This window comes from Candoia aspera, chromosome 1 (assembly GCF_035149785.1).
Source record: "Candoia aspera isolate rCanAsp1 chromosome 1, rCanAsp1.hap2, whole genome shotgun sequence".
Lineage (NCBI taxonomy): Eukaryota > Metazoa > Chordata > Lepidosauria > Squamata > Boidae > Candoia > Candoia aspera.
The window spans coordinates 134,237,525-134,381,703 of record NC_086153.1 but is presented as its reverse complement, the minus strand read 5'-3'; the positions used below and the strand labels follow the sequence as shown (position 1 = coordinate 134,381,703).

Genomic DNA, 144,179 nt, shown 5'->3' with positions numbered 1-144,179 from the left:
TGCCTTCTTGGTTTTCTCTTTCTTTGGGATGTATTTTGTTGCCACCTCTTGAACAATGTTGCAGACTTCTGTCCAGAGTTCTTCCGGGACCCTGTCTACTAAGTCCAGTCCCTTAAATCGATTCTTCACCTGCACTGCATATTCCTTAGGAATATTCTCATATCTAGCTGATCTGTGGGTCTTCCCTAATCTCTTTAGTCTGATCCTAAATTGTGCAAGAAGAAGTTCGTGATCTGAACTACAGTCAGCTCCAGGTCTTGTTTTTACCGACTGTATAGATGTCCGCCACCTTTGGCTGCAAAGGATGTAGTCAATCTGATTTCGATGTTGTCCATCTGGGGAAGTCCATGTATAAAGCCGTCTCTTAGGTTGTTGGAAGAGAGTGTTTGTTATGCAGAGTGAATTGTCTTGACAAAATTCTATCAGCCTATGTCCTGCTTCGTTTTGTTCTCCCAGGCCATGCTTACCTGTAATTCCAGGTGTCATTTGACTGCCCACCTTAGCATTCCAGTCTCCCGTGATGAAAATAACATCTCTTTTAGGCATGTTGTCCAGTAGGTGCTGCAGATCCTCATAGAACTGCTCTACTTCAGCTTCTTCAGCATCTGTGGTTGGGGCGTATATTTGGATCACTGTGATGTTAGATGGCTTGCCCTGAATTTGAATTGAGATCATTCTATCATTTTTTGGATTGTATCCGAGCACGGCTTTAGCCACTTTACTATTAATTATGAAGGCTACTCCATTTCTTCTGTGGTCCTCTTGTCCACAGTAGTAGATCTGGTGGTCATTTGATGTGAAGTGGCCCATTCCAGTCCATTTCAGTTCGCTGATGCCCAAAATGTCTATCTTTAATCTGGACATCTCACCAATAATCACATCCAATTTGCCCTGGCTCATAGATCTTACATTCCAGGTTCCAATGGTGTGTTGATCCTTAGAACATCGGATTCGCCGTTCACCGCCAGCACCGTCAGCCGCTAGCCGTCCTTTCGGCTTTGAGCTAGCTGCGTCATCACGTCTGGGGCTGGTTGAACTCATCCTCTGTTCCTCCCCAGTAGCATTTTGACCATCTTCCAACCTGGGGGTCTCATCTTCCGATGGTATACCGACATATCTCTGGTTGTACTGATCCATTGAGTTTTCACGGCAAGAATACTGGGGTGGGTTGCCATTACCTTCCCCAGGGATCGCATTTAGTCTGACCTCTCTGTCATGACCTTCCCGTCTTGGGTGGCCCTTCATGGTTTAGCTCATGGCATCATTGAGGTGCTCAAGCTCCAGCACCATGACAAGGTAACGATCCTTTGCTGAAGTGATATATCTTAGGTTATGTTAAAACAGAATCCCCACATAATTTCATTTAATGTCAGTTATCAATTTTCATTACCTGAACAAATGTAATGAATAGTATCCAGCCTGCTACATTTTTTTAAAAAGAGAGAGATGTGAGAGAAAGTCAGGAAGAACGAATCTGTTGATTCACTTATTCACTGGAATCAGGCTGGTAACAGTAGATTAATAATAAGTCTTTCTTATCTAACTATCTCATTGCTGCTACAGGCCATATTAACCAAAATGATGGATTTCTGAAAGGTATAATTTGGTTTATACATAATGCAAGTTCATAATATGTTTGTTTTTGATTAGTATTATGCACAAATTCATCACGCGAAAGAAACTCTGGCTTACGATGAATGAACTTGTACATTACATGAAGCAGAAAACAAACCACATTATGGCTTTTCATTATTCACACCGTAAACTCAACTATATTGTGTTTATTTGGTAAGAGAATTGAAAAGCTAAAAAGCAGTCACTGAGAAGTCCAATTTCAGTATCCAACCTGATTTGGCACACAGATAGTAAACTTAAGAGGCCATTCTTGCTTGATCTTAAAAGTTATGATGAAACTTGAGGATGGAGGAAGAGTCTTGCAGGTTCAGGTCGACCCTGTTTTTGAACTGAGCCCATATGGTGATTGAGAAGGAGATGAATTGTTGAATTTAAGGGTGGTGGCAGATGAAATTTCTCTTATGTAGTTGCCCTACTTCATTCATATGGGATCCATATGTCATTGTTTGGATTGTGATCTTCCCATGTTTTCTGGTCAGTCTTTATTCCTAGGGGAAAAAATTAGTTAAGAGAAAAGTATGAAATAATTGCACAATGTATTTTTGAATACTAGGTGCTAGGATTAGAATCATTAGTACCAGCCTCCCTGCTGCATGGCAACCTCCCTGCCTGAGCTGCTGGAGGCCATCTCAGGGTTGGTGGTGGAGTTCCCCAGACTTATGGTTCTGGGGGACTTCAATCTGCCATCCCTGGGACGGGCCTCAGACACAGCTCAGGAGTTCATGACCACCATGGCGGCTATGGACCTGATTCAGATTATTCGGGATCCAACTCGGAACAGTGGCCTTACCCTGGATTTAGTTTTCTTGTTGGAGCAGTGGCAACATGATCTGAGGGGAGAAGCACATCTTTCCCCTTTTTCATGGTCAGATCATGCTCTGGTGAGCCTGAGATTCTCCTATGCTGCTCCCCTCCGCAGGGAGGCAGGACCCATTTGATTGGTCTGCCCCCAGCGACTAATGGACCTGATAGGGTTTCAGAGGGAGCTGGGGGTTATACCCGAAGATCTGCTGCACGGTCCAGTGGAGGCCCTGGCTGCTGCCTGGAATAGGGAGGCGGCCAGGGCCTTGGACAGGATTGTGCCTATGCGGCTTCTCTTATCCCACTGAGCCCAACACTCCTCATGGTTTACGAAAGAGCTGTAGGTTCTGAAGAGGATTAAGAGATGCCTAGAGCACTGCTGGAGGAAGACAAAGACCAAACCTGACCGAACACAAGCTAGAGCCACTATTAAGGCCTACCTTGTGGCAGTAAGAACAGAGAAACATCAGTATTTCTCCTCTTCTGCTCTTATTGCATCCACGGAATGCTGCCCAGCAGCCCTGTTTAAGATTACCTGATCCCTTTTGGGTAAAAGGGATTCAGAGATCCATCTACAGGGCCGAGCTGAGGAGTTTTCTGGGCATCTGCAGGATAAAATTGCTCAGATCCTTTCCAAGTTAGACTTTGAGCATTAGGCAGGGTCTGCGGAGATGCCCAAGGAACATTCTTACCCAGTTATTTGGGAACGGTTTGATCCTGTTGAGCCTGAGGAAGTGGACAGGATCCTCCAGACTGTAAATGCCACCACTTGCCAGTTAGATCCATGCCCCTCCTGGCTGGTGAAGGCATCTTGGGAGGAGACGTGTGGTTGGGTCCAGGCGATGGTAAATGCATCCTTGAGAGAGGGGGTATCTCTGGCAGCCTTTAAGGAGGTGCTGGTGTACCCCCTCCTCAAGAAACCATCACTGGACTGGACAATTTTTGTCCCGTGTCCCACCTCCCCTTTTTGGGGAAGGTGGTTGAGAAAGTGGTGGCGTTGCAGCTCCAGAGGATCCTGGATGAAATGGATTATCTAGACCCCTTTCAGTCAGGTTTCAGGCTCAGTTATGGGATGGAAACAGCATTGGTCGCATTTATGGATGATCTCTGGCAGGAGTGGGATGGAGGGAGTGCATCCATCCTGGCTCTTCTTGACATCTCAGCAGCTTTTGATACCATTGATCATGGTATACTTTTGGGTTGGCTTAGGGAGTTGGGAGTGGACGGCACAGTTTTGTGGTGGTTCACCTTCTTCCTCTGGGGCTGGTCCCAATTGGTGTTGATAGGGAGTGAGATATCCAACCTGCGGCCCCTTTTTTGTACCAAGGGCTTGGTACTCTCTCCGCTCCTTTTTAACATCTACGTGAAACCCCTGGGTGAGATCATCCGTCACCACGGGGTGAGGTATCATCAATATGCTGATGATACTCAATTATACATCTCCATCCCAGGTGAAGTAAGTGATGCCGTGACCATCCTCTCCAAGTGCCTGGGGGCTGTGGAGGCCTGGATGGGGAACAACAGGCTTCGATTGAACGCTAGTAAGACGGAGTGGCTGTGGATTAACGGCACCTCATGTGCCAGGAACTTGTCATCTTTAGTGCTGGATGGGGTTGCACTGCCCCAGACAGACCCGGTGCATAACTTGGGGGTCCTCTTGGACTCACGACTCCTGCTTGAAGAGCAGGTGGCAGTTGTGGCTAGGAGGTCCTTTGTGCAACTTCGTGTTGTGCGCCAGTTACACCCTTTCCTGGACCGAGAGGCCCTTCGAACGGTCACTCATGCCCTGGTCATCTCCCGTATAGACTACTGTAACATACTCTACATAGGGCTACACTTGAAGAATATCTGGAAGCTACAACTGGTCAGGAATGCAGCTGCATGGGCAATCTTGGGTTCTTCAAGGTTTGCACAAGTAACACCTTTGTTGCATGAGCTGCACTGGGTCCCAGTTTGCTTCTGGGTCCAATTCAAGGTGTTGGGTATTACCTTTAAAGCCCTACATGGCATGGGACCAGGATTTCTGAGGGACCGTCTCATCCCCTTAACATTGACCCGCCCCATCTGGTCATGCAGAGAGGGCCTGTTACAGACCCCATCTATAAAAGAATTTCATCTAGTGGGGTCTCGGAAGCGTGCCTTCTCGGCTGTAGCTCCCACCCTTTGGAACATCCTTCCCCCAGAGGTGAGACAGGCCCCCTCACTCCTGGACAAAAAAAAAGATTAAAGACCTGGTTTTGTCAGCAGGCTTGGAATGGGAGAGGGAACAGTCATACCTGGGGATGGCTAGCGCCCTGAAGTGATTTTCGATGGACCTATTACATTCACAGACTGATAAGATCTTTCAGCCATATAAACTCCATCCCATTTTATTTTTAGTGTATTTATTGTATTTGTAACTGCTTTGATTTTAATTTCGTTTTTACTGTAAACCACCCAGCGTCCCTACATATGTTTATTAAAACTGAAATAAAGAATACTTGAAGGAGAATGGAAATGTCCATTGTAAATATAAGCACATACTGATAGTATGAAATTCTTCTGGGACTGATTGACAAGTTATTTGACACAATGAACACTTTCTGCCTCACAATTTTATCTAAATACAGCTGAATCATAACACTAATTTTAACACATCTTTCCAAATAGACTGATTTTTGTTATTTTCCATCATGTACACTAATTTTAAAACAATTACAGCTGCTAATGATGGGTTGTTGCTGCTGTACATGTCACAGTAGAATCTACTTTGGTGGATCACAATATTTCAAAATAAAACATCCCTATCTGACAATTTGATTAATCTGCCATGTACCAGTTTCAATTTTTTATAAAACAGTTTCACAAAAATGTACTCAATAAAGAGTAAGCAAATTACTACTAAAAAAACTACTGTGACTCCTGTCTTAAGCCTACCCCAACTGGTCTGCAAAACCCCAGATAACCACTAGATGGCAGCAAAGTGATTTGTTTGCCCACCAGATACTGGTGCATCTTCTTACTACCTTTTGCTGAACTGTTGACTTACAGAGTGGACTGGAGAGATGAGCCAAGCAGTCCATTATATAGGGCGGGCAGGCAAGAAGTCACAAAAGGATTTGAATACTGTTTCTATACAAACAGCTTGCTCTTGAAGCACAGCAATTGTTGGAATCTTTTCACTGAGGCTTTTAAAATTTTCTTCAATAAAAACTTCTTGTATCCTTGAGAGCTTGCCTGACAATTCACCTTGCAGGTTAAAGTCTAACATTCACCTTTGCTAAGCCAGTATTTGCCCCTGAGAGTAAAACTTAGGAGCTGCAAGGATAGAGGAGACAAGAGTACCCTCCAATGGGAAAACAAGCCACAAGCTCTGCAACAACTTTTGCAACTTGGGTTTCACTGCAGGTGACCTGGAAATAAATTGGCTCAGCTGCCAAACTCATCAAATGTTGTGCAATCAGAGTCCAGAGCAGTTTTTGAACTAGCAGAGGCCTTGTGTGGAAATGTCCTTAGCTTCAGTACTCCTTGTGCTATATTGCAATACACAGTGATTGACCTTTCTGAGTTGTTATAGAGAATATAGAGATAATTATATGAAAAAAACGTGTGTGAATTTATACTATTCGACCTTAACTCAATATCAAATTCATTTGCAGAATGGCATCCACCAGTGGAACAGACTTTTCTTCCATCTGCTTCCTTCCCCAGTTCTCCAGAGAGCTGTGGGATCTTTTACTACATATTTGCAGAATGCGTAGAGGTGGAAGGATAAGATACGGAAGGGAGGACCCATTGCACAGGCCAAGTCCATTTCCATAATGGTGGATATAGCCTATAATGTTTAAGAATCAAGTCATGCATTTAAATTATTATTTTTCATCCATTATAATTTTGTCCCTCTAACGTGATAAAGCAATTGTCTCCACACTTTATGGTTTAAGATGCCACTATCAGTGGTTAAGACTCCAGGCTTGTTGACCAGAAGGGTGCAAGTTCGGCGGTTTGAGATCCAAGTGCTGCACGACGGAGTGAGTTCTCGCACTTGCCCCAGCTCTTGCCAACCTAGCAATTCGAAAGCAGGCAAATGCAAGTAGAGAAATAGGTAGCACTTCGGCGGGAAGGTAACAGCATTCCGTGACTGTCATGCTGGCCACATGACCGGGGAAGTGTCTTCGGACAACACTGGCTCTTCGGCCATGAAACGGAGATGAGCACCGCCCCCTAGTGTCGGACACGACTAAACAGGAACCTTTACCTTTACTTTTTTATCAGTTATTTGTGTGAAATGTTTGCACTGGTCCAGAACTCTAAATTGAGTCTATATTCTCAATGCAGTCTCACAACTACTTCTTCCATGTTCTTATTCCATTCAGGGTAATTTCTAAACAAGCTACTGCCAATTCAACACTCAGCTCAGTTGTGTGAATGGGCCTATATGCATACAATCAATTTTCTGGGTAGGAATTTGAAAGAGATGGAAAGAGATGGAATCCCAAGAGAATCCTGTTAGCCATTTAGGGCAGAGTTTTATAGCAAAAATAAAAGAAATCCTCTATCAGTCAGGCCTTTTGAAATACACTGATTTTTTAAAAAAAATATGTTGTGTTTAGAAATGCTTTCAGGCTTCAGAACATGTCCTTACAAAGCAACATATTGTGTTGCAGAAAGCTGAAATGAAATAAAATCTGAGTATATAAAGAACAACCTAAAACTCAAAATCTTATTAGTATTTACATTTCAACATTCTCTGCAATCCAAGTTCATTTTTATGCCCATGCCTTATTAGTGGTCACTTATTGCTTCCACTCTTCAGCAAATTAGTTGGGACCAGTTTTTATATTATCCATATGGTTTTAACCGTGGGATTTTGTAAAACACAGGAAATCACTGTAGCCTGGCAATTTGCCCTGGGAACTGCTGGTATAGATACAGAATTTACAGTCCTCATCAGGTGTTTATTTAGGGTTTTTCTGTTCAATTATAAGAAGTGCTCTATTTCTGAGAGAATTCCTTAGGGTGATCTTGCGAGCCCCAATGATAGGCCAATAACACATATCCTTCCCTCATGTAATGGTAAGGAGTGGAACTTTCACTTTCTGGGTCTATAAAACAAGGGGCCCTTGGCAAATATCCGAGATAAGGAGTTCCGTAAGTGTGGGACAGCCATATTAATACTTTTGTGGCTCATTTCTTCATCTTTATTTCTCTAAACTAACCATTAGATGTAAAAATGTATGAAATTAAGCACTGGGAACCAATCTGAAAATAAAATACAGGTAAAGCAAGCTAGCCTCTTCTGCATTGACCCAAAAGAAAACAAGAGAGTACAGATTTTCATAAAACGTAAAAATTCTAATTTGTTTACAGGGATCAGATCTAAAGAATATGGATTATATATCATTTATATAGATAGACAATACATCTGACCATATTGGGCAAGACTGCAACCAAATGACCTGTATCTGTCTGGCAGTTTCACAACCCTTCCTCTCCCATCACAGTTCTTTAAGAAAGAAACAGATTTTGATTGGACTCACCTCCAAATAAACAGGTGGAAATGTCCAGTGTCCTTTGTAAAGTTGAACACATGACCCCCATTGGCTTTCCTGGATTATTATGCCTGATTGGGATTCAAATGACCTCATTCAGGTTTTTCACCTCACATGAGCCTGAATCCATGGAAAATTTGAAGAGAGAAGATGATTGGAATTTGGGCACAGTTCTGCTCCAACTCCATGTATGTTTGCTTGAGCACAAGCATAGCTGTCACCATGATCTGGAACCCTGCTTCATTTCATGGTCCAGGTTACACGGGGGAGCTGTACTGGGTTGAACATTCAGCTGGAGGTCTTGTAGAGACTGGAGAAAGACAGGGCAGGGCTGAGCTCCAATCCTTGTTCATCTCTAGTTTGAGATCCCCATGCACTCAGACATTTGCCTGAAGAGGATTAGAGTTACAAGAAGAAGCATGATATGGAGCTCTGAGGGGATAAAAAAGGCTGAAAGAGGAAGAGATTAAGAACAGTAAAATGGCTGCATCTCCCTATTTTTGTTCAATAGGGACCTTTCTGATTTTTTTTTTAGAGGAGAGGTTTGGAGTTTTCAGCTTGAGAAAAGGCAAGTGTGAATATGATTGGGGTGTATAAAATCCAGAATGCCACTGGGAAAATGGACAGAGGTAAGTTTTCTCCCTCTCTCAAAATGCTCAGACCAAGATAACATCCAGTGAAGCTGATTGGCAGGAAATGTAAAAGAAACAAAAGTTAGACAGTCTTTATACAGGGCATAATACATTATACATAAATAACCCATGAAATTCATTACCAAAGACATGGTGAGGGCCACCACCGGATTGGCTTTAAAGAGGGCTGGATAAAGTCATGGAGTGTCCTCACATCAATGGCTATCAATGGCTATTAGTCAGGAACACTCAGTGTAACCTACAGGCAGGGATAATGTAGCCCATTGGAACAGCTGCAGCAGATGATGGTCTGTCTCCACCTCCTGCTTGTGAATGCCCCAGAGGCTGGCAACCGTGAGTAACAAAAATTTGGAATAAGATGGACCAGCAGGACTAGCTCTTATTTACTTATTACAACAACTTGCAGGGTTTTTCATTTTGGTTTGGTTTGGTTTTTTGCTGTGGGTCAAACAATCAGATACCAGTATACATCAAAAATGAAGTAGGACTAAAAATCTCCAGAATGACAGCATCTAAATCATGACAGTAAAATACTAAACATCAAGGGCATGTTCAAATAGGGAATGGGAAAGCTAACTCCAATTATGCAGAACTAATTTTGATACATTTATATCTCTCACTGAAAGTTTATTTCGTGAAATAAGTAAATGGATGGAGCAGTTTAGGAGATAATTATATAAGCATATTACCTATTTTAAAGAAAGGAAAAAAGAAGGCCTCAAAATATAACTTGTTTGATAAGAAATATTTAATGAGCGAAGTGCTGAAAATTAATAAATATTACCTAGAATATATGTTTATAGATTGATAAACCTGTATAACCTTTGTCACAAACAGCAAGAACTAAAGTGCTGTCCATACAACTGAGCTTCCATCACAGAATGTGATCTAGAAGAAATATATAGGAAAATGCAGATAGTTTATGATTTGATAAAATAAGTCACATTTTCAGTAAGTGTCGAAGTATGTGCAAAGAGAAAAGTAAAACAGCAAATGTTCAGGAGACTCTTTGAGCCTTGAATTGATAGACTGATTTTGAGAAATGTGATTAACAAACTTTTACTGGAATTCCACACTAACATGCCATGGTGATGCTCTGCATTGTATCAGATGTTCACCCAACTTCCTTGGATTTTGGTTCCAATGCTGTTAGTTGGGATTTTAATCTTTCTGGCATGTACACCAGATGGGAAAATCTATAATACATTGAACTGATTTCATAATCCCTACATCTGTTGAGGAGCTGACTAAGACCTCTAAAGGAATCCTGCTATTTCCCTTTACCGGCAGCTGTTGTTAACCTTGGAGGGTTACATAGAAATGAGCTAGGTGTACCGGTATTGTTTTACATTTATACACAGGACTTTCTTGTAAGGAAAGTATCATAGGGTGGCTATCTGTGTAGACTCTGATACATGACATTGTGTTGCTGTATTTGGATTAACGGTATAAAAGTTATAGAATGGGGAAGTATACATGGAGATGCTCATAAGCAGATTTTTAAAAAGATAAAGTTTCAAGATATGGGATACAGTTGTTCATTCTTGCTGTGGGGTGTCTGTGCAATGTAGTTTTATAATTCTTGGTAAAAGCTGTATTTTGCTATATGTAATCATTATTTCTTATTTTAATCTGATTATATGTGTTGATTATGTAAGCCACTCAGAGTTGGTAAAATAAAATAAAAATAGGAAATAGAGTGAAATCATATGGTGAATTGAGAATGCTTCCATATTTTCATAGTCCCATTTTCAGGCTGTGAAATTAGTGAGTAGTTCTGCTCCCTCCCTTTGCCCCAAAATAATTCTTACAGTGATTGGCTTACTTACCCCTTCAGACTTACTATAGCCTTTCTCAAGCTGGTGTTGTCTGGATATATTGAGGCTGTGATTCCCAGAATATCCAGCCAACATGGTTGAAGGGAATTCTAGACTGTGAAGGGAGTTCACAGTTCCAACCCATCTGGGACATAACAATGTCCAAGAGGCATTGTGGTGAAGGGGAGGTGGTATTAAATACAGCATATGAGGTAGAACAAAAAGGATACACATAAAATGCCTGGAAATACACTTAAGAAAGTGGGAAAATATAACACAACTTTATTAGATACATCTAACATAAGATGTTGATGATGCTGAAGAACCTTATTCAGAATATTGTGTCTTTTCAGTCTTCCTGCTGGCTAAATAATTTTTTCCCAGCCAGTTGACTGGCTACCAATGGTGATCAGAAGTTGTAAGCACACTCCCACATGCTTAACAGTCCTTGGGCCCCTGAACCAGGCTGGGCTACAAGGGTCCCCCAACATGATGCCTTGCCAGGCCCCCATTCCATGGTCAGAAGTCTTCAACATTTGTCTATTATTACTTTAGAGCTCACCAAGATCCCAGCCACCACAACAGATGCAAGTGGTTCAGCTTACTGTCAAACCTGTTGTTACTGTCATCAATGTATTGTGGACCATATCCATAAATCTTCCCAAACTGAGAAGTATACAGCATGTGTCATTTCAGAAAGCAGCTTCTTCAAAAGAATCTGGCACCTACTCCTTTAGAACTGGGCTACTATTTCCCTACCCAAGCTACAGTGAGATGGAAGTTTAGAGTATAAGTGATGTGCATAAGTCCCACACTTGTGGTATATGCAATGCACATAACTCCATACCTGGGGCTTTGTTTGCCTTGAAGCAGCATAAAGCAATGTTTGCAAAGTCTGGGCACATAGCCCTAGCAACGTCTTCTGGGCTCATTACATTACTGCTAGGATTAGAATATAATGTCTTATTTATGTGTAATTTTAAGTTTTGTTAAAATAAGATAAAAATGGAAATGAAACTATTAAATAAAGTTGATAAGACTAAATAGATAGGAGAGTAAAGTTTGGTAGCATAACCTGAAAAAAAAAATAAGAGGCCACTCTTGAAGAGTGTCTTCTAAAACAACAGTTGACTGGAAAGAGGGCTCCAGGTGTGTGCTGAATGTAAGAGAGAGAGAAAGAGAGCTCACTTCAACAAATGTGTTTTTGTGATTCTTTTTCTTAGTTTTCTAATGCTGCACGTTCATTTTGCAGAGATTCTGTTGACATTCAATTCTGCCTGTTACGATTTGTTTTTGTCTTCTAATAGGCAATTACTATTTGTGCTGCTCAAAATATTTTATTAATATCCATACATTAAAAACCCCTTTCTATTAACACATTGGTTGGAGAAGCAGTGCTCCACAGAACTTAACATTTAACCCATTACATTAAAAGCTGTTTGTAAATCTTCATTCCAAAAGCTCTTGACAGCTAGATAGACAAGCCACATGTGCAGAAATGTACTAGGTTCACAAAAACTTCTCCAAGAAGATGGCATGGAAGGCCGCATTCACTGTAATTTGATGGCAACCACATGGTCTTAATTATGTTTCCCAGAGATGAGCTAAAGGTGATTTAACTGCTGATTCCAGAAAATATCCCACTCAGAATCCAGTAGAGACAGAAAGTGGTCATCTTCCCACACAGATTTAGGACTGAATGTATATGAAATTGAACATCTGTTAACAATCCATACACTTCTGAAATTAAATATGTAGATAACTCTGTTGGAGATACATAAAACTCTTCTAATCTAAAATCAAAATGTGAGACTATATAACCCTTAATTAAATATGACATAAATGATAGCCACAAAAATGGGAGAAAGAGATAAAAGATACAGTAAATGTACTTATAACTGCTTCTAAGGAGATTGGAAGCCACTTCTTTATTACTCTTTCTTTTTTTCTTTTTCTTTCTTTTCTATTTCTGTTGCTTTATTTCTATTTCTTTTGCTGTATTACTTTTTCACTTTCTTATTCTCTCTATTCTTTTTCTCTTCAATTCAAAATTTGTATGGTTTTTATTCTGTTGAAAACTTCTTCAATAAAAATTATATTTAACAAATGGGAGAAAGGGAGTAATGGAAGGTGCTAAAATCTTAGGATTAGGCAGTATAGAAATGTTTGCAATGGGTAAGTACATTTTTACTAATCGAAGTGAATATTTGTAGCTCAAGGTTGAACTGTGGAGTCCTTGGTGCTCCCTGAGCTTTGTTGTTTTCTTGCAGACGTTTCATTGCCAGACTAGGCAACATCTTCAGTGTGAAAAGGGAGTGGGCCTTGCTCTCTGTTTTCAGCTAGGAAACTGTGAGCTTGCCACTCAGACAAAGCAGCCATCAACAGACACATAGAGGTAAACAACATTTACATACCATTCAAGAAGAGACAATAGAAAAGCCAAAAGACCAGAACACCTCCTCGCTAGCAATCAACACCTAGATATGCAAAGATTAACACTAGGACTAACACCAGATGAACAATCAAACAGCACAATATACCCTAATCAAGGAAATATTAACTCAGTCAATCAACCAAGCAGCAAACAGCCCAATCAAGGAACTCCCAAGAAGAGAACAACACCTCCACCAATACAAGTTGGACAAACCATGGTATATAAAGAGCCCACTCCCTCTTCACACTGAAGATGTTGCTTAGTCTGGCAATGAAACATCTGCAAGAAAACAACAAAGTTCAGAGAGCACCAAGGACTCCAAAGTACATTTTTTAAATCAAAGCTTTCCACTGTTTGAGAAAGTTATTGAAAAACAGTGAATAGAGGATGGTTTGTTTAAGTAAATGTCAAATTTCTTTTTACAGAAAACAATTTCATCATAACGCACAGCACTGATGCAGTTTCTCCAGTGAAATGCAGTATACAGTGTAAGAACATTTGCTAATTAGAGAGTGAGTTTGGAATTGCAAAGTCTAACTTCCTATATATTAGGAAATCTAGAATATTTACCCTTTCTTCTCTAAGGGGTTGAGTTTATCATATAAAGAATAATGGGCTGAAATAAGAAAAGAAAGCAAGAAAGAGTTGTATTGCATTGCATTGCATTGCTATTATGTGCTTTCTGACTGATAAATTTAGCAGTGATCTGTAGATTTCTGTCATGAGTAATGATGGCGAGCAGGAAGGGGCTCCCATCCAGGGTGGAAAACGCATGCGTAGTACTGAGGAATTAAGCAGCCATTCAAAGAGACACAGATCAGGCCCGCCTTAACTTTTGTGGTTTATCTGTCTGGGTTTTTCCCACACTTCTTCAGTTTGTTAGGATTTTCTGTCTTATGTAGCAGTAATAAACACTAGAGAACTACTCCTCGTCTCAGTGTGATACTCACCGTTAGGACAATTTCCTTGATTTTATTTTTCCCACATGAGTTATAATTTCTTGGCACTAATTGTCTTAGCTCTTTTATTATTAGTATTCCAAGATAATTTAAGAGGAAATACTTAGCTGCAGTTCTGCAAATCCCTGTAGTTTACATTGTAAGACTGTTAATATTTGTAAGTAGAAAAGATCCAACTTATTTTTAATTTACCATGAAATAAAGAATAAACATGCAAATTTTCAAGAATAGCTTTACTTGATTAGAAATGAAAATCAAAATGTCATCCATGGATTGATTAATCTTACGTTCAAACACCTTGCATTAATCTTTACAAGACACTAACTGTTAATTGCCAAGACAGGTGAGAAAGGACATCCCTGTCTCCTACCATTTGCAAAACCGTTTATATTCAATAGTTTTTGTGAAATTCCATAGAGATGTTTTAAAATTGAAACACATTCCTCCTGAAGTACCTTAAAAAGATAATACCATTCCATCCTGTCAAAAGCTTTTTAAATGTATCTTAAAAGAAGAAATACTGTAAGGACTTTGCTACATTACAATAATCACAAAAACAGAATCAGAGGGTTGAAGAGGATCATGGAAATCATCTACTATAACTCTCTGCTCAGTAAAGTGTCCACTAGAATATCTTTGATGCATGACTACTCAGCTTCTGTTTTCTTCCAGCAAGGAACTGGCCTCTTTATGTGGCAGCCTGTTCCAATGGCTGACAGCCTGTACAATCGGGAAGCTCCTCCTGACATCTAAACTGGACCTATTGCCTTGTAGTTTTAACACATTGATTCTGGTCATGCCTTCTGGGGCAACAGAGAATAAGATCATTCCCCCTTTTATATGACAGTTATTTGAAGATTGCTACCATATCTGTCATGAGTAATGATGGCGAGCAGGAGGGGGCCTCGATCCAGGGTGGAAAATGCATGCGTAGTACTGAGGAATTAAGCAGCCATTCAAAGAGACACAGATCAGACCCGCCTTAGCCTTTGGGGTTTATATGTCTGGGTTTTTCCCGCGCTTCTTCAGTTTGTTAGGATTCTGTTAATGTAGCAGTAATAAACACTAGAGACCTACTCCTTGTCTCAGCGTAATTTCTGACTGTTAGGACATCAATCCTAACAAACTCCTACTCCCATCGAAAGAGGGAGGAACAAAGAAAATAAAGGAGAGACATTTGGAAAATGTCTTCAGAAAACCAGGAAATTTGGCAAGCCATCCAACAATTGGCAGCAGCCCTGCAACAACACCACCAACAAGTAGATCTCCAGATCAACACATTACAAGCTGCCATGCTACAGCAGTTACAACAACCAGCTCCGATTAACCCACAACTGGTGCCAGCAGCAGCAGCTCCGCCAGTAGTCTTGAGATCCCAGGGCAGTCTACCAGAGAAGTTTGGAGGAGAAGCAGGACAGTTGAGAACTTTTCTCACACAGTGCACAATGTTTTTCGACAGCAGACCAGCATAGTTTCCCACAGACAGAACCAGAGTCACCTTCATTTTAAGTCTGCTAAAGGGCCCAGCAGCCAAATGGGCTATTCCCATGGTGGAGAACAACGAGCCAATTCTCAACAACTACCAGAATTTTCTGGCAGGGTTCCGAGCACACTTTGACGACTCGATCAGAGAGGTCACTGCCAGCCGGGAAATTCGGAAGCTCAAGCAAGGCAACAAAAGAGTGGGAATCTACATTGCTGATTTCAAGCTGTTAGCAGGAGATCTGGACTGGAATGAGAGTGCCTTGAAAGACCAATTCAAACAGGGGCCGGATGAGGAAATTAAGAATGAATTAGTGCGCCAGGGAACACCAGCTACCCTAGAAGCCTTATATCAGTTGTCTGTGGTCATAGACGCCAGGCTAGAAGAGCTCAGACAGATGCGGCCGGGGAGAGGCAGGGGCCTCAGGATGCTCCCAGGATTTCCAGCCCTCTCCACAGCACTTCCTTACTCAGGACCAGAGGAGCCGATGCAGATCGGGGCGAGCAGGAGGCTTACTTCCGAGGCTGAGAGACAGAGAAGGAGAGAGAGAGCCTTCTGTTTCTACTGCGGAGTCCAGGGGCACATGGTGAGAGCTTGCCCAGCGAGCAGCCAAGCAAATTCCGAAAGAGCCCCAGGGCAAGCAGCTGAAACAAGAGCCACCTCCGCCTCTACTTCCAACCAGGGAAACTCTGTTGGTCTCCCTCCACAGAGCTCATCAGGGAGACCATCAATCAATTAAGAAGGGCTCATTCTGAGGATTCCAGGCAATCCTTTTACTACTTACCAGTAATAATGCGCGTAAACCCAGAGCACCAGGTCAAGCTAGAGACCTCGCGGATTCTGGAGCTTCAACCAATTTTATTGATCTACAGATTGTACAAGACTTCAACATCCTGACCATAGAATTGCCACGTCCCATAGAAATTGAGACCATTGACGGCCAGCCCCTCAAGGCAGGGCCGATTAGAAGGTTCACAGAACTGGTGCAACTAACAATGGGAGACCACACTGAGTGGATCCAACTTTATGTTACTGCATCACTTAATGTGCCTGTAGTCCTAGGCACACCTTGGCTGAAGATCCACAACCCATTGTTGAACTGGACTACGGGAGCAATCTCCTTCCCAGCTAAAGAATGCCAGCACCACAAGATTCAAGCCGCTCTTCTCTCTCCAGCAACCAACAGAAGCAGGGGGGGTCCAGTTGCCAGCCAAGTATGCAGATTTCGCAGACGTTTTCAGTGAACAAGAGGCCACAGCATTACCCCCCCATAGGGACTGTGATTGCACCATTGAGTTGATACCAGGAGCCAGGATTCCAGCAAGGAAACAATATCCCATGTCTCCCAAAGAACTAGCCACCTTAAAAGATTACTTGGATTCTAATCTCCAAAAGGGGTTCATCCGACCATCTTCTTCCCCAGCGTCTGCTCCTACCATCTTCGTACCAAAGAAGCCTGACCCGTTGGCACCGGCAAACCAGGAGGCACCCATGAGAGTGGTCCACGATTTCAGTTTTTTAAATAAACTCACAAAAAAAGAAACTTATCCACTCCCCCTAATATCTGATCTGCTGGATCGCTTACAGAAAGCACGCATTTTTACCAGGTTGGACCTCAGGAATGCATACAATCTGATCTGGATGAAAGAGGGGCACGAATATCTGACTGCTCTCGACACCAGGTTTGGTAAATTTGAGTACCTTGTTTTGCCCTTTGGCTTGTCTAATGCAGGAGCCATATTCTCCTGATTTATGAATCAAATTTTCTCTGATTTACTAGATAAGTATCTGGTCATTTATCTAGATGACACATTAATATTTTCTGAGGATGCTACAACTCATGTAATCCATGTATGTAATGTCTTACAAAGACTGAGAGAGAACAAGTTGTTTGCCAAGCTAGAGAAGTGTGCCTTCGATTTAACTGAATTACATTTCCTGGGCTATAAGGTATCAACAGAAGGCATATCCATGGACTCTTCTAAGGTCCAAGCAATTCTCTCTTGGCAACCCCCCCCCCCCGAAATGTTAAAGATGTACAAAGGTTCCTAGGATTTTGCAATTTCTACAGGCGGTTCATAAAAAACTTTAGTGACAGAGCTAGACCCCTCACACAGCTTTTGAAGAAAGGATCAAAATTCATTTGGGGGGAGAGGGAGCAAGCAGCCTTCCAAGAATTCAAGCAACTCTTTTCATCCCAGCCGCTGTTAAAACACCCTGATCCCACAAAGCAATTCATAATGTATTCAGATGTTTCCGATATTGCCATTGGGACGGTGTTATTGCAATATACAAACAAAACCGAGAATACATTGCTTCCTTGTGCCTTTTTTTCACGCCTGCTCTCACCAGCAGAGAGAAACTATGATGTTTTTAACAAGGAGTTGATGTTTTTAACAAGGCTGATTTTCTTAAAGAGCAACAAGCCACACAGGAGTTGTTAAAGGAGCAGCTAAACAGGGCAAAGAGTGCTTACAAGAGAGCTGCAGATGCTCACAGACAAGAGGGGCCAGTGATTGCAGTAGGAGACAAAGTGTGGCTCTCTACCAAGTTTTTGACCTCTACCAGACCCTCCAAGAAGTTGGACTCTAAGTTTGTGGGCCCTTTCACTGTGGTACAGCAGATAAATCCAGTGACTTATTGCTTAAAGCTGCTAGCATCCATGAAAATCCATCCAGTCTTTCACAGAGCCTTGCTAGCCAAGGACCCTCCCCCAAGTGCCTTACGATCGCAACTGCCCCCCCACCCCCAGTAATTGTGGAGGGGGAGGAGGAATACGAAGTCAAGGAAATTCTGGACTCTAGGAGGAGGGGAAGGGGCATCCAATATTTCATACACTGGAAAGGGTACCCTGAGGGAGAGCGCACATGGGAGAATGCCAGAGATGTGCATGCACCAATGCTGGTTCATCGATTCCATCAGCTTTTCCCTCACAAACCCAAGCCTTGCACTCTACCAGAGATTCCTCACTTGGCTGAGCAAGCAGAGGAATCCCAAGCAGAGGAGTTTGTAAGTTTGCACTTTCCACCCCCTCCTGAAGCCTTGACACCAGTTACAGAGGAGGGGGGGGGGAACCACAGCCCTCCACCTCGGGCTTGCATTTCCCAGGGGGCAGGGGGGACGACTCTTCTAATTATCTAGCTATTTTCCAGCAGCAGCCACCTGGGCCAGAAGAGTTATCAGACCTGGAGAGCAGCACTGATTCGTCCTTGGAGGAGTTTTCCTTTGAAGACTTTCCATCATTGCCCAGTTCCCATGGGAGCTTAGAAGCAGACATGGACTCTTATCAAACGTCTGGAAGGGAGGGGGCTGAAATGGAATGTGAATCTGGAGGGGAGGGTGATGTCATGAGTACTGATGGCGAGCAGGAGGGGGCCTCGATCCAGGGTGGAAAACGCATGCGTAGTACTGAGGAATTAAGCAGCCATTCAAAGAGACACAGATCAGACCCGCCTTAACTTTTGGGGTTTATCTGTCTGGGTTTTTCCCACGCTTCTTCAGTTTGTTAGGATTCTGTTAATGTAGCAGTAATAAACACTAGAGACCTACTCCTCGTCTCAGCGTGATTTCTGACTGTTAGGACAATACCTCTATAAATTTTTTAGGCTAAACATACCAGAACCTTTAAGCTTCCTTAAGGGTTTTCTTTCCAGATCCTTCACCATCTTGATAGCCTTTCTCTAACTTATTCCAATTCATCACTATCCATTTTGAAATGTGGTGCCCAGAACTGGACACAGTATACCAAGTGGGGTCTGACCAGGGCGGAAGACAGAAGAGCATTTACTTCCCATGATTTGGACTCTATGTTGTGGTTAATGTACCTCAAGATAGCAATTGTCATTTTGGCATTTGCATTACCCTGCTGGCTAATGTTAACTTATGACTGATAAGGACCCCTAGATCTCTATCTCATGTATTACTGCCAAGCCAGGTCTCCTCCATTTGATACTTGTGCCTTACATTTTTGTTACCAAGTTGCAGAACTTTATTTTTCTCCCTGTTAAATTTAATCTTATTCTTTTCAGCCCACTGCTCAAGCCTTGTAAGATCATCTTGTATATTCTCTGTTTTATCCAAAGTATTGGCTACCCTCCCAGCTTTGTGTTAAAGCTAACTTTATAACTCATATAACTTTATAACTCATATAACTTTATAACCCAATTCTCTCATTTAAGACAATGATAAAAATGTTGAACAACACAAAGCCTGGGACAGAGCCCTGTGGCACTCCACTGATATTTCCTTCCAAGATAAAGTGGAGCCACTGACAAACATTCTTTTGAAGCAATCATTCAGCCAATTGTGAGTTCATCTAACAATAGTATCATCTAGCCCCTGTTTTACTATTTCATGGTATTTCATTGTTGAAGGCTTTGCTGAGATCTAGGAACGCTATGTCTACAGAATTTTCCAGATCTACTAAGCTAGTTATTCTAACAAAGAAGATAATATTAGTATAACATGATTTTTTGGTGACAAATCCACATTGGCTCCTGTTAGTTGTATCACGCCTATTCAAGTGTTCATAAATATGCTGTTTCATAATCTTGTTCCAGGATCTTGTCTGTAGTTCCCTGGGCTTTCCTTCTCCTTTCTGAAAAATGGGCATTTCCTCTCCTCTAGTCTTCCAGGTAATATTGAGCACTAATCTGATCGAATCTACAATCTATCAGTCAAGCATGAAGTCTGACTGATCAGTTTCTATATAATTAGTAAGAAATAATTGATCCTTCTAAAAAAATTAATGTAAAATTCTAAGTTCTGACTGAAGGTGAAAACTATTAACTGGTGGCTAGGTTGTTAAATGATGCAAGTTGCATGAATCATATCATACCTGCACTGAAGATTTGCACTAGTTTCCAATTGTTCATTGTGTATAATTTAAAATGTTGCTTTTTAAAAAACCTTTAAAGCCCAAACAGTTTAGATCTTCACTGTCAAATGGACTGCCTCTCCTGTTATGAACACGATTGGCTGTTGAAATCTGCATGAGAGGCCCTTTTGAAAATTCCCCCACTGTGGTGGGAGAAATTATTATTATTAATATTATTGTTATTGTTATTGTTATTATTTTGACATTCCTTAAAAATGTTGTATGCTGCCCAGAGTTCTTTGGAATTTGGGAATTTACAAGTACTGTAAATACTGCTAATAAATAATTAAATAATAACTTTGCTAATGGCACCTATTAGTTTCTGTAACTCTTCTGCTTTTTGATTATCAACTCTACCAAGTGCTGAATTGTACCTGGCATCCAATAGTATCTACGCTGATGAAAACACATTTCTGCTTGTACAAGAGATGATTTCTCAACTTTTCTTTATTTTACCTCTCAACTCCATGATGTACCTTTTTTTTTTTCTGGTGAGCACATGTGCAGGAATGCAGAGAAAGATGCAGGAAATTTGCTTGTGGCTCATGTATTGTAATCAAGTATTTTAAAAAATACAACTGCAACATTAAAAACGTAATTTTTAAATATGATAGGATCATAGAATGTTACTCTTGAAGATTTTTGGAGATTATCTAGTTCAATGCCCTGTCAATGCAGGAATTCACCAATATAATATCCCCAACAGATGGCCATCCATCTTCAGTGAGAAGGAGTCCATCACCTCCTAAGACAGTCTGTTCTACTGTTGAACAGCACTTACAATTATCAAAATCTACTTCCTTGTAATTTAGATGCATTGTTTTTTGTCCCATCATCTGGAACAACTCCCAACAATTCTGGTCTGTTTTCTAGATGAGAGCCTTTCAGATATCTGAAGACAACTATTATATCTTCTTACAGTTCTTCAGACTCAATATACCCAATGTCCCCAACTGTTCTTCATAAGGTCCATGTTCCTTATCACCTTTGTTGCTCTCCTCTGGACATACTCCAGTTTACCATCTAAAAATGTGCCCAGAACTGGAGCAATATTCTAGGCATCATCTATAGAGTTTTGACTAGTACAGATAGCCAACTGACTGCTCTAGTAGTTATCTAAGTCTTCTTTTTTCCCTCTTTTTGAAGAAGAGGAACATTTGCCTTGTCCAATCCTCTTGCAAGTCTATGCCCAACTTCCCGGATTTCTCAAAAATCATAAAGAAGGATCCCAAGGTGATATTTGCAAATTCCTTCAAGGGTTTTGGATGCAATTGGTCTGATCCTAGAAACTTAAACTACTTCAGAATGTTCTTCATTTTCTCTTAGCTTAGCTTGAGCTGCCACTCCCTACTTTTGTCAGTTGTTTTGCTTAAAATGTTAAAAGTTAAATCATGGTAAATACTACTATTTTCAAAATGGAATTGATATTTGAGATAATACTGTATGTTCAAGAGAATGAAATAACATTGCCTGAACATTGATTTCATGAGGGCTTTTTGAGAAAATGTAGAAACATAATTAAGTTTCCGTGATCAAGAAATGATGAGTAACCAACTGGAATTAGAAGCCACCAGAAAAGTGTCTACTCTCACTGCTATGATAAATAGGAAATAAGCACATATTCTGCTAGGATCTTCGAGTTCACTACACAGTATGAATTTGAATTGAATTGAATAACTATTGATTAGTCAAATGACCGTATCAGAAAGTTGGGCATCAGCCACTATAAAATATAAAATATAAAATGTGATACCATAAAACAGCTAAAAACAGTAAAATTAAATAGAATATACTATGTTGACTCATCCCTGGGGGAGCTGGGGATGTTGACGACCGACAGGAAGCTCTGGCGTGGGCTGGTCCATGAAGTCACGAAGAGTCGGAAGTGACTAAACGAATAAACAACAAATGTTGAGATAAAATACGATAAAATACGGTAAGATAAAATAGAGATAAAATTGTAAGATAAAAATGCAAGATGTGATAAAACAAGTGATAAAATACAGAAACAATATGAGTTTAAATGAATTTGTCACCTTTACACGCCACCCCAATGCGTTCTATAAATTGCGTTCTCAGTTGGACAGCCTAACTATAAACTTAACAGTTCTATTGACCACATACGTATTTGTGCCCTGGAGGAAGTAACATAGTCTTTTGTTACGATCCCAGTATGTGGTTCTGTCAATTAGTGGCTGAAGGTACTGAGCCCTTGCTGGGGCATCTAGCTGGCAGTTAAATAGGACATGTGCAATGTCTTCTACTTCGGGTGCTCCACAAACACATGTCCGCTCAAGGTAAGGCACTTGGTGAAATCGTCCGTATTTGACCATAGAATCTAGCAGCTCAAATCTTGCTCTAGTAAGAGCTATCCTATGGTATTGCATCAGACCCATTGTCAGGTACTTTTCTATTTGAAAGGACAGTTTATTCTTGGCCAGCCATTTCGATGACCTATTGTGTGCAAGTGACTCAATGTCTGTTTGGGCATTAACATCCAAGACTCTTTGTTTGAATATTGCCTTGGCCTGGTCTCTGGCTGAAAGTAAGTATTGTGATGAAAAGCCGAGGAATGCGATAGTTTGGAGGAGTTGGTTGATCCAAGTGGAGGGTTGAGGTGTGCCCATCTGTTCTTCAAGGCACATTTTTGGTAGTCTATCAGGTTCCATTGGGAGAATCCTCCACCAGTAGTTGAAGACTTTGGATACTGATAGACTGTAAATGGAATGGGTGCCTGTTTCAGCTCTTACTGCTGCTGCAGGTGTATTCCTGTCGGTACCCAGAATAGTTCTTAAGAAGCGTGCTTGATTTTGTTCAAGTAAGGAGGCCTTTGATAGGCCCCAGAATTCGGGACCATATGTTAGCACGGGTAAACTTTTGCCTTATGGACCTTCAGAATGGAGAGCAGAGAGCAAGGGTGGTTGTAGCTGAGTAGTTTAATTAGCGTTTTAGAACTTGCTGTGGCCTTTGCAGAACTTTGCTTGTAATGATTAGCCCAAGGCCCTGTATCTGTAAAAACCACCCCTAGATATGAAAAAGAGTCTATTTGTTTTATAGGCTCCCCATCCAAGTGCCAATTGTATTTGGCCCGTCTTTTCCCAAAAACCACCACTTTGGATTTGGACTTGTTAATGCTTAAGAAGTTTGCAGTGCAGTAAGCACCAAATTTCCCCATCAATCTTCTCAGGCCTACTTGGGAATGTGCCATCAAAACCATGTCATCTGCATACAAGAGGATATTGATATGTCTGTTGAGGATCTTTGGCATGTGGACATCCGTAGAACGGAGAAATCCTGGGATGTCGTTAACATAGAGATTAAACAACATCGGGGCCTACACAGTATGACATTATTATGTTATACGTTCAGCTTCTACAGACAACAACGTTGTGAAAGACAATTAACTTTTAGAATAAGAAGCTTGCTACGCCAACCCCACACAACTCCTCCAATTTTTAAAATGACATTTTAGAAAAAGAAGTGTCTCTATTACATTTTGCCATCCCTGCTTTTTTTGTTTCTATTTTGTTAAAAATGTAAGTGTCTTAAAAAGGACCTTGGGATACAAAGCTTTAGTTTAGGCATACTCAATATTTTTTTTAACATTGTCCCCTCTTCCAGCAGACTATCCCCTTCCCTGTCTCATAATTTGACATAATACATACTTTTACCGCTTGCCATTTGGTATGACATTTTATATTAGAGCAAAAAAAGCCCAAAGACTCCTTTGATCACTGCAGAACCAATGGGATGTATTTTGAAATATATTAATTGAATCAAGGAATTTTGACTAGTCTTGGATATTATGATGTGATCCGCTTTGGGGACTTCATACAGGAAAATGACATACATTAGCTTAGATATTATTCCATTTTAGTTGGGATAATGAAACACTTGGTCTATTTCTGCATTTAAAAAAAACAAACAAACCTGCGAATGCAATTTTAAATTATGTTGATGTTTAAGTATGTACAGATAATCATGTTGGTAAAATGCATTGCTTATGTGCAAACACATTGACTGTGTTTCAAAATTGGTAAAGCATTTCCTGATAGCTGGAAAGCTGAAATTTGTCCCACATGTAGTCCAAGAAGACTGATCATGTAGCTCTGAAAACATGACATTTTTATGTACAGCTGAAATGCACAGACAGTCCTCTGACAAAAGAGCAAGCAAAGCCATACATGGAACTAAACGCTTGGCTGTGGGAGTTCCAAAACAGTCTTGGATTGGGAAAAAAGACATTTATAGTGACAGGAAGGAATGCAATTCTGAAAATGTAATAAGTCACATGTGATAAAATGGAATGGTATTGGCATTTTCCCCTTCGTTTGCTTCAATAGTCTTGGCACCAGGAGAGAATTAATTTCTAGTGAGAGACAGAAAGCTATCTATGTTTATTAACTGCAAGTTTTACTAGTGTAAAGGTACATCTATAGATAGATGTTATTTGGCCTTAGTAGAGCATTCCAGATTATGCAATTTCCTGGTCTCATCCTCAGAATTTCTTTGGGGGGGGCAGATGATATTTCTCACTAGTAACTCACATATATTTTCCGATTGCTTCTTTTGCCTTTTCCTTTTTTATTAAAAAAATAAATAAATGTCAAGAAATCTTCTGATTGGCAGCACAGGAACCATCCATGAAGAAACATTATTTTATGCTCAGTTTCTTAGGGGAATATCTGCTACGCCTTGTCTGAAAGGGACTTGATTTCATCATGTAGATTAGAATGAACTTAGATAAATAATCAGGTCTAGTCATGTATCAGGTCTACCACTTTGCTAACTGGCACAGAAATATTTGTAATAAGAATATGGCATGCATTTGTCTATGTTTGTAAAATTCTCAAAGGACTGAACTGTGGAACCGAAACTTGTGGCTCTGAGCAACAGAAATCTAATGATACTTTAGTAATGAACAAGAGATAGCTTGCATGAATTAAAATGTGAATGTATTTTTAGTTATTAAAATGTGAAGGATTCATAGACTTACTGCTCTTGGAGGAAGACTTTTCATTAAATGTTTCTTTCTTCTTTTTGTTTCTTTCCGTTCTCATGGTTGTTCACCAAATGCTGTCAAGAGGGGCTTCCCTGGAGCAATGCCAGTTATCATCATTATGTGTCAGTACTGTTACCACCTACTGTTCAACCCACATGACACTAGACTTGAGTACCATCTTCTCTGCATCTGAAACAATTAGGTTTCAAGGGATATGATTATTTATCTATGTCAGTCAGAGTTCATCTTAATTATCTCTGGTGCTTCTGTCTATCCATTTCATACAGGTTGAGAAATGGTAACAGAGCATCAACTTTCTATTTATTTTATTAGCAAAAAAGGGAGCGGTTTATGTACACACCATTAGAGCAAATAGAGTTGTTCTGCTGGATCCTGTTTCAGTAGCATTTAGTCACACATCATATTGCTTAGGAGGCACCTTAATGATATTATATTTCTCCGTAAGAAATGAATGTGTTTCTTGTAAGTAGGACTCGTGAATCAGAAAATATGGAGGCCCATGACCCCGTTATCTCATGTGCAAAAAACATGCATGCATAATAGCATCCAGAGCATTTTAAGTTAGAAATTTGCAGAAGTAGATGTTATGAGAGGATGAAGCACATTAAATATAAAACACAAGCTTTCAAATTATACAGTCTTTATACCATAGCTACCATTCACATAGGTCACATCTACAACTTTCTCAAAGCTCCCAGTAAAAATTTGCCATTGCAATTCAACTGAGACAATTCCATCCTTTGCTTTCATTTTTCTGACCAAATGGAATAGTTGGAGACGGAATGTGGCTTATAAGGACAAAGAGCTAAAGAAGACGCACACGCACACACACTTTAGATTTTTACACAGTAAAAATCACCAGATCTGACAGGGAGGACATCCTCTGGGTCCCCTCTGTTAAACTATGTCACCTTCTAGGACCAGGGAGGCGTGCCTTCTCTGTTGTGGTGCCAGCCCTATGGAATAACAGGTTCAGAGGGTCCTGAGCCTCTTGGTTTTCTACATGCCTGTTAAGATCTGGTATTTTCCCCAGGTTGGTATGTTAGGAGAGTCCAATATATGTGTGTCTGTTTTGTGAATTTGTTATATGCTGCCTTGGTTTTTTGTATTGATTGGAAGAACTGAAAAACACCAAATTAATTTACCAGTTTACAAGAGAAAGTCACTTCACATGGAACTTCTTAAAGAGAATCTGGGAAACAGTGAGGTGTGATTGGAGTGACAGCAGACATAGACTTTTGTCTCTTCTTCTTAGTCTCTCTCTCCAAGATCTCACCATGCATCCAAAAGATTGCATTTCAGGTCTGCTCTGAGGACATATCTATGAATCCCTGAATTTAATACCTCCTCTTCTTCCCCACTCTCCAAGCCATTTTTTCTTAAGCAAGCACAAGCAAAAAATAATTTGTTCCCTTTTTGGAATGTTGTGCTGTCCACTGCACTGAGTTCCAAAACTGGAGGCACCATGTCACAAAAAATTTTGACTGGAGAGACAGAATTTCCACTCCACTTGAATGAGAAAAAATCACCCTGAATGGTCTCATTGTGCACCAAGTTAAAGTCTATGTACCAAATTCTAATTACTTGGACATTTTAATGTAAAAGAAAAGAAAAGAAATTAAATAAATGGAGAACAATACTATTCGCCTTATTAATTAATAATTTAATTACATGTGGCTTTTTCTCTGATGCTGATCATGTCTTTGTCCTGACCTCACTATAGGTGTGCTATTCAAAATTCAAATGTGGTCACTAAAAAAAAAAGAAGGGTGCCTTCTTGGTATTCACCTTTACTTTTGCAACAGTTAAATCTCTATGCACAGATGAATGGCTATAGTTTTATAACACAAACTGTAGCAGCTAAGGACTGGAAAGAGCTGATTTATATCCCTACTCAGTATGACATTCAGATGCATAAGACCTGTTTGCTAAGTCAAACTCGTAAGATTACATTGGCCAACACACTAGCCTAAAATGTGGTTGGCCAAGTTTGTAGCTCAGTGACTGTGTCCCCTTAACCATGGGCAAACATTTTATGCTAGCCCTGTCATATAGCTGGTGTGAAGATTAAAATAGGGAAGACCATGTATGCCACCTTGAGCTCCTTGTAGGAAAGGCAGGACACAAATGTAATAAAGAAACAAGCCACAAATTTCCCCTTAAACTTCTCAGCCGCTAATGAGGCTGATAGGATGTTCAAGGCTTAGAAATAAGAGTTTCTTCCCATAAGGAACACTTAATTCACGGTGGAATTCACTGCCACAAGTTGTGGCATTTCTTGCTGGGGCAGCTATAAAAAAGCCTTTGACAAATTAATCACAGAGAATTCGTCCACTTTCCATGGCTCTTAGTTGCGTTTCAATGGAGTTGGCTTCGGAATAGTGATCACTGGGGGACGAAAGAGGGGCAGGCCTTGCCTTGGCACAGTCCCATCCCACAAACCATAGGAGAATGGACAAGATGGGATCCAGCAGAGGTGTCCTTCTGTTAGAACCGAATAGGCATGCAAGTTCACCGTCTGAGGGCGGGAGTTTTGTCCTGGGCTGAGGGAGCAGCCCCGGGCAGCCTGGCTAGGGCTCTCTCTTGTCACAGGGAGGGAAATCCAGACAGCCTCTTTCCTTCCACCCCCCACTGAGGTGGAACTGGCATCGCCTCTTCCGCGGTTGTCGCTTCTCGCTCGGGAAGATGAGATAATCGATGTTGCCCGTCCTCGGCCCCGCCCTTTTGCACCCCATCCATCCTCTCCTACCCAGCGCCGTCCGGCCACGAAACTTGCTGGCAATTCCTCAGTTGGCAGCCAGCGATGCCAAAAAGATGCAACCCCGGTAGGCGAAGGCGAGGCGGGAAGCGTGGAGGAGGTTGGACGTCCGAAGGAAACGGCGGGGGATGGGGAGAGGGTGGGTGGAGTGTGCGCGCGCGTGCGGGAAATGATCATTGCAGGCTAATTAAAGAAACTTGGCTGTAGCCCCCTCCCTCGCTCGAGCTGGGACAGCTCCTTCTACGTCTGCGGGGAAGCAGCATAAGAGGAGAGAGCGCGGCGGCAGCGGGGGAGTCTGGGGGAACTTCGGTGGCAGCTACAGGCAAGCGGCGCTCTCGAGGTTGCCAAGCGGGGCGCGGAGCTGGTCGTCCACCCACTTGCAAATCGATACAAGCTGACTCTGCCGCGGCCACCTCATTGACTCCTTGTGAACCTATATAAAGCGTGGCCATGGAATAGGTGAAGGAGACTAGACGGCGTGCGCGCCAGGGAGAAGAGGAAAAGCCAAGAGTAGCGGCGAAAGGCACTCCGCTGCGGGCAGCTCCTCTGCTCAGGAAGAAGATATCCGGGCCATCTAAGGGACTGAGGCCATCGGAGACAGGTATGCCCTTAAACCGCCAAGAGCAAGCGGCTAGCGCCAGTGCCTCCTGATTGCTAGCTAGGAGTGGCAGCTGTAGTGATAGCGGCACCAGAGCGCCCGCTTCCTGCCAAGTTTAGCGGACTCCTCAACAGTTCTCTCGCCACTCTTTCCAGAGATGCCTGCGTGCGCACGCGAATTTCTGGAGGCTTTTAGGCTTCCTTTTTTCTTTCTAGACGCGCCCTGCGAGGTCTTCCTTCCTTCGATCTGTTCTGCTCCTGAGCTGATGTCAGCCCGGAGAGACAAGGTTCTTCAGAGAAGCACCTCTGGGGAGGGGCATTACAAATGAAGGGTGGTGCTTCGTGGTAGATAAGTCTACGCTGTATGAACAAAGGCCAGAGATAGCAGCGCTCCCTGAATGGGTTGCTCCGGGGAAAGAAAAGAGTGGAAAATCTAGCCGAAATTAAGTCATTTTAAGTACCATTGGTATCTCTAGATGAAATCTGACATCGATCCCATCCCAAACCCTGGAAATTAAATGTGCTTCATGATCGCTGGATTGGGTACTTTCTTTTCTGCGGTCCTTTAGCTCTGGGATTATCCAAATGCAATAAACTGCACTGAGCATCCCAAGCGATGTGGAGGAGGCAACTTCTGAGTAAGGTCGGCCAGACTGACCCGCTGTTGATGCCTGAGCTGATAGATAAGTGGGGGGGCTGTAGATCAGGTTTTGCGCCTTGAACGGGCTGCATTGGATGGGCCAGACCTTACTTCCGGCCTGGGACTGTTCGATGGGAAAGTTTTCCTTGAGAGGGTATTGAAGCATTCTGAACCGACTCACTAGAGGACCATATACCACGTGGTAAAATGTGTGTAATCATTTATTAAATTGGTCATGTGTAATAGCACTTGGCAGCCTTGTAGAATCTACTATGACCGGAGGCAGAAATGCTGGTGGAAATCATTCAGAGACACTCTGCTTTGAGGATTTTAATGGAAGGGCAGTGTACAGATGAAAGAAATAGGTCCCCATGTATTGGCTGAAAATAGTGAAATTGCCACCAAATCAAGAATAAGAGTAGCAATACCATTCTGATTGTCATGTAGATTTCCAAATACTTAGCTCAGCTATTATTTGATAAATGCCTCTGTAGTAACCAGCAGAGAGCTATATAATGTTTTTTAAAAATCAACAAGATCAAGACAAGAAAATCTGTGAATTATAATAGGCTGAAAAATTTCCCAGTGACTTAGGACAGACACACTGGAGTAACAATCGGGTGACCCTGCTGTTGATTTCTCTGCCTCCCTCCCAATTTATTTTTTTTACCCTTTGTTGAGGCTTCTTATGAGACAGAATGCTTAACCCATAACTTTCATTCAAGGTTTCAGGATCTGCCAAACAAATGGAGAAATTTTATCTATGCTAAAGTTCAGGGCCGTTCATTAGGTGCTGTTTCTCAGGCTGTGATCAGAAAAGTTACTTCTGCATTTCAAAAACCAGTTCTTCAGAAATCTCTTCCCTCCTACCACTTGTTTTCTAAGATTTTGTTTTTGATTTATTCTGTGCCCCAGCTGGTTTTGTAATCCTAAACTAATTTCACCAAATTTCTCAGAACATTTGAGAATGAAGATCAGACTAATACACAAATGCATCTAGAAGTCCAACTGTCTTCCTTAGTTAAAGGATATTTTACTGAAATGGGACAGAGAGCAGCAAGCAGAACTCTAAGTAGTTTGTTCATGTAAGGAAAAAAATAAGTTGAAGTTCTACTATTAGACTTCATGTCTTCTTTCTGATTTGTTTAAAAATATTTTTTTCTCTTTCAGGGAGTAAGTGGGGACCGTTTTCTCTTTTCCTGGGTTATCCCCACAAGTACAATGTACAAACTTCTAAGGTCTTCAGTGCTGATCGGGCTGGTGGTGTTGATGCTTTCAGCAGGGCATTGTAAAGAGAAATCAGAATCTAATGCGGGGCTGAAGGAAAGGCAAAACCTCCTAAATCTGATAATGGAGATCATTCAAGAACTGAAAAAATACCATCTAGAAGAGGATGAGGAAAATGGAGTGCAGTACAAACAAGACTACCCACATCTTGACCAAAGGGAAGTGCCTGACTATGGAGCTTACTCAGAAGAACAGAAAGTTGGTGAGAATATTGTGTTGCATTAGACACAGTCTAATACGATCTAGAGAGAAAAATGTGCCATCACTCTGTCAGTTGTCCCTGAAGACTTTTATTATAATAAAGGTAGTCTGACTATTAGACTTTTGCATAGATGAATGGATTGACCTGGCCTGAATCAGTAAGACTTAGCTAGAGGAAGTGGGAGGTCCAGATCTGACCAAGTTCTGCCCAGTTGGGTATTTGGCTTAGCATCGGCACAGACTGGAGAGAAGATGACAGATTCCATCTGCTAAGTTCTGGTTGTCAAAGTTTCTACTTGGTTCTGTCATGAGTAAGGATGGCGAGCAGGGGGCTCCCTTCCAGACTGTTAAGCGCATGCGTAGCACTGAGGAATTGGTGAGCCATTCCAAGAGGCACAGATTGGGACCGCCTTAACCTGCGGGGTTTATATGGCTGGGTTTTTCCCACGCTTGTTCAGTTTGTTAGGATTACTGTTATGTATTAGCAATAAACCTTAGAGAACAGTTCCCTGTCTCAGAGTGTTTCCTGGGAGTCAGGACAGGTTTGGGATGCAGAGACAGAACAGGGTAGTGCCCACTTAGCTGCCCCAAGACCTTGTCTGAGATGGCAAGATTATTTATTTATTTATAAATCACATTTATAAAACAGCCCAACTCACAACAGCTCCAATTTGAAGTTGCTGTGGATGACTTCAGTTAAGATGGTTTGTCTGCAGAGATGAATACTTGGCAATTCTGTTGCAGTCCTGGCCTTGCTATGGCATCTGGAGGTGAACAGGGTGAATGGTACTATCACCATGTATGGTCTCCAAATATGGAGCCACCAAGGAATTCCAGGCTATGAAGAAATCTTAACTCTAACTAGTTAGAGCACATGTGGCTTAATTCTCATTATGAATATGACCTTAGATAAGAGCGCAGGGATGAGCTTACTGTGCAATATATTTTTCCACCAGCAGTGCATCTTCAGTGTACCACAAAGCAAGGTTTTTGGGGTGGCAGGTGAGCCGTTTCAAAGGTGAAGCAGACTCAGTTGACCATTCAGCAACCAACTGCACACACAAAAAAGAATTTTTAAAGGAAGTTTTGTCGTATTGACTTCCTATTAGATATCACAATCACTATAGCACCTGTTGAGTTTATATGGGAGCTGCCATTTCAAGGTCAATTTCAATTACTGCTGGCTAAGAAAGTGAACATGTAGCTTGTGGGAGCTCCATCGCTGTCCATTTTGACTGTTAAGATCTAGCAGAGAGGGTTCAAAGAGGAGGGCCCAGGGATGATTTATTGTGAGGGAGTAATTCCCTTGACCTTGAAATTTAGGATAATTATGACTCAGCTACAAATATACTTTTCTTTCGCAAGAAAGTGTGATGGTCCTCAGATGTGCTTGGAAAAAGTTGAAAATGTGGATCCATTTTGTCTGACTTCAGGCCTGGATTTCTCCAATTACCTTCACTAGTGACAGAAAATGTTGCTATGTTGGTTCTTCTGGATCTCTCAGCAACCTTTGACAAAATGATCATAGGGTATTATTAGAGCAGCTCGGCTCAGTTCAGCTCAGCTCAACTGTATGAGACATCCTATACCTGTTTGCAGGGCCACCACCAGAATAGCTGAGGGAGATTTCTGTTTAGAGTTAGAGTTCTTTTTTATTATTATTATTGTTCAACACCTATATGGAACTACTGAGGTTCTCAGGCAGATATTTAGAGAATGAGTTGGTAATTCTGAAGTCCAATTATTTATTTATTTATTTATCTATCTATCTATCTATCTATCTATCTATCTATCTATCTATCTATCTATCTATCTATCAATCAAACTTGTCACCACCCATCTCTGAACCGAGGGACTCTGGGAGGTTTACAACATAGAACAATAACTATATAATAAAATTCCAATATAAAATATAGACTAAAACAATTTTAAAAACTACCAAATATAATAAAATCTCAATGGCTATGGTCTCATTCAGTCCTTGCACAGGAGGCGTACTTCAAGGCACTAGCCAACCCCAAGTATGACTATTCTATACTTTGTATACTATAGTTAGTATACTTTGTATACTAACTATACTTTGTTGGAGTCAAAGATGCTGCTTAGCAAGGCCAGCATGCTGAGTGCCTTGTACATGCATACTCTGGACCATAGGGAGAGCTCCAGGAGGAGTGGCCTGATAGCAGTAATGGCTCAGCAAGTCACCACAACCCAGTGGATCTTCCAGCAATATGTTTGGCTGGGCTATACATTTGGTGCCCCAAGAACTCCTGGACTGAGTAGCACCACCCTCTGGAAACTCCTCCCTAATGCTCTGTACAGTAGAGGATGCTACTTCTGAGATGGTACCAGGTTTTTCAGGACAGGGATGGTAGGGGAGTAAGGCTTGCCCTGGGAAGATAAACTAGGAGACTGTGGCTATCCAAGGGAGATGAGGAAAGAGCCAGATTTTTTTTGGTGGGGGTGGGGGTCTGGCAGCCCTGCTATGTGGGTCTCTCTGCAGGGCAAGGAATGGGAAAGATAATGAACAAGCAAGGTCTCTCTGCTAGGGAAAGAAATGAAGGACTGTATCAAGCAAGGAGAGGGAAGAGAATGGAAAGGGAACAAGACAGGAAAAAGAAAAGCAGGACTTGGGCAACAGCTCTTAGTAGGTTGGATTTTCTCGATTAGATCATCCTAGGTATCTTGAAAAATATTAGGTTATCAATCCAGGGATCAAACCACCTTAGTGTTCTGTTTAATTAAAAACATTGCCAGCTAAGTGGCTAAAATGAAGTGGCTGTTTCACAAGTAGTATTACTTCACAGTAAAGTTTGTTTGTTTGTTTATGTTTCATGGCATACCATGATACTATTCATTTTCTATTTCCTAGGGATTTTTGTATCATGGTAAGAAAAGACTTCAGTGTTGCAGCTCTTGGGCTAATGAACTAGACTACATGCAGCTTCTGTGATTATTTGAAGTTCAGACCCTTGGCCTAGAGGCAGTGATGAATTGGATGTGGTCCAATAAGCTGAAGCTAAACCAGAACCAGATATAATGGTTGTGGATGGGTGATTTTCAGGTCTGGGAGTTAGAAGGGTGGCCTGTTCCAGACGAGTCAGCTCTCCCACCAAAGGCACAGTGCATAGACTGGGAGGTCTCCTTGACTCTGTCACTAATGGTACAGGTGGCTCAGTAACAAAAATGTCCTATGGCCAGGTTTGCTGGTACATCTGGTTTGTTGTTTGTCATTTTTCTAGCCTCAACGAACCATTCCCTAATAATCTCATGATTGGATAAGCATAATGTAACCCATTTGGGGCTACCCTTGAACACTATCATGTTCTGGTTTAGAATGTAGCAGCTCCTTTGCTAAGTAGGGTAGATAAATCGGATCACATAACACTGATCCTGAAAATGCTGCGCTGGCTATCCCTGAACTCTTGGACCAACACAGGTGTTTCAATTAACACACAAAGTTCTAAGCAGCTTAGGAGTCAGAGGCGAGCCACAGGTCTTCTTTTTCATGACAACTGAGGATAATGGTTGTTCACCCAGGCATAGTAGGATAACTGCTCCTGATATACTATATTTTAGAAACCTTTTTTTTTTTTTTTGAATTAGCCATTTAGCTATTTTCATCTATTGTTTTTATCAATTTTTATTATTTTATTGAAAATTGTGTTTATTCTTTATGACACTGTTCTGGGCTCATCTAGGAGGAAGAGTGATACAGAAATAAAATATCATCCCAACTATTGTTTTTGGTGTGCCTTTATAATGCATTCCTAGTTTACAGTTACTAGTTCACTGGGTAATTCTATAGAATTGGATTTATTCCAGAATAAGTATGTTTTCAGCATTAGCAAATATGGCTTCAAATACTTATGCTTTTTATTTCACTATCATCAACTTTCAGCCTATGTTTAATATACTATCACTTGATTAATTATTATAGTGACAGTAATGGGAATTTTCCAATGGCTTCTAGAGCTGCTTGATGACATATTGAGTGTGTATGGTGTTATGAAGTATTTCATTTCTAGAACAATTCAGATTTTCATTCTTACTGTTCAGGTGCAGTCTTATTAAGTACATGACAGCAAATGCCCTGGAAAAATTCCCATTTCTTCATAAGCATATTCTGAGTGTGCTTTGCTTGCTTTCTGCATGGAATCAAAAGCCCAGTTGGATTACTGAGTCACTTTTGGTAGTTTATCTCAGATTTTCTGCTTCTCTACTGTTTATTTATTCTGTATTAAGATTAGCATCCTTGAGTCCCATTGGTATTAATGGAAAAATTACACAAGTATGAAGTCATCTCCCATCATTCTTCAATTAGCGCACACACAATCTGTGGCTTTGAGAAAACAGGATACTTACTTTTTATTCCTACAAGTTTATATGCCATCGTTTATTTTCTATCCTGCCTTTATTATTATTTTTTTATAAATAAAGCGGGGAACATACCTAGTACTCCTTCCTCCTCCTATTTTCCCCACAACAACCATCCTGTGAGAGAGAGGGACTAGCCCAAGGTCACCCAGCCGGCTTTCATGCCTAAGGCGGGACTAGAACTCTCAATCTCCTGGTTTCTAGCCTGTTGGCTTAACCACTAGACCAAAGTAGTTTTTTAAAGCCTCATTAATTTTAACATCTCCTCAAAGTGAGCCTCATAACTGACATAAAGTCCATGTGAGGTTTTCTCTTAATATGTGTACAGTAACAGGGTTCACCTATCACACTGAGCCAAAATGTGACTGCTTGATTTTGGCTTAGCATGTTGTGTGAACTCAACCAACTGTAGTCCATTAAAAAATGGTTCAGTGCAATGTGCAAATCAGATCCATGTCTTCCGTACTCACCTGATCCTCCAAAGGAAGGATCATATGGCAAATATGAGACAAATGTGCTTCTACAAAAGGCTTGTTGCTAGAATGTACAACTGTAATCAATTGTAATTCTTTCCCCGCATCCCACACTGAAACCAATGAGATTTGAAAATGATTGCATTTGTTTAAGCCCAGCATGTTTATAAATTATTTTATTTTTATGCCTGTATTTTGGTATCCGTGAAACAAACATGTTTCTTTTTAAAATCTCAATAGAACTGATAACTAAATTTCACGTTAAGAATATTGCCTGGTTTAAACACAGCACACTGGTTTTTGCCACTTTACTGTTTATTACTATAGAGAATCAGATCAGGAATTGATTGGTATGCACAATTATCTGGGGGTAAATCCTTATGATTTAAGTAGAACCTACTGTATGTCTGAGAAAATATGGATATGACTGCATGGTTAAGTTATAACAGTATACTCATTTTCTTAGACATAAGTATAAGCAAATACCATAAGACTTGCTTATCAGTAAATAGACTGCTTGGCTTAACATACTCATGAATTTGTGAATATATAGATGTACCCCAAATTCCTTTAAAAATAAGGCCAGGCTTATCATTAATAAGCAAGAAATCATCCAATTTCTAAATTCCATCATTCCCTCTAGCATGGCCATGGAACTTATTTCAGTAAAGTGATGGGACTTTGAAAATTGAAAGCTCATATAATGTCTTAGTCTATAGAAAACAGTGAATATGGAACATAGAAACACAGATTTAGCTTTTTTGTTCTTCACATATGCAAAGCACCATAAAATAAAGTTTTTTTCCTCCAAAATACTGCAAACACATTTCATTGAAAAATATTCAGAATTTCAGGCTTGAAGGTTTTTCTTAGAATAGTTAATTTTGTATTACTAATTTGCTGGGGAGAGAACTTTCAATATAACGAAGGGTATACTTATCCTATGGGAAAACCAGTTGTACCTATCATAATGTTAATCTGTTTGTTACCATTTAATATAATTTTCATCCTAACGAAATACATACTGTATTTCTTTGGAAGAAGTTCTATCAGGGATTAATTAATTAAGGTTGCTTAGCACTGCATTTTATCTGCACATGCGTGAATATTTTGCATTAAAAGAAAATAACTCAGGCAATACAAATATTCAAATAATTTTGCATTATCTATCTTGATTTTGCTAGCCATAGGAAACAGAGATAACTATGCACAATTCTGAAGTCCAGGGCTGATGTCCAGCTTAAGTGAGCTGACGTCACAAGCGCCAATTACCTCACCAGCTGCCACTGATTTAAGTCCTCCAGCATTGCTCCAGATACTGTATCCTTAGTTCTCTCCCTCCCCCGTCCCCAATTTGGTGACAACTGGCCATCATCTTAGAGTGACCGTATTGCAATACCCAGGGTATCCAACATCTGTTGTACAGCAGGCTGGGAAATTTAAATGACTGGTGGTTGGTACAAGCTTTTGGTGCTAGAAGAGTGCACAGAAGAGTTTTCAAAACATTAAAAAAAGCCCTTGCAAGAAAAAATGAAGATGGCATCTATATACAGTAGTGTCAAAAGAGAAAGCAGAGTTCTCAAAATGTTTCACAAATGTATGCAACATGTTATGTCAAATGAAAAAAGCAATTGAATGCATCACTAGATTAAACATGAAAAGGATCACATTTAAAGTCCAAATTTAATTCATCCATAAATTAGACTTTTTCAGTGATTTAGTGATATATCACCACTGGTATCTCCCACATATGAATATGAAAGCATATGTCCTATCTCAACTAAGTGAAGAAAATTGACCTTTTAAAAGTCACTATCACTGCAGTAGCAGAGCAAATATAACAATAAAAAACTTTACAGGAATGCAAATCCTAGACAGCAGCAGGGCACTATGAGGAGCTCAAACACCAACAAAATTAGTGAGCAGATCTGGTTTAAAGCTAAGCTATATTCCTCTATTTTTGTGTGAGGAAATTTTTTATATTACAGGAAAAAGACAAATATATGGGTGAAGCACATTTGGTACTTTTAATAGATGTTTGTTTACCCTAGAGATACATTCAGCTAACACTGTTATGTGTATTTGAAAATGCTTATGGATCTCATCTGTTCCTCACTTGCTATGAACATACAGCTGATCTTGGCTGATCTCAGAACTTGAGCAGGGTCAACTCTGGCTAGAAATGTTAGAGCTATTAGCTAGACAGAGAACTTGAAAAAAAAAAAATTCTGAAAGAAGGCAATGGCAAACCACTTCAGTAACATTACCCAAAAAATGGCAAGGATGGAATCACCAGATGTTTACTTCAGGGTATGTATTCTATCATACAATTCAGCAAGTTTTTTTTAACATAAGAACTTTTAAGACAGCTGCAAAATCTGCTTAATCGATGGATTGAGCTCAATATATAATTTGCAGCATTTAATTGGACTACAAGGATGAAGTGTTCTAATGAAAACAAGCTTGTCTAAAATAAGCTTGCCAACTTCTGAAATACATTCCTGGAGAGTCTTAGCCAGAATTACCTTTCAGAACTCCATCTTGGGAGACTTTTGAGAGAAATATCTAAGCATTTAATGCTGCACTTGACACAATTAAGTCAAAATATAATAGGATCATGACTGAGCCTATTTGTTGTTGTTAGTTGCCGTCAAGTCGTTTAAGACTCATGGCAGCCCTATGAACAGAACGAAATGCTGTTCAGTCTTGCACCATATGCCTGACTGTTCCAATGTTTGCATCCATTGTTGTGGTAATTGTATCAACCCATCACGTTGAAGGTCTTCCTCTTTTCTGCTGGCCCTCAACTTTAACAAACATGATGTCCTTTTCAAGCGGTCTTTCTTGACCATGTTCCCAAAGTATGAGAGTCTAAGCCTAGTTATCTTCACCTCTAGGGAACATTCTGGTTGTATTTCTTCTAAAACGGATTGTTTGTTCTTCTGGCAGTCCATGGTATTTTCAATAATCTTCACCAACACCACAATTCGAATGCATCAATTCTTCCACCTTCCTTTTTTAGCCTGACTATACTTAAAAGTAAATAGAAACTGAATTTTGAGAAACAGCTAAACTCCCCAGTGGGTCAGATCTAGTTGAATGTAAAAAAGTCACAAAGAAGGGAAATACTAGTTATGCATTAATTTATGGTAAAATAAATGATCATATGCAATTGGCATTAAGACAAAATTGCAAGTAACAATATTAAATATGATACTAAATCAAAGAGTGAAAGAGGATTTCAATAAGCTAGTAATATCACCATCCATTGAATAAGCTATGAGAAGGCAAACCACAACAATAAATAACAAAGTAGTTTGGTGTATTCCCCACTCACCTGCATATTATGTTCAATAATATGGTTTCATTTCTTCTAAAATGTAACATTTTGCCAATTTCTCTGACAATATGAATCAACATTGCCCTATACTGGGTAAGGATGCCAGGAACTGAATTACAGAACGAAATGGCAGCCTAAATATTTAGTAAAGACACATTTCTTTTTCTCACTGCTTATTATTGCATCCACATTTCTGCATAAATATGCATGGGTAGAAGCATGTAATATGAAACTGCTCCTTAACAAAAACATGCTATACTTAATTCCTGAGATGAACATGAATTCACATGTTTTGCTACTGCTTCTGTTACTCACTTTAAGTACCAATGTTTTCACTGATGTGCTGTGAAACTACTTAACGAGCATGAATATATTTCATTTAAAATATGACATCCTGCAAGCAACGTTATGTAATTTAAGATGAATGATCTGGGGAGGAGTTCTAAACCAGCACCTTGAATTGTACCCAGAAGCCAGTTGTAACCAGTGCAATTCCCAAAGCAGTGGGATCACCAGAATAGATTAAAATACACCCATCACTGCCCAGGCTACTGCATTCTGCACCAACTATAGCTTCTGGATGTTCTTCAAGGCAATCCCACGTAAAGCATGTTACAGTAGTCCAAAAGGGAAGTGACTCTAGGGCAGAGAGTCTGTGACTGTCTGTGAGCATGGGGTCCTGATCCAGGATAGGTCACAACTGTTGCTTAGAATGTAACTGAGCAAAAGCCTTTTGCTACAGCAGCCACCTGTTCTTCAAGCAGAGCTATGAAACTAGGAGACTTCCCAAATTGTAGATCATCTCAGAGTGGGGGAATACTGTTCAGAGTCAGAAAAAGTATTTCTCTGGATCGTTAAGTGCCAGAAACCCCCTTCAGGAAGGAGAACCATTGCATGACAGTGTCCCCCTATTCCAATCCCTCAGAGACAGTCCCTATTTATTATTTAATTGTACCAATTTAGGGCAGGTTTTTTTGTTGTTTATTCGTTTAGTCGCTTCTGACTCTTTGTGACTTCATGGACCAGCCCACGCCAGAGCTTCCTGTCGGTCAACACCCCCAGCTCCCCCAGGGACGAGGCCAGTTACATTGTCCATAATAAAGCACAAAAATAAAATGAAATAATCACAATTTACTTATTTCCAAGAACTTTGAGCAGGATTATAGCTGTGAAGCCAAATTCTATTCATCTTCTTTCAAAATCTTGCTGCTCTTTCTAAATGGGAATATCTTAATTATATATAACTTTTGTTCCAATTGTATAAATGGCAGAGAGAGAGGGAGGGAAGTAGGGACTATACTTCCTAAAATATCATTGCCCTTTCAGACAGTTTTAACTTTTGCCTTGAATTGTATAGTTCAGGAAATTATGAATCAGAATATAAATATTGACTCTTGTAAAGTAAGTGTCTTTATTCCCTTTAACAGAAATATTTCCTAGAGACCTGAGAATGAAAGACAAATTTTTAAACCATTTGACAGGTAAGCAAATTTAACATCTGAATTATTGCCTTAGAGATAATCCTTTTTCTTATGGTAGCAATTAAATTGATCCATTAATTTTCTTCTTTTCTAGGTCACCTTTACTTTGGTCCAAAATGCACTAAACACTTTCATAGACTTTATCACCATACAAGAGATTGTACCATACCTGCATGTAAGTGCTATAACCCAAGACAAGAATTACTAATTAATAAATGTAGCTTTTAAGGAATGGTCACCCTGTACAATTATCATTCACTACACTTAAAGAGTTTGTACAGTTAAAGCCATGAAACAGAGCATTGTGGACTGTAAAGTTTCACCTCACACTGATTAATCATAAAGTAAAATGTTATGAAAAGATATTTTACGTATTGCTGCAATTCCTCAGAGATCTAATGGTTCTAATTTCATAAATGATCTTTTAAAACATATATTTGCAAGCAGCCAATTTGTTGTCCCATTATATGTCAACTTTTTACTGTACAGTAACTTGGAATTTCTTAGCAAATCATATAATAGACATTAATGAATTAAATCTTTGTGTTTACAGCACTGGGTCATATAAATATACAGCTGAAAAATCCTGGTACTACTGTTGCTTGAAAAGCACTTATTCAAAGCACAATTTCTTAAGAAAATGGAAAACAACTTGTACTATGCTGTTTGCTTTATTTATATTCTGAATACTGAAAAGAAAGTAATAGAAATGAAGTACTATCAGTGAAACAGTTCCAATCCAAATTCTACCATACATCATTAAATGGTAAAAATATGTATTTTAGGTGATGACAATGATAATAAAATGATTGATTAGCTCCCACTGTGGACATTTTTTCTTGAAAGGGTTTGTATACTGGCTTAGATATACAAATTCAAAATTTGTGCCAACTATGTCAAGGAAAATCAAGATGCACATATTCTTTTTCCCTGAAATTCAGAGAAGATACCAGCAATAAAAGAATATGCTTTAAAAAAAACCCTCACTGCAACTTATAGACATTTTGTACATAGGTTTTGAACTTGAGTATAAATGCATTAACTGCACAATTTTTCTTCTAGGATATAAGTAGATACAAAAAGACTACTGCAGAATATGATTTCTGCAAGTAAAGAAACTTTTCCTTATGAAATTATCCCCCTGTTCACAAAACAGGTTGAGCGTGAAATCTCTCACACATTGTGCTAAATCACTGTTTAGTTAAGATCTGTTGATTAAATCACATTTGGTTGTTCAGCTAGTCTAAGCCAGAACCAAGCAACCATATTTAGTCTTACTGTAATGATCAAACTTATTTATTATTTATTTAGTCAAATCTAGTCAAAGGCTCCCAAATAACAAGTTAGCAATCCAATAAGCTGTATCAGTGTCCGTTTTCTCAGCACTCTTAATTGAACAAAAATGGATTTTTTTATAAGAATCGCAGTCGGGAGCTAGTTACATTATTACATCTAGAAAAACTAGATTCTGGGCAACGTATGTTACCATATACCAAGGTTTTCTACCAAGAGCGCTTTTCACAGGATTGAAAGCCAATCCTGATCGCTAGAGTGTACCTACATGATTTGTTGTTTAAGTGCGACACAGAGTAATTCACTGAAATGTTATTACATCTTTAAAACTTCCTATATTTACGGTAACAGGAAGTCTGTAAACATATACTGTATAAGCCTTCTTCTGAAATGGTAGGCTTTCTTTTATGGTGGGAGTCAAGTTCTTGATGGACTGAGTGGTGTGTTTTAAGATGCAAAAGGTTGAGAACTACTGTGCTAGAGAATCTTTGCAAATGGAAGATGCAGTATTCTCAGCTTCCTTTTCTACAAGTTTTCAGCATCAGCTTCCTTATTTCCTCTTTCTTGCTACTACCTTATTAGCAGTAAAACTGTTATCTTTCCATATTAATTTGATAGCTAGATACTAAAGCTAATTTACAAGATTAATTTGCCCCATGATTAACCTGCAACTTTTTCTTCTGACTTTCTTCATGGACATGGCTAGTTATATACATAATTGACTGCAGATGTGTGCAAACTGATTTTTCTCATGCACGTGGCAAGCCTTTTAATGGATATCAGTAAATAAATAACCCATCATCATAGCCTGATTAAATATGCATACATTCAACAGTGTCATATGTCAAGTCAGTCTTTATAGGATGACATACAAACTTATATAACATTCTTAAAAATCTAAGTAGCATGTTTAAAATTAGTTCCTTAAGCAGACACATTCAGATCTACAATACAGTGCTTCAAGATGAATTAGTTTATATTCCCTCATACAAATTGCACATTTTAAAAAAGTAATACCCCCCATAAGCACCTCTTAAACTGTTATTTATGGTTTTTTCCCCCACAACAGACTATAAAAGATGTGCCAGGCTCCTTACTCGGTTGGCAGTAAGTCCAATGTGCATGGAAGGATAAGGTAAGATTTTTGGGAGGAAGAATTGCACGCTGCCACTATGTGGATGGCAACAACTAAATTGCTGATATGATTAATTCATAAGCATTGGCAGAATATCTTTTGGAATAAAGTAGGTTTGTTTCAGAAACAGTGGTGCAAATCCTTTCATTTAGCAAAATATTTACCATAAATAAAAGGATGCCTCCTACTGGAAAGCAATACAGTATAAAGACTCTCAGGCAACAACTGTGAATTATTCATAGCAGTGTGCAGTTAGTAGATAGCGCATGTATTTTTTATATACAAAACTAACGGGCACAGCTGATTTTTCAGGAATTAAAACAACAGCCATTTCCCTGTATTTACACTGGATACCTTTTTGTAGATTTAATATGCATATTTTAATATTAGATATGTGTAGAAGCAATTAACACATCCACACCATCCATAATATAAGGCAGTACGTAAATGCTGTTGCTTTCATTACGCATAGAATGAAGCGCCATTAAAATGTATTTGCTTTCTCAACTGCAATGTGTAGTTGAATTACCTGCTTAGCCACAGTATAGCAATACCAGGAACTATGAAGGCCTCCAAGAGTCATTGAATTATTTTCTCTTTAAATCAGTTACTTGATATAAAAATAAAAGTAATTTAATACAATTCCTTCTACTTCCAATGTTCAAGTTGTGTGTTCTGGGCTTTAGAACACAAATCAGAATCACCCGTGCAAGAGAATGTCATTAGTAGGCTTGGAAAGGAGAAACCGTGGAGGTGGAATGGGGGATTGGAATATCCTACTGTATACTGTAACATTTTGTGATAGGTCCTGCTTGTTCTTTACACTTGTTTTGTTATTCCTTGTGTAAGAACATTTAAAAATTATTGTCAGTTACTTATCTTAGGCACAGTGATAAAGACAACAAAGTGAAATACAAAATTATATTCACATAATGTAATCCTTGATTATCCACAGTTTAGATTCTTACATTATGGAAGGTTTCTCTCATTTCTCTCGGTCCCCATATCCCAACAGAAACTGGGAAGCAACCTGAATTATTATTTAACAGAGTTCATTGAAAATTAATGTGAAATATCAGGACAAGTAGAGCTTAATCTTTTGTGCTTTTGTTTTAATTCAGATGCTACTATTATGAAAGGAAAAAAACATATAAAAGAACCAAGAGAAGTGCCTTGGAAACTAACAGGGAAATTGAATTTAACATTTTTGTAATATATGGCATTATGAACCAGAGATTTATTTTTGCAAATTGATGGACTACTTCTCATAAATCTTTAAACATGTGTTTTGTATCCTGTCATCACTGTTTACAGACACATTCTTTATAGTGAAAAACTACCAAAAGTAACTTAACATATTTTATGCTTTAAAGTTGCCCTACAACAATTGTGTTGTACTGCCAAAAAAGTAACAAGCACCATGTTTTCAAGTACAGACATTTTTCCCTTAAGAGACTTTATAGCACCCTGTCAAGGAAACCTGCCTGTGGAGGAAGCATCATTTGATATCTTTCTTGCTTATGCAATTTAAAATGTTACATTACAAACTTTTCATAAAGTTGTTATGCTGGTGGACTACTAGACTGCATGCCATAGGCAAGGGATGAACATGTTTTAAGTTGGATTCTGTATCCACTCTAAAGTCACTTGTTTCCTGTATAATAGAAATATACATTCCAGCTAAATGTGCAATATGTAAATATTGTAAATTCACAAATATATGTAATAAAATGTTTTGTATATAATTTGGTTCTTCATGTTTATTCCTTGCATATTCAAGTTTGGAAGAAATTATGCTTCTTAAGCAGAGGTAGGCAACTTGATGCCTTCACGGTATGATGGACCACTATTCCCACAATACTTGACCAGTATATATTCTGGATGGATTTCACAGGTTGCAACTCAAGTCTAAAGGGCACTAACTGACCTCAATACTTCTAATGTAGGGTTGGCCATGAGCACTATGCAATTAAATACAAAATAGTTCTAATTAAAATTAATTTTAAAGTAACATGGCACTGCAAAGTGATGGTAGTCAGCTGCCCCAGGTGTATCTGAGGGCATGTTTCAAACACTAAACTTGCCAAACAGCTCTTTCAGAGTGATACCCGATTGCCTACTCAATAATGGTATCATGCTTCCCAACCTACCAGTTACTATGATGTTAACTCTAAATCTGCTTCACCTACTTTCACTGCAAAATAGGTAATACCACTTTCAAGCTAGGTAAAATCTTAGAATTGGAAGACAGCATTTTGGTCACTGATTTGAAACTCTTACTCAGTTCAGATATCCAAGGTAAAGTATCCTTAACTGATGGCTCCTCAGCCTTTGCTTGAATACATACAGGGAAGGAGAACCTATTATCTGCCTAGGCAATTGGTTCCATTTTCAAACTTTTCTTACTGAAAGATAAGAAACCCACTTCTCTATAACTTAAGATAATTATTCTGTACCCTGCACAATGGGAAAACAGGCATTTTCTGTTTGTCTGAAACATTACTAAAATGTGATGTTCAGAATTGGAGACAGCTAGCAATGGGGTCTGACCACTGTAAAATGGAGACTGGAATGATTACATGAATGCAGCCTAAATTTGTCTCCTTTCTATAGCCATATCACACTCCTTACAGTTAGACTGAGATCAGCCACAACTCCAAGATCTTTTGACAATGTATCATTGTCAAGCCATTAACATCCAAACCTATAACTGGGTCCATTTGATTTCTTCTATGATCCTTGCATTGATCAGGGTTAAATTTCATTGTTATTTTTAACCCATTTCTCTAATCTGCCAAAACCATTCTGAGTTTTGTTTTCTACAATATGAGCTATCATGCCCAATGTGTGTCATCTGTGTCATCAGAAGTACGCATATTTGTGTGTGCTCAAGATTCTCATAAAAACATTGAATTACAGGACTTCTCTCCAATTTGATGAGAAACATTTCAAACCAACTAAGGGTCCACTGTGGGTTCAGTTAATAGGTATACCACCCAGAATGGTACTTAGTTAAATCAAGATATGTCATGCCCACAGCATCTCTGGAAACCACATGATCAAAGAAAAAAACTAATTTAGCAATCTTGTTTGGGACAACTATGTTACATCAGACTATAAACATAGCTTCTGTATATCTTTTGCAGCTGGAATCAGTTTCTTATTTTTAATTAACTGTGAACATTTCTTGTGTCATATCTCCTAATTATTTAGGTCTCCTATCCTCAAATACACACAAAACATTCAGATAAAATTATAACCAATTAAAGCTTTTCTTATAGCCTTAATTTTTTTCAAGTTAAATCAAGATGTAACAGTGTTTTCTGTGTGTGTAAACACTCAGTGCTGGCATCAATTATCCATAAATTGAGAGACAGCTTAAAAAATACCAGAGACCCTGGGAAAAATTAAACTTTCAAAGTCTGTTCAGAAGACGCAATAGTAGTTAAGGCTATCTGGAGTAAAAAGTGTCACATTTGTCTAAATATATCAAAAGTAAGGAATTTGCTTGCAATAATTATTAATACCATCAGAATTTGTTCCAATCATTAACTGTAATAAAATGGTTATGATCAAATCATTCTAAGTTTTTAAAAAAGTGTTCTACCAAAAATTGGTGGTTATAAAACACTAATGTCAAAATTTACTGAACAATCCCTCTTTGTCCAATTAACTTATGTAGAATAAAATAAGACTCATTCAAACATATTTTTTCCTTGCTAAGAATGTATTTTGCTGCCCAAAAGTCCAGTTAAGGAAACTATACAAAACACTCATTTTTAATATCCTTAACAGGTGATCTAAGATTACAGAGTCTTATTTTCAAGTGGTAAATTGATAGTTACTATAGAAAGATATTTTGTACATTATCAGGACCAAGTTTAATATCTTCTCTTGATGTATAGCTAATTTACAAAATATATTTACAAAATTACTGGCTATACCATAAAATGAAAAATTTATAAGAAGTAAAATAGTGTTTTCACTATTTTATTTGGTCTTGTACATACTAATCACAGGCCTGAAGTTAATTAATATGGCTGTAAATTTGCTTGAAATAAAACCTGACATTCATCAAAACAAAAACAGATTCCTAGGGTATGCTTTAATAGCACTTGAACAAAGCATCCTATTAATAGGAATTATGGCTACTTAAAAATGACAAATTCAAAAGTTAACACCAATAGCACTGAAGTGCTAAATTAAGCCTTGATGCACTACAGGCCTATCAGGCTTCTCCTTTTTGGAAGACTTGAAGACACACAAACCTAACACTAAAAATATCTTTGCTTTTGAGAAACTTCACCCATGTCCTGAGTCAATCAACTGCACCATTAAGCCCAATTTTTCCCCTCCCATATTAATACTTAGCCAGGCTTTCTGAAACAAACCAGTCCATCAACTTCAGTGGAAGCCTGCTCATGTTGCTCAGCCATCTCACTGCCTTCCATGTCCCAGAAGCCAGGCTATTCATGTGCAGACTCCCACTAAAGGCACCGAGCCCATGATTTCAGGAGCAGCGTAGAGGGAAAAAAAATAGTGCTGGATTGTACTTCCCTATGCAGTGTTTATAACTATTCTTAGCTAAAAAGGGATTATGGCAACTCTCTATTTTGTCTGCATTTTGTAATTATTCATACTCTTAAGTAGAATATGAAGGTTTTGGCAAGAAATTGTACACTAGCCTCTCTTATCTTTTAAACAACTAACCACACAATATTACACTGCATGGACTGACAATAATCAGTAGAAATGACTCAAACAGTATTTACAGGGACTCCCTAGTTCATGTCAACATCCTTCAGCATGTGCTTTTTAATATGCAAACCTTTGCCAGCTTACTATTGACTTCGCTGCCTGCATCCATCTAACAGCTTTTTTTTGGCTTAATCTTGAAGCAGCCATAAACAACATTCTTTCAAAAGTGGGAGGGAGTAGGTGAGGAAGAGAGAGAAACCAATGATGTCAACCTGCAGTCACATATCATTGCCTGTGACCTAGGGAAGAGCAGGAAAAATGACATGAAATGTGAGAGGAGGGTTGTGGTTTTATTTCTGCTGGAAAAATTACAAACTTTTTAGGCTTTTAAATCCTTCCCTCAGTCATCCTTTTTTCTTCCACAAAATATATACAAGGCTGCATAGGGTTACATGTTTGTAACAAATAGGAATGTTGTGATTCTGTAACTAGAATTTCCTAGTTCATTTATATTATGGAAGTTAAGGAAATTTACCCTTACATAGTCTATTCTATTTCTATTGGTGCTGGAGCTGTAAGGAACTGATCAGAACTTGAACTTACCAGCAAAGTCTTCAGAATGCAATAGTATCCTCTTTCAAGCATCATTTCAATAGCCCTTAAGGCTATTTTTTTAAGTTTAAAAACAAGCAAGCAGTTGTTTACTTCATATTCTTTAAAAAGAGATTATACTACCAGGAAATTCTAGGCCACAATACATTTTTTCAGTGTTAATGCAGAACTGCAAATTTATGCATCACAGCATTCTACAGGACTGAATATTATAAAGTCTTTCCTACATTATTATTTTTCTGCTGGCTTACCTTCACATCTACATTTTATATAACAAATAGTACTGAAAGGATATCAAAATATACCATTTTTCAGTCTTCAGGACTTAATCATCTAACAGTTGACAAATAAAAATGTACATGGAAGTATTTATGAAGTTTCAATGTGAAAGAAAAATGTTTAGAATATCATATTTAACACTAGCAACAGGAAACAGATATGAGTGTGCTATATTTAGACTATGTATCTAAGAGTTCTTAATGTATGTATGTATGTATGTATATATGGAATCACACACATTTATTCAATTAGTTTGGGACCAACAGTTCTTTCTTACACAGATGACCGGCACAGTATTCATTCATCCTATGTCTGATAAGATAAATTGAGTTTTGAAAAAAGTACGTCTCAAATAATATATACCCATTAAGTGCACTACAAAATTGAAGTTAAGAATGCACAAATGTATCTATTTTAGAAGCACACTATCATAGTTTAATGTTAATTAAGATTTTAGACTAATGTTACAGAATTATTGACTTTCATAAACATAACCATATCAATGAGGTTTTTTCAAGAATTCTTTACAGCATCTGAGACATTGCTGAAAAACAGTTTCAAAATCTTCATCTTTTCCCTGGAAGTGGAAAGAAAAAAAAAGAGAAAACACAGAATCCCAAATTACAAACTATTTTCTTCTCTTACAGATAACAATGGTGATTAAACAGATTAAATGGGGAAAATACTTACATAATATGGATCTTCAATAATAAGCTGTTTCTGTGGATCATAGCTACCAAGGAGTTCAATTTGAGCTTTGCCATTTTTAATTTGATTGCATTTTCTTCTCAAATCTCTACAACAGATTAGTTAACTTTTCATTATTATTATGACATATCTCTTTTCACCAGTATTGCTGCATATAAAAGAAACACCTGCACTTTTAATGGTGTAATGTACTCCCCTGACATCTATTCACAATGAGATCCATAATGAGAACTTTCCATGGCTTTCAAGTATTTGGCCAAGTATAAATGGAAATATGTTAATAATTCAAGTTGGAAGGAAAATTGGGGAGAAAAAGTAACAACTCTTTCACAGTTTTACTCTCAGCCAATAAAATGGGATGAAAAATCACATGTTAAAATGTTGCTGCATCTTCCTTTGGGTACTTGCCAGTAGGAAATGGCTGACCTCTTGCAATTATCCAGAAAGGATAATTGTCAGATTGGATAATTTAAAATAGACAAACCATAACTAATTCATGATCGACCCCTCGGCCTGATGTAAGAGAGAGAATCTTAAAGCAAGAGGAAGATGTATGAATATACAGGGAAGCCGCAGTTAAGGGATGTCAGTCTGTCTGTCGAATATGGAATTGCAATGAAAGTTCTGGGGATGAGGGAATGGAGCTGTATTATGACCTTTCCCATAGCCAAGTTAGTGCCACCCACCAGTTGTCTAACCAGCATAACATCTGCTGCACCTATCCTACCACAAGCATAATGGGCCAAATGGTGGTGACTTCATTTGCTGTGTGCAGGGCATGTTAAGGAAGAGGACAGGTGGATTCTCCTAGCTTTGCTTCCTTCCTGATTCATCAAGCATCACCATCTACCAGGAAAACATTTACCACTCCTTAATGTGGAAGGGGCTGGGGAGGAAATGAGTTCTAACAGCTGGCTAGGCTGGTTGGTTTAGCCATTTGTTAAAACTCTGGCGTTGTGCACTTGTATCACACAAATTCATTCAAAGAGAACTCAGGCTTCTATTGGATACAGGTTTAAAGCTCTTCTGAAAGCATGCTAAACTAGTGTTCAAAAGCAGTTCAAGCAACAGCTGACAGGCATGGCAGAAGGGAGTTGCAGTGTGAAGTGGCAGAGACGGAATTGGTGGTGGTCAGCTTGCTATTTGGACTACTCTAGGTCTCTTTGCCTGGAGAACTGGCAAGCCTGATGACTTTCCTGCTGCCCAAATTAGAATGGCCTTAGAGGACAGCACTCAGATTTTAGAGGGGACAGGGTGTGCCTGCACCAGATAAAGTGGCCCATAGGTGCTAGGTACCACCTCACTGTGACACCAACAGAATGCCCAGTAAAATTGTACCCACTGTAAAACTGCCACAGCTTGCAGCCTGCTTAATGGGAAAACACTACTACTTAAAACTGAAATTCTGAGGACCATTTGAAGCTGTCCCAGATACAGACCGGGGACAAGATGAAGGTAACATCAAAGAGACACAGCAGAGAAAAGAGGTTTCTGAGGTACGTCTGTGCTTCAGACGTAAATAAAGACCCTAGAAGAGTTGTGGAATAAAAGAGGACACCAGCTGTAGTCAGCCCTGTTTTTCACAACTTCATGTTTCCGTTCTAATATTTGTATACATCTTCATTTACAAAGTCATCCTATACATGTCTATTTAGAAGGAAGCACCACTGAATTTAACAAGGCTTTCCTTTAAGTGATGAGAAGAGAATAACAAAATTTATTTTAAAAATTCACAGCTTTTACCACTTACTGTAGGTTGCTTTCATCCATACAAAGAATATAGTCAAAGGTCAGGAAATCATCTTTTGTAATCTAAAATTCAACAGATATATTTAATTTTTAACTGAAGAAAAAATTGTAAGTAGATTATTTATTATAGTTCAAAAATGCACATGATTGCTATTTTAACAAGAAGCAATATTTTTGGTTGCTTGCTGAAAAATGCCAGCCAGAAAGAAACAAGGGTATTAATATAAATAAAAACTGGTGATGATAGTTCTTTTGACAAATATACAGCAATAAAAAATATCCTCCAAACATTCACAACAAATAATTGGATACAGCTCTTAATCAGAAGACATTTATGAAAAGAATCTAACTGAAAACTTGCTTTAATGGTATTTACAGTGACACTTCAATTCAGTGGACCTTGATTTAATGGACTTAACGTTCAACACATTTCCAATTATTTATTTATTTATTAGATTTCGTCACTGCCCACCCTGCAAAAGAGGGTGGTTTACAACAAAGCTAAAGATTAAAATACAATAAAAACAAAATACAGTACAGTACATAAAATATAAATGTAAATATAAAATAAAGAATATAAAATGACATCAAGATGGCAATTAAAAGTTCTAATTCAGATTTATAAATATATGGAGACCACTTTAAGGCACTAGCCACCCCCAGGATTGACTACTTCCCTTCCCGCCCCACGTGAGATGGCAGAGCCAGGTCTTTAACTTTTTCCAGAAGGCCAGGAGAGAGGGGGCTTGCCTCACCTCTGGGGGAAGAGTGTTCCAAAGAGCGGGGGCCATGGCAGGGAAGGGCCGCTTCCTGGACCCCGCCAATCGACATTCTCTCATGGACAGGGTCCATAACATGCCCTCTCTGCATGACAATATGCAAATAAAGCCATCTGTGTGATGACATAATTTGCAGTATTTGCATAATAACCATTCACAAATTACATAAATTGCTACGATATACTCTTCTATTTAACAAACAACTATGAATACCCCTTCCTCACAATTAGTTGTTAAATGAAGTTTCACTGTACTTCTCAAAATGAAGTCTGTATCTATGTATTGAAGGCTCTATTAAGTTTATATCAAATAACAGTTTGGTGTAGTAGTTAAGGCACCAGGCTGGAAACCAGGAAACTGTGAGTTCTAGTCCCACCTTAGGCATGAACCCAGCTGGGTGACCTTGAGCCAGTCATTCTGTCAGCCCTAGGAAGAAACAAGGCAAACCACTTCCAAAAATCTTGTCAAGAAGACTGCAGGGACTAGTCCAAGCAGTCACCAGGAATCAAAACTGACTCAAAAAGACCTTTTCCTATAAATGATATTTGCAGAATTACTGTGTATAAACTGGATCTAAATAATGACATGACTAAACATTAGTGTTCCTGACTAGTAATTTTAAAGATATGCTGTTTTAAAATAACTGCAATGATTAGATCACTAATGCCTCTTTTTCAAAACCTATAGTTGTCTAGTGCAGCAGAATATTGCTGTAAACTATCATGAAGGGGTCATTTAACCTGTTTATAATTTACTGGAACTAGAGTTAGGCTAAGAAAGGGATCTAAGACAGTAATTAGTAATGACTCTACTAGAGAGAATCTGATTAAATAAAATTGATTGAATTCATAGTTACAAAGACTCATTTCTCAAAATTGCAGAAAGTGGCTGTGCTCACTGTTTCTAATTCTCCTCCTAACCCTCTTGTTTATATCCAGACTCAGTGATCATTTTTTTTCTTTACATTTATAGAAATAACACAGAGAGCAGGTCTATTAACATTTCTCATCTCTATACTAGTAGAGTAGAATACTCTATACAAGTAGAATAGAATATAGTGAAATGTTCATGATTACATGTTTTACACAGAGTTTAAAATCTGAGTTAAATAAAAAATCCTATTTACATCTTCTGAAATTAGATTTTTTTAAAAGATTAGCTTTTAATATGCCCTGGACTCCACCTTCTTCAGCATGTGTAAACCCAAGCAAAGCGGTGTCCGAAAGTATTTGTCCAAATTGAGGAAATGGCCAATGACAACCCCAGTAAGAGTCTGTAGCAAAACCCCACATACAGAGGTGGCACCTGAATCAGGTTACAATGTCATCAATATCTATAACTTGGCTTCAGTTTTACAAAGATGTTGTACTGAACATTAAATATTTAATACTCTGTCTACCCTTGAACAGAACAGAAAAAGTTGCAGCATATAGACACGCCCATGGTTTCTTGAAATAAAACACAATTCTTTCTACCTGCCGTGCTTTATGAGCTGTTTCAATTTCATGATTTCTTAGACAGCTTAAAGCCCTTGGATCTGGATAGCGTCCCACATTCCAGTCAGAAACAGCACCACTGTCTATTATCCACTGCAAACAATAAGAACATAGGCAGACATGCATTTAAAAGAATATGGGTACAGTACCTGCCTGGCAGTATGATTCATAATTATGCCATGTTTTCTCATGCAATTCTGGCCTCGATAATCTGGAGGGTTTCCTATTTCATATGTAGAGGTTGCTGCACTGTCTATCCTCCACTACAGAAAAACAAAGCGATTCATTTAAATAATGCTAGCAGAAAAATGGCTTGAGTGATTAAAATGATGTTTACCTTGTTTTCAATGTTTTCCTCAGTTACAAGTTTTCTAAAAACAGCTTCAGCTATGGGAGACCGGCAAATGTTCCCTGTAGAGACAAAGATTCAGTTGAATGATTCTAAAATACAATTTCTCATACATTGAAAAAATCTAGGTAGTCACCAGACCTATGTAGGCAGGTATGAAGAAGGAGTAAAGGCAATCTCTGTCTTTTTTTGGCTTCAGTCAAAGGCAAATCTCCTAACCTCTCCTGGTCTGGAAAGAGCCACTTACTTCCTTTCCAGTTATGTCTTCCTTTTCTAATGTAGGTACTATTTAATTAATTTATATACCTTCTTTCCATGCAAGATAGCCAATGCTAAGAGGAAAAAAACATTATCGAAACTCTAAAAACACATTAATTTTTAAAAGGCAACACTTGCCAAGCTTAACAGACATACCAGCCTACCAAATAACAAGCTTCCTGATATTTGTTTTTCCCTGTTCACACAAGTATAATCCAGAAGGAGCAGACCTGTTTCAAAGTTTGGGAATAATAAGTACATATGTTTCACCAAAAGCACTAAGAAGAGATTAGCTCTATGATAGAAGTATACTGCTGTATTTTAATATGTGTCAACATTATAGAGCTTTTACTGGTTACCAGTAGACTTGGGAAGACTTTTGATGTAGGCACTCTCATTCCTTATATCCCACCATCCTGCCGAAATTACTGTTTTACCAATTCATCTCAGTGTAATTGGCAATTGGTTCAAGCCTAGAGTTTGAGGGTTGTAAATCCAATAGACAATTTCCTGGTGAAACTACAGATATTCCACAGGCTAGGAAAAACTTCAAATAAATTTATTTGTCCTATTGCAAGAAATGTCTTGCAATCTTCTAACTCCACATTAATGAAATATTAACTGAGCTTCAAGGAAAAGATACAAGTTTGAGAACAAACATAAATTCCTTCCTACCTATACAGTACTTTATTCACTGTTCCTACAAATTAGATTTCAAATCTGACTTGAGTGACCCAGTGCAAGTCACCTACTCCTCCACCCCAATATACCAATCAGTATAAATAACAGGCTGCTTCAGAACTTAGACTCATACTTAAAGTGGTATTATTAATGGATACAACTAAGCTTACTATTTTGATTTCATTCTGTTTGCCACTTCACAAAGCCATTTATTATTATTATTAATCTACTCTACAACTTATATTCACAACACATCATCTTACAAAATAAAACCTAAAGTAAACCCAAGGTAAATGTAGGGTTGTTTTTTTTCCACAACAGACATGATTGTTCAAAGTAACTGAAGAGAGGCAGTGTGGTGAAGGATTGAATATATCTTCAGAATTTAAAAATAAAGGAGGAAAAAACTATTCCCATAACCACAGTAACACACTCAACAAGTCACACAGGATGAATTTTCTCAATTTCTGACCAAATAACTTGATGCAACTATGTCACAGTAAACTGCAAGAAATTAATTAACCATAGCTAATAGAACAATGAAAAGTGTTTTCTGTGACACTGTTCCAATATTGTCATACAGATGGATATGGATCAGGACAAATCTGTTAAATAAATCACATTAATATCACTTGGTCAAATCAGTTCTATTATGATTTCAACAAATTTTAAGTTTGCTTAACATCTATTTATTAATATTGTCCATAGGGCTACCAGATCTGGGCTGCAAAATTGAGATAACCATTAGCTGGCAGCAAAGAGATAAAACTCTATTTGCGGCCATCTAGTGGCTGTCTAGATTTTTGCATTCCAGATCTGGTAGCCCTAAATGATAGGCCAAACAGATAGCTTGCATACAAGTTCCAGTGAATTATGCTTACAAAACTTGTTTTGGCTGATGATAATCTACTGTGCAATGTTTTAACATATTTCAGAATATATTATCAAATAAGATCATGATTATCTGCTATATATCTGACAATTATAATCCAAATATAGTAGCAGAATCATACCAAATGTTCATGTAATCCAGCATTAAATACAATTAATTGAAAATGACTCTTGTGGGTTCCTCATTAAATTCTATAACTGCACAATGAATTGGGCTCACAAAGACTATTTGTTTTTGTTTTTTTGTACTGATGTATATGATTGCTGTTTTTCAAATGAGACCTGCCATTTATGCCCCACACCCCAGTATGTAAGAATATGTGAAGGTAGTGCCCCATAATAGGTTTGGCCCTATTATCCTGTATGAACTAAGGCTGTTGTTCAGAGCAAATGTAATACAGTACTCCACTGGAGCTGTGCACCAGTAACTGTTCAGATAACATTCTGAAGGAACATAGTTACAGCAGGATATTACTTTTCTTCTCCTCTGTAAGGATGGCTTATATATAGGTCTTTAATCTTACCTTCCTCAATTTCATCTTTATGTGTAATATATGCCATTTATTGTCAGTAACACTATGTACAGTAGTTCTTCAAGCACTACATAGCTTACAATTTGCTATATAAATAATATCTACTCATTACAAATTGAAAACAGATGGCATAGTGATATTTGACCAGCATTATATTTTTAAATTAATGTAAAAATAAGAATTGTGCTATAACTCAATCTTCAACATTTCACAGATGAAATGAGAAATACTTCTGTAACACTGCTATCCTCACACCAAATCCTCTTCCCATTACATGCTGATGATGCCTGCTGTAGAGGCCAGGTTTACACCAAATGTTAAGCCAGAATAGTTACGAACTGTGGCTTATCAGCAACAAGCAGCAAGCACACTGCTGAATCACTTTCACTGGGATCCTTCTAGAAATGGTTCAGATAATCAGAAACTGAGCAAGATAGAATTACACCAAAAAAAGAGTCTGGCTTATTGCTCCTCTAATACATTTGGATCATAAGCCAACTTCAAATTCTATGTACCATCTCTGGGCTGTTAGAGCAGACAAACCAGAAATACAGAATTGGGTAGTATTTGTTCTGGTTACTTCAATTGCTCTCATGTGCAGGAGACAAGTGAAAGCCATTAAGTAGCAGAGTCCCTTTACCAATAAATCAGAATCCTCAATACATGTTAACCATCTTGTATGAATGCACCAACATGTATTCATTTTATACAGTATCCTATCTTCTATCTTATGCTATCTGGCTTCAAAAGCAAGGTGTGCTTATAAAATTACTATGACAGTACTTTTAAGAATAGTTAGTAGTACTAACTATTGTACTTACAAGTACAATAAACAGATTGTACTTAGTACAGAAAAGCTGCAACTAAAAAAATGCTGGTCAATTTTAATTCACTTACTCGGTTAACACAGCACTATAACTTATTTGCTTGTTTTATGACATAAATTATTTGAACTCATACTTGATGGTTTGCTAAATGTTATGATTTAGTATATGGAAAACCAGCCACCAGTGCTTGTTCAATAAGCTATGGTTATACAGAATATAAACCCAATCATTGCATCAACTTATTTTCCATTCCACAAATATTCAAAGAGGAGTTATACAGAGCTGTGACTGTATTCATAGAAAATTACTTGCACGTTCCTTAATGCAATTATTGGAAATTAAATCAGTCATGACTAGCCTGACATACTGAGTTAACAGAAATTGGGGCCTCAAACCTCTACATGCTTTTCTGATAGTAAGTTTTATTGAATTTAATGTGATTAACCTTGGAGTAAACCTGTATAGGATTATATTATAATTATACTTAGTTTTCTGCAGATTAGGGCCACAGTTCACCAAAACCATAGTGTACCAACAGGACAAACTGAATAGAGTACATTTTAGCAAAGTCTCCACAGCGCAGGTAAATAATTCAAGCCATAGAATGGCATCTGATATGGTCACTAGCAAATTCAGTGAGAGTGATGGAATTCCACTCTAACAATTGCAAACTGAAGTTCGGTAAAAAAGTCCCAGAAAGTAATTTTGAGTAGCAATGGCTATAGAAAACCACAATGTCAAAATGCTGGCAAATATGTGGGTAACATTATCATGCAAATGCTGTGATACTTGGATTCTAACATCTGATTCAAATATGTCATGGCATTTGCAGGATGACATCATAATGCATATATCATCATTTGTTCTCTTCCAACCCGTCTTGCAGATGCTCATTATTCTGAGTTTTGGATGAAAGAATTATCAGAATGCAGATGACTGTCTGCTCTGCTTCACCTTTCCATCTATGCTGCGTTACATTTGAAGACACTTCAGAACTGATGCAAAGATGCATCTGCAAAAGTAGTTAAATGAAGTGACACCTACCGATCGCACTGATTGCCAGTATTTATCTAGAATCAGTTAAAAGTGTTAATATTGACTGAAGCACCTTTATTCTATGAACCTGCCTGCATATTAAGATCTCTTTTTGTAGCAGTTATATATTAGGTATAAAAGTAATCATATCTGGAGGCATAAGTAAAAGTGCTTTTAGGCAGTGACCCTTTCCATATGAAAAAGGGATTAGGATTCAGCATAAATGGCACAAAATGGGCACAAAAGACTTGTCTACTGCTATCTTTTCATAATACTTAAGATTTTGTATGGGCACCTGTTTTTGTGGTGTTACTTTATTTTATGACATGTGATCAGTAGGCTAAATATTGTTTAAATATTATCATACACTGATACTGCTTTATAGTGTTTGCAAATTTCTTCATTTAATTATAATTGCTTTATAGTTTAATGATTTAAGTTAGATATTATAAATTCCCTTCAAAAATGTTTGAGAGAGTATACATTAATTAAATAAATATAATTGGTATATATTCCATTCTGCCTTTTTAAAAGGTTTCTTTAAAAGCTTGATTTGTATAATATCTTCTTTAACAGTTCCAGTTGGTGTTATTTACAGCTGTTCAACTTTCAGTGCCTCTTTTTTGAATGACAGGATTTGTACAACAAAAAAGATGTAAGACAGGCTTTAGAGAACTTTTTTATATTATGAGCAAAATCCTATTTGCTGTTCTTTAAATCCAAGCCACTTATTTCAATTAATGAATGTCCTGGGTACTTAAGTACATGCCATAGCTGCTTGGTGAATCCATCATCCAGCTCTTCAGACAAATGTCTTATAGTAAATCAGAAGAAGAGGGTATAAGTGGCATGCAAGCAGAATCATTTCATATTGCTTATTGTTAGTCTCAACATTACAAATTAACTTGAAAAGGGCAAAGGGGGAGGTGAGATAAAAAATATAAAATGAATAAAATTATGAAGTAAATGGACTAAAAATGTAGAGTCAGAAGCAGGATCATAGTGTCCTCTCCCCTCTGAAGAATGACGCACGCTGGCCAAGATAAGCAGTTTATCTTCCCACCGTTCCGATTATTCCCCCTCTTCGAGAACCGCAGGGCGGGTAAATTGAATTGTCCGGGTAAAAGCACCCTCACTCCTGATGCTGTGGTAACTATGAAAGTGTTGAGGCCAGAAAGGCAGGCAAAGCATGTAATCTAGGAGCTCTGGAAAAATGCGAGAGACGCTCAAAAGGAGCGACAAAGATGAGAGATGAGAAATAAGGAATATTTGCAATTATAAATATTTATTAATTGCACCTTATTTATCATTCTTGGGAAAAGGGGGGGGATAGTAACCCCCTCCTTTAATTTCTATTCTTTCCTTTCCCGTGTCTTATTAGTCCTTGTATCAAAATAAAGGGAAAGATCAACAGCTAATGCCGCTCATTTTTTGCCAACCGGTGCATCCCACCTTTCTCTCTCCTTAGAAACGCCACTCACCCAGACACACGAATAAAACGGACTTGACTTCCCCCGCCGCCATGATTGCTCAAACCCCGAAGGCAACGAGCGAAGGAAAAGGAGACAAAAGCCGTTCTCGAACTGACGTAAAACCTCTCTCCCCCGCTTTACGGCAACGGCCAAGTCCGTCTTCGTGTATTGCCTGGATTTTAATTTATAATGACAGAAGGAGAGACATTTTACCTCTTCCGATAAGGAATAAATGGAATTTCAAACTATGCCCCCAAGATATTAGTAAGATACCCATCATCTCACGCGTTTTCCTTCGCTTATTTATCCCTCTAAAAATCAGGCACTCGGGAGGTCAACCATTCCCCGCCCAAATGCACCTGCTCCAGGTGAGCACCCGCCGCCTTGCCCAGGCGAAGGGTTTTGGTGGGATGCGACGGTGCTCCTTTCTTCGCGTGGGTGAGCGCGGGGCTTTTGTCAAGAGGAGTTTTTCCAACGAGGGTTTCTAGCTTGCACGTGGACGCCTGGCAGAAGTAAGTATTTGGATGAGGTTGATCTGTGAAGGAGAGGATTTAATATATTGGGATTTGAGAAAGCTTATGGGATTAGTCCAGTAGGATCGGGATCTGCGTTCATTTCCCCCTTGTGTTGCACATACCCATCCATGGATTCCTTGATGAAATTCATGGGTTATCCTCCGCATTGGAGAGAAACGATTGATTTCCAAAACTCTTAATCTGAAACAAGTCCAATTACGAATTGGTGAGGCTGCCCAAGAATAAGAAACTTTTAGAATCACACCTCACAAATTGTTAGAGGTCTGTTGTATTTGGCTGTAATGTATATGTATTTGTGTATGTACTGGGCTGACAACCAAAGTGTAGGGAAGATAGATCTAAACCAGCTAAAACTAAACACTTTATATCCCCTTCTTTTCTTAAGTTTTGATGTTCTGATGATGATTAGCCTCTTTATTTTAATGATAGCTAGGGATATATTTCAAGTCTTCTTCGAGTCAAGCCTTACTCTGACACATCCATGGCCTTTCCATGTGGTTTCCCATTGCCTTATTTCAGGATGGGGATATAGTTTTGTTTTTGTTTTTTGACTTCCCAGTTTAGCCTACAGCCCTGGTTTTTGCTGGTTCTCTCCAATCCAAGTACTAATCAGGTCCAACCATGCTTAAGTTACTAAGTAAACCAGGCAGAGTAAACCCTGTGCTGCCACCTGCTGAAGCAAAGCTATGTTTGATTTATTTCTGTTGGGATCGGTGGGGCTCAAGGGTGTCCATGATGATTGACTTTTTCCTAATAATTTCTGTGATAAAAGAATAAAAGAAGAAATTGTTGGGAAATAAATAGTTTTACAGGCATACGCATGTAGAAGGAGAAGGAATCTAATAGCACCTTCTCAGACTAACATTTTTTTAAAAAATAAAATGTGTTAGTCTGAAAAGGTACTAATAGATTACTGATTTTGGGATACCGTAGATTAATACGGCTCTCATACAGTATAAAAAAGGAAGAACCATGGATGGAGTTCCATAATCAAAATAAGGTTTTGGAAGTTCCCAGGAGTTACTAGAATAAGTTTTACAACTGAGTTTTAATCCAGGTCAGTGTTATCTTCTTTGTGCTGATGGGGGAGATAAGGTAGAAATTGTGGCAAAAGTAGTACCTGAACTGAAAACTCACTTTATAATATTAACTATCAGCTCTCATAACATATCAGCAGTAAAAACTGTTGAGAAGAGACAGTGAAATATCACATTAATTACACTCTGCGTGTGTTTGTGTGTATATAATATAAAAACAGTTCTCAAAAACCTATTGACCCTACTTCTATAAATTGCTCTTTCAAAAAGAAATTCTGTGCAAGTTTGTTATCCAGCCTGTAAGTTAAAGATATAAGGCAGGTCTGTTAGTTTCTGTGGGGTTGGGCCCTAAAATAGCTTAAAAATGCTTATGGTTAATATTTGGATAAAGTATTCTCGAGACTTGAAAATCCAGATAAGGCCAGGCCAACTGTTGTTCTGAGGCCCTTGCTCCACTTTTTCTTCCCTCATTTTTTGTTTCCAGAAGTGAATGGAGGGCAGGTTAATAGGTACCAGAAAGACAGGTTTTTTTTTTAATTGGCATGCAGTTCTTTAAATGAACTATTTTCCATTATAACTTGCTATATAGATAAAACTAAGGCATTGGTGATCTGGGCGTGGTGGGATTTCATATATCCTTGCCAAAAATCAGGTCTGTAATCTGGAAGATAAAATAGTTAAGAGCAGAGACATCACACTGACAACAAAGGTCCGCGTAGTTAAAGCAATGGTGTTCCCTGTAGTAACATATAGCTGCGAGAGCTGGACCATAAGGAAGGCTGAAAGAAGGAAGATCGATGCTTTTGAACTGTAGTGTTGGAGGAAAATTCTGAGTGCCTTGGACTGCAAGAAGATCAAACCAGTCCATCCTCCAGGAAATAAAGCCAGACTGCTCACTTGAGGGAATGATATTAAAGGCAAAACTGAAATACGGCCACATAATGAGAAGACAGGACACCCTGGAGAAGATGCTGATGCTAGGGAGAGTGGAGGGCAAAAGGAAGAGGGGCCGACCAAGGGCAAGGTGGATGGATGATATTCTAGAGGTGACGGACCCGTCCCTGGGGGAGCTGGGGGTGTTGACGACCGACAGGAAGCTCTGGCGTGGGCTGGTCCATGAGGTCACAAAGAGTCAGAGGCGACTAAACGAATAAACAACAACAAAACAATCTGGAAGAGCTCTAATGCCCCTTTTTAGTCTTCTCGATCAGTTGAAGAGATTAATAATAAAGGGTTCAAGACACTGCCTACCTGTCTCTAAAAAAGAACAGGGCTAATTGGTGGGAAAAGCTGGGAAAAGAATGACTGTGTCTGAAAGTGGGCTGGATCTGGGTGAGGGCTGCTGCAGAGGGAAAAAAAAATCCACCAATGTATCCCTTTAGGAGAGGTAGTCTAGGAGTATCACAAAATGCTACTGATACCTCCATGCTTCAGTCCCCTCCCTCCTGTTCACAGGATCTAGTGGGTTGTTGCTGTTAAGCCATATTCAAGTTTCCCAACTTGTTTGTTTGTTTAAGCTTTAAGTATCGATGCATTTAAGCTGTAGCTGCTGTTTATTGGCAGAGCTGTAGCTCTCTGCCCACACACTAGAAGACAAGCCCAACTCAAGGAGCACTTAACTAAATTGTTATGTCATTTATGCTTTGACTATAGCCTGTTTAGATGACTGTGTGAGGTTGATCTTGAAGGTAGTTCAAAAGGTGAATTTGATTTAAGATTATCAGGCTTTGACTAGGCATGATAAAACTCTGTTTTCCAGATACCTAGACTTTGTTTAGGAATTGGCTTCTTGGCAGAAGACTCATGACTACAGTGGCAAGATTCATTACTTTATTGCAGGCAAGCATGAAGCTATCTGTATACAATACAGTTGTCCGCTGTAACACATAGAAATAAACACTCTTATTTTTGTGTTTCGGGGTTTAAATTCTAGGCTTTTTCCTCCTGCCTTTCTGAGTTAGTGGAAGCTATTGAAAAATGTCTGATCTTTGCTCACGTGACTTTTTTTTTCTAGTTTGGAAACTGCTGGCAGCTTCACTCTTTATAATTCTGTGAATAATTTTAGCAGGGGATGTCTGTGAATAGCATGTCACTTTTAATTTTACCTGACTGCATTGGCTGCCAGTTAAATTTCAGTACCAATTCATTGTTCCAGTTTTAACTTTTAAAGCCATGAATATACTGAGCCTGTTGTGTTTGTAAAATCTCTTGGTTTTCTTCAGCTGCTTGGGCTGGCTGGAAAAAAAAATCCAAAATTAGGTTAAAGAGGTTCCAACGTAGCTCCTCCTCTAGAGCTGTGCTGAATATTTGCTCAGGGAGAGTCATTCAGCTAGCTCTTTTTAGCTTGGGTTGTTCACACAGGTACAATAACTGTGCAAAAGTTTTCACCTTTTCTCTACTCTTGATCTGCTTTAAGTAGAATATTACAACAGAATTCTGGACAAAATCTATTGATATGAACACATTCACAGTAAAATGTAAAATTGAAACACAGGAAAACATGGGATAGGGAAGTGGTGAGCCACTTGTTACAAAGGGCTGGTAGGTGCATTATAGCCTTGGAATAAGGCCATTTTTATCCACTTTCTGCAGCCCTTTATCCTGAATCCCATATTATTTCAGATGATCCTTATCCCTTCAGAGCAGTTTCCCGAAGAGATCATAGCTGTTAGATGGAACATTCAAAATCAGGTGCTTTAGCTTCTGAGGCCAGAATTGCAGAGCTGTGATTGGATACAACTTCATAAATTCAGCCAACTTTCAGATCCTAATAGTGCACCTGTATTATATTTGTCTTTGTTGGAGACGTAATCATCTTCATTATTAATTATGAATCATCTTTCTGAGTATCTCAGATAATCTAGCCTCCACATTGTTGGTCAATATATAAATGAATTGCAATGTTTGCAGGAGTAAACGCTAATGGAAATGAGTGTTTCTAAGACTATTCCCAAGTTTTCTTTCTACAACAAACAGGAACAGGGTTATCAAGACAATATCGACAGAGAGAATAGTGACATAGTAGAAGGGCTGTACTGCCTTGGCTACAGATTTAAATCAACTCAGTTTGTGCATGCTATTAAAGAAGGATATGCAAATCGTAGATGAGCTTTGGGGTATTTCTACTGTTTCATCATCTTTTTGAAAACAGGACTGCAGAGGGGAGGTTAATATTGTTGACAACAGCAGAGAACTGTCTGAATGTAGGAGTGGTATGTCTGCCTTACAGATAGTCCTCAGGTTACAATGACAATTGGGACTGGAATTTCTGTCACTAAGCAATGTAGTCATAAAGCACAACGACTAAGAAATACCGGCAGCAGAGATGGAGATGCTAGCTGTATATCTGCCTTTGAACACCTTTGTTCTGCAAATATCTTGACTACTTAAAAAAAAATCTGATTATTTTTCAGTTTTGTACCTTGCTTTTCGAGAGGGTGAGATTCAAACAGAAGACTAGGGACATGGAAAGTATAAAATGGTGTTTTTTAGTTTTTTAGTTTTTTATTTATTTTATTACTATAGCCGCCCATCTCAGCAAGTGACGTATTGAAAGCGGCTTGCCCTTGCCTTCTTCCTAGGGCTGAGAAAAAGTGACTGGCTGAAAATCACCCAGCTGGTTTGGTGTCTAAGGCAAGGCTAGAACTCTTGGTCTCCTGGTTTCTAGACTGGTGCCTTTAACCGCTACAACAAACTCACTCTCTACCTTTTTAATGAGATAAAAATAATATGTGTCCCAGCTGATATTAGATTAGATCCTTGCACCTGGGTGGGCTAACAGCTGTATTTTATTATAATTTTACAGACCATCATTCCAGCTATCCTCCATTTGAGCCTGTTGGTTACTAGCATTTTTTATGTGTCTGAAAGCCTAAATTATATATTTTTCAAGAATATTACAAATGTTAAGTATCAATATGTGACTTTTTAAATTATAGTTGGACTAATTTTCTTACAGAAACTTTTGAGTGTAAAGAACAGCATGGTGTTGGTTTATGAGTACCAAATTAGAAATTTGACGTTGATGCCTTTCAAATGAATTCATATAATTAAGAATGCAAATAATTTTCAGTGAGTACAAACTGAGTTAGCTTGACCAAAATAAAGTAATTAATTTTTATTTCATTTCAGCTGAGTTAGCATCCATTCATATCACCTGTCCTAACAGCCAGGAACCACGCTGAGACAAGGAATAGATCTCTAGTGTTTATTACTGCTACATAACAGAAAATCCTAACAAACTGAAGAAGCGTGGGAAAAACCCAGACATATAAACCCCAAAGGCTAAGGCGGGCCCGATCTGTGTCTCTTTGAATGGCTACCTAATTCCTCAGTACTACACATGCGCTTTACAGCCTGGATGGGAGCCCCCTGCTCACCATCCTTACTCATGACACACCTAGCGGAATAACTTTTTCCTGTGGATTGCATTCATTCTACATGTTATACATTTCTCCTTAAAATCATGTCTTGTTCTTCCATTATCATCATTTATTATTACATACCCCCTTTACTCTTAATTTTATTCATATAACCTATTTCTTATCCATTACCTAATTAATCCTTTTTGCTATTTACTCCTCTTATATTGTAAGTTACAATTTTCCATATGCTGTGGTCATCACCAGATGAGCCAATAGATATTAACCATTGCCGCCCATCATGACTTTAGTCAATCAAGGTTCCCACATAATGTTTTTTAGTATGATTGTTATAGATTGGGTGATTGAGAAGAATATATTAGTGGAAGAACAGTCTGGGTTCAGACCTGGGTCTTCCACAATAGATAATTGCTTTGTCCTACACCATCTTATTACCAAATATACAACAGATGGTAAACATCTGTTTACATCTTTTATTGATCTTAGTGCAGCATTTGACTTCATAAATAGAGATATCTTATGGATAAAGCTTGCTAGACTTCTATACCTGGTAAAGGCCCTGTATACAAATACATGCCTGAAAGTCCGCACTGGAGTCAATGGCTCTCTTACACAGAGCATACCCACTTACAGAGGTGTTAAACAGGGATGCACCTTGGTCCCAATGTTGTTTAACCTTCATATTAATGACATCCCAGGACTTCTCCATTCTACGAATGTTCACATGCCAAAGATCCTTCACAGACACGTCAACATCCTTTTGTACGCAGATGACATATTCTGATGGCATACTCCCAAGTAGGCCTGAGAAGATTGACAGGAAAATTTGGTGCCTATTGTGCTTCTAACTTTCTGAGTATTAATAAGACTAAATCCAAAGTGGTGGGTTTGGGAGAAAGACAGCCCATATACAATTGGCACCTGGATGGAGAGCCCATAAAATAAATAGATTCCTTTTCATATTTAGGGGTGGTTTTTATGGATACAGGGTCTTGGGCCAACCACTTCAAGCAAAGTTTTATAAAGGCAACAGCAAGTTCTAAAATGCTAACTAAATTATTAAGTTATAACCACCCAAGCACTCTGCTCCCCATTTTAAAGGTCCACAAGGCAAAAATTGTACCAATGTTAACATATGGCACAGATTTGTGAGGCCTATCAAAGGCCTCCTTACTTGAGCTGAATCAAGCTTGCTTTTTAAGAACTATTCTAAGAATTGACAGGAATATACCAGCAGCAGTAGGAGCAGAAACAGGCACCCACTCCTTTTATAGTCTAACAGTAATCAAAGTTTTTAATTACTGGTGGAGGATCCTCTTAATGGAACCTGACAGACTACCAAAAATGTGCCTTGAGGAACAGATGGGCACACCTCAACCCACCACGTGGATTAATCAACTTCTCCAAATCATCTCACATCTTGGTGTCTCAATACAATATCTATTTTCAGCCGGACATCAGGCCAAGGCAATATTCAGACAAAGAGTTCTGGATGTTAATGCCCAAACCAATATTGAGTCATTTGCAAACATCAGGTCATTGAAATGGCTGGCCAAAAATAAATGTCCTTCCAAACAGAAAAATACTTGACCATGGGTTTGGTGCAATACCACAGGACAGCTCTTACCAGAGCAAGATTTGAGCAGTTAGAGTCTATGGTCAAATATGGATGATTCCACCAAGTGCCATATTTTGAGAGAACATGTTTCTGTGGAGCCTAAGAAGTAGAAGTCATTACACATGTCCTATTCAACTGCCAGTTACATGCCTCAGCAAGGGCTCAGTACTTACAGACACTACTTGACAGAACCTTATATTGGGACTCTAAGAAAAGATTATTTTATTTCCTTCAGGGCACAAACATATATGTAGTCACTAGAACTGTTAGGTTTACAGTAAGGGCTGTCCAACAAAGAACACATTTTATAGAACACATTGGGGTTACATGCAAAGGTGATGAATTTGTCTAAACAAACACAGTTTTTGAATTTTAACATTCATCTTATTATGTATTTCTGCACTCAATTTATCTTATGTTACCTTACTCTTTTATCCTTACTTTATCTTACCTTACTATATTTTATCTATTTTCTTGCACCATGGTTTATTTTCTCTCATTGTATTTCACTTTATCTCATTTTATTGTATCTTACCATGGCTGATCCCCATCCCTTGATATGGTCAATTGATTAATCAATAAAATATCTATCTAGTACGATCGAGAAGCTTAGACTGGGTTATCAGCTTTAGTTGTCACTTTCCAACATGCCGCATTCCCTGCTGACAATAAGGACTATACCAGTTATTTTGGGCATGTTTTAGCAAGACCAGATTTACTCTAAACATTTTTGTGCCTTTCTGTGAAAACTAAGATCTCAAATCTAGAGACTGTCTTGCAAGCTGACATCCTGTTACCTGTATCCCATCTCCTAGAAAGTATATGCAGTATGTTTACCCACACTCAGGATGAAAAAGGATTAGCACTATGATGGAAGGCAAAGCTAATGTGCCAGTGAGATTTTTACAATATTTATTATTATAAATAATATATTACAGCATATATGTTCAATTTCATATAGGGCTCAGATAAATTAAAAATTCCAATATATTTATCACGATATGGCCGGATATACTAATTTGCCTGAGACTGCGTCCCACTGAACGCAGTGGAACAATTCTGGATGGATGGATGGATGGATGGATGAATGATAGTGCTCTGAGTAATGGGAATTGATATATCTTGTTAGGATAATCATAAGTTTGATACTTTTATGCTCTTGTTAATTTAACTTATTGGATACCAACTTGTAGGAGCAGTTTCGTTTATATCTTTGCTACTGTCCATGTATTGATTTTTTCTAATCATGTCTTGCACCATGTATTTGTTTAATTATGAATCATGCAGGGCAAAAATTCCTGTGAGATGACATCTCCCTCCCTCCCTCCCCTTTCTCCCCTCTATTTCTCAATTCCTCAAATCTCATACTTTCCAAAACAGTGTATTCATTCTGTACTGTAAATTAGTCTAAGTATGTGAAACTGAATAATCACACATTACCACTTTCCCTGTGTCACATACTAATTGCAAGTTCATTAAGGCAAAATCCTGGCCTTTTGTACTTGGTAAATTACTGCGTATATCCTATGCTATATAGGACAATAAAATAAGAAAATCCTCCTGAGTTATTTCTGCCCTTTTACCCTATTTTCATTTTTTATACTTGCACTCTGACTAAATATTGACGCATTAGGTGGCTGCAAGCTTCCTTACCAAATAATACTTGCAACCATTTCAGATGGGTGGGTCTTTCGAAATTGATGTTGCCCAATGTGTGATAGGACTATATTACATTTATCATTGTTTATTTTAAAGTTTTTATGTTGAATTTGTTTAACGTGAAAGTTGAACAAGTTGTGTTCAACATCATTGTGGTTTTTTAAACTAGAAACCTCTCGGAGTCATACAGTTTGGGCAGTATTTAAATGAAATAGATACATAATACACAAATACATATACATACGTGTGTGTGTGTATAATGGACAGCCCAGTTTTTAACTGTGACTATTATAAGCAAATATACATTGCAGTTCAAATGCTTATTTCTGTGTTAAGTTGTTGTTCATTAGTCACAAGTTCTTGAAAATACCATAGCAGATTCTTAAATATTTTTATGATTTAACGGGTCCATCAGAATCTACAATAGAACTTCATTTATTTCACTTAGATTAGTTTTATGAGAAAGAGGCGTCCCTTTTCAGGACAAACTCAGTGAGTGATTAGTCAGATTATTAACTGTAAGCTGACAAGGTTTTCTTAACCGTTTAAAACCTTTTCCAGCACTAAAGCATGGTTCGCTGTTCATTATCATCTTTCTTAAATTAATAGCTGTGAAGTAAGTGTTCCAAAGTCATCAACCAGTAGATTCCCTTGCTGGAACTGAACAACTGCTTTTGTATTTACTGCTACATCTTTCCCTTGATAATTGGTAGAATTAAATTGGAGCACTTATTTATTTACCTTAAGATAAACTTCAGAGATGTATGGCGGAAAACAATGTCATTTATCCCTAACTTGTCACTATAACATCAGTAAATTTTCTTCTGTTAAAATGTTATTTATTCAATTTATATAGCCACCCATCTCAAAGATACGACTTTGTGCAGCTCGTAGCAATTAAAAAACAATAGAAAACACAAAAACAATAGAAAAAAAGATTTTAAAACAAATAAAAAAAATATAAAAACCATACAACAGAATCTACAGCTGAGGTATTCTAATACCCATCAACAACAATACAGCCGCTGCACAGGCTCTACCACACTCTCAGCTCCCCATGCCCGATGGCGAAACCACATTTTCAAGGCCCTACAAGAAGCCAGTAAGGTCAGTGTAATGGTCTGTGAAAATGTCCTTGAGAGACAGGAGGAGGAGGAGGAGGAGCCAGAGACTAGCAGTGGTCAGATAAAAGGCAGCTCAGCCCACAGAAGCAATGGGGGCATGGCAAACATCTCAGAAGGGACCCTCCCTAGTTTCTTGGACTCTAAGGGCAAGGTGGGGGAGAAATGTACTTTCAGACTTGCAAGATGCTGTTACTGTAACCTTACAGTAAAGATAGTGTTAGTACTCATGGTTGGTGCTTCCTGTCTGGACAGGAAAGGCTGACAGTCAAAGCTAATCTGATCTCTGGAGGGATGATGTTCCAAGGGCTGGGAGCCATGACAGGAATGGGTCTCTTTCTGGGCTCCACCAGAAAACACTCTAGCCAACAGGACCCAGAGCGTGCCTCTCCTGCTGGACCTGATGGAATGGGTGGATGTGACTGGAAAGAGGTGGTACCTCAAACTGTTCCTGTGCCATGAAGGGCTTATGTTCTCCAGAGTTCTGCCATTATGCTGATATTGAAGGAAATTGTAATAGCATCACAGGATATGACTAAGATAGATAATTATGGTCCAAACAAGTCTTATAAGCCATTGGAAAAATGACAGATGCCTTTTGCCTCTCTGGTAGCGTTACATTATTATCATATCCTTTTATATTCTTTTTTTCTCTTCCAGTGAACAATCCTATACCTTCCAATTTGAAGTCAGAAGCAAAAAAGGCAGCTAAGATTTTAAGAGAATTTACTGAAATAACTTCCAGAAATGGTCCTGACAAAATCATACCTGGTAAAGAATGACATTTTCATTTTTATGTGTTATGGAAACCTTGTCCTATCTTGAGTTACGCTTTCCTTTTTTTAAAAAAAGTATCCCTAAAGCCTTGTCTTTGCTTGCTGAGGTTATTTGAATAATGATTCTGTAAATGCATGGATTCTGTATTTACACTGTGCCTGAAAGCACATGTTGTTACATTTTAAGATCCCTGCTTTTTAGAAAACCTAAGAGAGTGGTTGGTGTCCTAGTCAGCCAATGGCAGTGGCCCTAGATCAAGAGATTTCTTTTTCAATCACAATGTGATTTCTTTCAGGTGGATTGTAAAAGGCCAGTGAAATAATATTTTTATGGAACATATAATTAATTTCTTTCCTGCTCCATTTGCCCTTAGCAATAATGCATTCTAGAGGACCTGCTTAAAAGATAACTGCCTCACTGGCTGTCCTGAATTTGCAGCTGACATCCAGAATATTAATGATAACAGACCTCATTGTTTCTTGTTCATGAAGCAAAATTTTGTCTTAAAATATCTAAGAGAAAAAGTTCTAAACAACAACATAATATTTTTATACCATCAACTAAAACCTACAAATCAATGAACTTTAGAGTTTGCCCTTTCATGGCCTTTTCTGCTTGAAAATGTTCTAATAGAAAATTTATTACCTTTTGTCTTTTGGGGAAAATGTGCTTTTCTTTTAAAGGCTGACTTTCGAGCATGACAGTTCTGGGGACTTATTTTTTTCAGTTTTGATTCTGATTTTTGAAATAGTAGTTTCCACTTCGGTAACAAAGTTTTAGGATGGGAATTTAGAGCTAAATTGGATTCAGACTAAGCCATATAAAAGTAAACAAATAAATGACTAATAATGACATACTCTAACGAATAAGTCTTAATCCAATTCTTATTTTTTCAATTAAATCAGAATCAGGTCTCTCAGTTTCTAAAGAGCTATAATGATCAGGACAGCTCAGTGTAAACTGAAAAGGAATTATTGACTTGAGTTGACAGTTCTTTCTAAAGAGTGCTCTAACTGTTAGGGTTGTGCAGTGCCATAGCTATGAAGGCAAAATGATGATCCAGAGAATACAGGGGCACAAGAATTGCCTCTATCTGCTACTCTTGAAAAGAAATGCATGTTTTCCTGAGTTTTTGTGGCAGCTACATAATCCTGAGAGAAAAGCAGCTTTTCTCAGGCACTTTGGTAGCTGCCTAAACCAAAAGTCCTCTTGGCCTCCAGCACAATTCTTACAGAGTTGTTTTTAGCAAGATTTGTTAAGATGGATGGGATGGAGTTACAACCATTCTGAGAACTGAACTGTTTTCAATTTAGAGTCAGTTCATCCCCATGTTCCTTATGGTAGAGACTTTCTAACTCTAACAGCCTTCTAATGAAAGAGCAAAGAGGTTGGTCTCTTTGCTGCTAACAGGGAAGTTTGCAGCTGGTTGTTAGCATAATAGCTGGGTACTGTAATTGTATGTGGGAATGATCTTGGGAGGCAGGGCAATGAGACATAGCCAGGGGAACTGTCAGATAAAAGGCAGCTGAGCCTGCAGCAGGAATGTGGGTGGGGCAAGAGGCTCAGAAGAGACCCTCCCTAGTTTCTTGGGCCGTAAAAGGGGATTGGGGGAGAGAAGTACTTTCAGACTTGAAAGATTCTGTCAGTGTAACCTTGCAGTAAAGTGGAATTAGCTCATCTAGTTGTGTTTCCTATCTGGTCTACCTAGTAAGGCTGACAGGTACTGACTCTCAAATCTTTTTGCCTTTGAATCTGAAGCTCTCCATAGTCCTAGTAACTATTTTGTTTTCCCAAAAAAACAAATCAGAAGGATTTTTCTTCCTCAGAAAAAATTATAAAATGTATAATGTATGTAACAGTAGCTGTAGCATCCTCTTTTAGTTAGTACTGGAATGGATAACTCGTCAATAACCACTTTAAAATGTTATCAGTAACCCTCAGTTAGTTCTTACCAACAACAACAAAAATTGGAAGTCTGTGTCACTTTTCCCAAGTTTATTTAGCAAAGCGTTATTAAAACTTGAGGGATCGCAAAACAATTCTGTAATATAGCACGGATATTGCTCCAATCACAGAATATTCACTGGCTTCCAGCAGTGTAAGTTTATTTGCTAATATTTTATTTTTTTAAAAAATACCACTCGGTTATTTGTAATCTTTTGTTATTTTGTTATTTGCAGCCCATGTAATTGCCAAAGCAAAAGGCCTTGCAATCTTGTCTGTTATCAAGGCGGGATTTTTGGTAACAGCTCGAGGAGGCAGTGGGATTGTACTAGCTCGCCTGCCTAATGGAGGTAAATTTATGTTTTCTAGTTTAGTGCAACGAACAAACTTTAAATACATGCTTAAGTACATTAGTAGTAGCATGGGTGCATCTTCGCAACCATGTTTCCATTTACTTTCATCATGTGCCAGGCTAATGCATTTAGGTTCCTTGCTGGGCATAATTAGCTGCTTCTGATACTTGCATCCCTTCATGCATCTTTATCAGAAATACTCCTGACACAACAGTCTCTTTTGTGAACATGGAGTTTTGGGCTTAGGTGAGGGTGGGAGTTACTTTCTATTTTCTTCCATACTTAGATAGACTTTGGTTCTTCTCTTGCTCTCACTAGAACTCCACTGCATTACTCTTGTGGACTGTTTCTGCCATCTCTGTGAATTCTCCTCCTTCCAGAAAGTCTACTTCTGCACTATGTAACTGTTGTAGTGACTCTGGGTAGGTGGGCTTGTCCTCAGCTTCCACCTCGCTGCTTTGCTCAGGGCCAGCATCTGGACCTGGTTCCTTGGCTCCCCCTGCATCCCCTACAAGAATACCCCTAGTTTCCACATGAAGCTCTGGCAGTCCTTTGCAGTCAGGATCAAAAGGTCTATCTTGATTGACACTCATTCCTTTTGTCTAAGAGGAAGGGTCTCCCGTAAGTGTTCTGCTAAATCTTCCCCAAAAAGAATGACATAGGAACAATCCTCCATCACTGCAAACTCTGCTCTTCTTTCCAGACTTTCCACTGGAAAGGTAATTTAACTAGGATGGATTTTGCTTGGGCGTTGACAAACAGCATTTGCATTCATGGTGCCTTGACCAAGCGTTGGTCCTTAACCAGTTAGGCATGATAGTGAAGGTTGTGGCTCCAGGATCCCTCCAGGCCACGAGTGAATAGCCCTCCTCTGTCACATCTAATTGCCTCCTGGTAGAATAGCATATATACTAAATTAAGGAAAAACTTTCCTGTTCTTCTACTCGTGACTTAGATTCAATCTGATTTCTTTAGAACTGAAATTTATTTATTTGAGTGTATAAACTCTTTCAGCCAAATGGCATACAATGGCAACAGTTTTAACTAATGCAATAATAACAGTAATATACAATAACATATAATAACTTAAGCACAATATAAAATCACCTTCTTGTACTTTTTGCTTCTTTTTATTCAGAAGCTGAAGGGATTTCTCTTCTTTTCCCAACCCAGGCACACAACATCTCCCAGGTTCAACTTGCTTTTGCCCTTAAACATACATACACACACACACACACACATTTTTTCCTCTCCAGCTGGTGTTATGTCTCGGTGTCTACATGACAAAAGGAGCAACTCAATAGTGAAGATGTATATCCAAACAGAGGACCCAGGCTGGGCTCTCAGAGAATGTGGGGTGGGAACTTGCCTGCCCATTCACTCCAACTTCAAAACAATCAATTCATGCCTTCCAATTATGCACTAAAAAATAAATTTCAAGGAACCAAAAGAAAGGGCACACACAATATGTTTAGTTAAAATACATGTTGAACAGAATAAAATAATGAATTAAGTAATATTCTTAATTAGACATGTATTTAAAATAAAAGTGGAAAATTAAAGAATATGGCAAATCATCCCATTTGTTCTCACTGTCTAGACTGTTCATTAATATAGTCTAGAGTCCACTGTTTAGATAATGCTAACTGGATTCTAGCACTTCGATACCTCTGTATATTCCTCTCTTAATAATCAGATGAAAAAAATTAAGTTCCTTTGGTTCCACTGTGTAAAGGATCTCAAAAACAAAGCACTAAAACTTAGGCAGAACTGCCTTATTATATTATGGATGTAGCCACATTTGCAAAACCATTTGTGTTCTTGTGCTGTCAGTCACCAATAGGTAACTTCTGGCATTACTCTGAAGGAGAGTTTGCAAATGAAAGCTCTCTTTGTATTGAGTCAATATTTACTTATAAAATAAACATGGTATGTGAAATTGGGAATTAACTAAACCTCACTATATGCTGTTGAAACCATCTTGGGTTATATAATACAAATGTTTTGTAACTGAGGGTTTGCTGTTCACTCAGTTCTCATTGATGAAAGATGACTAGTTTTATGTATGTTCTCAAAATAGTTCTATCCAAGACGTCTGACAATAAACTGGACATTTGATGTCAAAAATAACTGCATGTTATTTTATATCTTGCTTGAATTTTAACAGTTTGGAATTAATACAACACAGGTGGTCCTCATTTAACAACCACTCATTTAGCAATCATTCAAAGTTACGACAGCGTTGAACAAGTACTTACAACCGGTCCTTGAAGTTCCGGCCATCGCAGCATCCTCACAGTCATGTGATCTCCAGCTGACCTTCACTGCCAGCTTCTGACAAGCAAAGTCAAGGGGGAAGCTGGCAGGAGGTTGCAAATGGAGACCATATGATGTTGCACTTAATGACATTGTGGGATTCGCTTAACAGTGGCAACCGGAAATGCTGGAACTGCCATCACTAAGCGGTGCAGTCACATGATGTCACACTTTACGACTGCATCACCTAGCAACAGAAATTCCAATCGCAGTTACCGTTGTTAACTGAGGACTACCTGTACGTGGTTACAGAAGTACCTTAACTGTTTGTAGACTTCATATTTTCTTTTAATTTATTCTTTTATTTGCAAATATAGTTCATGAAATGGTATGAAATTATTTGCAAGCAAGCTTTTAGTTAAGAAAAAATCATGACATCTTTCTCATGCCCCTAGAATGATGCCTTCCAACACATTCACCAGTGCCTTCCATATTTCCTGTACCACCAAACTTTTTTTGTTTTATGATTGACAGTGTGATGTGGCAGCCATTTTTATGAAACACATTCCCCTCCCCCATGCCCTGCAAAAGCCATAGTGCTCTGGATAGTCCCACTGGCCAGAGGAGTCATGCTCTACAAGAAACACAATTACACCTGTCACTGAGTCAACATTAAGCATTCAACATAGTCATAGCACTTTTCTTATTTACCTTTATAGGCTGGTCTGCTCCATCAGCCATAGGAATTGCTGGCCTTGGTGGTGGATTTGAAATCGGTATTGAGGTGAGTATTTAGGGTTGTGATGTTACATTGATTGGTTCTAAAAACTGACTAAAAAGATGTGTCCAGTGAATCAGACAACAGTCTGAAATATTTGGTAATGTTTTAAAAGATAGGTAATGTGTAAAACAGCAACAGTGAACCAAGTGAGAGCCATTCTATATGATGAAAGGGAAGAGTTGTCTTCTAAGAGGATTTCTGTTGTACTAGATTTATTGTGATGCAATAACAACGTTGGTGTGATTGTCTTTTCTGGAACACCATTTTTTTTTCTTTTTTACAGAGGTGATTTAAGTGATTAACTCTCAGTGTTAATAAGATCTTAGCACTATTTTTGCTTTTACATTCATTTTCTTTCCATATTTATTAACTAAGTAATATTTTCAAAACAAGCCTTAACAAAAGTAATTCTGTGGGAGTTCTACTCTGCGTTTTTATACATTATGTCCTAGAAGAATGAACAGTTACAGTGGATAGCTTGACAGACGCTTCACAGCCAGTAGTTTGTAAACTTATTTATCCAGTTAATGCAGAGTTATTGTGCTTTAAGAATTATATTCTAAGATGAAATTTAAAAAATGAATCAAAGTTTATGGATTAAAAGAAGAGCAGGCTACCTTTATATGAAGATTGATTGGCCTGGCTACAGGATCCTGAGGTTTTGGTCTGAAACAGCTGTATTGCCCACCTTTGTCTTGCAGTTGTCAATTATCATAACCAAGCAATGAACTCAAGAGAACTGGTGGGGATGACACAGCTATTCTACTGGCTGTGCTTTACCCATCCAGTCTGTCACCATTACTATTTTCTGGAAGGAAATCGATGATGTGCGTGAAGTTAGAAAGTGAAGCTTCTTGTTCTACTTATGGGAAATTTTTCGAAGTTGAGTAACCATGCCAGGGATCCATAATAGGCCAACTTTGTGGGAAATAACTGTTGACACGTGAGCCTTCAGCTATATCCCACTAAGAATGGTGTCTGCAGCTTTTTCAAACATTCATATAGTTTATAGGATTACAATACAGTTTCAGAGCAACTAATTAGTCATGTGGCAAATCCCATTTCTATCACAGATCATTATGGGCCATATGACTTCTCTGATAGAATAAATAATGAGGATTTCAACAAGGTTGCATAAACATACTTCTCAGCCTAATAGTTCTTCTCTTCTTCCCCTCCAAGATTTATGTATCTTGATTTTTTTTTTCTGCAGTTTTTTTCAGAGTCAGCCTAGTTACTTCCTTTCACTCAAAGAAATCCTACCTTTCTGTGGCAGTGTTTGGAAATTGCATTTAATTTTGTTTTGGTTGTGCCGAGGCAGGTGAAGACAACATTCAGACACGTGCGGAATGAGTGTCTACATTCCAGTTCCTACTAATGAGTTTGTTTTCTTTTACTTTACTGTGAGATGATAGCCACTTAACTTGCTTCAGTCTCTTAAATGATCTATGGAATTATCAAGCTATACTGAGGAGGAGTGCAAGAAATCTCTCTCCATCTGTCTCTCACACGTAATGGTTTTGTCACTATATTACACTAAGTTGGAGGTCATCAGTCTTACCTGGGTGCTTCACCTCTTGCCCCAGGCGCTGAGAATAATATGTCACAACTGCCGAAGTTTCATGAGATTTCAGTTCAATATCACTGAGATTTTAGCTCAAGATTGCTGAAATCTCATGAATTCTATTATCTTTGTCATTTTGTTTTTAAAAAATGGCTAGTCTTATGTGTGCCTGTAGTGTGTCTGACAAACATCCACAGGCATTATATTGTTTACCTTTGCACTAAGCCAAGATTTGTTGAACAACCCATAGTTTGCTTCTGGAAAAGACTAATATTCATTTCTGCTTTCCCCCCTCAATCTATTCCATCCCCAAACTATTGCCATAAGGTATCAGATCTTGTAATAATACTGAACCATGAAAGAGCAGTTGAAGCTTTTGCGAAAGGTGGAAATCTTACTCTGGGAGGAAATTTTACGGTGGCAATTGGGCCTTTAGGGAGGTAAGTATCATTAATATCCTGTAAAGCCAGAATGCCTGAAACTGTTTCTATGCTCCTTATTTTTTTTTCTGAAAATTGACAGTTGTATTGTTCATCTTATACTTGGAGAGGCATTCAGGCAAAACATGTAGTACCATTTTCCTGGGCCATGTACCAATTCCCAGTGCCTAAGGGAGTTCACCTGAATCAACGTTTCTCCGTGTCAAAACCTTTGCATGCAAAAGGGTACAGAATAAGGCAGTTACAGCTTTTCCAGGCATTGGACTCAAACCAGTCACTAATGACTACCTGAAGGCCCATCAGCTGCTTCTTTTCATCTGTATGCATTACTAATCTACTCCTTTCCCTTTTCCCTTTTCTTTGTCTTTTTCTTTTCTTTTCTTTTTTTTAGTTTCAGGGAAGGAAACATGAAAAGATGTACATGAACTTATTTCTTCTTCTTTTCTACAAGTTCTAGAATTGGTTATCAAACGGTAGTTCAAGGTTGTTGGGGTTTTTTTTTCAGAGCTTCTGGGGTATTTCTTTTAACAGATGATGACTGTGATATATTTTGAAAGCCCAAAGTATTTTAATAAGTGACCCAAAAGAAAGTAACTTGTGGGTAAGGGTTTTTTTGGGGTGATAATATGACTTGGATAGAATTGCACTGAGGGCAAATCTTTTGGCAATAAGAATTCTGCAAAGCACACACACGTTTGCATCACAAAGCACCTTTCTTGGAGCATTGACAAAAATTCCTTGAAAAGTTTGGTGCAGGCACTTGGAAGGCTTTCCCAGGTTGTCTGCAGGCATTTGCAGACAACAGTTCCATGGAGTGTGATGGCAACTTGGGCAAGCACTTCTGGGGACAATCCTGGATAAGTCTTTGAAGCAGCCGCTCCGAGCCTTCTAGAAGACGTGGCTCCTCCATAGTTTGAGGGAAAGCCCTTTGTCAGCACCAGCATTTTTCTCAGCCTTGTTTAATAAATATGTCAGTGTTAGTGAAGAGAGTGTTCATTTTATTTATTTCTTACTCATACTTCTACTCTGTTGCAATCAGAATGATTCTCAGTGGCCCACGACGTATGTCAAAAATGAAAACATCCACCGTTAGATTAAAACCAATCCAAATAACGATAGCAACAATAACCGCGTCAGAACCCAGAGAAAAAAATAGAAAGCTACAAGAAAACAAGAGGGCAGCAGGTGTAAATTTAAGGCAAGCCCCTCCGAAACAATTCAGTTTTTAACATTTGCTGAAAGAGCAAAGAATTATTGACTCAGGTTTTCAGTTTCATAATGGCTTTTAACTAGGGATTTTTCATTATATGTAATTATAAGACTCAATTAGGAGTCTGCTAGAAAAACAAGTCTTTCTTGAGTCAAGCTCAGTTCCAGATGACTATATTGCCATGATCATGCAGATTTCACAGTAGCAATATGGGAGTGGTTTCCTGTTGCCTTCTTTCAACTACCTAATTTAGCCTAGAGTGCTGGGATCTCCTTTGGTGTCCATCCATGCGCTAACCAGACCAGCTAAGGCTGGATAGGTGCTGTTACCTACTGGGGCAGCAGTTTATTACTGTTGGTGTAACTTTCCAGCAACCTAGTTCAGATGGGGAAAGGTGGAAGGAATTTTTAGCACTGGGCAAAGTAAAGATATTTATGAATATGCCTTTAAGCTCATAATGTTTTTCATCTTTCTTAGAAATCTAGAAGGTGATGTGGCACTGCGGAGCTCTGCTGCTGTGTATACCTATTGCAAATCTCGAGGACTATTTGCAGGAGTTTCTTTGGAAGGAACTTGCTTAATTGAAAGAAAGGAAACGAACAGCAAGTATGTTCAAATGAATAGCCCAACATACTTAGTTCAAAATTTACATCCTGTGGTGTAAAAAAGCTTAGTATAAACAAAAGTATTTTGTTTGTTTTTTTAATTTTCTCTTGAAAGTGCTGCATATGGTTTGTATAAAATAACAGGACGAAATGTTAAATTCAGTCATCAGCATCTTTAAATTGGGTTAGAGCTGGAATAGATTCAAAGTAGCTTTGCATTACGACAAGGAACATTGATAAAATAACAATTATTATCAGTTTTGAGATGTTTATTGCACACAAAACTTGTATGTAATTCAGGATGAGATGCTTTGGCTGGGAGAAGCTGCTGAAGGATTATAGATTGCAGAAAGCCTGCTTGCTGAATCTTTAAATATTGAGCGTCTTGTTTTATGTTTGCTTCTGGCATACATATACATGTTTGAAGGTTTTGTTTATGTACATTCCCCCAAGGCTTTGTGTATCTATGGGAGGAAACCCCAACTAATGTAGATCATGAATGCCTCAATATTGGAGCATCCTGAAAGGGCACGGCTCAACCCTGAACAGAACAGCGCAGCATTTTAATCCAAGTCCCACTTATCCCAACATGCACAGCTTTCTTCCTTAGTTGGCAAGCGATGAAAAAAATTAAATTGAAACAGGATACCAGGAACATGAAGTTTCTTTTCCCCTCTAACTTTGTGGACTAACACGAAGGATCTTTGTTTGTTTGTTTGTTTGTTTTTAGGTTCTATGGCCGAGATATTCGTGCCAGTGCCATTCTGTTTGGGGATATTTCTCCTCCTCTTCAGGCACAAGATCTTTATGATATCCTTGAGTCTTTTACTCTGCAATATGAAGTTCAGGAGGGGAGAAGCTATAGTAGTGCACCGGTGACAAGAGAACCAAGGAAGGTTTGCATAAACCTGCTTCATACCTGCTTAGTTCCTTCTTAAGATAGAGCAGGGGTTTTTCTGTATTTCTGACCATGTATTATTTCAGTTGAATGGGGGCAAAGAAATCCACCCCGTGCCAGTAGTACCATGACAAAGGCCCTGAAAGTGCTTTTACAGATTTATACCTGCAAATGTAAAAGAAAGCAAGGGACTTTCTTAATTAACTGCCACTTCCCCCATTCCTACACAAGGCAGCAGAGAGTTTAAATTGTTTGGCACGCAATCAAAAGCAGATCCTGGTCTATGCTATTTAGCTCTCCCAGAGAAAGTAAAGGTTTGAAAATAGGAGGTAGGCATTTTTGAATGACCAGCATATTCAATAGTGCATGGAGACAGTAAAGTTATTTCAGTGCTGTGCTCTCTGCTAGGTCCCAGCTAGTAGCCATGACTGCTCTGTTGTGCATTAACAAGGCAGCCCCATGTTGTTATGTGTTACAGTAGACTCAAAGACTTGTAACTAGTGCATGGATGAATAAGGGCAAGCTGTCTCAGTTGAGGAGGAGTTGTAGCTGACATGTGGGCATTAAATGGTGGAGAGCTTTCTTTGATATCCAGGCCTCTAGAGACAGAGACAGATATAACACTATCCATAAATGGTGAGTCTACTTTTTCAGGGAGAATTCAGACCCACGCAGAACTAGCTAATCACAGTCTTAAAAAAAAGACTCAAAGAATGTGTGTGCATCTTCTAAAGATTATTACATATCTTTCTTTTCCCTGCCTACTTAGCCCACGGTCATATTGGCTAAGAGATTATGACAGTTGTAATCCAATAGGTTTAGAGGGTACCAAGCTGGAGAAATTTTTTTTTTGCAGTATACTGAAAATAAAGGTTTTGGCTGTTTCTTTTCCTGCCAGATTAATGTAAAGCAACAGTCAAGTAGGACGTCACAGAACACTCCACCAGAAGGTACTGTATAATTTGTAATATTGATGAAAAGTGCATTTTTTCAATAGTCCCACTTCCTGCAAGGTGACATAGAAGTTTCAGCCCTTCTTTGTCCCTTTGGTAAATAGACCAATCTCCTCAGAGATGAACAAAATCAAACCTTTTTTCAATGAAAAAAAGGTAAAATGTAAAAAAAAAACCTTTTAACTCTAAATATTAAAATGCAGACATTGATGGAGAAGATCTATTACAGAGTCACCCAAATCACATAGCGGTCAACTTAATTAACAAATCCAGTCCTCCAGATAGCACTGGTCTGCTCCAAATAAAAAATTATCAGCAAATCTGTGGAGAAAGACTGTTCTCAGTATTATTACAAATCACAAATAGATTCTAAAGAAAAAAATGCTATATTTAAACCCAGTCTGAATAATAATGGCTGAAGATGTACGCAGTTCCAAGCTTTTGCAGAGAAATAAAAGCTTGAGGTTTGGCACCACATAGAAAACAGAAATCAAATCTAGTGCAACTTCCTAGCTAAACATCTTACCTATTTCTGTAGCAACAGAAGACTCCTGACAAAGATATTTCCTCTGCTTCAGTGACTTGGCCTTCCATTTTTCCTGGGAAAACTTTAATCAGAGGCTGTGGGGAAATAATTATAGTGCTATGCTTTTCTCAGCCTTCTTTCTGACTTTTGACTATTGTTTTTAAAATGACCAAACGTTTTGGGCTTCAGCAGAAGGAGGGATTGGAGTAATCTGGCTCTATGTGTGATGAAGAGCCCTGTCCACCTGCGTGGATGTGTAGCAAATGTCTGAGACAATGATATGTATTGTGACTAAGGCTACTGTCAGACAGTATAGCAGTGATTATGTTGGCAAAGGAATGCAAGAATCGTTAGCAGATAAAAGAGACATTAAATGACATCTAGAGCCAGTTTGGTGTACAGTAGTGGTTAAGGCACCAGGCTAGAAACTGAGTTTTAGTTCTGCTTAGGCATGAAGCCAGCTGGGTGACCTTGGGCCAGCCACGCGCTCTCAGCCCTAGGAAGGAGGCAATGACAAACCACTTCTGGAAAAACCTTGCCAAGAAAATTGCAAGGACTAGTCCAGACGTCGCCAGGAGTCAACACTGACTCAAAGGCATGCAAAAGGAGCGGCGGGGGGGAGACATCTCAATTCTGGGAAAGGTGGGAATGTAAGAAGGAGACTCAAAATAATCCCACCTTGATTCTGTGTGGTATAAGAGGGGGCAGAAGAAAACTGTCAGGTTTTCAAGGTTCTGTTATTGTACAGAACTGTATTGTATTATATTCTGTTACTGAGTCGAGTTCCAGTAGACCTTGTGATGTCTGACTGTCCTAACTCAAAGAGCTGATAGGCAAACACTGGTAATCAGGGTACATTCATAACAGTAACCAACAAAAGAAAAATGCAAATACGTATAACACCATTAAAAAATATCAGCAAATGACAAGCACAGCCATTTAAAAAGGGAAAAGTTGGGGCGGAGAGCCTGGAAATTATGTTATAAATGAAGCAGCTCCAAAAAGTTTACTATATTGTTTGAAAGTCTTCTTCCTTGTCCTGTGGTCAAACAAAGACTAATTAAATCCACCTTTTTCAACAGAAGGATTGTTTTCTAAAAGCAGACTTTAAGTAGTGACTGTCTTTCTACGTGCACCCTATAGGATAACAGAGGACTTTTGAATCGGTCAAGGGAATATTTATTGTAATTTTTATATTCTAATCTAAACCTATTTCAGTACTAATTTATAAGTAAAATGTCTTTCCATCAGGAGTTAAATATGTTTTAACAAACACCCTAATACTTCCTCTTCATTATTCTCTTTGTTTTCTATTTTTTAATTTAAAAAAATAGAGGAAGAGTATAAACAAAGAGAGAAACAAAGAGAGATAAAACATGTAAGATGAATAAAAGAATAAAATGCAAATAGTTACATGCAAATAAATAAGGGATCTAGAGTTTCATGGAGATTACAGTTTTCTAGTATATCGTTAATTACTTATGAATTATAAAATATATCACTTTCCAAAACTAGGAATTACTATTGAGAGTATATACTCAGCCTCATGGTAAATGCAGTATAAATCAGAAACTGAAATTATAAGCTATAATATATTGAATCAATTCTGAAAATCTCTTCATTTTTCTTATACTGCTCTAGTTGAGGGTGTGGGAGATGATTTTCTTCTTGGAACATTAAATGTTCCAACTTCACCCTCATCAGTTTTCCATTATTTATTTTAAATATTTCCAAAGACAATGTCAATTTCCTCCCAAAATTTTTTTACAGTTTGCTTTGGGAAGACATAATATGTTGTATCAAATAATAACAACCACCACACCACCACCTATTAAGACTGGGCTTTCTCTTCAATTGGTTTGTGAATTCTTTCTCATGGTGAGCTTGTATTTATTGTTTTCTCTTCGTTTTCTTAATAGTTGCTGACTGGCTTGGACCAGTAGTTCTAGCTTTGTAATAGGAAAGGAAGTAACTATCCTATAGAATGTATTAACTAATATAGTATGTTCTGAATTCTTCTGTAGCTCCAAGAACATCAAACAGACTTTATCCTGAGCTTCCCAGGAACTCTACTGCAGTGGGTGAGTGTTTATAATATTATTAGTCATAATAGTCAGTGCAAAATTATAGAACTCAGGAAATCACTTGAATAGAAGTAAATGAAGGCATCTGTGATATTGGTCACTTGTCCCCATATGAACTCAGATGGGTTCACAGAATCTGATGGCTTTATCAGAACAGTGAAATGGAGGTTGTACAGCACCACAACACTCATACAAAAGGGGTGGAATTTCTGTCACAATATTGTGATGCTTGTTTTGTCATTTGTTCTTACTTGTTCTGCCTACAGATGCCCATATATAAATTTGTTCCAGCTTGGCACTATTAGTCTACAACTAAAGTATGATTTATGAGATTGGGATATGATATTTGAGGGGAAAATTAAGCTCTTAAAAAACATACAACTTTTGGTAAGGGGCAACCTGCACAGATACACATACTGAGTACAGTTATTCAAAATCTCAGCAATTCAGGCCTGCCAGAATAGAACAAGTAGAACAAAAGAACTACTATCTATGGAGTGCTACTTTTTGGTGTTACTTTGCATGAAAACGAGATACCAATAATCCAGAGTTCTTCACAATTCTAATTTATTGTTCTTACGCTCACATAATCAAAACAGCCAAAATATTGGGCCCTGGAGTGGCAAGGCAGCCTAGTATTAAAGAAAGTTGTGTAAATTGATGCAAGCGTATTCCTTTTTTAGGAATATGCTTGCATCAGTTTGAACACAAACTTGCTCAATCCATTCTGCCCAACCATGACCTTCAAACTGGGAAGAATATGCTTGCATCAATTTACACAACTTTCTTTAATACTAGGCTGCCTTGCTTAGTAAACTCTTTTGGCCAGACTCCTCCAAATAACATAACAAGACAATAGGAGTTCCTCCACTTGTTAATTGGCTAATTGCTAGTGCAGCTACCCTTTGCAAGTGAAAATTTTCAGGATACTGCACATGTTACGCCAGGGCAGCAATAGCTGACTTAAATGCTAAATAGAATAGCAGGACTGGCCATTAATTGTCAGCCTTTTAAGTGCTGCAAAAATTCTTCAGCTCCTTCTGGATGAAACGGCCCTGTTCAAAGCTTGGCAGTGTTCTTACACTTTGTGTATTTGCAGCCAGGGGCTTGAATACGAACATTTCTTATTAGATATTACCCAGTCAGCTGATGGTGGGTTTAATTCCTTTAGGCAGAGAAAGCAAAGAACTGCCTTCTGAACTACTTTATTTTCTGTCAAACCGTGTAGAGCTACTTCTGTTCATTAACTTCACTGATTTTAAGATTCTGTCCTCATGAGCATTTTACTCCTTTGAGGAGCTTGTAGAGACTTTCTGTTTATGCTAAAACTTAAATAACTCTAGTTTAGCTTGGCTATTTGTTAGAGTCAGGATACGATAAATAGCTAGGATCTGTTTGTTTAAAGCCTGGCAAAGTCACATATAAAGGGACATAATTTTCCATAAAACAGGCTTATTATCCAAACACAACACTGAGGAGTAACTATTAGGGCTCCTTAGTTGTTGACTTGTTCTCCCAGAAGCCTAGAATGTATGTGTATATGTATAGCTACATTGAACTACATCTGAATTAACTTCTTTCATAATATCATTGAACAAGGTAGTTAAATGATAATGTTGAACTCTCATAAGAACAGACTGTATGTCTTTGAAACAGGTAAAATATTTCTGTTAATGGTTTCAGGGTAATCAGAACTGATGCTCATAAACTGGGTTCCAATATATTTGTAATCGTTTCCAGGGAACAACCTATAGTTGGTTATAAACTATAAGAGTGGCAAGCCAGATCAAGGTGACTAACGGATATTTATATCGGAAGATCTATAAGCAGAAGTATAATGTATTTAAGTTAATAACCATGCTGACAGGCAACTTTGGTGATATAAAACAACAAATCCATAGGGATTTATGACAACATAATCTATTTTTGTGATTCTCTGGTGGGACTTACAGCTAATTTTCAAGTAAAATAATCATGCATTTAGTAGAGTCTCTCTTGCTGTTTTTACTGATCTAATTCTCTTAACGCTGTTCCTGAAGCAGGAAATCACAGGAAATATTTTCTAAGATGGTTTTGTAACTGCTCTGCTAGGATAAACATTGCTGCTATCAATTCTGCAATCGTTTTGAATAAAGCATCTTTTTTGGCATGTACTGTCTTGAAATGAGCAAAAAAAAGTGCGGTGTGGAATTCTGACTGTAGCAAGGAGAAAAAACCTTGAAAAATCCATGTTCTTGTTGAGCCAGCTGATTGCAAAGGCACATAGCAACTGAGGTCAGTGCATGCTAGGACTAGAAAATTGAGGTCTTTGTTTTATGTGTATTTTGGGTCAATGCCATTGTGTTAAACTTAACTGCATAATAGGCAGGCACTGGAAGCATGTACTTTTTAGTATACTTAATTTTGCATTTCTGCACTTTTTGCAAATGAAAGAAATCCTTAGAGTATGCAATGGTATGTCAACCAATCATTGAAAATATCATTACAAAACTCTAAGTCTTTATCCAGCTTGAATTCTGAGGCAAGGAATAAAAGTTACAATACTTAAACAGTACAGAGATATAGAAAAGTTTGTAGATGCATGAATACCGGTTCCAAGGCCAATGTGGATCAATTAAGTTGTTTGTTGAAGTACCCAAAGCCTGATATGCAAGCCTTTAAGACAATCTTCTTCCTACCTGATGCTGGCTGGAGATGGTGGCCATAGTAATCTAACATACCTGAAGCCACAAGTTTGGAAAACTAGTTTAAATGTTGCCAAACTTCACAGTTTGTAGTTGGTGGAGGTAGCCTTATCTGTTATTTATGTATCTGCCTTGTTTATTTCTATTTCACAACTCCAGCTCTAATATCAGAAGTGCAACATGGGTAGCTATATTATACCAAGTCAAAACTGGTCCACTTTGTTCTGCCTTGTCTCTATTGACCAACAATGTTTTTCCAGAACTTCAGACAGGAATTTTTCCCAGCCTTACCTGAGGCCACCACAGACAGTACTTGGGACCATCTCTATAGACATAATGCCTTTTCTCTGAGCTAGAGTGCAAATATTTGAAATAACAGATTTTGGCAAGATAATTTGGGAGGAAATTAAGTCTCTGACTTGCTTATCTCCTCTGTTAAAATTAACCCATTTAAGTACGTATGTGTCTCATTCACTTATAAACAAATTGTCTACCATTGCCTCTAATTTGGCTTATAACATTGCAAGAAGCTTTTCCTAATAAAAGTATCTTGTATGTTTTACAAGATGTAGCATGGACTCTTTTTCTTTTAATGATGTTGCATGTCCAAACTTAGACACTGAAAAGAATACACTGCAGTAATTATTATTAATGTATGTTTTAATAATTTACCAGTAAAAACTAGGTAAGTGAATGTTGCTTGTTCTGCATGGGTCCTTCTGTGACAGAGCTGTGGGAAGATAAAAGCTCAAAGTAATATTTACAAACTGATATAGGTTTCATGTGCTCACAGTGAATTTTTCTGTTTGCCGTATTCTAAAGTTAGCATTTAGAACATTAGATTATAGTTTGGATTTTTTTTAAAAAATGTCTAACTGCTGCAAGAACTAAAAGTTTTGTGTCTTCTTTGTGGACGTTTATTTCATAATTAGTTACTCTTTCATTGCCACAATGAAATTATTTTGATGCTGATTTCAGCAGGTGAATATTAACTTTTCAGAAGTGAATTTTGAAATCTGGGAAACATTCAGTCTGTAGTTTCCTTTTGCAACATAATTATCCCCTGGGAGATGATCCAAGCATACTGTCATGTTCACTGTTTCAATGTGCACTGTACATCGTAACGTTTCACATGCCATGGTGCTGACGCGCATTTCTGTTTGGGAGGGAGCTGCTGTGAGACCTTGTGCCAAGCTCTGTATCTATGTTCATTACAATGGAATGTGTTTGGGTTATGTGCTCTGCTCAAGGACTTTTCCCGCGGACCATCAGAAGCCGTTAGAAGCACCTGGGATTGTGAGCCTGGGAAGATTCTACGGGGGGAGGGATCTCATCCGTACCAAGGGTTTTTAGTTTGCATTTGGCGCGCTTTTTTCATTCTCAGCTTTCTTTGTGATCCTGCATACTATTCTTTAATAAATCAGATATCTTTGTGATCCTGCTCATGAGTCTGGTGGTGTTCTAGAATAGGCAACCATTACACATACTACTAATGTTAAACTCTGACAAAAGTATGATTGAAGATTATGGCAGATGTATTATTGCAGTAGCTACAAGTATTTTCCAGTACTGACGGCAAAAAGAAAAATGGTATTTTTGTATTTAAATTGGATTAATACACATGGATATGTCAGGTCATTCTGGATAGCCATTTAAAACTTTCCCAGCATCTGTTGCATGAGAATGTAAAGAAGAGAATTGTGGCCTTAGACTTTGTCAATATACTGGGTTTAGTATAGGTCACTTCTTAGATGAAGGGGGCTTAAAAGCTGGGTTGAGAGAATATGCATGGGGTCATGCAAGGCTGAAAGTTCTGTGGCACTACACAGAAGTTATTGGACACTGCCTGGGTAATGTTGCAATACATAAAAGGAGGGCAAATATTCCTCCTAAAATCTGATAGCACGCCAAAATTTGCTGTTGTGATCACTGGCAAACAACAAATGTTTTCTGACTATTCTGCAAAATACATACACAGTAAAATATAGGCATGTCTCATTTATGAATCTGAGCTGAAAAGTGGTGTTGTAGACATTCAGTTCAAAAATTGTAATAATCTGGAAGTATTTGATATAGCAAACTCGTGCCAGTCTAGGTTAGCTGTATTTAGGTCCCTCTGGGATAGGTTCTTCAGCAAAGGATCGTTACCTTGTTGTGCTGGAGCTTGAGCACTTCAATGATGCCATGAGCTAAACCGTGAAGGGCCACCCAAGACGGGAAGGTCATGACAGAGAGGTCAGACTAAATGCGATCCCTGGGGAAGGTAATGGCAACCCACCCCAGTATTCTTGCCATGAAAACTAAATGGATCAGTACAACCAGAGATATGTCGGTATACCATGGGAAGGTGAGACCCCCAGGTCGGAAGATGGTCAAAATGCTACTGGGGAGGAACAGAGGATGAGTTCAACTAGCCCTAGACGTGATGTCGCAGCTAGCTCAAAGCCGAAAGGACGGCTAGCGGCCAACAGTGCAGGTGGTGAACAGAGAATCCGATGTTCTAAGGATCAACACACCATTGGAACCTGAAATGTAAGATCTATGAGCCAGGGCAAATTGGATGTGGTTATTGGTGAGATGTCCAGATTAAAGATAGACATTTTGGGCGTCAGTGAAAAATGGACTGGAACGGGCCACTTCACATCAAATGACCAGATCTACTACTGTGGACAAGAGGACCACAGAAGAAATGGAGTAGCCTTCATAATTAATAGTAAAGTGGCAAAAGCAGTGCTTGGATACAATCCAAAAAACGACAGAATGATCTCAATTCGAATTCAGGGCAAGCCATCTAACATCACAGTGATCCAAATATACGCCCCAACCACAAATGCTGAAGAAGCTGAAGTAGAGCAGTTCTATGAGGATCTGCAGCACCTACTGGACAACACGCCTAAAAGATGTTATTTTCATCACGGGAGACTGGAATGCTAAGGTGGGCAGTCAAATGACACCTGGAATTACAGGTAAGCATGGCCTGGGAGAACAAAACGAAGCAGGATATAGGCTGATAGAATTTTGCCAAGACAACTCACTCTGCATAACAAACACTCTCTCCCAACAACCGAAGAGATGGCTTTATACATTGGCTTCCCCAGATGGACAACACCGAAATCAGATTGACTACATCTTTTGCAGCCAAAGGTGGCGGACATCTATACAGTCGGTAAAAACAAGACCTGGAGCTGACTGTAGTTCCGATCACGAACTTCTTATTGCACAATTTAGGATCAGACTAAAGAGATTAGGAAAGATCCAGAGATCAGCTAGATATGAGCTCACTAATATTCCTAAGGAATATGCAGTGCAGGTGAAGAATCGATTTAAGGGACTGGACTTAGTAGATAGGGTCTACACAAGAATGGCCATCAGACTGGAAAAAATCAACTTATATCCCCATACCAAAAAAGGGAAACACTAAAGAATGTTCAAACTATCGAACAGTGGCACTCATTTCACATGCCACTAAGGTAATGCTCAAGATCCTGCAAGGTAGACTTCAGCAATTCATGGAGCAAGAATTGCCAGATGTACAAGCTGGGTTTAGAAAAGGCAGAGGAACTAGGGACCAAATTGCCAATATCTGCTGGATAATGGAAAAAGCCAGGGAGTTTCAGAAGAACATCTATTTCTGTCTTATTGACTATTCTAAAGCCTTTGACTGTGTGGACCATAACAAATTGTGGCAAGTTCTTAGTGGTATGGGGATACCAAGTCATCTTGTCTGCCTCCTGAAGAATCTGTATAACGACCAAATAGCAACAGTAAGAACAGACCACGGAACAACGGACTGGTTTAAGATTGGGAAAGGAGTACGGCAGGGCTGTATCCTCTCACCCTACCTGTTCAACTTGTATGCAGAACACATCATGCGACATGCTGGGTGAGGAATCCAAGGCTGGAATTAAAATCTCTGGAAGAAACATTAACAATCTCAGATATGCAGATGATACCACTTTGATGGCTGAAAGCGAAGGGGAACTGAGGAGCCTGATGATGAATGTGAAAGAAGAAAGTGCAAAAGCTGTCTTGCAGCTAAACCTCAAAAAAACCAAGATTATGGCAACCAGCTTGATTGATAACTGGTAAATAGAGGGAGAAAATGTAGAAGCAGTGAAAGACTTTGTATTTCTAGGTGTGAAGATTACTGCAGATGCTGACTGCAGTCAGGAAATCAGAAGACACTTAATCCTTGGGAGAAGAGCAATGACAAATCTCGATAAAATAGTTAAGAGCAGAGACATCACACTGACAACAAAGGTCCGCATAGTTAAAGCAATGGTGTTCCCTGTAGTAACATATGGCTGCGAGAGCTGGACCATAAGGAAGGCTGAGTGAAGGAAGATCGATGCTTTGGAACTGTGGTGTTGGAGGAAAATTCTGAGAGCACCTTGGACTGCAAGAAGATCAAACCAGTCCATCCTCCAGGAAATAAAGCCAGACTGCTCACTTGAGGGAATGATATTAAAGGCAAAACTGAAATACTTTGGCCACATAATGGGAAGACAGGACACCCTGGAGAAGATGCTGATGCTAGGGAGAGTGGAGGCCAAAAGGAAGAGGGGCCGACCAAGGGCAAGATGGATAGATGATATTCTAGAGGTGACGGACTCGTCCCTGGGGGAGCTGGGGGGTGTCAATGACTGACAGGAAGCTCTGGCATGGGCTGGTCCATGAAGTCACGAAGAGTCGGAAGCGACTAAATGAATAAACAACAACAACTGGGATAGGTTAATTATGATGCTGTTTCCTCTGAAATCGCTGAGACAAGCAGCAACCTAGTCTAGATCAAGTCCAGTGATCAAAGCTGTATAAATAAAGTATTTAGCACATTTCAAGTTTAGCTTTACCTTGAGAAATTGGTCAGAGGTGCCTTCTTTCAGCTGATATTTACTCGTTTCCGTACCACTTTTTTTTTTATTCTAAAGGTTATTGTGTAGCAATAATACTAATAACAGAATGAAAAAGACTAGGTTAACAAGGTTAACCTAGCCGATTTAGCTGTTTCCCATTCAGCTGTTTTGATTTAGCCCTAAGTTTCACTACAATCTCTTCAAGTATTCTTACCAATCTATAAGGACTCTGAACGAGCAACACTGGTTATATCATATTTGTTCTCCTCCTTAGGGGCTTTTTAATGGTCATGGTGGGCTAGGATGGAAATAGCAACAGTAACTTATACAGACCATTAGGCTGATCCAGTCACGCTCTTCCACATTCTTTAAGACAATAAAAGAGCCTCATTAATTCTCAGGCACTTCAGATCTTATGGGGAGGTCCTATTGGAACATCTTAATTTTTCCAAAACATACTCCCCCATCTGTCTTTTTAATGGATTAGCTTTATTTTGTAAAATTGCATTTTGACTGTGATACCCCATCATAATTTCAGGAGAAGCAGAATGCAATTCTTAAATAATAATTTTTCTCATAGCAAACATGTTGATTTCCAAATGTTTCTGAATATGGAAAATGTGAGAGCTATGCTGGCATAATGAAAGGTTCATCTTGCCCAATGTTCAGTTCCCAGCTCTGCAGAATCCACTAGTAGGTGTGAAGAGACCTTGCTCTCTCCTTGCACCATTTCAAAGGCATTTGGTCTTTAAGAAAATAAAGTTAAGGAAGATGAATGTGATTTCCTGACCAAGAATTTATTATTATTTTTTTTTTTAACCTATGCTGTCTATTTCTTGCCACTCTAGGCAGCTCCACAGATGTTTACATAGGCATCTGAAGTTTCTGGATTGTGAAATTAGCTATTCCTGGTAAAATACAACAAAGCTAACTTTGTACAAAGCTAACTCTCTCTCTTTCTTTCAGAAAACTCCAAGTTCAATCCTACAATTGTGACAGCAATATATCCGTTTGAAGGACAGCAGCCAGGTGACTTGACTTTTAACACTGGAGACAAAATCAAGGTCACAACAAAAACAGATTCCCAATTTGATTGGTGGGAAGGAAGTTTACATGGCAGGACTGGCATTTTTCCTGCTAATTACGTAACAATTAACTAAACTATTTACTGAAAATGGCCTTACCCTTTTGATTATTAACCTTTTCTTAAGTAAACATAAGACTGATCATTTTATATTTGTTTTGATTCAGTTGTATGTGGGCTACTGTAAGGAAGATCCATTAAAGCACTATTTTCATGGTCTTAACTTCCATTACAGCCCTATATTTTATGGAAAGAGATTGTAGAGAACAGGAAAGTCACATATGTCTCCTACGTTCAGTTTTCCATTTTAGAGCTAGAGATGGGCTGGACAGGGGATGTGGAAACACAGATGGATTCTTCATTTCTTATCGTATTCTTCTGCTCTGTTTCATGCTGATGTTGGCAGAGGAAATAAAGTCTCTACTGAGCTCTGTAAGGGTTCTTCTATTTATGGGAATCAGGCTTAAGTTTTATTGGATCACTCACTATATTTTTCCAGCTTTTTTTAAAAAATACATTCAAAATAATATTTTCATAAATTTTAATTTCTTTCTATAACATACTTGAGCAAAGCACAGAACTAATTGGATTGAACAGCATGACAGATGCTGAATTTAATATGTTGTGTGTTTAACATGCTTCATTACTAATTCAAAATAAAATCTTAAATTATTTTTGCCAAGTGTCTTCTGTATTTTTTCTGAACAAAAGTATGTTTCCATATTGTACACAATGTTTAAGCATGTAAATGTCATTTCTTTTTATTTTGTTTTAATTGCTGTTTGTATTTCTTGTATTTAAGCTAATAAAATCATAATGAATAAAAGAAGAATTGAGATATACTATATTATATTGTCATATGTAGTGACATGTCTCAACCATTTGCACTGATCTCAATCCATATGCCTTTCCCTGAGCATTTCCCATAAGAACACACTGGTTCTCTGCTAAGCTCCAAGACCTGTCATTTAGCTGTTCCCCATGATGTGTAGGCCTAAACTTCATTATTTGTTTTATGTAAAATGTGTTGCCTGTTTTTTTAATTAAAATACAAAGCAGGAATGCAAAACTGGCCAAAGGCATACAAGATTGCATACAATAAAAGGCAAGAGAAACAAAGGACACAGCAGCTTAGATTCAGCTGAAATCTTGGGTGAATAAGAAGGTCTTCAGCTGGCACTAAAGCTTATAAGACCTAGTACTAAGTGAAAGTGAGGAGGGAACTTCAACAGTCATGAGCAATGCATTGAGGATGCCTTCTATCCAGTTGTTATTTGCCAAATATGTCTCCATCAAGATGGTATCTTCACTAGAGATGAAGGAATGCATGGCCAATATATAAGAGGGAAGGTGATCCATCAGTATCCAGGTTCTAAGACATGCAGCCTTTGTTTATCAGTTCAAGCAGTGAGTAACATTCTGGCACCCAGTGCAGCTCTTTGACTGCATGCTGTCAGGATAGTATCTCTCCTTTAATGCATGAACTGCAACTACCAACCCAGCTTTAAAGGTAAAACCCTATAAACCTTGTTGCAAGAATCCAAGCTTAAGACTACTAGTATCACTGTGGGTGCCTGTACAAGGATGACTAGAGATTGAAAAAAGCATTTTCTTTGAAAAGGCATTCCTTGTTTCTTCACTAGTAGTTGTAAGTACAGAGTAAATGATTGTTCTTTTAGAAGAATGACAGTTCCACTCAGTGGAGTCAATCTTCCTGATTTCAGGAGTGTCTCCAATTTGTCAGGCTTCAGCTTCAAATTTTATTGGCTCTCATCCAGTCCACCAGAATCACCAGAGTTTTTCCTGATTCCTTTATTTCTGTGTATCATCAGCGTACTGACAACAGTTCATTCCATTGTCCCTTAATCCCTGTTCTATATCAATCTAAGCCACACTGAAGATAAAATAGAACCCTGAAGAGCCCAACTAATTTATCATTCTTTGCAGTTTTTGTGCACTGAGGAGTGGAGGTGGGAGAACACAAGCCTCATGGCTTGTCATGTCCTTCCAGCAGAGGAGTTCAAAATTGCAAACGTGGAGTGAATTTAAGCAATGTGTAGGGGAAAATGTGGTATATGAGTGTAGCTTGTGTGTATGTAATTGTGTATCTATGTGCCTGCTCATTTGTACATAATATGCCTTCAGGCTCAAGAGGGGAGGCAGGTATATGTATCATTTTTCTATTGCTTGTTATCCTTGCAACTTCCTTATAATGGCTACAAACTGGAGTTGACAATTTCTGATTGGGATCAAGAAATACTTCATCCCAAACTAAGTTGGAATACAGAAAGCTCATGCTGCTTGATTGATTGATTTCCATGTCAATCCCCTGTGCACATTCTTCAGCATCAATTTATTTAAAGAACTAAATGTAGTTGCATTTTAAAAGTGGTGTCCTGTTTCCCATTGCTCCTTACCTCCTTTGGCAGATTCTTTGTGTATTAAGGCACCTAATCTGTTTCCTTCCTTCAAGACTTTTAAAACTAACCCCCCACACTGAGTTATAAACTAAAGCCATCATCCTGGCTTTAATTGGTTGCTTGTCATCTATCATATTCTGACAAATATGTACGTAAAAACTCAACAAATGTGTTGTGGGTCACTTAAGTGTTGTGGGTCACTCACTTTGTATATGGGTTTTTAATTAACATCAACTGTTGGGCCAGCAAATGTCCATGTATTACAACTAGAAAAGTTGCCTGGAGTTATAAACAGAATTCAGCGGATCTACTGACTTTTTTCTTGGCTTTGGATTAATGTTTTTTAAGGAAGAAAAAGCTACCTTATGCATCTCAAAAGTGATGATGGCCTTTCCATTCATTTTGGCAGTAACGGGATCTTTCTGATCAGGTATGCTGTAACTGACCGTTTGTTAATTTGACTATGTTTTTCAGTTTCTCCTGATCTGAGTATTTCATCTTTGCCAGCATACTTTGGTTCACCAATCCAGTTTTTAATTCCCAGCATGTTGTTTTCATAAAGTAATAGTTTGTCTTGTATGTAGCTGATATCCTTTCATTTTCAAGCTAGGACACTATTTTAACAACATTTATTTCTAGGTCAGCCTGGATTTAATATCATCTTTGGGTCCTTTCAAATAAGGCTGGGAACAAAATTCCTCATTAAAAAAAGAGATGTCAGACTAAATAATTATAGTTCTTATTTTTATAGATTAAAAGAATTACATGAAATAATATGCTATGCTGTTTATCTTAGAACTCTTCTATTTTTATGTTATTGCTTTAATATACAGGAGAGAGAGAAATGGATAAAAAGAAATAAAAAGAACAAAATATACAAAAACCAACAAATATATCACATTTAGAGAAAATCGTTCAGCCCAATTTCTGAACACTTCATTCAGCCTTGACCACACAGAATAGTATTGATCTTTTTTCCACTGCAGCGCTAGAGAGCCTAAACCAAAAGCAAGCCCACATTGATGATTCAGGACTGCAAATTTGGTGTCCGGGTCTTTCCAGTATTGAAGAGCAACTGTTGCTTCTGCTACGCTTGATAAACCATTAATCTTTGATACAGTTCCAAGTTTGGGGTATATAATTCACATCTTTCGAATGCATTGATCTTCTCTGCACCCTATAAAAAGTGTATGAATATTAAAGCAAAGCAGGGCAATAGGCAAGCCCATATCGTGAGTAAGTGTCCCCTAACCCATTTTACACATCCAATATAGTCATGACAGGGTGCCAGTAAACATGAAAGAAAATACGTTAATGAATTAGTCAGATCTTAAGGTCACAAAAACATAATAGTCTTTAAGACCCATAGCTGCTATTTGTAAATATTTTATTTATTAGATTTATATCTCAGCTTTTGTTCAGAGGCTCAAAACCATATACTGTTCCAAAGTCCTTGCAAATACCCATTTTAGGAATAATCTTTGTCTTTCTTTTTTGGAAGCTGACTTAGAATCAGCCCCAACTGTGACAATAATTTGGGAGTTTTAGATGCAGGTAATGTATCTGGACTAAACGGTAAAATCAAGAGATACTTCAGTTGAATGTTCTGCTGTTTAGGCAATCCAAATTCCTCTTGCAACAATTCAAAACCTGAATGCCACAAACAGATTTAAAGTATTATTCCTCCTATTTGTTCATGACTTTAAAAAAAATCTGTAATTTTCAAACTGGGATTGTCCCAGAGTTTAAGTCTTTAATGTAAATAAGGGTTAAAATGATACTTCCATCACAATATCTTCCAAATGTGCCTTGCAGTCTTTAATAGAAAAACAATAGAGTGGTGGCTAAAAACCACCTGCCACAATGTCAAAGGGATTCCCTAATAAATTCCTAATTGTCCTCACAGTGGGTTTTGTTTTGTTTTTTGCTTTGTTAGTTGTGTTCCATAGAGACACTGAAGTCAATATATATGCCCCCTGTGATAAAGGTGAAAGTTAGTAAAAGCCCCATTCTTATATCCTGGCAATAACTGAGATAAAGAGAATCTGAGGGTTTCCTCCCCTCACCCCCAAAATCCTTAATATTTTATCAATCTGTTCAAAATAAATTAAAGGTATTAGCATAGGAATATCTGTAATATGTATAAATATACCAATCCTGAAATAATATTGTTACATTTCTTTTTCTCCAGTAGAAAAAAGTAGGATTTTAATTGTTATTTGATATCTCTAAAATGATACATTTACATCCACAAATGAAGAAAGTACTCTTGGAATAATTATTCCAGATATTTAAACAATTCAAGCAACAAGGAAAGACCCACCTTTTAAAAAATTTCATAGAAATATTGAAGCCTATAGCAAGTGTATGACATTTACTCTAACTGAATAATCAGATAAACTACCAAACTGTTTTGCAGTATTAATAACTTCTGGTATGTAAAACACATAATGATCTGTGACATAATATATCATGTGGCATATAATAAACAGTTTGCATTCAACTCTAGCCATAGTTATACCCAGTTGTTCAGTAAGACAGGCCAATGGTTCCATGATCAAATTAAAAATAAAGGAGTTAAAGGACATCTTGATAATTCCATTTTAATAATCTTAGCAAAATAATTGATTGATTTTGATCCAATCTAAAAAAAGGAGGAAATGCATATAAAAAAAACTTTATTTCAAACTTTCCATTGCACTATATCAAAGGCTTTTTCCTCATCCACTGGGACTATCACTGCAGGTTTCAATTTTTCTGAATGTTAGTATCTAATACGATCAGATCATTGGCAAACTCATAAAATCAGACTATGCAGGTAAGTTAAACAAATGTAGTATAAACTTATGCTAGGATTGCTGTCAAAGTTTTATAGACATGTTCCCAATAGCACATGGAGAATATGTGTTTCACCTTATTTGGATTGTGCATCATTTTTTTAAAAATGATTATATGTTTGAATATAATGTATTCTTGAAAATGTATGCATCACTGTCTTATCCAAGGATTCTTTTGAACAATTGCTACTTACATATGACTGATACTACATGTCGAAAGACACTGTCTTTGATGTGCAGAAGCAATGATTGCACTTAAGAGACAAAAAGAGGATAAACCTTCCATTATTTCACTTGTATTGTTAGAGAACATTTCTTGGTAGCAGCTTGAAGGATTTGTCAGAGAAATGTTTGCTCACCATTGGCCATCTGTAGCACTGCAACATGTCTTTGTTTCTTTCCCTGATTTTCCAGGATATTAGTGGATTTAAAATCGATTTTAAGATTGAGGAAAATCAGTTATGAATGTCATCAGGTCCTTGGAGAAAACAGTGAAATACCAGAATAAATTTCATACTAATGTTATGGTAATTTGTTGATGGATGAAGAGAGAGCAGCTTATTCAAACATGTACTAGAATGAAATCAGTGAGCAGACCTATATTTTTCAGAGCTTTTTTCTGTTTGGGAGAAGGCTTCATTTCTAAATCACCTTAAACACATTTTAGGGTTTATCTTGCAATTTTAGTAAATTTCTCCATTGAAATTGGCAGAAGAAAAACATTGTTGATTATTGGTCCGAAAGAACTAAGAAGCCCTAAAATTTGGAGTTTACCTTAAACAATTTGGAACCTTTAACCTTTACAAAATTTGGTAGCTAAAATTTTGAGTCACTTACTTTATTATCTGTTTTTAAGTAACATTACCTGTTAATAGATTCATGTCATGCCAATTTTTAAGTAATTATATATCCTGTTTTCCTATTTGCTACCAACCCAATTCAGGATGTGGGTTAGAATTTTAAAGCCTTAACTGACTAGAGGCTGCAATGCCTGGAAGACCATCTCTTCCTGTATCATCCTGCTTGTGCATTAAAATCTTGAGGGAAAGTCCTTCTTTAATTATTGATAGGAGAAAGACAATGTACTGTATGGGGAAAGTGTAAGAAAGCAATTACTCAATAGAAGGGCGGAAGTCAAGATTCTGTGTTTTCTTTTTTTACTGGTTTTTTTTTCTATTTCCTATCTTTTTTCTTATTTTCATATTTTATTTATTTATTATTAAATTTATATTACCACCCATCTCCCCCGATGGGGGACTCTGGGCAGTTTACAATAAAAACATCTAAACTTAATCACACTTTAAAAACATAAATAAGATATAAATATAAATATAAAATCCAAGAGGAGATGGAATCCCAATCAATAGGGGGTGCTATGACACCAACCACCCCCAGGTGGAGCTATTACCCTCCCCCCCCCCCATCCCATGCAAGGTGGCAGAACCAGGTCTTCAGTTTCTTCCGGAAGGCCGGGAGTCTCAACTCCAGTGGCATGATATTCCAAAGGGAGGGCACCGCTGCAGAGAAGGCCCACCTCCTGGACCCCACCAGAGGTAATTCCTTTGTTGATGGGGTCCGTAGCATGCCCTCCCTGCCTGACCGGGTGGGGCAGGTCGATGTCATGGGGATGAGACGGTCCCTCAGGTAGCCTGGTCCCATGCCATGTAGGGCTTTAAAGGTGATAACCAATACTTTGAATTGGACCCAGAAGCAAACTGGTACCCAATGCAGCTCGCGTAACAGTGGTGTCACATGGGCTGATTTTACAGCACCAATAACTGTCCGCGCTGCTGCATTCTGGACCAGCTGAAGCCTCCGGATACTCTTCAAGGGTAGCCCTATGTAGAGCGCATTGCAATAGTCTATGTGGGAGATGACAAGGGTATGAGTGACTATTCGGAGGGCCTCTCGATCCAGGAAGGGGCGGAGCTGGCTCACCACCCAAAGGTGTGCGAAGGCCCTCCTGGCCGCGACTTCCACCTGCTCTTCATACTTCTTTATACTTTTATTATACTGTAAAATTCTAATAAAAATATTTTTAAAAAAGAGAAAAAATGCACTTACAAAAAAGGGCCTTCTCTATCGTGGCACCCTAAGTGGGTGTCCTCTACAATTTCACCGATTGTGCTCTCTTTGTGGCATCCAATCTGAATGCTCCTTTTTGGCTAGACATTTTGAATATATTTTTAAAGGATACTTTGTTTGTTTGCTGGTTAAATATTTTCTTTCTAACTGTATTATTATCTATGTTCATTTCTTAATAAAACATTCCACAAGTGTGTTTTTTCCTTACTATGCAAAAGAAGAAACCTTTAACAGGCTGCCTTGGCTTCTATGGGAACAAAATATTTAATGCAAGCCTCAAGAGTGTGATATTAATAGCTCTTGCTTTGACAACCTGACATACACAGGTTATTGATTAGACTCCTGCTACATTATGCTCACTGAAATATTGTATTTAAGTAGCATCTGTGGGCTAGCCAGATGCAAAAGTTGAAACACTATATAAACAGAGTTGACTTTGAAAGTAAATAATCTGGTGGGTGGTCCTCACAACTGTCAGCACTCATTATTTCTTGCAACATAAACAGAGCTGTCAAACACAATTTGTCACAATGTTCAACACTAGGCTTTTCTTTGCAGGTAGAAGCGTTTCTGTAGTTAAGTCTTTCTCCTTTAATGCAATATTCCTTCAGTAAAAACGTAGTTAAGAATATCCCCTTAGTTGAAGAGACTTTGCTTACATTTTGCTTATAACTGTATTAAGTTATAATTTGCTTTAACTACTGTTTGTTACATGGGCAACAATAGACACATCATAAACCATATTTTACAATATCTCGGTTAATACAACAGGCTAAACCAAAATCAAACAAGCCTGAAGTATGAAGCCAGCTTTTTGACTATCAGTGGTAATGAATAAGCTGGCTATTTAATAAGTGTTCCAGACTATAAGTAATTGTTTTTATTTAAGCAAATAATTTATCACACAAACTACAGGAACATATCCTGGATCTGTAAAGCTATGTATGGTGCTCTACATAAGTAAGACAGTACAGCTTTCAATGCTGGCCTACATGTCAGACATTCTAGGAATATGTGTCTTCATAACTCTCTTCACTTGCCATAGCAGGATGCAAGATGCTCAGCTTGGTCCACCATGCTCCTAAAGCCATGACAAATCAGATGCTAGCATTCTGCCTGCCATGACAGATTCTGTGGCACACTCTTTTGCAAAGCTGAGTATCCAAACTTCCTTTGTTTCCTTTTCCTCAAGCCTTCCTCAGAGCATAAGGAAGCTTAGGTTCCACTTCAGGGAGACAAGGAGGTGCAGAGGCCACCTTAGCACAGATTCAGAGTGAAATGGGAGGAGGGGAGGCAAGAAGAAGTACCAGTCGAAGCAAATATTTGTAGCTCAGGGTTGAACTGTGGAGTCCTTGGTGCTCTCTGAGCCTTGTTGTTTTCTTGCAGACGTTTCATTGCCAGACTAGGCAACATCTTCAGTTCAAAGAGGGAGTGGGCCTTGCTCTCAGTTTATATACTGTGGCTTGCCCTGCTTGTGTTGGTGGGGGTGTTGTTCTCTCCTTGGGAGTTCTTTGATTGGGCTGCTGTTTGCTGCTTGGTTGATTGCCTGAGTTAATAGTTGCTTGATTAGGTTGTATTGTGCTGTTTGATGGTTCATCTGGTGTTAGTCCTAGTGTTGATTTTTGCCTATCTGGGTGTTGATTGCTGGCAAGGGAGTGTACTGGTCTTTTGGCTTTTCTATTGTCTCTTTTGAATGGTATGTAAATGTTGTTTACCTCTATGTGTCTGTTGATGGCTGCTTGGTCTGAGTGCCAAGCTTCCAGGAATTCTCTGGCGCTTTTGGATTTGGCTTGGTTTAGGATGCTCACAGTTTCCCAGTTGAAACTATGGTTGAGTCTGTCCACGTGTTGTGAGATTAAGGAGTTCTCATCGTGTCTTCTGACTGCTAGTTGGTGTTCGTGGATGCGCTCTGCTAGTCTTCTGCCTGTCTGTCCTACATAGTGGCTGTTACAGTCCTTGCATTGTATGTTGTAAATAACTCCTGTTTTTTCTTCTTGGGCTACTGGGTCTTTTGGATTGCTTAATACGCTTTGAAGAGTTTTAGTTGGTTTATGTGCTACGGTGATGCCATGTGGTTGTAACAGTCTGTTGGTGGTTTCTGAGGTGTTTCTGATGTATGGCAGTGTTATCCTTTTCATAGTTTCCATTGGTTGGGTTGTAGTGGTGGTGAGGCACTTTTTGATAAAGTTGAGTGGGTATCCATTTTGTTGGAAGATGCTGTGCAGATGTTCTTTTTCTTTTTTCTGGTGTTCTGGGTTGCTGCAGTGTGTAAGTGCTTGTCTGAATAACGTTCTTACACAGCTTCTCTTGTGGTAGGTTGGATTGTTACTTTGGTAGTGGAGCACTTGGTTGGTGTGGGTAGCTTTCCTGTAGACTTGTGTTTCTAACTTACCATCATTTCCTCTACTGATGAGGATGTCCAGGAATGGTAGTGAGTTGTTATTTTCTTCCTCCCTTGTGAATTTTATTCCATTAAAGATGTTATTGATGGTTTTGTGGGTTTCTTTTGTATTATGACAAAAGTGTCATCTACATTCCGGATCCATACTTTGGATTATATGTGTGGGAGTGCTATCCTTTCCAGACGCTGCATTACGATCTCTGCTGTAAGTCCTGAAATCGGTGATCCCATGGGTGTTCCTTTGATCTGTTGGTATATTTCTCCATCAAACTGAAAGTAGGCTGTAAGGCAGAGGTTGATGAGGTCCATTATCCTGGGTATTCCTATTTTGGTGTATTTGGCTAGGTCAGGTGTGTTGCGCAGAACTGCAGCCATAGATTCTTTCCCTGCTAGTGCCGGGTCTATGGATGTGAAGAGAGCTGTAACGTCGAATGATACCATGATCTCATCTTCTATTTTTATGGTTTTGGTTTTCTGGAGGCACTGCAGTGGGGAGTTGATCGAATGTTCAACTGTTCAACTGAATGTTTGACAAGCTGTCAAAACATAGTACCTGAAATAATTGACTGTGTTTGCTGCCATAGAAGAGTCTGTCTCCAAGAATCACCTTGCTTCGTTGTATGGCTATGCCTCTGCTGAGGTCCAAGGAAACGTCATGCCAGCCCTATAGAAAGCCTAACAAAAATAAGGAATACAGTGAAAAAATGAGAAATGCTGGTAGCCATTGCTGTATTGCTATAATCAGAGTGTAATTTTGGCAATGGTAGCTCTAGAGGAAAAAGAACAGAGGGATTGGGAGACTGCCAGATGGACTTGTTTTAGTTCCTCCTCCAATATGTGACAAAAACCCAAAATTCACAGCCTACATTAAAACATAATTTCCTCTTCCATCACAGCTTTGTTTGCTTTGCTTGTGTGTGTGTGTGTGTGTGTTTGATAAATACAAGTGTCTTTTTTCAATTGACACAGGTCATAACAAGAATGTAATGCTTGGAATCAGGAATTTGAAATGCATTAGCTACGCTTCCTCTCACATTCACTGCAGAAGATGAGATGCTTTGGGGAGGGAGATTTGCTAAGAGTTGTCCCCTCATCCCACTGATGGGTATCTTCCACTGCTGTTTGAAGTGCTGTCTTGCCTGAAGTTGTTCGTATGCTCGGTGTGTCAGTGTTCATCAGACTTTATAACGTTCTCACCTCTGGTTCTCAGTGAAGTCAAAGAAAGTGGAAGACACTTGGTTTCTCAAAGAATGCATTTTTCATATGCTCTTCGTGATTTTATTCCTAATCACCATGCCTCATTTAGGAGATGTAAACAGACCGATCCATCAGAAAAATCTAGAGTCCCCTGTGTGCCTTATCACAATTGCACGCCTCAATTTCACCAAATATCTCGGTATTATTACAGTCCCACAAAAATAGGAGATTTGGCAGTTCTTGCAAACCCCCGTTGTCCAAAACACCCATAATTCTCAAAGCAACCTCATGGCCTTGTTTTCGTTTCATAATTAAATATATTTTATTAAAAAGAAACGTGGGAATGGAAAAAAATTTTTTTTTTTCAAATAACAACTGTGGGAAAATAAGACGGGAAAAAAGCAACGGAGAACTTTGGTGCAATAATGCTAAATTCTACAAAGTCACAATAGTTTATATTTACATTTTATTAATAGGGACACCCTTTACATGGGCACTTAGGTGCCCTGTGCTAAAAAAGAAGAAACAAACAGTTTTTCAAAATAGAGTCTTTAAAGTCTACTTCAGGTCACTGTGTAAAGCTGGAAACTGCCCTTGGTTTTCATGCTAATTTAGGCTGATGATTAATTGTTAACAGAGACAGATGGATTTGATCTATCAGTCTGGATTTAATTAGCTTGTAATATGACCTTCTATACAATCTACTTTGCAGATGATGTGATGTAGCTTTTCCTTACTTGTTGCCCTCCAGAAGGGCAGGGCTACAAGTCCTACACTCTCTAATCAAGATGGCCAATACTTCCCAGAGAGCAAAAAGAGAAGTGGGTTTGGGGGAACCACATAAACATTTTCTGCATTAACACAGTAGTCTTTGGATGCCATTTAGCTTCCCTTTCCCTAAAAGATGGGTAGTTCAGAAATGCATTTCCAGTATTGGGATTATTAGAAACATGCCATGGGTCTGCTTAATCTAACCGTCTCAAACCTGGTGTTCTCCAGATTTGTTAGGCTTCATCTCAGAGAATTCTGGCCACCATGACTTTACTTGGGAGTTGAAATCTAACATAGCTAAAGGATAGCAGGTTAGGAAAGGTTGATTTAATCAATTACACACTGAAACTGGGCATTTGGGAAGAAGAAGTTGGATGTTGCAACCTAGGACCAGAATAATTGCGGTACAAGATTCCCATTTTCATCACATTGTTAATTGCTTCTCTCAAACTTCTGTTTTTCAGCATCTACACACATGCCAGCTGCTGATTTAGTACAACAAAACATACATTTTATAGTGTGTGACAATAAAATCCAATACCAATAGTATTATGGATGCCATCCAGATTCTTACAAAATGATTACTGCATTTACCCAAGAATAACCCCCACTGAACACAAAAGGATGTCCTTGCTTGTTGTCAAGGTTATCTCTCTGCCTTGAATAATAATACACAAGGAAGTTCTGCAGATTTAGGGGAGGGAACCCCTAGGCTGGCATTTATCCGGTTTAAAAGAATGTTCATTCAGATATTGTTGAATAATAATCAACTATTTAACTGGATTAACATTACAACAAAAATTATGCAAATGATAAAACTTTCTCCCTAAAGGCTACAACTCTGCTACTGATGCTGGCCTGAGAATAAATGTAAGTTTACTGGTGTGTTACGCATAGCAGTGCTCTGTAAAATGCCAGAATCCAATCCCATGATGCCATGTAAAAGAGTTAGTGACAGAGGTGGTAGTCCTGAATTAAAAGTATCATTTTAAAAATAATCTTTTGGGTCTTTATGTTTCTAAACATTTGCAGAAAGACGAACAGAGAGAACCATTTGTCTGTGGGCAAAATATTCCTGCACATTGATGGATCGTTTTTCTTTCACAAAAGGGATGTTTCTTGTTTGGAGTCGGACTGTAGAAATCAGTTCTCGTGCGTCTCAATTTACTTATCTACATTAGCCCTTACCGACTTATTTACTTATCTACATGGTGATGGGCAGCTCCTTGTGAATGCTTCATCAGATTGTCCACGTGACACACACAAGGCAGCACATCTTCAGTTTGGGTTGTTTCCCTTTGTTGCTGAGTTCCATTCTGAATTAATACTGGGCTGAACTCTGCCCTGTCATTTCTCAAACGTTTTCTTTCCCTGCAAAGGGGATCCTGGTTTTCTGCCTTATTTTCAAGATGCTTGCTGTCAAAATTGCTGATACCTTATTGGTGGAAGCTGCTATTGCTGATAGTGCTGTTTTGTTGTTACGTACCTTTCAATCACTGAAAGCTCTGTGGCTACTTACACTTTTATTACAATGGCATAATAATACCTACCTGGATATCCCTTTCCTTTTATCTTCACACCTTTGTGAAGTAAGTTAGATTGAGAGAGACTGACTGACGAAAATCCTGTGAACTTTATAGTCAACTTGGGACTTCAGCCTGGATCTTCCCAGTCTTGGTCCAATAACACTCTAATCACTGGACTAAAATAGCTCTTGGAGTGCTACCTACATAAACTAGCCTTCCAATCTAAAAAAGCCCAATGGGAAAAGTTCCCTCATAATTACAGTGACCATATATCCTTTATTATAAAGGACAGTCCTTTATTTCAGAAAGCTGCCCTTTAGATTTATGTATTTTTCAAAAACTCACCTTTGTCCTTTATTTTGGTCATTTAACTTTTATCATACAAATGGTACTGCTTAATGCACAGTCTGATTGCAGAAATCCTTTTTAATACTTTAACGCTTCTTATAACTTCATAGCTTTTTATGATTTTTAGATATTTTTATTAGAATATACATTTTGTAAAGTTTTTCTTGGTTTTTCTCTCAAATGTTCCTTTGTAAAGCAAAGTTATAAACATGAACAATTTAATCTTTTTATCTTTATGAACCTCTTTCAGATTTGCCCATTTTTCAAGGTTGTGTCGTCCTTTATTTTTTCCCAATATGTCACCATACTCATAATATCTTCCTTTGGTTTTTAGCTGAAGTGAAGGATTGTAGGGAGTTTGCAAACTGCTGAGATGATCCTACAATGAAAGTCCGGGCATTCACAACCAACTTTTGGCTCCCACATAACTAAATAAAGTTTAATCAGACTGCATTCCACCCGTTTTTAAAGAAATATTTCCAAGTGAATTTTGGTTCATCAAACTGAATGACATGCACACTTTAAGATAATAAAGGATAATAAGCAAGCACATTCCAATGAAAAGGAATAGGAGGCCTGGAACAAGTGGGCATGCTCTGTCAGCGTTTCATGCTGAGTGTTGGATGAAATGTGTCCTGCTTCGTATGAGCGCCGGGGCCAGTTTGCTTGGACCAATCACTTTACTTCAGGGCAAGTAACGGGAATCCACGGGTGGGGGTGCTCAGAGGAGCGGGTGAAGTAAAGCAGCAACAGATCTGCACTATTGAGATAGTTCAATTTCAGGTCCTTCAAATAAAAACACCCATCCAGGTTTTGCACAACCCTAAATTTAGGAAGAAAGTATAACCGATTTCCACACTCACCCAAAAAGTAAATCTCACACACTCAACTGTTATTCAACAGGAAAACTAGTATCTACACTGGATTTTTTTTTTCTCCACTAATTTCCATAGAAAATATGAACCTTTGACTTTCTGGAGTCAAAGCACATGTTCTCATGAGATACAGTAGTTTTATAGAATAAACTGAATTATAGTTCTCTTAAAACAGAGGTCTTTATTAGATCTAAGATTTATATTATATAAATCTAAGAGACTTTATAAGCACTTACTGTATATATCCTATGACATAAGATGTAAAATAACATGACTATTTGTTTCCCCTGTATTCTTTATATCTTTTTTTTCTCTAACTGAAGTTTTCAGGAAACCTGATCCCCTGTAAATATTCTGAACTTATTCCATATCCTTTGCACTGATTGTATAACTTACTGTCCCTTTAAATGTAAATCTACTTGTCTTTGGTGTGATCATATAGGAAATTCTACTCAAGAAAGGGGCAAGACCTTTAGGATTAAATGAATTCCAGTTCTTATTTGGCTGGCTGTCAGCCATGTGAAATGTTGCTGGTTTTGTATGATCTGACCTCTAAAGTGATGTGTCAATAACTGATAGTTTAAGATGGGAACATTTTCCCATTGTAAGACATTATGTGAATGGGAGAAGAGTTTTCTTTCTTGAAGTAGTGTACGCCACATATGCAGGACTATGGGTTCCATAGTTCAGTTATCATGCCAGTATTAACCAGGGCTGATCCTGCTTAGCTTTTTGATATTAGCCACAGTCAGCTAGGTGCTGCCATCTAGCTGGGCGTGTGAGCAAACTGGAACAATTCTAGTTAGAGACTCTGTCTTCTCTTATTGATAATAGAACACAAGGTGACTAAAATAAACTCTCAGTTATCTGGACTTTAGATGCAATGGACAAAAGTTGTGTACCATTTTATGCATAAATAAAATGTATTATTACATCTATAAAATCCCTTTCATTTATTTTATTTTGCAATATGTGTAGCCCACTCCAATCCAAAGAGACTTTGGATGGGGTCCAACAAAGCCAAGGTAAAACCAAAACATCAAAAATCAGGTTCAAAGAATAAAAGGACACCCTTTCCACATTAGCCTGTTAGACTGATGGTTTACTGTGCTTCATAAGCAGGCCAGCATGTTTGTGAAAAAGAGGCATGTGTTTGTATGTGTCTCGGTATTAAACAGAATTTCTTTCCTCGGGGCTTATAATTTATTACATCACAATAGCAGCCTGTGCAGTTGAAGTTAACATGTCTCTTCACCCTGTGGAAGCTAAAATGCCTCTCTGCCCTATGGATTTCATCCAGGCAGAAACTTGGCCTTTTATTTCTTAGACTAGGAGAGACTTGTTATTAGAATTGATAAAAATAGGTTCAACCATTTGTAAGTTAACATAAGTGGAATGTTATAAACAAATAAATAACAGGAGGCCTCCATAGTTGGTTTATACTATGCTAACTCAAGTGACCCTAGTTTAGGGAGATATTTAATCCATATTGGGTCTGATTCCACATCCATCTGTGGGATGGGGGAGGGAGGAGGGAAATCTATGTTTTCTGGGAGGTGTCCTCAAAGTGCCAAGACTATAGATCAGTGTTTCTCAACCTTGGCAACTTTAAGCTGTGTGGACTTCAACTCCCAGGATGCTGGCTGGGAAATCTGGGAGTTGAAGTCCACACAGCTTAAAGTTGCCAAGGTTGAGAAACACTGATCTATAGATCAACTAATCATAGAATGTTCAAAAACTCAGTAAGAAGACCAAGATTGGTTGGCAGAAATATTGCTGGAAACAGAAGTATGGCCAACTCTTTTTTCATGGCAAGCTTTCATGATAAGTGAGCAAAGCACAGTAGAGCACTTTGAAAAATCATGGGAGGAATGTGATGGACCATCACTTCGTGCAGAAGCTCTGTCTAGGTATTAGCAGGAGATGCAGGGAAGAAGAAATCTGGATTAGGAGGGCACATGTTTTTCATAAAGGATTCTGGAGAACAAACTAAACCTTAGATGGTACCTTGTCACCTCTGTTTATGGAGAACCTTAAAAGAAACTAGAGAATGAGAATATTATGCTGTTTCCTAGTTGAGGTGTTTCTAGTGAAATCTCATAACCTCATATGTGGGGGGTTATGGGGTTTCATTGTCCATTTGAAAATCTTCCATGTTTTCCCATGACTTCTTTCGTTTTTTTCTTAACACACAGATACACATGTCTCTTCAGGGGAGAAAAATGAAATGTCTCTGCAATGTCTTTTGTTTTAGATGCTTCACCTGGAAGCATCTAAAGCAACACCATTCTCCAACGACTGCAAGAGAAGGATCTCCTGGAAAGTCAATCTGGACAATGCTGAATTAAGATTGGTTAATGCTGTGAGACTCAGGATAAGGCTGCTTCTTAAGTTCCAGTGCAAATAATATGCCAATTCCTCTTTTTAATTTTGAGGAGGAATCACAGCACGTTTTTGCATCCTGAAGGGCCAGGATCTTTCTCGATATCTCAAAGTAGGGGTAAAAGACATCTGTCTGGAATCTTGGAAAGCTGCTACCAAGTCAGAGTAATAATCAACCAGACCAGGGATCCCCACACTCTTCAGCTCATTGACATGAAGTTCCGGATGGTTCATTGAGCCCCCAAACATTTATTATATGAAAATAATATAATAAATACTACTTTCGCTAATAGTGCTATGAATAACAACAACAACACTGATCCTTTGGATAGTTCCCATGGACCCTTGGGGGTCGATAGTGACCACTTTGGAAAAACCTGGACTAGATCAATGCATAATATAAAATAGCTTATTTAAAACAAAAGGAAGCCTTTGTGTTCTCTGTATTTCCTGCTTCCTGAAAGGATCAACCTCCCCATCTTTTTCTTCCTACACACACGATTAATTGTAATATGGATGCAGATCCACAGACTTTGCTTTCACATATAAGCACTCAACCTAAGAACTTAAGATGCATGTCTGATCTCTGAGTTATGAGTGGAAAGGTTAGAAGAAAAAACTGGTGATCCAGTTGTAAACACACTATAGCAGTTGGCTAAACAAAGATAGATATGTTTTATGTTTAAACCTTCCTTACTTTTGAAGTGGTTTAAAGGCAAAAGTTTTATGCTTCGTTTTGTTGACTATGACAGCTTGGCACACTGGAGTTTTAAGTGAAACAGTCATATATCTTTTTTTCCACAGTAATTGGTACAACACACACCATCTTTGATTATTAGATACCTTAGTAAACTGCCTCAGTTACAATACTGTGTGAATACAGTAGCACTGGATGCTCTTGATGTCTTGATTTGCGATTTTCACAATTCTTCCCTATAAAGAGAAGACAGGATTGGGGGGTGGGGGTCAAAAATGTTCAGATGATGGTCATGGCAGCAAGATTAAAATCTTGCTCCTTTTGTGTGAATTGAGAAGAGAGTTTTATGTCAGGCCTTGTGTTCTTCATAGCAGATGGTACCACCTAAAGCTCACTTTGGCTTATTTTTTTAAAAAAAGAGTAAGAAAGGACAGATGTTGTTAGTACTAGGATGGGAGACCACTAGGAAATCCCAGGCTCTATAGAAATTGAGGGAAAAAAGATGGAAGAAAACAAAGGCAAACCACATCCATTTCATTGACAAGAAAACAACCAGACCCTCCAGCAGCAGTGGAGCTTGACTAGATGGGCACTTTAATTTATCTTCTTTAATCATTAGAAGCATCAGTGTGTGTCCTTTTATTTGTTCTGTTTGTACTTAGGTATAAAATGTAAATATCTGAAAAGGAGAATCTCTTACATCCATGCAGAAGCTCCATGCAATTCAGAATTCTCCATGGATACAGGAAGCTTTTCCCTAGAGATAATAGTCCCCTGTACATGAAGACAGTGAGAATTATGACAGACGTTTCCCCTCACAGCGTTTAAAAAGCTAACACATGCTACTAATGAATGCAGAGGGCACCTTTCTTTCTACCTATCTACCTATCTTTACATTTCATAAAGATAACATTTATTCTGAAGTTTCCTTGGTGAAATACATGGGTAACAGCGCAAAGAGTTGCTCCAAATGTACATTAAGTGAGCGCTGTACAAGTACAGTATACGTCCTGTATATAAGGAGTCCTATGCTTGTTACGGTCAATCCAGTGTGTTTTGCATTATAGACCTCAGGAGGCTGAACTAACTGCTCCTTTGAACAATTGATTATGGAAGGACATTGCTTTGTATTTCAGTGGATGCCAGGTCATTTGAGGAAGTAAGGACAAAACATGTCCGGCATTGATTTTGGAGTATTTTGATGGATCCAAACCAGTGGTAATGCAGGCTGATACATCAAAGGATGTGTTAGGGGCATGTTTATTACAGGTGGAGGGCATCTCTGTTTATTATGCTCCCAGGGCCTTGAATGCTGTGGAAGTAAATTATGCTTAAATAGTCATGGAGTTGTTGGCTGTAGTTTATGTGCTAAATAATTGCCATTAGCATGTACAGTATGTGGAAGAATGGTGATGGTATAGATGGATTACTGGTACAAATGGTTTCAAGGAGTTGGAAACAATTTTTAGAAGGCCAATGGTTAATGTACCAGCTTACGTCCAGTATATGTTCTGACAATTACAGTGCTATCAGCCGGATGGGAGATAGACTTAAGAAAAATATTACCCGTAGCAGATACAGCATGTTGTCAAGGATCCTTCAGAAGATGAATCAAATCTGGTGAAGGACAAATGTGTAGATGTGTTGTTTGGAGATACAGATATGAAGGCCTTGCAAGAGGCTAATGTCCAAGCTTTACAGTAACAGTGAGTTATAATGTTTATTAGAAAATAATGGCCAAGGTAATGTGTCTGAATCTGGTCTGTGGAGTCTGGCATTCCTTATTTTGGAATATGTGTGGTGGTTCCTGCCTCAGTGAGACAAGATGTACTGGGCTAGTTGTATATTTCTTATCAGGGATTACAAAGAGGAAGAGCAAGTGCTAAGGATTATGTACTGCCCATGGATTCAGTCAGACATTGAGTATATGGTAAAAGAATATTCTCTTTGCATGTTTCAGTAATCAAAAGGAGTTATTACTGTCACGCAAGGTTCCAACTCTTCCATGGAAAAGGTTGGTGATGTTTTTTGAGCTTTTTTTTTGGCTACGTTTGTTAATGACCAAATACTTTTCTAAGTACTTGGAGGTTGTGAGTTTGGTTAATAAGGCAACAAAGGCTGTGACTGATAAATCAAAAGGTTTTTTTTTTTCTCGACATAAAATCCCTTGTGTGTTGGTAAGTAATCATGTTCTATTTTCAAGTCAGGAGGTCTGTCAGTTTGCAGTCCCAAAGAATTAGCCGGTGCTTCTCTAGCCCTGGATATCTAAACTCTGATGGCATGGTGGAAAGCATGATATAATCTATAAAACATTTCATGGGAAAAAAAATAGAAAAATCAAAAGGAGCTTTGTACATAGCTCTACTGGAATACTGGAAGACTTTAATTACAGCACAGATTTGGATGAGCAGTTGGTTGAGGGGTATCCTTTTGTTGTCAGTGCATGCACTCTGTCCCAGTATAGTTAGGGAAGTAAGGAACTGGTAACAACAGAATCAAGAAGTACAGGCCTGGCATTATAATCAGTGACCTAAACCCCTTCAGGAATTGTAGCAGGATGAAAGTATGAGAATGCACACCAAGGTAGGGTGGGTACTTGTGGATGTCACTAGGAAAGGTGATCAACCATGGTTATACACAGTAGGGACAGCTGAAAAGCAGAGGCATTGGTGAAACTGGTGTTCTCCTTCCAGAGAGGAAAATGTGCCTTGGAGAGGTGATGTGATGGTTCAGCAGAATGATGGAGAGCCAGACATATAGATGAGGGTTAAGGAAACAAGTAAGAGGGGGAGAACATCATAAGGAACATTGTAAGTCATAGTCACCGCTGGCTGGTGAATGACAAACCAATGTTGCCTTGTGTCATGAGGAGCAGTCAGGCTCTTGGTAGCTAAAAGTAGCATTTCCACTGAATCCCCCCCCCCCAAGATTTATTAAAAGGATAAGAGATACTATTACAGAAATTTCAATCACTGGACTCCTTTCATTTCAGAACCCAATTATCTTTCAGTTCTTTAGGGTGGAGATCTCTTCAGTTTCTTTCTACCACCCCTTCTGTAAACCAATGGGCTGCCTGCCTGTTGTTAAATGTGTTGGAGCTCATTTCTTATATATATATATAGAACCCTTGGGGAGATTTATTTCTCTCCATCCTGACAATCTGATGAATGCTGCACTTTCTCTGTTACTATCTGTGGCTTTGCTGAGCCATATAAAGTTTGTTTATATGAGCTTGCTCTCTGGCTGGAAATTATTTCATGGGGAGACCCAAGTTTAAATCCGCCCTCAGCCACAGAAGCTCCCTGGGTGACTTTGGGCCTATCACTGTCTCAGCTCAAGGAAGAGACTGGAGGAGGGAATGCTATGTATGCTGCCTTCAGCTCCTGGAGGCATGATATAAATCTAATAAAAAATTAGATGGAGGATGGTGTTGTTTGGATCCTTCCTAAAATTGGATTTCCCAGAAACATCCAGGCATTTTGCCTGAGTGAGTAAAAGAGAGCCAGTGTGGCAATAAGGGTTAAGTTATTGGATGAGGAATGGAGAGACCCAGGTTCCGATCCCCCCTCAGCCACAGAAGCTCCCTGGGGGACTTTGGGCCAGTCACTCTCTCTCAGCCCCACCCACCTCACCAGATTCTTACTGTGGGGAAAATAGGAGGAATAAATCCAATGCATGTTGCCTTGGACTCCTTAGTGAAAAAAATAAACTTTTATGAATAAGGACTAGCAAAATGGTAGTCCTAATGATGGTGCAATAAAAACCTGCCTGAGAAAACTCTTTAGTTTTTTTCATAGAAATCTTGAAGCCATAAATTACATTGCAAGAAGGTATCCCGTGGGGTCTTCTTAACCTAGCCCAATCTCATTGATGGCCTGGGACTTTGTTTCTTCCCAACACAAGAATGTTTGATTCTGTTTCAGGGTGCAGTGTCACTTACTTGTCCCTAGATGTCACTAAATACCACAAATACTTTGCACATGAAATCATTACAGTTTGATTCCAGGCTCAGCATTCTGTGTCTTTTTACCACTTATCAGGAAACCTGTAGTCCCCCCTCTCTCTCATATGCAGATAATAAAAACAAAATAATCATGCAATTAAAAATATTAATAGAAAAAATAGCAGTTTATGCAACACCTGGCATAGTGCCCTGGATAGATAATTTGCAGTTATTGAGACAGCTGGGCATTTTGTAGCAAATAAAGTTTTCATTAACTATAGAAGGAGACACTTATGGTCTGGATCCATGGCTTCTGCAAAGGGACAGTATTCTCTGTCTGTAGACAGGACCAAGATGTATATCTAGTGCAGAATTTTACTGACGAAAAAGGCACTTTTTTCAGTTGTTGCCTCTCCCTGTACCCACTATAGTTCCAGAGGATCTCCTGGACTTTCATAGAAGAAGGAAGGAATCAGAAAGTTATCTTTTTTTCTCAGGATAGTAGTTTCAATCTAAGATGTTCTGGTCTGTAAGAAAATTCAATAACCTGTCTAATATAACTAGGATTGGTACAAGATTGCAGCTTTAGTATGCACTATGATAGATATTGGAACCCAGTAAAATAAGTGCATCTGTATTTTAGCAGTCACTGGAAGGGCATGACTCCCACATTCAGGAATTGTTCATCAGGATTGGGCTGGAAGCCCATTCTTTCACTATATAGGGATATCTTGGATCAGGAATTTGCTGAAAATGATATATTGAGACCTTTGACATGGCTTTTTAAACCAAACCTCAGAATTACTATTTCATTTTTCTGTTATGTGAACCAAAGGTAGCCAACACTCTGTTGGCTGTATGGCAAGGCAAGGCGTTTCTAAATTCTAATCCACATCTGAAACTCAGAGGATTCCATAAAACAGTGCTCTCTAGAGCCTATTCTGGAAAGTCCACATACTGTGTTCGCCTGATGGTTATTTGTGTTATTTTTAAAATAGTTGGAGATGTTAACTCCTCTTCTCTGTGGAGATACAGCTTACGTTTCAAGTAATAACAAATGTTGGCTGAGGAATTCTGGGAGTTGAAGTCCACACATCTTAAAGTTGCCAAGGTTGAGAAACACTGCTCTAGAAATTACACCCTGTTCAAAAAATAAAAACAAGGACAATTTCTAAGCTGCTTTCCCATTGCTGCTGCTGTCCTTGTCTCCACAGTTGCTTTCCTCTGGGAGAAAAAGGACAAGGTCACACTGCAGCTTCACATGGAGAGAACGGGGTCAGACTACCCACATGTTGTGAAAGACCTGGATCAGATCTAGACATGCAGCAGAGCAGTGTGGTAACAGAGCAGATTAGACCTCGACACAGCCAAAATAGTCCATTAAAACCTACCACCAAATCCTGGTAACAAAGAGGGGGAGATTTCAAATGTGGCGTAGCTGGGGGATGGATATGCAAGAAGGATTAGCAGTTTTAACTCCCCCCTGTGTTTTTCACCCTGTAATTGTGGCATATCTCACCTGTTCTCTTTCTCCTTTCACCCCAGGAACAAACCTCAAGTCTGGGGTACTGACCACAGGACAATCTCTTAGAAAGCCTGTTTTGTTTTGTTGTTGTTTTTAAAAAGCTCCCACACCCTTTATATAGATTCAGCAGGTGTCTAGTACGATATGTTGTCTTCAAACTGAATTTAGCCCCAAATCAGTGGCATCCACAGCGTTTGTGTGGGTATGTCAAAATCTGCAAGCATCTGAATGGATTCCCCACCCTTCTGTAATGTGGTAACGTGCACACTGTAGAAGAGGCAGGGCCTCGATTGTGATGCTGTGTCTGCTATCTTGAAGCTCTCCATGCCTCAACTTTGACAGTTGCTCTCAACGGCCTTTCAGACAACAGACTGGGGAAATAGAAATGCTATTTTTGAACGGAGCTCCATATAAAAATTCTTTGCAAATAGAAAACAAGAACACTGAGGAGAAAGGTAGTCTAGTTCTCTTTTTTGTGATAATTCTTTACCTGTAGAGTAGGCTGACCATATTTCCTTGAGACAAAAAAGGGACATTGGGACGGCAAAAATGGGATGGGGTTAAACTTATGTAATATTCTGTATTCATGAAAAAGTAAGACAATAAAAAAAGTTTTTAAGAGTTTTTAAGATCCATTTGCTGGTCCTTAAACAGATTACTGTACATATAAAAAGATTTTTGTTTTCATTAAAATGAAAAAGTTTTATGACATGAACATATTGAGCTAACGATTATTCTTCAGTGACAGAACTCATGCAAAAATTTAGGTAGATATAGAGGGGGACTGTATTTCACCACGATCGTACCATGAATATTTCTCCGATGAAGTCATCTTACGCAGCAAATTTCGGTCTTTTAGTACTTTATCATAAAACTTCTCACACTCCATGACACAATTTTGTTTTACAACTAACATAGACCTCATTGTCTCAACACTTAATCTAGATTTCTCCCTTGACTACATACTGTTCATAACAGTCTCCCTAGATCAAGCTGCTGTTCTCCCTTGCGGCTCGCTGTGACATCACTGATGTGCTTGCATCACCGAAACCTGTCCAATCACCAGTGACGGGTTCGCAGGAACTTTCAAATTTTTAAGTAACAATTTTTTTAAAAAACAGGACAAAATTGACATTTATATTGAAATGATGGGACAGTCGGGAAATGTGGAAAAAACGGTATTGTCCCGTTTAAAACGGTACGTATAGTCAGCCTATTGTAGAGACAAGTGTTTCCTAGCGTGTTTGTGTGTGTGTCTATCTATGTATATGTATTTGTGTACACACACAAACTTATACATACACATACTGTATGTGTGTGTAGTATCTCCTACTAGAGTGGCATACAGTCCACTTTAACTACATCAAAATCCTAGGTCTTTATTCTGTTGCCACTGAAGATAGATCTGCAGTGCTATTTATTTTGAAAGCAGCCCATAGCTGTTTAAGTCTAGAACGGCATTACCAGATCTTTGAATTAATTTGCAATAAGCAGAGTGTGGTCCTAAGTGTTTGTGATGCAGCCTCATCACCAACTTCATGTTGCTGTTTTACTGTATGTCTCTATGAAACTATTAATGTGAAGATGACCCAAGTGATATGGAATGGTGTTCAAAGCAAAGCAAAGGAGACAACAGGACTTCGATATAAAGAAATATAAACATGTTATTTATGATATAGTTGCCTGGTAAACAATATAAAGAGTTCCATAAGCTCATGTTGCCTCCATAAAATCATTCTGTATAATTCATACTAGCAAATAAGCAACAGGGTCTAAATAAGGTGGACATTACAGAACATTTATATGGTAAAGTCTGGGAAAGAAAGACAAAATTGAATTTCATTGAATTTCATTTAAATGACATTGATTTAATGAAATTCTCTGAAATCTATCCAATACCATTAAACAGTTTAGGATGGAACCAAGATTTATACTGCATAGGAGTGGAACAGAAAAAAATAACTGTAGCATAAAAAAAAGCCGATCAAAAGATGCTTCAGTGTAGGGAAGTATTGAAATCTGGTCGATGTTAACTTGCTTACTATTCTGTTGTGTCATATGTTCTATGTCTGTTTTTACTGGCAACAAATGTTTTTCTTAATAAACACAGTCTTATACACAAATAACTTAAATTTACACTTTTTGTATATGATTTTCAATAATATATGCTGGGAGGCAATATATCACATCTATCTATCTATAATGAAACTTTTTCAAATGTATAGTTTTTCCCTAAGACCCATTTATTTGTTTATTTATTCATTCAGTTTACATGCTGAACTACAGTGGAGTCTGTGAATTAATGCAATCCATGCTGAATGGAGTTTATCATGGAGGATCATGTCAGTTTGTCTTAAGAGACTCCTGTATCAGATGTCTTTTAATCTCCCCTAAAAATTAATCTCAATGTACTGTATCTTCTATCTAGTGTTTACTATAAGGATGCACTATGTCCATTTAATTAAAAGTAATCCCACTCTATTGAATGCTACTTATTCTGAAATACACAGATTTTCAACCTGGTTAGCCCCAGGGTATCTTCTGATGGCTTTTCACTAGAACACGAGACTTCTACTTTAGCAAGTAGCACCCCCTGAAGTTTGTCAATTATCCTACAGCACATTTGCAGCCCCCATGCTACCCACCAAACTATTCCTAGAGGTGCAGAGATCCCCTTGAACAGTATAGGAAATGGCAGCAGTGGCTGAAGTAGGAGCAATTGGCAAGAGGTGGTTGCATAATTTTCTATGAATGAAAGCACTTTCTGCTACTGTCAGCTCTTCAAGTAGACCAGACCAGGAAACCAGAGTTGTAAATGCGTTTGTGTGTGTGTGTGTGTACTGTATATTGTATATATTCAGTGTAGGTAAAATATACAGAAAAACAAAAGCAAAGATAGAAAATAAGAAATTGAGAAAAAGGAAGGAAATAAGAAAAAGAAAAAGCATACAAGTATGCCCTCCACCCTTCTTTCTATCGAGTAATTATCAATCAACCTCTTTGTCCCAAAATCATCAATTCAATTATTCTACTTTCAACAAAAATTCTATATAAGGTTTCCAGTCTTTTAAAAAAAGTCCTTAAAATTCAGCAGAAGGAAAAGATGTGAGTGCAAAAACAAAATAAAATATTCCTTCAATTGTCTTTTAAGCCTGAACCGACTTTGATCCTTTCTGACAGTTTTGGGTTTGAAGGAATGCCAGTTATATTAGGATGAAATCTTTGCCTGTCTTTTGTTAAAGCAGAATACTGTAACTTAAAAGACAATACTTTTATGGAGCATTCACTATACAAGAATATGCATGCTGTGCTCAGGGTTTCATAGGAATGGACTAAAATCCCTCTATTTTAATAAAAGGTAAGGTTGGAATAGCTAGTAATTAGCCAGTAGTGTCTGTAACAAGCTACGATGACATCAATATGATGATACATGCATCATTACATCGTCACACAAATGGCACAATTATGTAAAGACATTGTGATGCTTGCTACAAATGCTTGACAACATAACCTCTACCCTCCCACTTCTTCCCATGTACTCAGCAGAGTTACCTTTAGAAGATGGCAGAGCTCAAGGCCATTGTAGGTTCCTTTCTCTCTATAGCTATTTAGGTTTTACAGTACTAATCTTTGCCATACAATTTCTATTCAGACATTTTATCGCTGTATTTGATCAACATGCAACTTGGAGGGGGGAAGACAAATGGAAACATTTCAACTTCACTCCTTCATAACCTTTCATGTCATCTTTACAAGTGGGAGAATTTCTGCAATGGACTAGGGTTTTTTTAACCCCTGTAGCTCCTCTGCATAATGAGAACCCTATTTTTCTGGAACTGAATGTTATAGAGAGGGTTCCTTGTTTCTAAATTATTCTTCCAACTCAGCAGCAGCTCAAAATGTTTTATTGCCTGAGGAAGGAAAATTGGTTTTGCCTCTTCTACTTAACTCTTCTTCTCTACACTGTATCACATTTTGAAGAGTTCCTCAAAATGGGGATCCCATGGTCATCGTGGCCATGATAACCCCTCCAAGTAACCCCTCTGTTACTCAGTGCCTTGCTCTGTTCTGGAGAATCACCAAGTGTTGGTAGGCAAGATGAGCAGAAGCACTTGGATGGGTGGAAACTGTAGAGGGCGCTCCAGAGGGTGGCATGGCTGATGATCTGGCTTGATCCCTCTTCATCTGTCCCTTGTCACCTCATAAGCTCCTAGCTCTACTCCAACCTGTGGGCAATCAAGACAACTGTGTGTGTGTGGGATGGAGTTTTGTGCATGTCCTCAGTCCCCAACCTTATCGATTAAACAGTGCAATAGTACAACTGGGTAGGGTTCTTGAAAATGACCCACAAGCCAGAAAGAAATTACTCGAGATTCATTTGTGGTATTTTTCTACAATGCACGGTACTTCCCATCAAGAAATTCCATTGTCACTGATGCCCTTTAAAACAAATCTAGGCTTCTCTCTGCCATAATGTTTATAGGTAGATAGCAATAAGAGGTTTTAAATCCCAGATGGAGGGCATTAAGCTGGGTTCTCTGTCATTTATTAATTAGCTTTAATTAAGTTCACTGCAATGGCAATGGGAAGAATTAAGTGCATTTAATTTTCTTATGAAATAGGCACTTACTATATAATAATCACCTGCTTCAAGGCAGGTATTAGGTGAATATATTGAACAGCTTCCCAGCAAAAAAACGCTAAATCACTGTCACCTCACTATGCTTCTGATCAATATCATTTCACAAACTTTAGCAATTATTAACCAAAGTTATAACTTGTTAACAAAAGCTTAGCACAGAATTTGTATTTCTTCTTCAGAGTTGGACTTAAGTCAGCCCCTCCACCCAAAAGCAATGTTTTAGATTCCATGAGACACCATTAGAATAGCAAGGGAACAAAGTTACTTACTTTTTTTTCTTGATGACAACTCTAAAATAGGGATAGGGAAGTATTTCTATGTAAGTATCAGAGACCCCATTTCCTACCAGTGACAACCCAACTCTCTCCTCAGAAGACACTTCTGTGGGGTCCGCTAGGAGAAAAAAGAAGCAAGAAACTAACTATACACCTTACCTTCCAAATAATAATTCCAAAACATCTGGAGCACCACTTGAACACCATCGGCATGGACAAAATCACCATCAGTCAATTGCAAAAGGCAGCTTTACTTGGAACAGCTTACATCCTGCGACGATACCTTTAATATTATTAAGTAACAACATCTGCCTATCCCAGGTCCCTGGGAAGGACTCAATAGGTGGACAAAAATACCAAATCCAATCTAAACATCTGGCTGACTATGCTATCAACCATAATAAATTAAATTTACATGCCACCCGACTTCCAGTGACTCTGGGTGGTTTACAAATTGTTAACAACATTTAAAAACAAGAACAATATAAAAAAACACAAAAACAGCACAAAAGAAAGGAACAGAGATGACAGGGAAAACAAACCCAGGGGGGAACAAGGGACAGGAAGAAAAGGGCATCAATCATCCCCACCAAAAGTCTGGGCAAAGAACCATATCTTCAGGGCCCTTACCAGTAGGGTAGGGGCTGCTCAAATCTTAGGGGGAACCTCATTCCAGAGGGTATGCACTACAGAGAAGGCTCACTTCCAAAGTCTCAAAAGATGGCATTGTTTAATTCAGTGTTTCTCAACCTCAGCAGCTTTGAGACGTGTGGTCTTCAACTCCCAGAATTCTGGAAGTTGAAGTCCACACATCGTAAAGTTGCTGAGGTTGAGAAACACTGGTTTAATTTATAGAATGGAATGGGGCAACCTTGCCAAATCAAACTGGCCAGGCAGATGCAATGGGAGACAGGCAGTCTCTCGAGTAACCTATGCTATGTATCAGTTTCCTTGGCTCTATTGTTTTATATAATGACCTTGATCAGATCTGCAAACTGTGTAAAGGCTGGTCACATAAACACATTCAACAAGAATAAGAACCTACTTTTTTAGAAGGAAAGAGCAGTATTATAAATAGAATCCACAGAACGAATAACAACTTTGAACTGAGCTTGGAAACAGCCAACTAGAGAAAATCATAGAGAGTTAGACAGATTAGCTTTTGATTTTATTTTGTACTTCAACAGGATTTTTTAGAAAATAATGCAACTGAAACCTTTCATAAATTGTTGGCACTGTTCTCATATTGATTTTTTGAACATTTATTAACAGTTATGCCTATCCCAGATTTTACCTAAACACATGGTTTCCTTAGTACCTGTTCAAGACCTCCTTTTGCTCTTCGGTTATTTTGCAATTGCCCTCTGAGTCTTGCTACAAAAAAAATAGCAGAGCATCATGTCCTGGGAAAGAGCCTGTTGCTAGGGGATAGACAAAGACAATTTTAACAAATTGTAATCAATTATTATTCCTTAAAAAAAAAAACCTCAGCTAATTCAAAGACATTTATAGAGGGACTTGCATATAATAGGATCATTTTTTCCTCCCACTGGCTTGTCTAATAATGTTTAGGTCACTAAAACATAGCAGTAATCTTTGCCAACTCTTTAATATTGCTAGCCGCCCAGAGTCACTGGTTTGAGATGGGTGGCTATATAAATTGAATGAATAATAAAATAAAATAAAATAAAATAAAATAAAATAAAATAAAATAAAATAAAATAAAATAAAATAAAATAAAATAAAATAATGCTGTACGTATAGTATGAAGGATGAGGTTGAGTTCTATGCCAGGGAGAATGGATGGGACTGTGGCCTACTCCAAATGGGTGTTCACATAAACAGGCAGGTTGATAAGCAGCAATTTGTATAGAGATAATTCTTGCACATAATTTGAAATCTGAAATGAAAGAAACATGTTTTAATCCTGATTGCAGTGCAGTGTAATGCTGTGCACATTTATTTAGAAGTGTGTTCAACTGAATTCAGTAGGAATTGCCCAGAATATGTGGACATAGATTTGTGATAATAAATCTGCCTGTCTGCCTGCTTTCCTATTTTTCTGGGGTTTATTCTCTTCTCCCCCTTCCCCTTCTCTCTTTCTTTCTCGCTTGCTTCCTTTCCATTCACCAGTTTTTAGCAACAGCTCTTATTGAAAAATACAGGCCATTTTTGTGCATGATGTATAAAAGCACAAGTATTGCAGAATGGATAAAGTGCACCCTGGATACACTCTAGGAGATGCAGAAGATAAGCCCTGATTTATTGTAGACAACTGCTTATTCTAGATTCAGAGCCATTAATTTGTTAGCAATCTTCTCAGGTTTACATGATGATTGAGTAGATGAAACACAGAAAGGGGTTGGGGAAGATGTAAATCCACCATCTCATAACTGCCATCTATTGCATATAACTGAGTCACTTATTGATGGATGGAGGCATGATCATTATCTTAAACATAAACCTTACCTTGGACATAGGAAAGTAAAGGCATTGGGGTTTAAAATTTAAAGCATGAACAGGAAACATGCTTGAACAAGAAATGTCTTGAAGCTGTAGCCATTTGATGTAAAAATGGCAGTACCTCTTATAACTTCTGGAAAGGAAAGGTAAATAAGCAGACTCCTTTGTCATACTGAAATGGGCAGACATTGTGCAGGACAATATGAATGACCACTGTCATAGTGATGGAGAATTCAAGTTGTTAAGATTAGGCAAAAAGCATTCAAATGTTGGAAGAAAGATTACGATCTGGTTTTATGATGCTGGCAAGAATTACTTCCCATCTCTTTGTAGCCTGGATAATGTTAGGAGGTATTAATTACTGTGAAGCTACTTCTACTACAAGGTAGCTAATTGAAACAATCTGCAAAAATGACCATCATCATCATCATCTGCCATATCTGAAAAACGGATTTTTCCCTAATTTCTCTTCTACATTTATAAAATATTTTTATCTTTATGACTCAGGGGATGAAATGAAATTGTCAGTTCAAACTTTTTCTTCTATAACATTAGCTCTCATTTAAATGTCACTGATCAATATGGAGTGCCCTTTGAGCTGAAAGTCACATCAAATCAATCATCCTCATTGGGAGATACAGTATTTTGCAGTGAAGTTGTTAAAGATTAATGTGCTTTATATTCTCTTCAACAGCAGGAACAGCAGCAGCAACAATTATGATGCTGATAATTCAGGAGCTTTCTGGTGCTGATGGAGAAAGAGATAAAACTTGTGATGTTCTACATAGTATTCCATCAAAGACCTCATCAGGTATGGATGAGTTCATTGGTGGCCTATTACCTGCCTGTCTCCAATGTCAGAATCAGCTCAGCTGGAGCTTCTTCTGCTAGCATTATATCCCATCCTAAGAACTCTGATGCTTGCACAATGCTTATGAATTTCCCCTTGAATTTGAAGCCAATTCAGCAGCCTGCTAGAACCACTGAAATGGAGCACAGCTTCACACAGCTTAGAAGCTGGGACAGAAAAAGAAAATTATCTTAGATAGCTTCAATGAGCATGCCAGAGAAATACAGGTTATTGCTCTTACACATTCAGCCCTCCCAAGCATAAAGAATCACATGCTTAGACACATTAGGTTAAGAAGTAAAAAGAAGCTTACTGACTTTATTCGTTGTTGCTTCTGCTACATCCATCTTGGTGAGAAAAGATGAAGTTCCTTTGTTCTTCTTTTCTTACTAATTACATAGTTTGCCCTAAACTCTCAGCCCTACAGCTGCCAAGAGGTGTGTGAAAGAAAAGGGCAGAATCCCTCATCAAGGCCCAAGCACATGGCCCTGACAAAGAGCAGCATCCATGCTGCCTCCCCCTGGGTGGACAAGAGAGAGAGAGAGAGACAGGAAGTGGGAGTGGCAAACAAACAGCTTCCTCAGAATTGCCTTGTGGGGCAACTTACTTTACATGAGGCTTGCTGGATTTGCCAAAACCTCCAACAGAATTCAGTAGAACTTATTACTAGATATCTCTGTTTAGGATTGTGCTATGAAAGCCAGCTGGGTGACCTTGGGCCAGTCACTCTCTCTCATCCCGAGGAAGAAGGCAATGGCAAACCACTTCCAAAAAACCTTGCCAAGAAAATTGCAGGGACTAGTCCAGGCAGTCTCCAAGAATCAGACACGATTGAACGGATTAAACAAACAAAAAAAAAATACACCCATACTCTAAAAAGAACTATTGACTGACAGAGCGGACTGGAGAGATGAGCAGGCAATAACCCATGTATGAATTCATCCATCCCTGATGAGCTAATCTCCACTTCTCCCTTCCCCACATACAACACCTTCTGAGAACTTCTCTCTCTCTTTTCCTTAATGGACACCCAAGTCGTTCATCTGTATATTTCAGAATTAAAACATAGCTCAGGAACAAAGAAAAAGCTGCACTGGATCAAACCAAAGGTCCCTATAGTCCATCTGTTCTGCCAGTCAGTGTCCAAGCAGTGATCGGGTGCTCAGGCAATTGGTTCTTTTAGATCTGGAGACAGTAAGCATGCCAGTGGATAAAGAAACTTTAAGCTTTATTATAAACTTAAGCAAACAGAGTTAAACAGAAACACAGTTTAAACCAGAAACACAGTTTAGGCAGATTTAACAAAAGCATAAAAAGCATAGCATAAAGAAAGAAATCATAACATACCTAAGCAAGTTGATACCCAGTCCCTTTCAATTTGCCAGGAGCCTCCTGACCAAGGCAACAGAGATGCCCCTAGGGTGGCAAAATTGTTCTACAGCACCCAGTGCACTGGATCTGTACAGTAGCTCCCAAACCCCAAAAACAATTCCAAGGGTTTTATCCAAGTCTAGCCCTTAAACCTCGTGACCATGTTTCCATGGTAGCAGGCTACGAAACCTGACCTTGACTAGGAAGCTTCCCAAGGTCCAAAAACACCTGTCTGTCTATGATATCATCCGGGACGCGGTGGCACTGCGGGTTAAACCGCTGAGCCGCCGAGCTTGCCAATCAGAAGGTCGGCGGTTCAAATCCGCGTGATGAGGTGAGCTCCTATTGCTACTCCCAGCTCCTGCCAACCTAGCAGTGCGAAAACATGCCAATGTGAGTAGATTAATAGGTACTGCTTCAGCGGGCAGGTAACGGCGTTCCATTTAGTCATGCTGGCCACATGACCACGGAAGTGTCTACGGACAAACGCCGGCTCTTCAGCTTTGAAACGGAGATGAGCACCGCCTCCGAGAGTCGGACACGACTGGACTTCATGTCAAGGGAAACCTTTACCTTTACTGTGATATCATCCAAGAGCCTGGGAAGTCTTACAGATCTTAACAAAACAATCTGGGGTTTTTCTCTTACCTCTCTCCCCACTCCAAACAAATATGTGTTCTGGAGGCTGTTGTGGGAGTGGACTTAAAAACTTTCAGTCTTGTGGTTTTATCTCCCTGCTCCTCATGCCAAGCAGAAATAAAAACAAGTCAATTAAATCAGCATAACTCAACATAAACTAATCTTCTTTGTGTGAGGGAGACAATCAACATATGTCACTTAACTCCTCGAAATAACAATGGTCTTCCACATTGCCACTACACCATCATTCTTTTCCTTTTGCTTTAGCTTCATTTGACAGAGAAGTCCTATTTGAAATGTTTCAGGTGTATGATGAATATACAATGAGACAGCAACCCAGCAGTGCTTTTCACAATAGGTGCTCTCATTATAACGGTTTGGTCCTTTGTTGTTTTTTGTCCTGAAGTATGTTCCCATAATGGCCAAAAAAATGGGTAAAAGGGACTTGGGGAAAATCTCTGCAGTACGTTTCCATAATGCCCAAATAGCAATAAAGGACTTGGGGAAAATATGTGTTAAGGTGTATGCACCTCTCTGGACAAAGTAATTGGTCAGCTCACATGCACACACAGACATAACTCCTTTGTCACCCATGAGACTTTTAAGTTTAAATATGTGGTCATCTTGCTATCAAGGAAACTAAGGTGATTCTGCTTATTCATTCTTGATTGAAGCCCGAAGAACTGAGGGAAGCCATTGTCCTCCCTGACAGTGAACGAAGAAGTGAAGTCGTCTTCCTCTGCTTTCTTCCTCTAACGAAAAATTATTTCCTCCCTAATTAGTCTGATATTGCCCCCAAATGCTTCCATCTTTGCCAGCTTAAGATGCACTAGAAGATGAGCAGCCACAGTAGGCGTTGATCTTACTGTGATGGTCGAGAGTCAGTAAGACACACATGGAACTTTTTATTTATTTATTTATTTTTATTTATCTAATTTATCCCCGCCCATCTCCTCCTGTCAGAGGCCTCTGGGCAGTTGTACCAGGTTTACCTTCTGTTGTTGTGCTGGTTGGGGTTGTAAATATCTAGTGGGCATGCTCAGGTCAGAGAAGAGAGCCAGTTTGGTGTAGTGGTTCAGGCACCAGGCTAGAAACCGGGAGACCATGAATTCTAGTCCTGCCTTAGGCACGAAGCCAGCTGGGTGACCTTGGGCCAGTCACTCTCTCCCAGCTCTAGGAAGAAGGCAATGGCAAACCACTTCTGTAATTTTGCCAAGAAAACTGCAGGGACTTGTCTAGGCAGTCACTAGGAGTCAACATTGACTCAAAGGAACCAAAAAAAGAAAAAAATGCTCACGTCAGAGGTATGCAAGTGTAGCCATTCAAATGTAAGTGAATGTAATTCTAAGTGTTCTGAGTGCAGCAGAAGACACTTTCAAATTGGTTCTAAACCTTCTACAATCATATGAATATTATAAGGGCTAAGTTGGCATACCATATATAAAACCTATGTGAGAAAACAATCAGTTTCCAGACTTAGATCAATGGTGATTTAATTGGAAATGGAGAATAATGTCCAGTGTCCTCCTTGTATGGCAGTTTGCAAAGAAGGCCACTAGATGTAGTTCCAGGGTTAGTTTGCCATGACTGCAACCTGAAATAGTCACCATACGAGAAAAGAGCTGGGGGGAGGGGGGGTGCAGGGAGGCTATCTCCTATTCAGTTGGCTTTCCTGAACTGTATTCACAGCCCATTTCAAGGTTGCCCTGACCAGGGCATTTGTAACATTACCATTAAGAAGCTGGATGATTAAAGCATGGATTTTTAATTCATTCAGACTGTTTAGCAAATCATTTCGACATTCCCTTTGCTCTCCCAATCATGACCCTGCCCTGTGCCAAGAAGCTGTATCAGGCTAGTGAGGTTGCTCAGAGCATTTTTTCCTCTAGCCTCCCTATTCTCTGAAGCATGCATGCTGTGTCTCAGCTCTCTGCTCTCCCTGCCAACTCTGGTAACAAGAATAAAAGGCTGTTGAAATGAAGAGGTATACCAGTCTTGCCCAAACCAATGACCTTGGTTCCTGCCAGAGCTCAGGGACATGGCATATCTTGTGCTGGACTACAATTCCCATCCTATCTGTCATAATATATGGCTGTGCTTTCTGCGGGTGATGGGGTTAGAGATATTGCATTTGGCATCGCTACCCTAAATCTGTCAGTGGGCTGAGTGCAAAGATTTCCTTCCCCACCTCATAGAAAGGTTTCCCCAAGGCTTAATTAGGACTGTGATGTTGCCAGAGATATATTGATTAATTTACACATAGCTGTGCATTTTTATTATGAGCCTCCAGGACACTTCAATAGGCTGCAGTAAAACAAGTTTGATAAATTAATAATGAATTGACCCTTGCAGAGGAATGCATTTTGTCCCTAAGATGAAGCATTAAAGTGGTCTTTTGTTTTGCTTTGCTTTGTTTTGTAGCAGAGGTGGGAGGGTGGAGGAAGAGACTGAAGTAATTTTGAGACGATATGGAGAGATAAAAGTTGGAGAAAAGGGAAAGGAAAAGAATTAAGAGCTAAACAATCGCTGAGAGTGGAACTGCAAGAAGATGACCCAGATCAGAAATCAGGCTGTCACGGGGCCTCTAGCTTAACCGAATCCAAGGAAGTCTCATTATGGACTGTCACCTGTAATTACACCCATCAAATATAGCTATATTGCAGAAGCAGAAACAAAGCCTTAAAGAGTCATCTTATTAAATTGACATTTCTAAAAGATGGCAACATTTGCAATTCAGACATGGACTATATCCAATCCATTGTACCCAAGCACTTTTTAAAGCTGTGATTACACTCTGGAACAATGGTACAGACCAAGATACCATCCTGCTCATTCTTTTTGGGGTAGGCAATACTATACAGAGTGTAGGAAAAGAGTCTGAAATAATAAGCCAAAGAAATTAAAGGCTTGAGGTTAAGAAAGAAAGGGAAATATAGCCAAATCTAGTTTATACCATCTCCATTCACTATCCTTCTTCATACCTTTCTATCCTTGAAACCTATCCTGCTTCTGTCATGTCCATACTCTTTCATACATTGCCTTTTGTTCTTTAAATTTCTCATCCCTCTCTTTTTCAGGATCCAGTCGTTTCCATGCATTTATTGATCTTCCCCTTCCAATCAACTTCTTTATTTTTCTTTCGTATACAGTATTTGTTTTGCAATTTGATTCTCATTCATTCTCTTTGGCCAAACCACTTCAACATACTTTCTTTCATGCTGGACACCCTCTTTTGTATTCTATCCATTCAGCACCCATTCATTCTTTTTTTACCACACACGGTTTTTCAATATCCCATTCCTACTACATTTAACTTATTTTATGCTTCTCTGAATATATCCAGCTCTTACTTCTGAATAACAAAGTTGACAGAAACATTCTTTTATACATATCACTTACTACATGCAATATTTCTAATAACATTTGTACATCTTAAAATGTCTTCATTCCTTTCCCAACTCTACAGAGATATAAAAACTCATCTACTTGCTCTAGTTTTTCAGCATTAATGTATAATTTGGAATAATTCACTTGGTTTTCCCTGTGAAACACAACTATCTTGGTCTCTGATATATTAATTTTCAGTTCTGTACTCCTCATTGCACTGTATTATCTATCCAACATTCACTGTAAATTATTCAGATTCCTGACCAACAAAAATCAACTTCATACAAAAGTATATGTACCTTCATATCCTCAATCAATATTCCTTTAAGCTCAGTCCTTTTATTTATTCCTTATACATTTATTAATAAATACATTAAATGAACAGTGGAACAGTTGCAATATCCAGCTAGCTTTGGAGGATTACCTTTGGCCAAATTTGTAAATGTTTAAGCAGATGGCAGCATCAACACAACATTGGCTGGTTGAAAAAGCTACACTGGCTTGATCCTAATTAGTACTTCAGTGGAACACCATTAGGAAATCTCAGGCTGTAGGCAAGATGAGAAGTCAGAAACACATATTGGAAAAAGTTAATGATAAGCCACTTCCTTACTGTTGCCCAGAAAACTACAAGCATAAATCCATATAAGTCACCAGTAACTGTGCTCAGTTCAAGGGAATCTGCCAGTAGTAAAATAGGAATACAAAAAGCAAATGTTGTCATGTTGTCTCTCAGAAGAAAAACAAATCCCAATATTTTCTTAATTGTAAATTAAGGGATAGGATTATTTACTGTTTAATTTGCCTTTTAAAAATAAAGCCTTGTCATGTCCCTGGAACAGCATAAGAGGTACATCAACTGCTTGATTGATTATGTGCCATTAAGTCAGTGTCAACTCTTAGCAACCACATAGATTTCCTCCATATGATGATCTGTCCCTAATCTGGTCCTTCAGGTCTTCCAACTGTAACTGAGTCCAGCCACCTTGCCCCTGGTCATCTTCTTCACTCTCCTTCCACCTTTCCCAGCACTAGAGCCTTCTCTAGAGAGCTAGGCCTTTGCATAATGTGTCCAAATAGGATAATTTGATCCTGGTCATTCATTGCTCAAGTGAGAACTCTGGGTTGATTTGTTCAAGAGCTTATACATCCCATCTTAATTTCTTCTTAGAATGATGATTGATCTCATAAAGTTTGGATATATCATTGCATGATCAGATCATCGTTCTATGAAGAATGCTCTAAGATGAATTTTAAGAAGGGCTGATCAGAATTCAGGCCAATCTATGTTCCATCTCAATGTGCTTCATTATTTTCCTTCACTTTCATGAACTAGGACAAAACTGAAGTAGAATGGTCTTTTGGCACAGTTCTAATAAATATAGTGGAGAGTCTCCTAGCCAAACTTTACTTCTCATGGCCCTTTCAATTTAAAACACATTGCCTCCTCTTTAATGAAGGAGACATGTCTAAGTAAAGATGGGAGGAAGGAGTGGAATTATTTGCTGTTCAAAGTCCTATTTTTTCATGAAAGTATATAAAATAGTTTGAAGAACCAGCCATGGCATTTGGAAATAGAAAATAATGGTTTGCCTGATTTTTACTGAATTTTTATCTGCTCTTGACACAGTGTATCACAAACAATGTTCATTTCAGAACCTGGAGTAAGTTTCAGGACTGGTGATGAAATCTTAGGAATATGAATGTTATAAAAGCAAAGAGAAACATATATTTCTTTGTCTTAACTGTGATTAAATACCTTGAGTAAAGCGTTAAAAGCAAAAATAAAAATAAAAATAAAAATCAGCAGATTTTGGGAGAAAGGTAAAGGAAACCTTGAGGGCTTTTGGCTCTGATGAGCCTCCACATTCAGAACAGTACATGGAGCTGAAATTCAATAATACTTTGATAACAAGATGGTAATCATGAATTATATGAATTAATATATGAATTAATTAATATATTATTAATTATATATATATATAATTTATAATGTGTATAATATATATATAATATATATAGTATATATAATTATATACATTATATTATATATATATATATATATAATTATATATTATAATATATAATAATATATTAATTAATTAATATTAATTAATGAAAAATAGAAGGGGAAGAAATGGAAGCAGTGACAGATTTTATTTTCTTGGGCTCCAGGATCACCGCAGACGGTGACTGCAGCCATCAAATTAAAAGGCGCCTGCTCCTTGGGAGGAAAGCTATGGAAAACCTAGACAGCATATTAAAAAGCAGAGGCATCACCTTGCTCACAAAGGTCCATATACTCAGAGCTATGGTTTTCCCAGTGGTGATATATGGCTGTGAGAGTTGGACCATAAGGAAGGCTGAGCACTGAAGAATTGGTGCTTTCGAACTGTGGTGCTGGAGAAGAATCTTAAGACTACAAGGAGGTCAAATCAGTCAATCCTGCAGGAAATCAACCCTGACTGGTCATTGGAAGGACAGAAACTGAAGCTCAAGCTCAAATACTTTGGCCACCTAATGCGAAGAGAGGACTCACTGGAAAAGACCCTGATGCTAGGCAAAAGGAGAAGGGGATGGCAGAGGATGAGATAGTATCACTGATGCAATGAACATGAATCTGAGTAAACTCCGGGAGACAGTGGAGGACAGGGAGGCCTGGAGTGCTATGGTCCAGGGGGTCACAAAGAGTCGGACATGACTGAACGACTGAACAACAACAAATCATGAATTTAGTAGAAAGAGTGCATTTTGCAACATTCAGAATCACTGCTTTTGACATTCTTCAAGAGCACTACAAGAAACAAGTGCTGATGTAAAAAAAAAATGAGACTAATTTTCAACAGTAGTTAAACAAATGGGAAATCATGTGAAGGCACTTCAAGCATTTAACCGAAGAAATGACATCTGCAGAAAAATCTGTACATATTTTTCAGAGTCTGTGAATGAATTCTTACAAGTGCTATTAAGATATGAAGGAAAAAAGCACGTTTTGCCTTTTTACTGCATTGTGTTGTACAAATGTCATTGGAGTGGCACCCTGCTTGATAGCACTCCATGTGAAAAGCATCTAGTAGGGTTAATACACATCTAGACAAACAAAACATGACTCAGCATTGCAATGTGGAAACTAAAACCAATAATAGCCATATTTAAAATATTTTTGTAAAGATTAACAGGAAGATTAACTCTTCCTTTTTAAATATGGAACAAGCTGACCTCAATAAAAATTCAAACCAATGCAGTCTACATTCTTATAAATATTTTCCCCTAAACCAGTATTTTAATTCTGAGACATGGATATCTTCCTTTCTCTGAGAATGTATCTGCCCACATTATTTTCCTTAATCCACAACTGCCCTGATGGCAGTAGCCCATTCCAATCTCTCGGTCCCTCTGTTTTTCACCTGGAACAGAAATTTAGTGGAAAGTAAATGCATTTGCTCGCCTGTAAGATTTTATGAGAACCAACTAGGCAGTACTGTATTTAATGAAGGCAACAGTTAATTTCCAAGCATAGCTAATGGATTTTATAAGAACAGGCCACACAAATGGAGGAGAGAGGAAGGAAGAACAGCAGGAAGTAAATGCATTCTGCCAAATATAATTTCAACAGTCCTAAAAATGAATTTATACTTTTCTTAGAAAATAAACCTTTTGAGACTTGAGTTTAAAGCCAGCTTGGTTGAACAGACACACACGCACACACAAAACCTATAACTGCAGTGGCCTTCATTGTCTGTTGACAATATGCCATGCCCAGGCAGAACTCTGCACACCAGCCTGCTGTGAGTTTCTCAGAGGGAAGAGAGGGAACAGGGAGTCTGCTACTATGCAGGAGCACAGCACACCATTAATTCCTGATAATTGATTGAACTCTACCCAAGATAACTGGAGCAGATCAGGGAGTGGTGAGGAAGTTGCCTGAACAGCTCCTGCCTTTTAACCATTGTTTGCTGTGCAGGAATCAACAGGCTGAGTTTTTCAAAGCATAGAGATAAGCATTATCAACTGATAATTTCTCCATGCATTCCACATTGCTGGTACAAAGCACAAAACAGAAGCCAAACAGGCACACACACACACACAAGAAACCCTTGCTGACTCGGCTGAGAACACAGTAAGCCAATGCTTTTCAACATGATGAAGAGGATCCAGCTGTAAACATATTCAGCCTTTCAAGAACCATTTGCAAATTAACAGCAGCTTTCAAATCATCCCTTTCCTCTCTGTGGAGGAAAAATGGAGTATCATACGGTGAGTGAAAGATAAGCTTAAGCGTTTCTTCCAGCCCACTATACATATAACTCTTACCCTTCGTTATGGTGCTTTTTTGGCAATCCCAGGCATGTTTACATGGCAAAAATGACTTCTCTGGAGTTCAGTGAGATTTACCCTCTAGGAAATATATGTATTTCTTTAAAGAGATAATAAAATCATTTTGTGTCTCCATCTTGTTTAATCTGTATTGTAGCCTGAAATCATTGGCAGGTGCCACATACGATCTGTATGAGAGACAATTAATAGTACTTAGTCTAGGACTAGATTGGACTGAGCCAGATTCAAGTCTACATTTGACAATAAAAGCTTATTAGGTGATGTTGGACCAGTCTACACAACCTACTTCACAGGACTGGTGTTCTGAGGATAAGACTGAAATTGGAGTGCAACTAGGCCAACAGATCTTCAAAGGGCCACTGAAGATTGAAGTTAAGAACTTCTTTGAAGCAACTCCATTGGTGATGGAGAGCAGATTATCAAGGTTATGATGGAGCAACACCATAACTTTTGTTCTACAGGTCAAACCACCTCATCAAGGTGGTTGTCCACAACCTGCACACATCTCCTCCTTGACTTGCCTGGAGGTTGTAGAATAAAGACAGTTATAAAACTAATACATAGATAAGGAATATGATTCCAAATGGTGATCAATGAACAGCATGATGAATTATGAGCTGGAGTCAGGAACAGTAGGATGAATGTGAACAAGACTAATAATGTATCCCTCTTTTATGAAGCAAGGGTAAAACAATGCATCAGTTTTCCAGATGCATTGTTTTACCCTTTCCACAAGCCAGCAGCTGCCAGATACAGTATATTAAAGTTGAATCTTTAATATAGACTCTCTACCAGCCAGCCTAGCCTTTACTACCTCCATGCTGTTCTTGTGGCTCAACTGTTGCCTGATACAGGATCACTGTAGACAGGCCTCCTAGGCTCAGTGAGGCTCATTGGTATAGGGGAAAGGAATTATCCAACAACCAGTAGTCAGAGTAGAATGGATTCATACAAATCAGCTTTCTCCAACTGAGCATTCTCCCAGATGGGTTAAATTACAATACCCATAATCCCCAGATAGCATCGTCATTAGGGAAAGCTGTTATACTTCAGTCATTGGCTTCTCTCCATACAGCATTCCCAGGCTGAACTTAATTCTCCCTTACTGTAATCTGAAGTAAGACTTGCTTTCCATATGCTCTGCAATTCCTTGCTTGATCAGTTCCAACTGGTGATATAAATAAAGGCAAGTGTGCAGCATAGTGAGGTCTCACCTTAGGATAAGTGACCCTCTATTTTAAGAAGGACAAGGCAATAAGAGGACAAAGGGAAATCTTTGTTGTTGTTCATCTCCTCTTCTCCCCCATTTTTGAGAGAGCACCATTTGCTCCCTACAACTAAAAAACCCTGAAAGAATAAGCAGGTGAAGACCATTGATGTAAACTCACCTGGGATGGTTCTATTTGTGCTGAACATGTATTCAAAGGCTAAAAAACTGAATACACGGGCAGCACAAATAGAACCATCCCTGGTGAGTTCATATCAATGGTCCTCATCTGCTGATTCTTTCAGGGTGTGTTAAGGCACCCTCTTTGCCCCAAGTCTTTCCAAACCTGGGATCTCTCTCAGTTTGGTTTGGTTTCATTTCACTCAAGCAATTCCAGGCTGTAGTTCAGAATATGTCAGGAAACTCATCAACACTGTGCCAACTATGTTTAGAGAAAAGCTCCTGAACAGGAGAAAGACAAATTCTATTTGTGGTCTGGCATCTCATAATTTAAAGGCCAGAGGTGTGGGATCTGCTGAAGAAGGTGTGTGTGTGTGTGTAACCAAGCTCCTGAAAAAAAAAAAAGATATATTACGGTGCTGTCCTGCTGTATATAACAGAATGGTGGTCTTTACTATGGCCAGCAGAAAAGAAGAAATACCGAAGAGCAGCTGCTTTGGAGGGAATCCTGCTTTGCTTGAAAGAGACACAAAATCTTTCCCAATTCAGTTCAGAATACTGGAGTTTACCAGATCTCAACTAACTGCAGTGCATGTCAGAATTTCATGCACGAAAACATCAGTGACACCATACTTTTCATAGAAAATCAGCTTTTCCAAGGGAGAAATTAGATCAAATAAAAGCAGAGAAAAGAGATGCTTGGCCTTTTCCTGGGGCATTTCTCTGCTCCTAACTGCTCTCAAGAAATGTTCATTTTCCCTCAGAGTTAGAAAGCTTCTTGCCCTTAACTAGAATAGTTCTCAGTATTCTGTAAGATCTTTAGCATCACAGACTGATTTTCAGAAGCCATCAGGGAAATCAAATCAAGGGCAAACTTTTCAGGGATACATCAGAACACTTATGCTGTTAATGTATGCAATGGAAACATTCTATGTAATGCCCATTAAAAATACCTACAGACTACTTTATATAATATACTGTGTTGAATAGTGCCAAAGATTGGACAAAGACTGTCACAGCCATTTGGAACCAAATTGTATGATAGATAATCAATTGCCTATTAATTATAATTGGGCTTTTCAAATGTCCTGATTTTGTCAGGAGAGCCTGAAAAATTACTAGGCAAAAGCATTAACTTAGAGCAGGAAAATATATCCTGCATTGCTTAGTTAGATTGAATATATAATCCTTAACACACTTCCCAAGAATAAGCCCCACTAAATGCAATGAGGCCCAGTTCTAGAATTGTGCCCAACAATGAGATCCTTTGGAAACATGGTCTTGGATGATATCCCCCCATGTCTCTGGTAAGGTGTGTTTGCAGAAAGCTTGCTGTCACGCTGTTACATATACTTCAGCAATATGAAGAACTTGCCTGTCCTTAAAAAAGAAAGAGACAGAAGCATGTAGACACAATGCTAATCCCTTCAGGGATGCAAGGCACAAAGGCTGCCAGAACATGCAGCTCATGTCAGGGAACACATGGAGCCGATCAAGGCTTCTCCACCCCTAACCTGATGGCTTTGAAGTTTGTTTTTACAAGAAGATAGCTTAACCTCCCAGAGACAAACCATCCCTTTCCAGTTCTTAACTGATTTTACAGTTGCACTGGGGCTTCCTTTCAAAGAAACTGGGAAGGTGTGTGTGTGTGTGTGGGGGGGGAAACGGCCCATAAATTATTATCTGAACCTGAAGAGTCCAAAATCCACATTTTTAAAAGCACCTCCAGAGGTCTCTTTCCCACATTCAATCCTGGGTGCTTGCAGATCAAGATGGCAGCACCAAAGAGAGGAGCTGAAAAATAGAGAAACCACAGAGACACCAAGACAACAAGCAAGAACCTGTTTTGCTTTCTGAAACATTTGTTTTTTTAGTTATAAAATGGTTCCATCCAGTTATCAGATTATGAAAGTTCACCAAACAAATCTGCATGATGAAATTCTGTATGCATTTTTTGTCCTCATTTTCCCCATATATATTGTGAGATGGGCAGAAATACAATGTGATTAAATAAAGAGTAAATAAGTAAATATTTGTGCACACATTTCCAGAATGTACACACCACATGCAGTTTTCCTTAATGTACACATTTGTGTGTGTGAGAAAAAGGTGTGTAAATTAGAAAGAAATTATACAAAATCCACACAAATGAAAATGAAAAGGTAAGTATGTGCTAGTTTTTATATCCATTTGGGAAATGCACATTTTGTTTTGTATTAAAATGTGAAAAACAGACAGTTTGACCCACCATTAACAAAACATATTATAACACCTCTCTGGTAACTGGGGTAAGTAAATATTTAACCTTCCTTCAGAGGAAATCATTCCTCTGAATCAGAGCAACTCATTAACACTGTTCACATTTTATATAATCTCTGTGATATTCCTTAGCTATGGTTTGTTCTCTAAATCTCAATTGGCTTCAGACCATATGCTAAACCAAAATCAAATCAACCCACTCATGGCATTAAATGGTGCATGAATTCATCCACTTACTCTACAGGGCCTCAGAATAATAGCTGTTAGCAACTATGAGAGAAAAGTCCTCAGAGTGTTGATAGGGCCTCCCAAAGTTTGGGTTGTTTTCCCCTTCAGCACATGTGTCATCAGTTTGATTTGGGAAGCAGGGCTGCAGAAAAATAGTCCTGCCACCATCATTTTCTTAATTACCTTTATCTCTCTGAAGTAACAGCTGAGGATGAAAGAGAAAGACCACAGCTACTTTCTTCAATGAGGTAGCAGTCCCCATAATACTGCTGTGATGCACTGCAGCAGTGAAAATCCGGTTATGCTTGGCTCCTTGTTGCAAAGGTCCCATGTCCTATCTAGTTGAGTTCTGACAGTTTAGTTTTTCGGTTATCTTTATAGGATCATGTAACACAGGCCTTATTACTAGTATCTTATGGCACTGGTCAATTCAATTTTTTTCAATTCACTGGTCAAGAGGAGAGTGACAGGAGGTAGGGAATCAGTCTGTTCCTGGGTTTTGATACTTTTACTTGTGACAATTTCACATACTTTCATCCATTTGTCTATTTCACCTCCATTCCTGTTGATTCTAAAAAAAATCAGTACAAGTTCTGGTATGAAATGCAGAATTTTCAGTGATTATAGAATCACACATTTCTCAATATATCTTCATTCAAAGCTCATTCTGATGCTAATCACATAATGTTTCTCTCTTGGCTCAAAGTGAGTTCTTCTCAGCAATGCAAAATCTTCTGTGTTACAGGCTTGTAGGACAGTCTGGAATATTTTTCACAGCTTTGCAGTTTCACGCCATATTTTCTGTCACTGGAAAGCAAAAACAAAGCAGCAAAAATAAAAATAATGCTCAGCAGTACACATTTCATCTGCCACCAAAGCAACATTTTAAAAGATCTACTGGCTTGCCATATCAATCATTTATTTAAATTGGTAGTCATACAGAAATTAATACTGGTTGAGGATTTTAACCTGAGCATTGATTCACAGGTTGTTAACAATGTATGTTAACAGTGTATTTATAGTTCATTGACAGGATTTGGAGGTGAACATAGACTAATTATTTTTATAAAGATTTGCTACCTGCGTATGGAAGTGTCTTAGATGTGACAAATTTCAATAGCAAAATTTGAATGAGTTGTGTCTGAAAATAATAAAGTGAGAATTTTCAGGGATATAGCAACTGATATGAACAATTTATGCCAAATATACATTACAAAAGCATACTGCCTATTATCAATATTCATCAGCAGCTCTTACACCAATTTTTATTGAAGAGAGAGAAAAAACAGCCTGAAAAAAAGCTTGGCATAAATTAATAATGCAATAATTGAAGAGGGAAATTTAAGAATTATATGTATGTGTCCATGGCAGTGAAATTTTGTTATATGCATTTGTTGGCGGTGCAGATACCTTTCACAGTAGTAAATATTCTAAAAACATTTTTATCTATCTGTTTCAAGATCCTACACAACTTATATAACAACAACGTATACATGAAACCCAGAAACATTTTTGAAAGCCAATTCATTGCCTTAGTCATTACAGTATATTATTCACTCAGTAAAGCTAGATGGTTGTCCATTTAATTAACACTGGGAGCAGGTTTAGACTGTTTCATTAGAGGAGAAAATGTAGGGTTCTTGGAGACAAGAGAAGCAGCATTCTGAGACTATAAGGGACAAAGGACCAAAATGAATGTGGTATAATGGAATAGGCTTGGTTGCTTGGTTACTCTCACACCGTATTTCAAAGCTGTATGATTAATTTCCTCTCAGCGTATTGGTCTTAAAATACAAACTCTGCACCTCTGCCTCATTTCCCACTAGTTTGTTTGCTTTGGTTATTTGACAGTTTGCTTCTGATTTCATCTGTGCTAATTAATCTTTTCCTCATTTATCAGAAGAGGAAGAGGAGGAGGAGGAACTTGAATGCTCCTAATGTTCGTATTCCCAAAAGTCAGCAAAAGCAGAAGATATATTAATCTGGTGGGTTACTATCCATGGCTTCATTATGTGACAGTACATTTCAAGTACCAAGTATCTCTTTAGAATCAAACTTTACTTCTGGCACCTTATGTGGACATGTCCATTTAATTCTTGTAGCAATAATATGGTAATGCCACCTTCTTGCAGGATGTTGTTTTCAGTGCCTACAGTCTTGATATTTTTTATTATTTCCCATCCCTGAACTAATCAAGTCCAACCCTAGTTAGCATTCTGAAATCAACCATGGTTGGCTAAGCCTTGAGTTGGATTCCAAAGTGTCACTAATAGTGGGTCACCTGTGGTACAAATCTTTCTTGCCCTCTCTGCAGTCCTGGGTCCCACAAAAAGACCTTTCCAGAGAGTTGGAGGGATCTTGCTAAGCAGCATCTACTCCCAGATATATTGTATATATTGTATCATCAACATTACTATCAGTAGATGGCATTTTTGCTATGAAAAGAAAGAAAAACCAAGAAACCTGATTGCATCAAGCCCCACTCTGCCTAAAGAACTGGTGAATTTGAATCTTGATTTTTTTTAAATTAAAAAAAAATAAAACTGCAGGAGAAGGAATCTGTCCTGCAAAGTGGGCAGTAGAATGATGCTGATTCACACATTCATACCAATGTACATTTCCCTAATGGGAGGAGCATCTACTAGATTTTTGATGTTTGCTGTCTCCTACAGAAGCCCTCTTGGAAACAACCATTATTGTCCAAAAAAGTCTAGTGAACTCTAGTCTAGAGAGGTACTTTAAAAGATTCAGACAGGACTGGTCACCTCTATAAGCAAAACTTTGCTTGCACACACTCCTCCACTCCTCCATAGAAGTCTTTTACTCAAGGGAAATAACATTTGTTGTGGCATAAGCTTTCATTCTACAAGATTTTTTATCTTTGTTAGCAGGTTCATTCTAGAAATTGAAGCCCAATACCTTGACATGGTATTGGAGTGGGGAGGACCAGAAGATTTTGATCAGTTGTAAACTTTTTTTAAAAAGGTAGGAGATGTCAGTTAATCCATAAGCTATCTGAAATGGTAGGATCCACAGCAAAGATAAAATGCTTGTTTCCTTATGAAATAGCATTATGAAAATTTGCAATATATAAATCCAAGTTACAAAGGCTAGTTCATCTATGAGTTATTTCTGCAGGTCATGAAGCCATCAGAGATAAACCATTGACAGAAAGTTTATATCTTCATGGATACAAAGATATCTCTCTAATCATTATGCATGCCTCAGTGTGCCTCTATTAGGAGATGTACTTTTTCAATGAACCAATCCCTAGAATACTCCGATTAGTTTGGAGCCTATTATGGGACAAAGCAAATGACAGCTTGAAGGGCACTATCAAGAGAGTTACTGCTGAATACACAATGTGGCATGCCCACTAGATACCACTTGAGTAAATCTGTTGCAAATCCTGGTCCTCATTACTGCTTGCTGTATGCTGTGAATCCATTGGTGCAATTCATTAACAGTGACTCATTAATTGTGCCCATTGCTAGAGTCTATCTGGAGAAGAGTGAATGAAGTGATGATCGTTTGAACTAGCTCCTGTACTTGCCTGATACTGCCTATCCTCTAGTATCCTAGTGTGGTGGGAAGCTATGAAGTTTATCTTGGAAGCTTTTGACTTTAGGAGGCAAATCTGGATCTGAAGATCTTTTTCTGGCATTGATGTGCCATGTGCCATGTGGCTGTGGGATTGTGTTTCTCTCCTTAACAAGTCTTACCTTTTGAAAAGACAACATTAGGAAACAAAAATAAAATTGAATGGTAGAGGTGGAAAAGTACCAAGGTTCATGACTTTTCAAAGACAAAATAGTTTTGACAAAGTTTTAAGCAATGTTGTGAGGTAGGAAAGTTTGGCATCCTATGACCTTGGCATCTTATGATATCAGGATCCCTTTTAAGGTCTTGGAAAGGCAATTGTGGGACAATGCTTTCTCTTTGCATTTAAATTGTCATATTATAAACACCATGTTTCCTCCAAAATGGGTCATCTAACCTCCACCTCCCAAGCGCATTATTCATGAGATATGAATACAAGGTGCAGAACATGGCAGCTATCTGGCTTTTTTGCAGAAGCAGAAACTCAGCATCTCTTCATTGAGCTCTTCGCTTCTGGAGGCATTTTATTTGCTAAGATAATGAACCTGTTAAGACGCACTACATGCTTCACCCATCCACATTTCTTTCTTTATCTAGCAAATTTATATAGCTGCCCATCTCACTGAACATGACTCTGGGCAGCATACAACCAACAACCATTAAAACAATTAAACACAAATAAAAAAACCAAGATTGCGGGATAACAACAACCACCTAAACACAATATAGCCATCTCGCAGGCTCCCCGTGGGACCCGCAAGGTTTTTGGGAAAACCACATTTTAAGGGCTTTCCGGAGGGCTAGCAGGATGGGGCTAACCTCACTTTGGGGGGAATGATGTACCAGAGGGCAGGAACCACAGCCGAAAAGGTATGTCTTCTGGGTCATATCAGGTGAACCTCTTATGTATTTTACCTAATATAATACATTATTTATTGTATTTGTCAGTCTTAACCATATCACTTTTTCAATTGTATTCTTATCATGTTTTTGTCCTCTTTGGGTTTTATTTTAGTTTTTATTAAAATTTTAACAATTTAGCCTTCTTGAGTGATTCAAGCATTTAGACTTGAATTATGGACTCTATTTTTTTTAATAAATAAACAACCAATATTTATTTACCTATTTATTGACTCAACATTGTATTTACATACTACTTTTTTACTCAATTTACACTCAATTCCTATACAAGCTGAAACTCAAGCAATTTAAATCTTAAGACAAACAAAAATACAAATAATAAAAATAAAGTGCAAAACAAGTAATAAAATCATTGAAATGTAAAAATCTGGCTAAAGAGATAGGTTTTTAGCAATTTTCTAAAGACAGAAAAAATCCTAAGATCTTCCCAAAAGAATGCATTCAGTAGCCTGAAAGTGACTCAGAAGAATCCCTCCAATAAATTCTTTGTAAATAAAATTAAAATATCTCCTAAGCTGATCAAAGATGAGGATTACCTGGTGTCTTCTTATCCAGTTGTACTACTATATTCCACTTGAATTAACATTTGTTATCTTTTTTATTTTGATCCATCACTCAGTGACTTAAACCTTCTACAGAGGCCAGTGCAGTTTCAAAATATAAACAGAATTTCCTTTTTAATCATGTTTATTGTGAAATTAAATTTCACCCCATGGATTATGGGGACTAGAATTATTGGGATGTTATAGGGATATTTCATATAAAAGGTGCTGGACTTCTAAAATGTCACTCTCCACTTTTCCCACCACCATGGCAACTCATCATCCAAATTAAGAATATCAGAGAGCCAATGTTCTAAGCAAGACACAAAGCCAATTGCTGTCTCCTACTGTTGTTCTCCAGCAATTGGTGTTCCATCTGCTACCCTAAAGCTGTACAGTATTTTTAACCATGAAACTATGCTTCAAAGTGTGGTAACATATTCTTATAATATGATTCTTTTTTTCAGAGTGTGAGCTAGCTAGCAAGGCCTGAACCAGATCTTGTTGGTCTTTGAGGAGCCATCAGATTTCTGATTTTGTTGTAATAGGCTGACAAGGGCTGACTTTTATGAATTTATGAACTTTTGAATTTATGACTTTTATTCAAACAGTTTTTGTTCCATGTCCCTTGGCCTGCCAAAACAATCCTGCCTGCTCACCACTCCCTTTGTCCTGACCTTTCCCAACCCCTTGGCCCCTGTATGTATGTACAACATCGGTCTCACAGGAAGTTATTTCCTTTTTCTGAAGAACTGAAGGTGATACACGGAAGTTTATGCATAAATTGGCCAGTATTTAGGGTGCCACAAGTCAGTCTCTCTCTCTCCCCTTTTCTCTCTCTCTCTTTCAGTCAGTGCAGCCTAGAACCAGTGACAGACGTGGGCCTTGTCAGCATACCCAAATCTCTGCCAAAGTTTACTGACTCATTTGATACAAATGAATAGTAGCTTTTCTTTTCACTCTTTTTTATCAGTTCATAAATAACTTCCATCTGCATACGTTTACTTTAAAAACTGAACTTGTCTTTAAGAAAGCAAGCAAGCAAGCAAGCTCCACTTTATAAAATGCCACGTGAGCCATAAATTGGGGAGGGGGGTTAACCTGAGGAGTAATTCAAGTCTCTAAATTTATCTGTGTCTACTACACCACAACACCTTTTCACAAATAAATGAATGTCTTTGTGGCAAGCTCATAAATTGATTCTGTTGCTGATGTGAGAGCAAAAAGTGAATAGGGAGCACAGCTTTTACGTTAACGCTTGTATGAGTCATGGGATTGAATAATGTACTGCAGTCTCCCTATTATCCCAGCCTACACAGAGTTATTTTTCAGCCCAGTGCAGATGGAATCTTTGGCCTGTTTGCTGGTTTTACATGCCAATTGACAATGGTTGGACTTGCTTACCTCCAATTAAATGACTATGTCTGCCTTCTCCAGTCTGATGCCTTCCAGATCTGGTGGACTGCAACTTCCAGAATGTCGAGCCAGTGAGGTCAGAGAACTGCTAAGTCCTCTGAAAATTTCAGTCCAACCCATCTGGAGGTCTCAGATTGGGAAGAACACTGTGAAATGTATAAGATGTCCATGCTTCAGGGAGATCAATTTGTTTAACAAAAAAGTGGAAAGTCTAGACTTCAGCCTTTCTGGATAAGCTCCTCAGAATTTATGTGAACTTTTTGTTTGTTTGTTTGTCTGGTGACTTCGAATCAGTCTTGACTCTTGGTAACTGCCAGGACAAGTCCCT

The 144,179-nt window shown here is 38.6% G+C and overlaps 3 protein-coding genes across 4 annotated transcripts; 2 read left to right on the top strand and 1 right to left on the bottom strand.

Moving 5' to 3' along the window:
• Nucleotides 1-28,199: 28,199 nt before the first annotated feature.
• On the top strand, nucleotides 28,200-45,319 carry ALKAL2 (ALK and LTK ligand 2). Its single transcript, XM_063313976.1, has 6 exons — nucleotides 28,200-28,571; nucleotides 30,378-30,696; nucleotides 40,313-40,366; nucleotides 40,461-40,541; nucleotides 42,729-42,794; nucleotides 43,916-45,319. The coding sequence occupies exons 2-5, from the start codon at nucleotides 30,429-30,431 to the stop codon at nucleotides 42,791-42,793; spliced, it is 468 nt and encodes a 155-aa protein (XP_063170046.1). The 5' UTR covers nucleotides 28,200-28,571; nucleotides 30,378-30,428; the 3' UTR covers nucleotide 42,794; nucleotides 43,916-45,319.
• Nucleotides 45,320-48,791: 3,472 nt separating this feature from the next.
• ACP1 (acid phosphatase 1) lies at nucleotides 48,792-59,289 on the bottom strand. 2 transcript variants are annotated; one of them, XM_063313957.1, is made up of 6 exons: nucleotides 59,171-59,289; nucleotides 53,453-53,526; nucleotides 53,265-53,378; nucleotides 50,842-50,903; nucleotides 49,074-49,179; nucleotides 48,792-48,960 (listed from the first exon to the last, which is right to left on the bottom strand). In XM_063313957.1, exons 1-6 carry the CDS (start codon nucleotides 59,211-59,213, stop codon nucleotides 48,883-48,885), a joined length of 477 nt encoding a protein of 158 aa, XP_063170027.1. In that variant the 5' UTR covers nucleotides 59,214-59,289; the 3' UTR covers nucleotides 48,792-48,882. The 2 variants fall into 2 exon arrangements, with proteins under 2 accessions (XP_063170027.1, XP_063170034.1); XM_063313964.1 differs by lacking the exon at nucleotides 53,265-53,378 and adding an exon at nucleotides 53,095-53,208.
• Nucleotides 59,290-59,537: 248 nt separating this feature from the next.
• On the top strand, nucleotides 59,538-93,208 carry SH3YL1 (SH3 and SYLF domain containing 1). The gene is made up of 10 exons (XM_063313933.1): nucleotides 59,538-59,673; nucleotides 70,175-70,285; nucleotides 72,472-72,585; nucleotides 75,564-75,628; nucleotides 77,517-77,629; nucleotides 79,317-79,445; nucleotides 80,175-80,340; nucleotides 81,241-81,292; nucleotides 83,846-83,902; nucleotides 92,409-93,208. Coding segments are annotated over exons 1-10 (1,002 nt in total). The 5' UTR covers nucleotides 59,538-59,672; the 3' UTR covers nucleotides 92,603-93,208.
• The last annotated feature ends 50,971 nt before the right edge of the window (nucleotides 93,209-144,179 follow it).

Bases quoted from the DNA above. Each gene is read 5' to 3' on its own strand.
- ALKAL2 (XM_063313976.1), top strand. From the start codon at position 30,429: ATGTACAAACTTCTAAGGTCTTCAGTGCTGATCGGGCTGGTGGTGTTG. The intron at 30,697-40,312 runs GTGAGAATATTG...TCCCTTTAACAG, and splicing joins CTCAGAAGAACAGAAAGTTG to AAATATTTCCTAGAGACCTG. The intron at 40,367-40,460 runs GTAAGCAAATTT...CTTCTTTTCTAG, and splicing joins ATTTTTAAACCATTTGACAG to GTCACCTTTACTTTGGTCCA.
- ACP1 (XM_063313957.1), bottom strand. From the start codon at position 59,213: ATGGCGGCGGGGGAAGTCAAGTCCGTTTTATTCGTGTGTCTGG. The intron at 53,527-59,170 runs GTGAGTGGCGTT...TTGTCTCTACAG, and splicing joins CGTTTTATTCGTGTGTCTGG to GGAACATTTGCCGGTCTCCC. The intron at 53,379-53,452 runs GTAAACATCATT...GTTTTTCTGTAG, and splicing joins AGGAAAACATTGAAAACAAG to TGGAGGATAGACAGTGCAGC.
- SH3YL1 (XM_063313933.1), top strand. The intron at 77,630-79,316 runs GTAAGTATCATT...CATCTTTCTTAG, and splicing joins GCAATTGGGCCTTTAGGGAG to AAATCTAGAAGGTGATGTGG. The intron at 80,341-81,240 runs GTTTGCATAAAC...TTTTCCTGCCAG, and splicing joins TGACAAGAGAACCAAGGAAG to ATTAATGTAAAGCAACAGTC.